Here is a 121896-nt window from a genome sequence, read left to right as displayed (position 1 = left end):
AAAGTTGACCAAGTTTTAATACCCGAAGCTGTCCGTGTTGCGCATATGTAATCCCATTAAAATCCAATAAGTTAAATTATTTCCATTATTATTATGTGAGCGCACTTTGTCGCTGGCTGTTTCCAGCTCAACTTTGGTGTCCAGCGTCCTGTGTCCGTCCGTGTCCTGGCCGATAACTGCTTCTGTGGGCGTTTATCTCGCATTGCTGGCGTGTCCGGCTGTCTGTGCGTCGGCACTTTTGACCAATATCTGCAACACTTCAAACTCAAACCGGCCATACTGTGGTTACGGCCATTGGCTTCTGTTGGCCATTAAATTGCATTACGGCCGACAATCATTGTCATTGTTGTTGCTGTTCTTGCGTCATGTAATTTCTGTAATTTCGTTGTCTGTTTTTGTCGTTGGCCTTTTTAATTACTTTGCATTTTGATGTGTGCTAATGCTTAAGCCACTCAGCTGTAATGCCACTTAAAACCAGTTCTTGTACGCCTACGAAATGTACTTTTACGGATTACCAAAATAGCTGGATCAAAGTATATAAAATATATTCTGGATTCAGGCGGGCTTAAGCTCGACCGTCCCCTGCTGAAATTCCATTTAATTTTCAATCTTACAGAAACAGAATATACATTTTTCACAGTCAGTTCTTGTTGAAATATCCATACAGTAATTACGAGAATTTTCTTAATAATAGCTAATAGTTAATGTCATTTTCTAGGTATTATAAATCGTTAAAAAGTGTCGAATCAACGCAACACAAATAGCTAAAATCAAAGCGGAAAAAACACACGCAAAAGCAACCAAATAACAATAAAACTGTTGTGCGACAAATTTAGCAGTGGGCAACATTCATCGTTAATATTTTTTGTCTGCCAAATGGCGGACAACAGGAAGAACGACTTGCAGCTTGGCACCGAAAGGCGCTTATAACAAGTATACGCCGTGTTTGCCAAGCAGACAAAATCAGAATTTCTGAAAACCAATAGAAAGAATGTGGCTGGCGGGTTGTATGGGTGGGATGGGCAGAACTGTGGCAATGAGATGGCAATGGGAACAGAAATTTTATGGCTCGTGAACATGCGGCAAAAATTAGAAGCCAAGCGTTGCAAACTAAACACAAAACACACGACTGACAACGGAAATTGTGCGAACGGCGTAAGGCAAAATCGACGCAAAAATAACACGCCGAAAATATCAACAACAACAACAACAACAACAGCAACAACAACAATAATAACAACATTGGCAACTGTAGTTGCACTGACAGCAAATATTGGAATAACAACAACAAATGAGCTCAAGTAAGTGTGCTCTAGTCGGGAATACCCCACTTGATGTTACCCTTCACTCAGCTTGCTTACAATTTTCGAATAACTTCAGTGCTTCTACAACGATCCTTAAGATATTGAGGACTATGACCAAAGTTTTTCTCAATTTCGCGAGCGAGGAATACAAAAAAAAAAAATAGGGTGTTCTTGAGTAGTTAGTACACTAGAAGAACCTATTAGGAGTTGGAATTAGTTGTAAAGGCTTGGAATTTCAGGCTTTATTGAGAAAAATGGTTACAAATCGATTCAATTCAAAGTTTTGTCCATCGTTATAATATTTTATAATATATGTCAATTATGTTTCTTTAAAGAAATGATCGATAAATTGTGTTCAAAAATCGATCAATTTTATTCAAAAATCGATAAAGCGAGGTTCCAAAATTTAAGGACACTGGACAGATGCATAGATAAACAGATAGATAATGTAATTATGCTGGAAATATGCTTCTTTTTGTCTGCTTCAAACGTTTGCGCAAAACCAAAACATCCTTTGCTACCCTCTACTTATGGGTAAAGGGTATACGAACAACAACACTAGGCAAACTGCGCAATAACAACAAACAAAATATGGCAATCGGACGGCATATATATGTGCTTGTGAGTGTGCGTGTGTTTGTATGCTTAACAACTCGCCAGTGTCTGTTGTTGTGCGGTTTTTCGTCCGCCCATAGTTACATGTGCGACATGCGCGGGATATGCACAGATTGCATATCGCAATTGGTTGGCTTTAAAAATAAACAAATAAAGAATCAAAGGTACCGCCTGTGTTTAACTAATTAGCTGGGCCCATTTGGGCCTGTTTCAAACAGAGTTAACTATAGGCGCATTTTTAAAGCTGAGAGGCAGATAGCATCATTTGATCAAAGCATAAGAGAAGATGGCGCCGAACCCCTAAAGAGTTACTTTCAGGATCAGTATCCAAGCCTGAGTATCTGTGTCCCTCAGCTTTGAAGCACTGCCACAAGGCTTGCCGGCACTTTATATATAAGATCAAAATTAGTTATGTTTCGATAAAGTGAAGAAATGTCGAAGGTAGTAAGAGCCTTGTTCTAGAATTTAAAGCTTTACAGATCTTGTTCCACTCACGTTTCGTTTCCTAGTGGAAAATGGCTATCAAATTTAATAAAATATTTTGTGAAAAAATAATACTTTTTGTGTTAAATTTTTTATTATTCTATGCCGTTTATAATTTGTGTAAATATTTCTTAAAATATTTACCAGCTATTTCTGCATGAAAATATCAGAATATGGTTCAATTTTAATTATCAAATTGCAAATGCACAATGCAAATAATGCATATGCATGTGCAATTTGTGAAGAGCATAAAATAATAAAAAAAAAAAGAAGCAAAATAAAAATTGTAAAGCTGCTTGTAAGCCGCAATGCAAATGCGGCTTTAATCAATTAAAAAATGTTGCGCTATGCCAAAAGTTGTATCTGTGTCTGTGTGTGTGTGTGTGTGTGTGCTTTGGTGTATTTGTGCGGCGGCTGTGAAAACAACAATAAAGCAAATCAAACACACACAGCACAACAAAACTACAAAAGCAACAACAACAATAACGCTGTGAGCTTACACGGGGCGTATGAGCAACTTTTGTGGCCTGCCTGTCATGGCTAGGCTGCTTTTGCCAAAAATGTTTTTCCAGCTACGTTCAGCACTTGTTGTTGTTGCTGCTGCTCTTGTTGTTCTGTGGTCTGTTGGCTCGACTTGACTTTTGGTTATTCGCAGAGCCTTTCCGAAGCTCTCGTGGCTTTGTTTGTCCTTGCCTAATGTTGCTCATCATCTCATTGTTGTTGTTGTTGTTGTTGTTGTTGTTGTTATTGTCGTTGACTGCGCTGAGTCTTATTTATGTGCCGTTGTTGTTGCTTCTGCTGTATGCAAAGATAATAAGATAAATGTTCTCAAAGGACTGCACGACACTGTGCGCCATCGTTGCTTATGCAAAAGGGCATTTGCGCAAATGTTTCGTGATAATAAATATAACTCTCTGTGGCAGCAGCGCTGCCCCCCCACACCCTTCATGCTTCCCCGCTGCTCGCATAACGCCCGCGTTTCTAAACTGAACAAAAAAAAAAACAAAAAAATGAACATATATTTGTATTTATATAAATAGAAAAAATCCAAAAAATGTTGCATTTATTTCATTTTCATGTCTGCGGCTTGGAAATATTTTTGGTGATTCTAATTTATGTTAATTTTGTTCATATTTTATACTCTCTTCGCTAATTGAAAAACACATTTAGCTGTGCCATTGAAATATGGCTGATAAATTCTACTCAAAAACTATAATACCCTGCACCCAAATCGAAAGTATTATAAACAAAGTTCTATTAGGATTGGACATAAAGGATTTGATGTTTGAATCTGTTCTCATCGCGATCGAAAGGCGAACAGACGGCGAACCCTTTTTCGGTTTTATAACACACGCTTTAAGTCTGTCTGTAATTACAGGGTAACTATTTAAATCGCATATCAATTCTATCTATAACAGATATGTGCTCGCCCATTAAAGTGGCCGCATTTTATTAGCTTTTCGACACTCCGCACAAAGTTTAAACTTATCATTTTGTAGTTTTGCAGTGCTCTGCATAAATTTGCGAAAATCAAATTAAACAAACATTTTTGGGGGGCTAGTTTTGTAATGAATTTATAACAACATTTCTAAACATTTGCCAGCCATAAAAGCGAAAAACGAATTTACATAATTGACATGCGCCCGGACTCGACCCAAAAGCCGCACAAACAAATTTATTTTTACATGGGCTTAATTCTGTTACCCTTCTATGCTAGGCCATATATAGAATACGAATACGAATCACAGTTTGAAATGTGCGGTTTCTCTTATTTTGGTATTCGCAACTGCAGTTGTAAAGAGATTATTTTTATTTATTATTATTATTTTATTATTATTTTACATATGAACGACGTGCTCAATTAGAAGACACTCGCTAAGTTTCTCGAGAAATAATAACAATGCTTAGCCATTCTTAGACAACAATTGAAATGCTTAACTATGTTAAAGATTTAATTGTTATTTATTACGGACAGAGCCGATTTTTATCACTTTTTCAGTCATTTCCTGCTCGAGGGCTATCAAATATTCCACACAGAAATGTGTAAAACATATCTGAATTTTTATCAATATTTTCAAAATGAAATCCTTGAGAAAAACAAATGTTGTTGAAAATGTTGTTGAAGCTTAAGTCGAGCCAAGTTACAATTTTTTTAAAATTGTTTATGTACAATCTTCGAACCTCCTTTTCCGCGAAGGAAAATGAATTTTCCAAATAGTTTCTCAAATAAATAGCTGCTTACATATTTCTTTGAATATTTGAAATAATTTTTAATCGTATGTCCTCCTTCCTCTATTCTCTCCTTCTTGACATTTTGCTGCTTGTTAAATTTTTTTTGTTAGATTTTTTTTAGAATTTATGTTATGAAGCAACAATGTGGTTTTGTTAACACAATTAATTTTTTAATACATGTATTATTTTTATTAATATATACCTAAAAAGTTGCTTTGAGGCTTTCGAATATCTAAGGTCTTGGTCTTTTGTTTTTCTTGGTTTTTGTCTTTTGAGCTGTGATTCTTTTTCTCAAGTTTTGTTATTTTAAAAGCTTAGCATTCGCTCGTTTCGAAACTGAACTATGAAACACTTAAAGTTTCCATCATCTTAGCCTTGGTCAAGTCATGAGGAGTTTAAGTCAAAGACAAAAGGCATGGCGGAGGCACAAGCATTTCCATAATTAAACGTACAACGCATAATGGCAACTTAATGGCTAATGAGTTTCGACGAGCGAGGCTGGGGGTCTGGGTGAGGGGAACTGGCACTGAATTCCAACAGCATTTGCATTTCTTTTCATTTCCATGATGACGTGCAATGGAATTGAAAATTAAGTCATTAAGCTGAGCAATGGCCAACTAGCCAACTGGCCAGCGTTGCGTATACGTAATATTAAAATGAAATACGAACAAAAGGAATACGCAAACGTGCCCAGTTGAGAGCTCTGTGCCAAGAAATACCCTCTCGCAAGTTGACTAACACACAAGCATAAAAATCCAAATCCAAATTTCATAGCAAATGATCTGTTTCCCAGATGAAGCACATTCCTCACTCCCGGGACGATTATCAATCGATTCGACTAGCTTTGTTATTTGGCTTTGAAGCAAATAAATTTTGAGCTTGGTATTCCAATTATTGTATTATTATTAATCAAATCACATATTTTTCAAAAAAGTCCTCTACTTTGGCAGTCCCTGTCCGCAGCCAATTAAAGTTTCTTATCCAAACATTGCATTTAATGAACTTTGTTTGAATTCTTCTCTGCGGCTAACAAAATTTTCGAGCAAAGCTTGTTAATATGCTAGAAAAGTTTCCTAAAAGGTTCTCGAATGGAGCAGAGAGTTGGTTCGAACCATCTTTTTAACTTTGGGTTCAAAAAGCGTATGCAGCAAGAATGCGAAACATGCGAATCATTTGGAATTTTTGAGAAATACAGGGTATCGAAAAAACAGCTGCCAAAGACAAATGATTCTTGTTTGGGAGTGCGTCAAGCGCAGCGTTCATGAAAATTTGCATACAATTATTTTCCCGTTAAGTCAAACACGACGTGAAAATTCTCGCCAGCAATGAAAATGTGATTTGCTCTTGTGACAATTGTCATTTTTCACTCGCTTGATTTCTTTGTATTCCGTACTCATTGAACGTTTTGGCGGTTTCCATTTCGCACGCTCCAACCGGCATGAGTCTCATTTCATTTAAATGCTTAAGGATTTTATGTTTGCTTTCATTTTGTCTTATTTTTCCCGTCCGACACATCACGACAGGCATATATATTTCACTGTGCCTTCGTATTCACTTGCGCCTGATTCAGTCAGAACGTCCCTTTGCTCATATTTTACACTCCATTGCCAGTGGGTCATGGGATGACCAATTGGTTTTATGGCCCAACTTTATGTTCAGCTGTGTATTTTTGTTTTGTATTTTTTATCCTTGGCAAATTTTCTTTTACGAGGCTTTTCGTTTCACTTCATTTTGTTAATCAATTTGTAAAAGCAGTTCTTCTGAAAGGTAAAGATATGGCCTGATGCTCCGATTCGGTATCTAAAAAGTTAAACAGGTTCGAGGAGCGAATCCTGGCTAACATCGACACAGTGGCTTTATAATCCTTGCATCATCAATTCTATTCGTCCATTTAAATATTGTGCAATAGTTCTTTAAAGTTTTGGGCAAATGTTTTTGGTTCTTTCCGATTTTGTTGCATATTTTTCCTTGACGCGTAATTGAAAATGCGGTGCACCATTGATAAACTGCCAATGCACAGAACGAGCGTAGGATTCGTGATAAGTTTCTCTGACAGGGCCAATCATTTGGTAGCTCCTCCCAAAGTTGTCCCTCCACCTCTGCTGCTCTTGTGGTTGGCTACGTGTTTCGCGTTGCAATTTTCAGCTGAGCTCATGTGCAAACGAGCAATTTCGTTGGCAACAGAAACGAGCCGAATTGTGCGAGTTTCTTTTGCGAAAAGTGCAGCTGCTGCTGCTCCTGCTGCTGCTGGTGCTGCAGCATTTATTCAATCAATAAATTTTGAGCTTCAATTGAATCAAATGCGACTTATGCATGTCCCTCAATCCTCCTCTGACCCATAAACCTTTCTAACTGCAAACTGACCAACAGCCGGTTATTAATTTTCCAATTAGAGCTACGGCAACCTGCCTAATTGCTGTCTCGTATACTTGAATGCATGTGATTGCCAAGCGGCCTATGAAATAACGCATTTTGTTTGGTTCATACTTCAAGCCGAACTCGTTGCACCGTAAATGTTACAAATGCTGTAATTTGCACCTGCGTCACGGTGAAAGTCTTGAAGCCAACAAAAACTATCTTTCATTCAACCTTTGAGCCTTTGGTATTCAAACTGGTACGTAAAAATTTTGACAATATTTTTGATAGTTAAGATATTTAAATTCAGGTTGGAATTGAGCTTATGTAAGCGTGGCATTTGAGAGTTCGGTGTACCCTGTAGCCGTTGGAAGCTCACATAATAATCTGGAATAAAAGTCTCATGTCCTTGCCATACAAAATCATGCAGATATATGTGGAAACTAAATAAATGTAGTATAGATAAATAGTTTTAGGCTAACAGGAATAAGTGGCAATAGATTTCTGTTTGCTGGGTAGCTCATAGTTTGATATTGCTCACGGCAGCATTCGCCTATGTTTAATGCCAACGGTGCGCCTCGAATTACGCATACGCCGCATGGGACGAAAGAAAGGACGAGCGACTTTGTACTTAAGTATTTGTTCATAATATTATGGCAGGCGTTGCGGTTCATTTGGTTAATGCATGCAGAGCCAGAGCCTATTATTCACGACTGCATTGCACACACATTGTGTGTGTTATTTGTTCATGCGTGTGTGGGTGTGTTCGTGTGTGTGTGCGTGTGCGAGTGTATGTGCGGCGCATATGCTATGCAAAGCTGCCTTTTGTTCAGCCTGCGTTTTTGTCTATTTATAAGAGACAAGGCATTCGATAATGGCCTCGCATATACCATTCCAGCCCAAAATGTGATTCATGACGCCAGCGGAACAAATGGGCATTGTCTTTGTGGCCACAGAAACTCATCAGCTGTTGTTGTTTTGTGAGGCGTTGCAAGCGGCTTTGCCAAGAGCTCAGCTCAGTTTCTATGGCTGCTTGCTGGCCAGAACATTAATTGATTTGCCAGCTTAGCAGGAAGCAGCTATTTAATTTGGGAAAATCTTAGAACATATGCTAATTAACAGCTTTAAGTGATTTTGCTCTTTGAAAGCGGTTCAAAATCTGCCTACAACTAAAAGTAGAACTGCAACTTGAATTAGTTTAAGGTCTACAACCAAAGGATAGCTGCAAAAACTAGTGCCAAATCACTTTCATGTAGGTTAATAAGCAGAGCACAGTCAGAGAGAAAGAGAGCGACAGTGAGAGAGGGAGAGAGATAGAGAGTTAGACAACTAGAGAAAAAAAAACAGGAGAGAACGGCACCTTGGCACTTTGAATGCCTTTTAGCTGTACGAAAAGAAAAGAAGCCTAAAGCTTTAATATATAATATAATTAAATATATAACACTTTATTAAACAAAATTGTATTAAACCCAAACTGAAATTATATAAACTGCGTGTCTCATAAAGAGGGTATCTCATAGTCAAGCATTGCCGTCAAAAGTGCTCTTGCTTGGTTTTTTTTTTTTTTGTTTCGGTTGTGAGCTTTAGCAGCTGCTGTGTAAAAATAGTTACAATAAATAAAGGTTGCCGTGGCCGAGTGCTTGCGAATAATTACACATTACAAAAATTACAATAATTTTTAAATAAAAAAAAAAAAAAAAAAAAAAAAACTGGCGCTACGAGCGCAAGGCGAAAACCTGGCCAGGTAAAAGGAAAGCTGCAAGTGCAACTTTTTCAAGCCTAGACACATTAATGCGTGTGTGTTAATGTGTGTTGTGTGCCGCCCGTTTATAATTGCACATTATGCAAATTAAATTATTTTTGTATTCCGAAAAAAAAAAAAACAAAAAAGAAAAGAGCAGCATTTAAAGTGCGGGCAAATGGAATTTTGCACACGCAAATCCAATTAAACTTAATACGCAGCAAATGTAGCAAAATGTTTAATATAAAAGTCAAGAGGCTTAGCATTTGGCATTACCTTGAGCTTCCACCTGAGCCGTTTTGCCGTTTGCAGCATTTTTTGTGCACTTTCAAGCTGCAACAAACGACGACAAGAGGCGGCTCCAGCCACGCCCATGCCCAGGTCTAGCACCTGCACATCCTACGCTCAAGTAGCATTTGCTGCAAGCTGAGGAGAGCAGATGCAGGGTGCTGGTCCATCACTAATTTTATCTATTTCTTGCACTTTGGCCAAAGCAATTGTCTTAGACATTTTCATCATGCAACGATTGGGTGGCTGTGGGTGGCGCTGGGTGGCGGCGAGTCGAGCGAAAGATACCCTTCGAGTGCAGCACAATCCTTAAGTTTGCCGCCCGTTTTTGCTGCCGAAGTCTGCTTGAGCTTGTTGAAAATCAATTTCTTGCATCATTGTTTGCCAAGTGAAGTGCACTGGAAAATTTCTCAGAGCCAGCAGCCAGCAGCTGAGTCTGTCTCTCTTCGTATCCATTGCATCCACCCCCCTCTCAGTGTGTGTGTGTGTGTGTGTGTGTGTGTATCTTAAAAATCAACGTCATATTGAGTTGTGTGAAGGGCGATGAGTGCGCTCTGTAGTCAGCACCAAATGAAAGCAATTAAGCTGCACAGCTAAAAAGCCAAGCGCCGGTCACAAGAAAACTCATTTTCATTCCTGATTACGCGTCTACCCTAACCCCAGCACCAGCCTTTTTTCCTGTTGAAAATGGCCAATCGGCAATCGGCAATGGCCAATTGTTTGCTGCGGCCGCAAGAAACTCTGCTCTAGAGGAACGTAATGAACGGCATTAGCCAAGCCGCCAGACCACATAGACTACACCGCACAGTTCCCAATCGAATCTCTGCCAACCCAGCCCACGCCCATATTTGGGCTAAGCCGTGCGCGACCCGTCGCCTTTATTTTTTGTGCACTAATTTTGGGTGCACAACTAGCGAAAATTCTTTGGCCGGCAACAGACGACGACGACGACGAGCAATTTTGTTAGTATCCTTGGGTTCCTGGACAAAGTTGTAATTTTATTTTCGAAATTCGTTTAGTTCTCTCTGTTTGCGCAAGAATCCGTTATTTTCTTTGTGCCAGGCTCTCGCGCACACACACACACACACACACACACACACAGACACACACACCCCAAAATGAAGTTGAAAAGTATTTTTTCTTTTTTTAAGTTTGGGGCGCGTTCGTTTAGTTTGGCCATGCGTAGCACGAGATCCCCTACTGCCAGTGGACACTGGCAGGGTTAGTGGAGGGCTGTGTGTGTGTGTGTGTGTAAGAAGGCCGTGGGGTTGAGGGGATTCAGTGTTGTCTCAACCGCCGATGCTGTCATGTCATCATGTTGATGAAGCAACCGGATGATGAATGGACGTGCGGCACAGTGAAGCTTCAATTGATGCAATCAGCGTAAAGTGACAGTAGATTCTTTTTTTTTTTTTTGTTTCTGCTCCCCCGCCGCCATCCTGCTGCTCTGGTGCTCTTATTGTTCTTGTTGTTGTGGTAATTGTTGCAGGTTTATGCCGCGGCCATTTTTTTTTTTTATAAGTTGATACGAAATTGTACTTGATCTTTTTATATCGCATTCAATTAAAGCTACTAAACTAAGCTGACCCAACACTGAGTTAGGGTCACATATATGTGGAGTGTCTACCACACATGCATACATAAGAACACACACACACACACATACACACAGAGGTTTTACACCTCAATTTGTGAGCCTTCAAATTGGCATCCAAAGCACAAAGTTTTAGTTGTAGGTTCTGCTTAAAAATATACTACCAAAATTGACACAGATTTCTTATTCATATCAAGTAATTTATTTCATGGCAAAGTATATTTTATTTAGACTCAGAAACTCATTGTCTTGAATTGCTAGAAATTTTGTATACTATAAAGTCTAATTTATTTTAAGAAATTAATTTTTTTTATTTTAGAAAACGTCTCGTCAAAAAAAATACCTTTTAAAGCCTGCCTTAAAGCCGCGTCTTCAGTAAAGAATATTTTTGTTTCATATTTTTATGTTAAATAAATGCTTTATGTAATCAATAGAAATGTTATTAAATGTAAGTAAAGTCATCACATTTTAATGATCAAAGTGACTTACAATCCATATTGCATTTTTGCATAAAATAATCATTTGTGCGTCTTCGTAAAGCACAAATTGAATATGAATTGAAATTTTCTTGTAATTTCCAATCAAGTGACTGTTTATTTATCTCTAGTCTCGACAATCAATGAACTCAAATAAGATAGCGCCAGTCAAGAGTGCACGACTACGACATACCCAGCAGCCAGCGTCGAGGTGTCAACAAATCTTTGTGTACTTTATAAAAACCGACTCACTTTTGTGGTCGGTTGACGCTTCATTCATTTGCCCAACCGCAATATTCTTGCATTTTTGCGTATTCTGAATAAGTACAGGGTATACAAATACGATTGCTGTTAAGCCTCAAAACCCATTAGGCCAGAATAAGCACAACTATTTGGGAGCATGCAGGTGACGCTTTGAGCAGCTACTGTCTGGTGAAATTTTGCCATTTTGCAAAATAAACTTTTCAGAGATATGCGCAAATAGAAATTGGGTTTTTGGTCTAACAACTGGTCACCAATTTCAGCAGCAGCAGGCACCAACAAAAGAAATGGCAAAATATTGAAATTAAGTTGCCTCAAAGAAGGCAAAACTAAAAGATGCGCAGCAGCGGTCGGCTATATAAATGTACCAAATCAGCATATTGTAATGGAAACAATTTTTATGACAACGAAGCTGGAGCTGGGTTTTGTTGCGGCTATTCGGTGCCGGGTGCCGGGTGCCGTATGCCGAGTCTCTGACCAATGTCAGCCCTAAAACTGACAAATTAGCATTTTTCCCATTTTATGCCAACGCTCGTCCAACTAAATATTTGCCCTGGCGAGCGCAGCACACAAAAAAAAAAAAAAGCGCCTGCTAAAGTAGTTGAGTTGAGTTATTTTTGCAGCTGACCTAATTTTATAATGGAAAACTTGCGATAAGTTGAAAAAAAAAAAAATAATAGAAGAAGAAAACAGGAACATTGAATCCCACGACGATGATAGAGACGACGTTGTCGCTTCAGGCAGATAAATAGCTTGCCCCCACTTTTCTACTTCCAACCCAGCCTCTGGCGTGCCATAGTTTTTTTTTTCTTTTTGCCCTTACGAAAGATATTGCGATTTTGTCACGAATTGTGTAGCTAACTTAGAAGAGTTACTAAGACCTACTGTTATCATCCCTTATACTTCCTTTTCCACTTTTGATGTTATTTGTTTTTTCTTATATACTTTCGTATATTTCCATTGATATTTTCCATTCATTTATCATGAAAAGTTGACATTTTGTGTGGCAATCAAATAATATCACCGAAATAAAAGATTCATATAATTTAATAATTTTGAATAACCTTTTTTACTTTTTTTAAGTCTTGTTAAATCTTGAGATGATCTAGGTTTCATTTTCCTTTGAATGTTAATCCGAGTTGAGTCCCTAGCGCATTTGTAGATCTCAGTTGGGATTTGCTAAAAGGGCATTTAGGTTTCGGTGCCTTTCATGACAGCTCAATCTAGTTATCTCGCTTTTTTTTTTTTACATTTCATTTTGTATGGATAAAGATTGAGAGGATAGCAGACAAATAAATCTCTTTTGTGCGGACCTGAATTTAATTTCCACATGCTCATGAATAATTTTCAAATTTCAAATTCAGTAAAACGTGAAGCGTATTTCCGCCACCGGCCCAATAAGAACACGACAGTCACATGCTCTGTGCCAGCCCAGGCCCCAGTCACAGTTGGAATCAGAGTCAGAGTCGGAGGCCTCGGAGTCAGCCTCTCAGCAGGAGCAGCAACATTTTTGGCTGTTAGTCCTTTTAGTCCGTTCGCATAAAAAGTTATGTCAGCAAAAGAAATATTGCCCATATTATGGCCAACAGCCCAAAAGTTACAGCTCACCTAGGCTCCGCTGCAGTTGTCTGTGTCCTCGGCATGGCCTCTGCACAGATTTCCTTTTAAAGTCCTTTCATGACTTATTTGCCAGTGCGCCGAATGAAATCCAAATATTTGAGCCTTTTAAAATACATAAAATTTGCACATCCATAAATTACATACGTACTTAACATACATACTTGTAATGGCTGTGTGCGCCGGGTCGGCTCAGTTCATTTCTACTTAACATGCACAATCATAAAATTCGTTCTGAAATTAATATTTATGTCATAATGTGATGAACTCATATACAGAAATATAATCAGTACTTGGTATATATCTAAAGGGAAAAATTTGAATAAATCAGTTAGCGTCGAGCTCCACTTAACTGGAATCTCAAACTTTGTCGATAGCTTGAAGGGCTGTTAGCATTACATAGCTGCCTTTTTTTTGTAAATTTTCTTCTTGCACAATGCTCGATAATATCTGGTTAAATAAAGTATTATCAAAAGCTCTTTTCGGATTGACAAAAATAATCGACATCTTTTAATAAGCTTGGTCTCTTACTTGTTAATATCAAAATCTTAAAGCTAAGACAAGCTTTGGAGCGAATTTTAGTCTTTTACTAACTTTTTGTTTAATTAATGTGGGCATGAATATTTTGATTTTATGCTAAAAGAATGGAAATAAAGGTATTTTAATTTGATTTATTTTTAAGGAGTTTCTTAAAATATGTAGAAGTTTTACACTTTTTAAGGGATTTTAGGGATTAAGAGCTCCCAGATAAAACCTTTTCTAATTTGAGACCTGATGTATAAAACTATTTTAACGAAAAGTTGCATGGTAAATGGCAAGATATTTAAGGAAAATTGATTGCTTTTCATAATTGTATTTATACCTCCGTTAAATGTGGGCAAATTTCTTGTACCTGTCAGAACAAATTGAACCTAGGGCTCGATCCAGGATAATACTTGTTGTTTGCGGACAGCCTTTCTATTGTAAATGCCATATATTTTATTCTTTCACATATTAAGTGTACGTTGTGTAGCATTCTCTTTAGAGGAGTATATTATTACGTATACGTAATAAGTATGCTGTGCAATGATGTGAAATATTTATAAACTGCTGACGTCAACAATCAGTAAGACCGCGAACAGGAATTGCGTTTGTAGGCGGCACTCGCAGCGGGAGGGGTGTGTGTGGGGGGGACAGAGGGTTACTTCAATGCATTTATTTGCGAATTTCATTTATCAGCGAGCACTTCAGAGGACGTCAGAGCAGCGGACACTTCGGCCTGTGCCCGCTGCCACTGTCGCTGTCCATAAGCGAATCAAGGACTATGCTGCAGCTTATCGTAGGAAATCCTATTGTCGTCATATTGACATGACCGCAGCTTCGCTCAAGTTCCCCTACCCATTCCCACAATCCGCCGTCAAACAACCAGCAGCGCATCAGGCCACCAGCCGCAGAGGAATTGCTCTGGCATGTCCTTTGTGCTGCTGTCTTTGCGGTCGCTTGCTCGCAATGTAGCTTCGCAGTTGTTTTGTTGCTGTTGTTGCTGTTGTTGCTGTTGTTGTGTATCTTTCGCTTCAGTGGCTTAAGTTCGTACTTGGCACGACTTATCTTTTACACCGACTTGTTTGTTAAATGACGAAATGAATGTGCGGTCAGCAGCTTCCCATCTGCCATCTGTGTGGCCATCTTCGTCTCCATCCTTCGCCCGGCGTCTTGCGTCTTTATTTTCATCTTTCATCTTCATCTTTTCGTCAAGTTCAGCTCTCCTTCATGCCAGTGACGTTGAGTGTCGGGGCACACCCAAACACAATGCAATCCAATGGATTGTATGCATCATAACTCAGAGTCAGTCAGCAGTTAGCGGTTACAAATGCTCCAAAATATATCAAATATGTATGACTAGAGGGTATATGTACCAGACTTAAATGGTTATCCCCCCATGCTCTACTTTTGGGCACATATTAAATTCTATATGCCTTTGCTGCACTTAAACATAATAAATTGATTTAAGATATCATTTTAAATTTTATTAGTTGCAGTAATTATTATCATTATTATTATCATTATCATTATCATTATTAATAATTATATCATTATTAATATTGTTGCTGTTATTATTATCATTATCATTATCATTATCATTATCATTATCATTATCATTATCATTATCATTATCATTATCATTATCATTATCATTATCATTATCATTATCATTATCATTATCATTATCATTATCATTATCATTATCATTATCATTATCATTATCATTATCAGTATCATTAATCATTATCATTATCATTATCATTATCATTATCATTATCATTATCATTATCATTATCATTATCATTATCATTATCATTATCATTATCATTATCATTATCATTATCATTATCATTATCATTATCATTATCATAATTAATATTATTAATCATTATAATCATTATCATTATCATTACCATTATCATTATTAATAATAATATCATTATTAATATTATTATTAATATTTTTATTATTACTATCATTATAAATATTATTATTATTATTATTATTATTATTATTATTATTGTAATAATTATTATGCTGCAGCTGTATAATGCGGGCATTCCCTGAGTCTTTATAATATAATATAATAAATATTGCAGCTGCAATCTTTGGTCTTTATAAGCAATGGGAAAAGTTATCCATCAGCCTCTCCAAGCTCCAAGAAAAGCATATTAAATCCAATTGGCTAAAATTTTTTTTTCGGTAAGCGTATTCAATTGCTCGAGAACAGCATTTGAATTAAAATACTCGCACTTTTTTTTTGCAACTTGACCTGCTGATGACCATTGGCCCGGACGGGCCCATGCACTGCATATTATATTTGCGGCCAGCCGCGCACTTTTAAACCGTGGCCAAATGCAAAATATGCACCATCATGTTGAGTAACGATAGTCGCTGCACTCGCCGTGTCCTCGCCGTGTCTACCGCCTCTTGCCTGGTCCTGGCAGGACACAGCCGCGTCGTAATTAGCTGTGCACAACGTTGCTGGCGATAATTAATGACTTTGGTCACGTTGGTTTCATGTCGATTTCATTTCATGACACGGCCGCAGGCAGTTCCTGTGCGTCCTGCGACCTGACTCCTGCCTCCTGCGCGCTGTGCGGTGATTTGTCAAGCGTTCGCATTCAATAAAGCTAAGAGAGAAAAAAAAGGAAGCTGCATCGCCTTTGGCTGCATGTAAATCTACATTAAATTGAATTTCGTTTGGTAAAAAAAATTAAAAAAAAAAAAAAGCGACCAAACGTGAATATTTTATTTTGATTTTGTTCATGTGCCCTGCTTGCTCTATTGATTCTCAGCGAATTCTTTGTGCTTCTGCTCCATTTTGCAGCGGCTTCATTAAGCGCCGCCCATTTTGAAATTCAATTGCAATTCGAACTTTGTGGCTATTGGATAAATTCGAATAATTGAATAATTTATTGCCTAGCCGACAGGCAACTTTCTCTGCCCGGCTCCGATTGGAGCGAGCATTTCGCTTAACAATTCCAATTGGATTATATGCAATACACATACAGAAAATTAAGATCATGATTTGGGCTTGGCCTGGCTATCCTTGGTTATGTTCAGCTCGATTTGCTAATTGTTATTTGCTTGTCATTTTGTGCATATTTACGTATCACTTGATTTTGGCCAAAAATTTAATGGCGATTTTGTTTGGCTGCTTTTTGCTTTTGGCTTGATTAGTGCACAAGTTTGTTAACTAATTGAGAAGCCAGTTGGAGATCTCAGTATCAGTAACTCAATTGCAGTTGGCATTTCTATACCCAAAGGGCATAAAATTAATTAAATTCGTTTTGTTTGACATTTACGCGCGCAAACATGATTCACATCGTCCATTCAATAATGCACAATGTTTGATACACTTGTGCTTCACATGTATTTGTACAGAGACCGGCAAATATTTGCATATAATGCTTTCACATATATCGAATGTATCTACCATATTCCGACGTCTAAGTAGTAAATATTTAAGGCACTTGGCTAAATTCATTTGCCATTGCATCCATTTCAGCTGCCTCAATTTGTGTGCATTCATTTCGCCTCAGATATTTCGAAAATTAACATTATTTGTGCTATGCAGCTTATAAATAATATCTTAAAGCCATCGCACTGAGAGCTTAAATATCCACTCGAGGTATTTTATCTCAGTGTTCGATGTTCTTATCAATACCCATTGCAAATGGGTTAGAAGGGGTGGATGGTTTCGAGCTCAGGTAACAGGCAACGAGCTATAAAATATACACAAATATAAGATATATATAAGATATTTATGGGTATAATTTGTGCATGAATTTTGATCAAAAATAATGTTGCCAGATTTAGATGCCAAATTGATTTTGAGGAAAAACCATGAACAGAGACCCAAACCTCGTGAAAATCTGATGAGATTAACCCGAGTTATGGAAGTGGGATAGGATAGGATATTTGATCAAGAATAATGTTGCCAGATTTAGATGCCAAATTGACCTAGAGGCCAAATCCTGAAAAAGGAGCCAAATTACGTGAAAATCTGATAAGATTTAACCGGTCTATCGAAGTGGGAAAACTTGACTCTTATGTCTAACATACATAGGATATTTGAGGATAACATTTTCGCATGAATTTTGAGCAAGAATACTGTTGCCAGATTTAGATGATCTAGGGGTTCAAACAGGGGTAAACCTATTGCAGGTTTGTGGCTTAATAATGTTGCCATTAACATTAATTATGTTAACTCGGCTTACTGCACTTAACAGCGGCACAAATTTACTCTTAGGCTGCCGTAAATGTTAAATTAACAGAGCACAGTTTATTCACATTCCGGCGAATCTCTTTCATTCTCTCTCGCCTGCTCGGAAATGTTAGTTCGAAAGAGGAATTAGGAAGAGAGGCGATCGCCGTAGCCAAAACTTCAGAAATCAGTTGGAAAAGGTGCCCTGGTGGCTGACGTCGACGCAAGCAGTTGCACTTAATTTTATCGCGCAATAATTGTCGTCACAAAAAGGCGAACCGGTTTTTTTTTTATTTTTCTTAAGTGTGTGTTAGTTTTGTGTTATAAACGAATAGTTAGCTTAGCTAACAAGCAATAAAAAGTGTAAAAATTGTATAAGAAAAGAATGCAGAAGCACGGTCAAATTTCAGTTCCTCTCCTTTCTTTAACTCCGTTATTTTTGCCTTGCCGTTCGTTATGCGTATCATTGGCTTGCATTCTTTGCTCTCCTTCTCTCTTTCCATGCTGCGAACGGCGGATCGCCATATTGCCGGTGAGAGCCAAGTAGTTCAAAAAGCAACGTAAAAGAGTGACGGAGAGAGTAAGAGAGGGAGAGATTGCAAGCCACATGAAGTTCGAAAATGTGTTTATCCAGTGCCTGCTTTTTCTTCTACATTTTTTTTACTGTGCTATTCGTAGTGGAGTTTTGTTGCAGCAGATCCGTGCGGATTATATCGATGGCAGCGCTTTCTGATATGGAGTTAATGCAAGTAAGTAAATAAGACTCTTAAATATGTTTTTTTTTTGCACTGAGATAAAGAGAGTGGCCAAATAAGTTTTAAAGTTACGTTTAAGAGCAAACGAATCGTGCTTAAGAGAAAATGTTAAGGGACCAAACTAATGCTTTTGCCACAGTTAGATTCCATTTTTTTTTTTTTTTTTTTTTTTACCAGATTTAATGAATTTCTGCCGAACAAAACAAAAGTTTTGCTTAGTTTATTGTTATTCTCTTTGCTCTTTATAAGACTCTTGTCAAGTAGGATTTCAATTGTCGTTGTTTTGTTTGGGGGGCAAAAAAAAGTACTAGAGTTTGATCTATTCTTTCGTTTGTTTATTTAACAATGTGCATTTCTTTATGTTGCTCGTTATTTTTATTTCTTTCACTTTTGTTAAGGTTTTTTTTTTTTTCGTTCACTTGTTGGCTTCAACCACTGCTACAGCTGGTTGAAGGGGACCAAATGCTTTCAGAAATAGATCTGACCCGATGTCAACCAACTACACACAGCGTTGTGAATGTGATTCGATTGGCAATATATATCTTCGTTTGGTTCATATTATTATTATTTTGCACATTAATTGATTTGAATTGAATTTTAACATTGTTTGGATTTCATTAAGGCACGCTTGTTGCAGCAGCTGGCCGCATCAGTTTTCATTAATGCAGCTGCAACGGCCTCCGCATAAATCAATTCGCGCTAATTAAACCCTATTGTTAATGCAACACACACAAAAAAAGCGCTATTAATTGAATTTATATATACGCATTTGTTGATAATAAATCACAAAAATATATGCGTATTATTTATTTAAGCGTCCAAACAAGTATTTTATGCCAAAGAAAAAGAAAATTTCATTTGATTTATTTTAATTTTTTTTAAACTTCTTTAAATTCCGCAGTATTTTCCATTATTTTCTGCACGAATTTTAGTTTTAAGCAGCGAACATTTTAGGCGCAATAAAGCATCGATACTTACACATTTGTATTAGGTACTCGCTTGTTAATTTGTTGGCCCTTTTAAAGTTGGCCCTGACCATATGCAGTTACAGCCTGACACAGCGACACAGCGTACCCCTCACCACCTCTATACCCTGCACTCTGGGGCAATTGTTGTTGTTCGAGTTGTTGTTTGCGTGCAGCACATTAGCTTCATTTGTTCTATTGTTTTGATTATGATTTACAATGCCCACTGCGATGCTTTTGTCTGTTGTTCTGTTGGTGTCTGCCTTTTGCTGAATGAGCTTGCGGTTAGCCTGTGTGGGTGTCGGTGTCGGTGTGTGTGTGTGTGTGTGTGTGTGTGTTTGTTTGTGTGTAATAAAGGATAACACATTTGCAGCCCGACAATAAATTTCATTTAAAGTGTGTGCAAAAATGTTTGCCTACGCTTTTGCTGCGAATTAGCCAGCTTGCAGCGTACTGTTATTAAAGCCCATTAGGCCTAGGCCACAGTCCTTCCACTCACATGGTAATTAAAAATAAGTTGCTATATTCTGAATGGAATGTGTGTATATTACATCTCGAGCATATGCAAATGTATTCATAATTTGCCTATCAAGTAGCTCGTTTATTAATGTATTTGCTAATGTCAAAGTTGGGGGAATTAAACAGAAAATCATGCTCCTAAATTCTTAACTAACTTAGCAGTTCAACAAATTTTCAGAGGTTATTTTACACATCCGAATGCTTTAAGTCCTGACACTTGTATTCAATGAAAGCTGAACGATGTCAGAACTTTTGCGTCTAGAGTAAGTGGTTGATATTGTCGGGCATACTCGACTCACTGATGCCTTCCTATAAACTCCCGTCCTAGTCATATTCATCGTAAAATTCACAAAAACGAAAAACTTTAGATAGCGGCTTGAGCAATTGATGTATGCAGCCCATAACTTGTTTAATTTAATTGGAATGCTAGCTAGCAAATAACTAGCATATAATTTGCAATTATTTTGAATACAATTTCCGGATCTAAAAACCATAAAATTTGGACTAAAAAACTGAAAGTGACCGATTTGGTACGCGCTACTTTTCTTTAACATTTTCAAAGCATTTCGACTGCTGCAGCAGGTGCTCAACGGTATCGGTGTGCTTGTTCATGGCTGGCATTCTATCATCGGGCAGGTGTTGCTTGTCAGTGGAATCGCCCGAATCGCTTTTCTTTCTGGCATTTGGTTTGTTTTGATGGACTTCGGCGGGAAAGAAGTGTGCCTCTAGCTGCCGCACACCATCTGGTGTGCTCAGATCGTAGGCGAATTTTAGATACTTATCGAAGAACATTTTGGTATTGTGACTTTGGTTTTTGGTCCGGATCTGACGGTGTGCAGCAGGCTCTGCCTTGTCTGGCGATTTTGTCGTCTCCTTCGGCTGCTTGCCGGGGGCAAGCGTTGTCTCAGCAGCAGTAGCACGCAGACCCCTCGTCCTGGACACGGTGCCATCGAGCTTGGGCTTGCGCGTTTGCTTAACATATTGAGCCTGATCCACGTGCCTGGCTAGCACCACGGTACGCTCGTTCGATGCCGCCTTGGCGGATGCCGGTGGAGTTGATGGTGTTGCTGCTGTTGCACGGATCTGTTCGGCGGCTTCTGGACGTTTGCCGTATTGTTTTGGATTGCTGTTCGCCCTTAGCGCCGAGGACTTCAATTTTCTGTCCTTCTCCCTATTATCCTTGTTGGCATCCTTGGCATTGACGCTGACAATCGTCGGCGATTGAAAGCCACGCGACAGCTGCGGCATTTCCAATTTCAGTGGCTTGTAGCTAATGCGACTGCTGAGTACGTTGCTTGGCTTACGGGTAGGCGCATTGCTGGCCATTTCTGAGCAGGAAGATAAAACGAAATGTTTTAGAAATACTTGTCGAAAAGAAAAAAGGAAACACAACACCAACAAAATGTATCAGTTCCAAATGAAAGACCTGAAAATAATACAAAATTTCATAAAATACTACTGTGTTTATTGAGATTTAACGCCTGTTAATGCTTTTCGACAACTTTTCGTTAAATGGATTACTTGGCTTCCTGCAAAATATTTCAAAGTATTTCTAACAAATTTTTGGTATAGGTTTACGAGTCCGAGTCCGTGTCCAAGTCCGAGTCTCTTTCATGGCATTATCATTTATATCTAAGTTTTTATATATCTGATAAATTGTCTGTTGCCTGTCATCTACTCAACTTTAATTTGCCTGTCATTTCATTTTGCTGATGTGGCGCCCAGTGGAGAGGGTCTAAGCTGACATTTGCCGGCTGCCAACTGCCAGCTGACAGGTTACCTTCTCTCCGCTTCTCTCCCCTCCATAGAACCCAATCAGCATGACCATATTGCCAAGCTGCGCACAATTTGTGAAATATCAGCGAAATAAGATCGTAGAAACAAGGTTGGGCCTTGGGGTTGGGTTATACAGATGCGGCTTGGCCGAAAAACAAAACTAATTACTTTGAAGACTTTTCACGCAGATAAGACTTAAATCTTCTCCAAATGAAATGGAATTTTTGTTGCCTCGGAAAGAAGATACCCTGGAGTCGTGCTGAATGCAGACTTTTATCTCCTGTTTGTCCAGGAACTAACATTATTCGGGCTTAAAGTTTGACTAATAAACAAGGGAATAAAGCAATTGCTGTTGAGTCATTAGGATATGAAATGGACGTAGTTTTAAGAGGAACACTCAGGCATTTAGAAGGGTATACAAATTAGGTGCAAGGAGCGAGAAAAAGGCATGGAAAATGTGTATAACATCATTAGTTAGCAGTTGGCAAAAGGAAAAGTGTGAAAGCCAAAAACGCGACCACGAAGCAAGTTAATTACGCTACAAACAATAAATTACTTGCCTCATGGAAATGCAGAAAAAAAAAAGCAAGGCAAAGGCAGCCGAGCAAGCAGGAAGGAGACACCACACCGGCTGCATGCGACCTTAATCAGCTTAGTGAACGAACGAAAGATGATTAAATTTTTGGCCTTTGAGTCAGTCAGAATTGAGAGCGTGCGACACGTTGGCAACCATTGAAATCGCATTACGTATACGCCATGTGTTGCACTGGCTGATTTCGTGCGCTGCTGCTTTCTAAACCTTTCAACATTCCGTACGAATTTCAGCATTTCAGCATTTCATGCGCTTGTCCAAAAGTTTTTGCACATTTTCGTTGCTTTGCCTTATCTTCTACATTTTGTGTGGCTCGTCCTTTGGCCTGTCAGTTTTGTAAGCTGTTCCCTTGTCGGTTGTTTTTTTTTTTTGCTTGTTTTTGCTTAGTTGTTTTCACTTAATTTCATTTGGCTCTCCTTTGTTTTTATGCTGCTTCAGCTCATCATGTTACAAAGGAATTTTTTAATTAGGAAATGTGTTTGTCCGGAATTAATTGTTATTTTTGTGCCCAGCAGCAACAGCGGCAGCAGAAAGCACAACAATCTATCCAACACAAAAAAATAGAAAATAATAACAAAAAAATGATATGAAATATTTGCTCTCTTCATGAAAGTTTCTAACAAATTGCGCATATTTTAAGCTTGACTTCTTGCCCGTTGGAATTTGAACTTAAATTTCGTATAAAATGATTTTAGCTTATTCTTTCTCAACATTATCCTTAGCTTTAGTATTTCGATAGCTTTGATTCTTAAATATTTGAAAAGCTCACTTCAAGCCAACTGGACCCCAGGCAGATGCTTCCTAGCCTGTTGCCGATTGTTGATCCGTTCTGAAAGTGTATATATATATATATATATATGTATATGAATGTGCATGTGTTGGACCCTACAAGGCAGAGCGTGCATCCAAGTGCTCCACTTCAGTGCCATTGTGAGTGACACTTCTTTGCTTTTATTTTCAGCTGCAGTTGCAACTTCTATGTAGACAATTTTCAAGCACTTGCGCTCAGTGTGTGTCTTTCTCTGTGTGTGTGTGTGTAACTGAATACAATTGCAAGCTGCCAGCTGCAATGCTGCGCTTTTCAACGCGAACCGTCGAGCCCCACTCCAAGGCATTAATGTCAACAAATGTTAGCCCTGTGTGCCCCGCCAGCCCTGGCCTTATCGCTGTTGCTCTGCGTGCTTTCAACTTAACTGACAGTCAATTTAAATTGGCGACTGCCTCGAAATGATGTCCAAAAATATAAATTGCAACATAAATTTAAACGCAACGCAGGGCGGCTGCTTCAGCGGAAATCATGTACAAAATGCCCTTTAATATACAATATATACGAACAGAGAATCTAACTAAACTGCAGCTCCTGCACACTCACACACACACACACACACACACACATACACACACACATTTTACAAAAGGTCTGCCCTCTGCATTGCCATCGCCATTCGTTGCCGTTAACATTTCCGCTTTATTTGTCCGTCTGCCCTTTGCACTTTATCTGTCTCTTCTGCTCTCAGTCTCTGTTTCTGACTATCTCTCTGTCTGTCTGTCTGTCTGTCTCTCTGTCTGTCTGTCTGCCTGTTTGCTGGTTGTTTGTTACCTACATTCAACTCAGTTTATTCTCGCTCTCTCTCTCTGTTTTTTTTTTTTTTTTTTTCATTGTGCAGTTTTAGTTTTTATCTGTGTGCTGCCTCCGTTTTGTTCCTGTTTTCTAATGTTTTAAATATATACTCAAATAACGTTGAAAATAATACATAAATCACCGCAAATATCGCGCTGAATTTCTTTTCAATCTACAAAAGCTCGCAATTCTTTTCTTTCTCTAACTCAGTCGTAAACAATTTTGTGTGTTTGCTCTTCTGATTTTCAACTATAAATTATATAACCCAGCCCTCAGTCAACCCTGCTGGATTTTATCTGTTAATTTGATAGCCGCGAATTCATGTTGCAGTTGTTGTTGTTGTTCTTCTTTTTTTTTTTTTTTTTGTTTTTTTTTTTTTTTTTTTTTTTTGTGTTGTGTTGGAAATGGCAAACAAAGCCACAAGAGACATTGATGCGATTTGTTAGAGCTTATGTGGCAAGCTTTGAGAACGCAATTGTCAATGTCTTTGTAAGGCATCTATTAGGGAAACTGAAAAAGCATTCTTTTACTACATAAATGTTTGTGCACTAAACAGATAACGTACTTTAGACAAAACTTAAGCTTGATTACGATACTTTAAGTACTCAGTTCGCAATCTGCTTTAGAACTCAATCTCTACTAAACTCCGTTTCATCCCTCAGGCACCCTTTTTAGGGCCATCAATATGTCTACGAATAGTAAAGATAAAACCTCTTGAGAAGAGGAGAGTATCCAAAAAGAAAACTACTTTTTACCACTTTTGAAATGTTTCAATTGATAAAATAAACTTTGATATAAACTATGGAGCATCAATCGATTAACCCTAATAATTTTCCAATATAATTGTGGAATATGAATAGAGACCTGTGGTCTTAGGTAGAACGTGATTGAAAACACATTTTTAAAATTGTATATCCGCTTGCATACTATGAGTTATTATAAGCTCATAATTTGCATTTAATTTTCTTACCACACCTCTGTTAAGTTATCCTTGTAGAAGTGGGCGCCCTGTGGTATTCCAATTATCTTGGGGGAGCGGTTGCACTGGTCGAGTGACAGTTAAATTTCCCGTTTAGGCGCAGCAAGTCTAGGCGATCAATCATGTGGCATGCAATGTGGGCCAGGTTGCAAGTTGCAGCGGCTCCTGCCGCTCTGGCTGCTGTTGCGCATATTGAAATGTGATTTTCCATCATATTTTGCTTGGCAGGAGTTGGAGTCCATAGACTGTTGTCCAGCCCGTCTAGCAGGCAGGCAGCCAGCCAACGTGTTCGTAAGCCAGGTGAAACAGTTAATTAAATGATGAAAGCATTGACGTGTCGCCAGCAGCATGGGGCTGGACAGGTGTGCTGCAGTGTGGTAAACAGATGGGCAGGCACAGGTTGATGCGAGCAGGTGACGCTAACCAACTGAGCCGAAGCTGACTATAAACTAGCTAAAAGTTTGCCAAGTTGCCAAGTTGCCAAGTTGCCAAGTCGCCTGGCTGCACTGACAGCCCAGTCCAGCAGATGTGCCTCCCGGCTGTGCACTGACTTCATAATGCATGAAAGGGCGCGAGTTGCTGGGCACGCACGCTACAGTTGCATGTCACACGCCGCTTGATTGGTTGCCTGATTCGTTGACTGCCTGCCCCACGTGGCAACGGTGTTCGGGGCATTGTCGAACTGCCATTGTGGTCTGCCGTTCCCAACCCATCTGTGCTCTGTGTGTGTGTGTGTGTGTGTGTGTGTGTGTGTGTGTTGATTTCAGTTTTCATTTCATTTCCCTTGTCTTTGGTTTCGGCTCCACGCTGTCAGTTGACAACTTTGTGCAGTCAGTTGGCCATTTGTTGATTTGATTGATGGCCAACGCCTCGAGACTTGCCAATTGCCAATCCAACTCAATCCAACTGCAACAGCAACAGCAATAGCAACAACAATACTCAAACATCTTGTGCATTGTTGCTGTACTTTGCTAATGAACTAACATAAATGAAGCCATTAACAAGCTTTCCACATGTACAATCTGCACCACACCGCAACGCCCAGCCCTCGCAGCACAGTTGATTTAAGTTTGCCATAATAATTTTCCATGTTGTTCGTTGCTTTTGGTTTTTGTTGTGTTTAACTGACCAACTGGCTTGGCGCTTGTTAAAATGCTGTTAATTAGCAAAGTTCATAAATTTACGCAGCTTTTATATATACTTATTATGTGCTAAGGTAAAGTTTATTCTTCCACAATTTACCTGCCGCAGGTCTTTTGAACAATATTATATTGTGTTGCGCGTTTTATGTTACACATACGCCAGGATGTTTGATGAACGACTGCATATGGTAAGAGAAAATATTATAATTTTATTAGTTATAATCAAGTCATATGCAAGGCAAAAGCGAAAGACAAGAAAGACAAGAATATATATACTTAAATTTATTTAACACAACTCTTTGTATTCAGAAAAGTCAAAACTTTAAATAGTGCTGCATCAAAATTGTTGTAGAAAAGAAGGTAAAATATCAATTAAAAAAAGTATTTATATTCTGTGCAACGTTGCCAAGATACTTTTTTTTAACTGTTCCTAATTATGTGTTCCCCTTATTAATAGAGCAGGTCGTATTAAATTTAAATTGTTGTCGCCTTTACAAAAAAAAATTAAGAAAAGAGTTTCACTTCTTTTACTTGCACAAAGGTAAACATAAAAAAAAGATCGAACTAGTAAAAACAAGTTTCAAATATAGTTAAAGTTCAATAAAAATTTGCTACGAAGCGATAAAAAACTACTTTTGAATTACTTCAAACGACTTATTTTTTTGGGAAAATAAACGAATAAGATGTGCATGCTAAAAAATGGAGAAATAGCCATAAAACACCTCAGCATATTGTAGACCCAAGCAAATTTGTTTTCCTTCTAACAACCCTTTCAAAGGGCAACTGCTTCAAACAATAATCCACTAACAACACTTTATACAAAGCACCTTAAATTGCATTCAGTGGGTCCAAAAGACCAGCAAACACTACACATAGTTGTGTCAACAACACGTTTGCTTATCTTGCACTTATCTTTATCAACTTGAAGCCATACACGTGCATATGCATGTGTATGTGTGTGCGTGTAAAGGGCACTTTTCTCATGCAAACTCTTAACTTGCGAACAAACAGTCGATAATTTTTGCCGAGTGAATAGAGCGAGAGTCAAGGCGACAAGTCAAAGAAAACAGTTTCGGACAAACAGAGAAAAAAAACGCAAACAAATAAACTCATTGAATTTGGAGTAGCCGTTGATAATAGACAGCTGGGCATAGATCCATGTCGGAGCCATTAGGTTCACTTGAAGAAAGGATAGAAAAGACAAAAAAGAATGAAAGTCTGATGTCAGGGAGGGACAAAAGTAGTTGGCCAAACAAACAAGCAAACTAAAACTTTGCATGTTGGCCTCAGTACGTCTGATTTTTTTTTTTTCGAGCCAGTTTCAGTTCATAACAGGAACAAGCTCAGCCGTTGACTGAGCTGACAGACAAGTGCATTTTTTATGCGACTTTTCACTTGGAGGTTGCATTTAAACTTAAACAAGATTTTGGACGGGCGAGACAACATAAATCATGAGCAGACACCGACCGACAAATGCGCCAAAATAGCGAGCGAAATGTGTGAAAAACGTTTAGGGCTGCCACCAAATGGGCATTTTGGGGTTGTCGAGTCCTTACGAAGGAAGTGCCTGCCCGGCCACAGCCGCCGCAGAGTTGAAGAAGCAGCAGCTGCAGTTGCAGTTGCAGTAGAAACAGCGGCATGACCAAAAACTCGCTGTGGTTCTTTCTCTGCTTTTCCATTTCTGTATTTTGTTGGCTTTCTTTTTGGTTGGTTCCTTTTGCTTTTTTTTTTTTTTTGGTGCTGGTAACCGCGCGAACTAAACTTGCGGCGTAAGTGTTTCTGGGTATTTTTGTCTGCCGGAGCGCGTGCTGAAATGGCTTTAAAAGGCCATCAAATGAAAGCTAAACGGAAAATCTGCTATTGCCGCTGCTGGCAACTACAAATGGCGTGTAAAAGTTGGCAATAGCCAACAACAGCAACAACTGGGCGGCTACTGTTAAGCCTTGAGCCGCGTCTAGGCCTCAGCCACAGACTAAAGTGCTGCTGCTTTTTGTGTTGCTGTCGTTGTTGTTGTTGTTGACGTTGATTTGCAGTAACTTTGCAGCAAGTTGCAAGTTTGCTGCGGCATCTGCAGTTTGTCTGCACAAATTGCCAGTCACTCTGTGGACGCGATAAGAGCCGATAGCCGAACTAAATTGAAAACTACTGCGCTGTGGCGCCTCAAAGTAGGCAATGCATTTACCACTTACGACCAGGCGAGTGCAGTTCAACTGAAATGCTCGTTCCCGCAAATGATTTTCAGTTTGGCCTTTTTTTTTTTTATTTTTACTTTGCCCTGCACATTTCCTGTGCCCGTTTTCTTTTCGAATTATTTTTTTTTTTTTGGCTGGCACGCCAGGATGTCTGGCTAAATTCAGGTCGCAAGCGGTGGCTCTCGCCAGACCACATCAAGCTGATTCCAGGGCGACAACATTTCTGTAAGTTCTTTTAAACATTTATTTCATATTTGCGACTTGGCTTTGGTCTGCTTAATGAAACTATTCGTAAAGTAGCTTATATTTTGAAAACTACAGCTTGTGCGTAATTTTATTTGTTTAATTTTTCATTCAATTACTATGCTTTGCTCTAGATATGCGGTTGTTCATTTGATTATTCTTTATTGACTTGTGTTAGAGTATTTCATTTATTTCGAATACCTATCAGTATACCTGATCAGCTAAATGTCCATCAAATGATCTTTGTATATATTTAACTAAATCTGGTATATGAGATAATTTCTTGTTATATATATAATTTTGCCTGACCTGCTTAAGTGTTGTTGCACGAAATCTATCAAAGAAATATATGTGAAGAAATCTGGCACAGAAATGCCCTAAATATTTTCCTTTGTTGTTACATGATTGTAAGCTCTGCGTGATTTGGTTCTCTTTCATTTCGTTAAGTCCCTCGCATTCGAATGCCTTTGACCATTGTAATTATTTTGGCTCGTTGCGCTTTGTTGATGTCTCGTTGTGGTGCGGTCTGCTGTGGTTCGGGCGATGTGGTGTGAATTTCAGCAAATGGCTGTTGGTCCGTCCTTTGGCCTCTATACCGATTGTTTGTGTGTGTGTGTGTGTGTGTGTGAGTGAGCTTTTATTGTGCTTATATTGGCCATGACGAGGACGTGCCACTAACTTGATTGCCATTTCAATTGACCGCAATTTTAGAATGTTTCTCCCTTCGACTGTGCCTCCAGACTCTGGCGTTGCCTTTGCCCTTGGCCGTAGTCCATAGAGGCCACTGTCGCCAGTCGTTGCCTTTTGTATCGCAGCGGCCTTTTGTTAGCTTCCGCATCATTACGAGCTTTGCTCTGGGCCCTTTTCGTTTGATGCTTTTTTCTGGACTCCTCGTTATTCAGAAGGAGGAGCGGCTAATCTGTCCGCTCATTGAATGAGCGAAAGATTCAGTTCAGCACTGTCCGGAAACTAGCGCTGGTGCCGGATGCATCGATAACCATTTCCTAGACACTGCCGTTCATAAATGGAATTCAATTTTTTTTTTTTTACGGCCACAGCCTTCAGAGCAGCTGCTTTTCTGGAATTTCAATTAGCGCTGAGTTCACTTTTGGCTCACTTTAATTGTTATAAAATCAATGAGCTGCTAAGGAAATTCCATTTAAGCGTTATATGCGCAATCTGATAAAGCTGTGGCGGGACTACCACGCCTTTGCCTCCTAGCCAGCCCTCCCCTTGTCATTTGCAACCGCATGAAAATAATAAAACAAAAAGCTGGAAAGCAGAATGCAATCGTTGCTTTGCAGTTTTTCTCTTTTCGTAATTTAATGGCATCGCCCACCGTCCATCGCCTTCAGCTGCACAGCCCTGCACTTAAAATATTTTACTGGGGTGTTTATACCCTGAACCCCTTGAAAATGGGCAAAAAGGGGCATAATGGTTTTGTGCAAACAGGCAGAAGTAAGCATCTCTGATCCCACAAAGTCCTTAATCAGAATGACGAGCTGAGTCGATGCAGCAATGTTCGTCTTTCTGTCCGAAAACTACAAAAGCTAGAGTCTAATACATTTTTTGCTTATATATGTCTGCATTTCTCACAAAGTATATACAGATTTTCTACATTTTACAGCTAGAAAAAGCTTCGAAAATTTCAGATGGATCGGACTATAGATGCCGATGCTAATCAATGCATTTACATGTGTGTGCATTTAAATCTATATGTGTGTATCTAAACTATGAAGGTAGAATATTGGCAAGGATAGTTCGGCCCGCAGCTTAGGGTATCTCCGAGTCGAGCAGTTCGCAGACTGAAGCACTCAGCCCTGTTTTTTCATTCTTATTTTTTTTTTAATTTTAACGCCTTTTGTTTCGTTTCTCTTTTGCCTTTTGTTTGCCTCTCGCACGTATCACTGCACAAAGGCGCAGCGGCCATTACGTGCCTAGCCAAGTGTGTCAGGCTGTGTGTGTGTGCAAGTGTGTGTGCATGCAATAATGATTGGAAAGTTTCGCTTTGCAGTTGCGTTCAAAAATTTAGTGCATGCGGACGTCCCAGCCGTAAATATTTGGCAAGAGCCACCGCCACCACCAATCCTCTGGCTCCATTGCCAACAAGAGCACATTTGCATAACAAAACTGCATGCGGAGCAGCCATTAAATAATTAGAAATGTCTCTGTGTGTGTGTGTGTGTGTGTGTGAGTGTGCGCAAGCGTGTGGGCTTGGTGTGCGCAGGAGGAAACTTTGTGCAGCGCCTTGGCCATTAAAGCGTAATCAACTCTCAACATCATTGGCGCCAGGCTGGCAGACCTCAAAAACATTAAAAGTTAAAAAAGCAAGAACAATTTGAAAGTTCGGTCTACCAATACCCTGTAATTAAATGATGTCTGAGTGTGCTAATAGTGTGCAGCAACATTTTAGCACGTATTCAAAAGTAAACACAAAGGGTGCTCTTAAAACATTTGGAAAATAATTATTTAATTTTCAAAAAGCTCGAGTTGATAAAACAATTTACTTATCCAGAATATAAGGACAATAAGAAAGTGAACAGCACGTTTTTAACGAAAACATATTACTATTCTATGATAATACTTCTCATTTTTGCACCTGTAATATCATGATCTGTTAGGCACAATTGCGCTAATCTCCTGCACAAATTCTCGATTTTTTCGGTATCCTGCCATTTTAATGTCCTCTGAGAGAGTTTGCTTATTTGATCTCTAGTTAGTGCTGCTGGGGGGGAACATACTTTTGTAGAGAACTGTACGGCTCCTTGAAATAGGGCACCGGGGCCACCTTAAGGAAAACTTTTGCAGCGCATTGTCGTAAATGAAATGGCCCGCATTTTGGGGTTAGTTGCTGTCATAAATTTTTACTGACTTTACCGACTTTGCCCTTTTGTTGCGGCAACTTGCACATTTTCGCATTTCGCGTTTCACATTTGCAGCACTTGCTAGTATTTTTCTCTCGCTCTAATTGGCAGCATTTGATGAATGCAATTTAGTTGGCATTTGTGTTGGGTCATTCATTGTTTTGTGTTTTAGATGGATTGCGTTTAATTGCTCGTTATGTAGTTTAAATGCCTGCGCCAGTAGATCATTCGATTAGCATCTAACTTTTCGTTGGCTTAAAGCTGCAACAAATTGAGGCAGCAGCGAATATGGGCAGCTAATTCAAGTCACGATGCTGTCAGACACCTTCGGGGGGCCAAATGCCAAGTAGTAAAAGCAAAAAAAAAAATAAATAAAAAGAAAAAAATGTCAACGACAACCGCAAGTCAAATTGACTCTGGCTTTGACACGTTGACATACGATAAAGGTATTTTCGTGAGGGGGCGTGGTACAGCACACACGTATTGCTTACAGCGTTGTCACATGACATTTTCATCACATTCCCCGAACCGAAGGAAACCAAGTTGAGGGTTAGACGATTCCTCCTGTTTTCGAGTGCCTCATGTCATTATGTATATTGGAATCTGTGGAACTTAGCTGGAGCGGGGCTTTTTGGTTCTGGCTGTGCTTACGCTGGTTTCACACTGATTACACAAACGTGAGTAAGCTGATTTCAGCATCGCGTTCTACATGCAAACATCGCTTTGCCCAACTTTGTTTTCATATGTTGGGCTCATGCATTTATTCATATGTGTGTGTGTGTGTGTGAGTGACTGTGTGTGTGTGTGTGTGCGTGTGAGTGTTCATTCATTCGCTTATGTACTCATTCATTTACATCATTTGTATGTTGTTAAGTCAGCAAAATTTAACGTACTCCGCTTTTCTGGTTTACACTTACTCATGCTACCTCTCTCTTTCACTCTCTCTCTCTCTCTCTTTCTCTGTCTTTTCTTGCCTGGTACTTGCCAAATTGGGTTGTGATTTTGTGCACCTTATCTCAGCATGTGTGTGTGTGTGTGTGTGTGTGTGTGAGTGGCTTTCACTGGATTTTCTTTTTGTGCGTCATGGTGAAACATTTTTCTTCATTTTCTGCTGTTCGTTTTTTTTTTTTTTATTTTGTTTGCTGCCTTTTCATTGAAAATGTTTCGTTGGAATTGGGAAAAGTTGTTAAGTAATTTTCTTATATGACTTCTCTTAATATTTTGAAGTGATTTGCAAAATGAAGCTAACAGTTTTTAATTGGGCCTTAAAAATATGCGGCTTATACATTTACTACTTGGAATCACGGGACACATTTTTTCCAATATCCGCGATACTTACGAGTCTTTAATGAAAGTGCTTAAAAAAGTTGTCTAAATGTATTATTCTTCGTTCAACTTTCTTAATAAGGCATTCGCTTATAAAAGTAAGTAAGCCCTTTCCCTAGCTTTAACTAAAGTAAACATAATTCATTCCTTTCTCAAACACACAAGCAATAAAGATATTATAAAGCCCGATGAGGACAGAGAAATAGCTAGGTCAAATATTAAATATCGCAGTCAATCGGATTGTTAGGGCGATCTATCGATGGAATAATTTAAGGAAACACGCCTATTAGGCAAAAGTTTTTATAGCCAAGAGCAGTTAGGTAGTTCACATTTTGCTGGCCTCAACTCTTGTCGGATCCAATAAAGAAGCAAGAGTAGCTGCAGCAACGCCATTTGCTAGTTTCCTTGACGCAGGCTGTCGTTAACATGTGCGCGCTGCTCGTTGTCTGAGTGGTGCCTGTTTCTCAATCTTCTTCTATGTCTGTCATGCATTGCTAAGCAGCTTCTGCTGCTGCCACGCCTCCAGCATTGGCATGTCATGCAAGCAGCTGTACGATATACTCAACAACTTGCCTGCCAATCAGCGGTGCATGAGTGTTTTTTGTATTCTTCGGCTGCTGCAGGCTGCTTTTCGTTGCCATTGAGTGGCTACACACACACACATGCAAGCACACACAAGGAGTCGTACTCACTCAAATGAATGTCTGTGGTTGTGTGTGTGTGTGTGTGTGTGGGTGTGTGCTTTGTTGCAGCATTGACATTTACGCAACATGTCCCTGTTGCATGTTTGCAATTTGCATTTGCAAATAGTTGCAAAAACGAACATCAAATGTGGCAAATGTGCCACGACAGGCACATGCATTAGAAAAAGGTCGGGGTAGGCGGTATGTGTGTGTATGTGTGTGTGTGTGTGGGGGGGGGGGGGGAGGGTGGGGAGTTTGCCAGTTTGCGTTTTGCATGGGTTTAGTGAGGTCTTGCTTCGGCACCCGCTGCTGACTTTGCCCCCAAAAGTTTGTAAATATGCATGCAAATTTTTGCAGCGCTCGCAACGCTTTCAATTTTGTTGCCTCACTATTTACACACACATACACACACACACAGACACACACACACATGCTGCTGTCTCGCAGTTTTAGTTACAGTTTCAGTTTCATGTTTACCATGTTGCGGTTGCCCGTTGCTGCAGTTGCTGCCTCGTGGCGTGCATTTTGATAGGTTGGTTGCATGCAGCCGCAGTTGTGAGTGCTGTTGTGTTAGTTGTTGCATAATCAAACATGCCATTTTCATAAATGCTGCCACAACATCTGCATACTCGATGCTCGATACCCGATAGTGAATATCGACTATTGTTGCTCTCAGCTGCTTTCGATGTGGTATCAATGAATTGGCCATGTTGGTTATGACCAACTCAAAGACTCGAGTCAACAAATATTCTGGCTGCTGTAGCTGCAGCTTCAGGCCGTTTGTGGTTTGCGGTCTCTGGCATTTTTCATTTGATAGACTCTTTGCCGAAGTTTTTGGAATATTTGCGGGTACAGGTGTTAATTTGCATGCCCCCAAAAATAGCAACTGAATTCGGTTCTCTTTACCATATTGACAAATTAGCATATTCAGCGCACGGTGGGAACAAGAGAATCTGTTATAAGCCATGTTATTTTTCTATGCATACATTGTTTGCACTTCAATTAATACATACATTAAAAGAAAGCTCCTATTCTGCTCTTGTCCCATTCCCACAGCTCCATTTGGTATGCAACCAATTTTCTCATATTGTTTTGTCAGTTGCTAAAAGGGCATTTCGGCATTTCTGAATCATATTCAATTGCTATAAACTACAAATAGATCCAACTATCGAGGCAAACACTTTATCAAGTAATGATTGCAATGAATCGCGGACAACAGAGTGGGATAATGTTCATGTCATAATCAACATAGATAGAACTTGTTTGATTTAATAAAACAAGAATTCAAGTTAAAGGCAAAACCTTTTGAAATAATATTGAAAATCAGTCGAAATTAAACGATTTATTTGTAATAAAACAGAAGAGTAAATTACATTTCGGGCATTAGTGCCAAAAGCATGCAACCTATTGCGTGGCTCTGTAATGAAAATTTACACTCGTATTAAGTGTAAAAAGCATCAATTTGAACGCAATTTCGTTGACCAATTTAGTCAGAGCTACCAAATTAGATGCCGCCTAATTGCACATATGCTGGTCGTCAACTGGACGAGCTATCTCTGCTCCCTCTGCTGTCTCTGCTGTCCCTGCTGTCCCTGTCTCTCTCTCTCTCTCTGCCCTCTAGCTCTTTCCAACCGCAGACGTTTACCATTGACAGACCGAAAGTTCTGAAATTTATGTGCGACATTTTGTCTCTGGGCCCGGCTTCACATACGTTTTACGAGTATTTACGACTGTTTCAACCCGCAGCTGTTTTTCGCGTGCCAGTTTCTCGCTTTATCAGCACTTTGTTACGCCCTGCAAGCGTATGAGTGTGAGTATCTCTCTGTGTGTGTGCGTGTGTGTGTGCTGCGTGTGGACTTAATTTTTTTTTGTTTTTGTGCCCGCTTCCATATTTTATCGCTACGCTACATATAAATGAAATTTTTGTGCAAAAATTGAAATATTTATTTATGTCTTCTGTTTTTTTTTTTTAAATAATATTTTTGTGCTCTTTTCACAGCCTCCGTCACGAGTCTTCGCACTCGTCTTCGTCGCCGTTGTTGCCATTGTCCTTACGTTGTCCTTGCGTCAAGTGTCAAATGCTGCTGAGTGGCCAACGCGAACGTCGCTGTCAGTTTCCGACTCTGCCTCCGCCCAACTCCACTTATTGGGGTTTATTTGCGTTGGCGGCAAAGTGTCTCGTCGCCTGGTGTCGCCCCCGCCTTAGTGCCCTGCGCCCGCTCTCCCTTGCCGTTTGCTGTTTTACTTTGTTACGTTTTCTGTTTGTTTTGCATTATTTGCTGCTGTTGTTGTTGCTGCTGGTGCTACTGCTGCTGCTGCTGCTGCTGCCTGCCCTGCGGTTGCCCTGGCCAACTCCCACAGCCAGCCACTTCGACTCCTGCTGCCACTTGCTTGCCACATTTTACTTATACGTATACATATATATATTCAGATATTTTCCAACGCTTGTTGTTGTGCATATCTTATGAAATTGTTTATTTTTCTGGTGTGCGTGTGTTTGAGTGTGTTTGGCAGTAAAATGTTTTCATACTGCCCAGCTACCCGAACCTCTCGATGCCACAGCACTCCGCACTTTTCAACCTGCCACACCCTGCAACGTTTTTGTGAAGTGTATAATGGTTGTTTACTTTTGGCCTTCCTTTTGGCACTTTTTTTTTTTGTACTTCTCGCCGCTTTATTCACTTTGATGTTCTCGACTGATGCCAACTAAACTCAATGATTTTCGCTTGTTTTCGTTTGCCTTTTATGAAAAGTCTTTGGTATTCTGCTGTTGTTTTTTTTTCCTTCTATATCCTATATTGAGCAATATAAAGGGCATATTGTGTTTGTGTAGACCATAAGAATCTCTCCTTTAGCACAATTGCAAATGGGGAAAGAACTTTAACTTCTTACTAATATATGAGGTTTTTGGGAAAGCGTAAATTCTCTAGCAACGAAAATTAGAATTAAGTGTAGGCAGCTTAGAATTGATCTCGATAGATAAAGCTGTAAATCTATTTTTATCCGAATTGATTCAGTCACAAAATCCCATTTTTATTGAGTACTATGACTACAGTATTCCGAAAAAATGGTATAATCGTAATCCAAACCAAATTTCTACTTAAATCACATTAAAAGCTTTTAAGGCATCCATTCAATTTGTGAATGCCACTTTTGGTTGGAGATCGGATGAAATTTTGAACGGCTTGCAATACTTTTATAAAGTAACAATTTTGTTTTTCTATTTCATCTTTGAAAATACCTTGACATGTACTTTGACAATGATAAACTAGGTTAACGCACCGAGCCTGAAGGCAGAGGGTTGGCTGGAAGCGTAAACTGAATCACCGATGTTGTTTTCTATTTCCCTCTAGGATATTTTAAAATAACAACAAGCCTCTTTGAAATACTCCTTTATTTTCCTATTGTGCTTCTGTGCGTCTGTGACAAAAGGACATCAAATAGCAGCTCTTTGAAATAGCAATGCCGAACTTTTTTCCGTAAATTGTATGCAAGTGTGACATACTACATATGCAATCTCAAGAGGTGTCAAATTTAGTTACGTTTTTGTTTCAGCATATATGTACATTTGCTTTAAATTCCAGATATTAGCAGTATCTAGTTTGCGTTAAGCTGCAGCTGAAAACATTTGCATTGGGCTCACTTCTTAAGGTTCAATGTTAGGACGCAACGTGGCAAGTGTGTGTGCGTGTAACTCTGGCTACAGCAAGGCACATCAGCGCTGGGCTAGCAACACTAATTGGTCGTGTCACAGTCACGTTGCCAGTGTCAGGAGCAGAGCCAGAGTCAGGGAGCGCTGCTCGTATTGCTGTCTGCTGGCCCCTCAAAAATATAACGTATACGTAACGCATTGTAGTTGGAACACGGCAATCAATGCGCATGGAGACGATACTGGGCTGGTAGAGTCTGTGGTTCAGTTGGTCTCGTGTTTGCCTGCGGCTTTTGGCCAGCTGCTCTGGCTGCCTCATGTTTAATCTGTTAACATATTTGCGTTACACACTCACATGTGTGTGTGTGTGTGTGTGCGTGCATATAATTTATTTTATTTGGCATTTATTTTTTATGCTCATGCCAAAGTCAAAAGCTTTCTATGCAAATATGTATCTACGGCATATGCCAAAAAGCGAAGCACTTTTTGTATCTTTTGTGGGTGTATCTAAGACAGTTGTCAGTCCGTTTGCCGTTTGCCATTTGTCGTTTGACTGCCACTCAGCCAGGGCTTATTAGACTATTTGTTTTGTGTCTTGTTTTGTCTCGGTTTTTCCCCAAGATCTTTGACAGCAGCACCAACTGACCTCAAGCCCCCCAACCTGGAGGCAGGGCTTACAGTTGTCTCCTGGTTTTGTTTAACATGCAACACATATTTATTATACAATATGCATGAGCTTCTGTTTCCTTAATGCCAAATGTTTGGTCCACAGGATTTGCTTTTGCATGCTTTACGGCTGAAATGTTTCAAAGCTGCAAATTTGATAAATCTTTTGTTTTCCTCTTTATTTGCTCTAAATGTAAATGTAGATGTAGCTCGGATTTCGATTTCGTACATGGCATAGAAAAATAAATAAATAAAATAAAATATAAATTACGAGAGCAAATTCTGTAGTACAATTCGGTTCTGCAGCGTTTATTTTGCTGCTATCAATTTATTATCACGAGTTTAATTAGAAATATGTATTGTTATTTTTACATTACGAAAAACTTCATCTCTTAATGTGCACTTTTGATAGTTTAAATTTGCTCTACTTTGTCATAAAATTTGTTCTTTCAACATGCGAATATTTTGCAAAAATTTATGACCAGATAGGCCAACTACTTGTGAGAGCCTCAAGAGTTAATAATCAGGCGAATTTGGGGCGAAATACATTGATGGAATGCATAGTATAATGTTTGAAAATCCTATTTTATTTGAATTCTTACTGAGACTTAGCTTGTCTTTCTGCTTGCCTGCCCTGTAATACAATTAAGACGAGCTGCATTCGTATTTGTCGTGTCTCTTAGCAACTAGCTGGATCTTGTTCAGTGACGCTTTTCATTTGGCCAGCTGAGAGTGTAACAAAAACTTCTCATGAATAAATGCATTTGCGGACAGTCTTTTTACGGTCATATCCATGCACACAAGTGTATTGTGTGTGTGTGTGTGTGTGTGTGCGTGTGTGCAAATCCTTGAAAAGTATGCTAAAAGTCAAGGATTAGAGTGGAGAATTTGGTAGCATATGCAAGCTTTCAACTTTTGTTCATATTTTACAATGCTTTCAGCAACAAAAAGTTTCGTTAAGCGAACGTTAAATACGTTGGGCTGTGGCCAAGGCCTGATGCCCAACCGAGATACGGTGCCCGGAACTCAGGAGACCAGGTATCTGTTATGCTCAAAGTTGGAGAGTTGAAAAAATATTTGCACTACGAAATGACAAATTAATTGTGAAAATGTTGCGCTTGGCGCTTTTAAAGCAAAGAGCACACAAATTTTTCGGTGCAAACAAAATTGCAGAGACGTGTGTCCTCCCTCCGACCAACGCTGGCCGCTGCCATTCTGCCGTTTTATGGCGGCTGGTAAATTAAATTTCTTGCCGAGGACAACAACGTTGTTGGGGCCGTTGACAGAGTAGAGGGCGTTACATGAGCACAAAGTAAACAAAGATGTACGACAAATGCAACAACAGCTACTACTACTATTACAACAAGGAGTAGCTCTTGACTAGGAGCGGAGTCTAGCAAAACACAGCCAGAACATGAACAACAACAACTACATTGATGCGCCCAGTTACATGCCACGTTGAACTCATAAAAACAGGCTCTACTTAATTTTGACCTGGGTTGGCCCTGATTGAGCTCGTCAGCATAGAAGTGGCTTAGCGCAACTCGGCTAAGGTTACTTTATTAGTCACAGTTGCCGATAGTAATTGCAAAGACCATGTGAAGTAATTTTAATATTCAAATGTCAACTATTTATAATTTCGTCTGTTCCAGAAGAAGTATAAATTTACGCATTACGATAAGGATACAAATTACACTTGTTCACTTTCGGATAAGTGTAGTAAAATACTTAGCAACATTTGAATATCATAAAAAACTAGATTGCTTTAAAATGGAGGGCCTGATAGAGAAAATGAAATAATCTTTAAAATATTTATGCCCAGTTGTTGATTTTATTAAATTAAATGAGTGTCACATTCAAAGCATTTGGCAATTCATTTTATGCTGCGATTGTTGCCTCTTTGTTCATTTGAGCACATGATATTGATTTATTGAAGCTTTTCAATTACTCTAAAACTCCTTTAATTACGTTTCAGACTTTGGAGTAGCCGAAGCAGAGGCATAGATTTTGCATTTACAGAGAAAATTAAAATGCAGCCAACTTGAAATATTTTGTGATAAGTCTGTGGATTTCATTTTCTTAAGTTGATTGCCGACTTACCTGAATTATGTGCATTTTCTTATGACAGCTGGCATTTTCCACTTTAAGCTCTGTTAATCTGTAAATATATAAAATGAAATCCAAACAATAATTAAAACCGATTTTAGGCTGTTGAGATGCAAACTCATTAAATAACATGTTTGAGTTTGTCGGGCTTTTAAGCAAATTGTGCAAATAAATGTCATAATTATCACAGATACCATTTATTTATGACAAGTACATAAATTTGAAGCCTTTATTACTGATTTTATTATATATATATGAATATCAATTTTCTTTCCGTTTTTCACAAGTGGAAATTTAAGCTTAAATTTAGCATCCTAGTGTCTGGTACTTTTAATCTAAGTATAGGGTATTGTCCTGCTGTGCACTTCGTTTTGTTTTGGCTGTGATTATTCTCATTTTGAATATGCAAAATCAGCAATGCGTAACCAGAGCAAACAGCACAGTCACTTAGTCGGGCTGCCTGCTCTTCCTATTCATAGTTAGTTTGTAAATGGCGGAATGCAGGGTGGGAAAAACCCACACTAGTTTTTTTCTCTCTCTCTGTTGTTATTGCCATATGCTGAATACGGTGAGTGGAGAATAGAAAGCAGAAAAACTCACTTTGTATAAATATTAATGAAGTAGGCCATAGAAGTGCGAGATGCTCTATTGAGTGGTTCGTACTCGTTGTTGGTATTGAATGGAGCATTTCTAACAAATGTTTCTGGCCTATTTACAAGTACCTCGTACCTGACCGGCCTCGATGTGCGGTTCTACTTGTGCGTTATTGGAACTTGACTCTTGTTTGTTTTCACATACTATTGTTGTTGTTGGCGTTGTTTATTTGCATAAGAACCCAATAAGCTTCGCATAATGGAACCAGAAACAAGCTCTGGCTCTCTTTTCAGCGCATTATTGCTGCCTTGCGGGAACTCCAGCTCCATGCATCAGCGCTTCAAACATGCTGCAGCAAATGGTGTGTGTGTACTAACTGCGTAATTACCAAACCAACTCAGAGATGTGTTCATGTTCTGGTTTAGCAAATGGCGCTTGTAATGATAATGTTGCTCTCATGAGTTGCTTGAACAAAACCAGCTACATAAGCGAACAGCTCAAATGCGTGAGCGTGGAAGCAAGCAAATATTTTCAACAATTTTCAAGTATTAAAAAAGTCAAAATTCTTCTATTAAAGCAAATTGATAGTTTGTTTTAGCTGATGTAAATATCTAAATGCTATTTCTCTCACATTTGCTGCACTTAGTCTTTAGTCAAATAAATACATTTGCCAGTTCAAGTCATTTGCAAAATTCTTAATTGTAAATGACATTTGGTTGCAGGACCAAAAGACAGGAGAGGGAACGCCATTTGATTGCAAAGTCAAAGCTCATCAAGAGGCATGCCCCATGCTGATAAGAAGAATAGAAATGCGTGCATACATTCTAGTAGAGAACTGGTAAAAGTCCCTTCCATGCCTTGATTAGAGCGACAAGGCACAGTCCAATGTAGTAGTCCATTAGAATGCACTCAAGTGCACATAAACGCTTCCGAGTGCTTTGGAGCACTGCAAAGGAACAAAAGACCTGGTTCAAGTCGATTACTACTCGAGTCATCAAGGCTTTTCCTTAATGCGAGCTGAAACTTTAAATCATTTGCAAATGCCAATCCCTATTGAAACCGTTTAAAGAAACTGCAAATGTGTTGCTCAGGCAGCATAAATATCATTTAACCATATACTCTATATAAGTATTGGTAGAAATATTAAAATGCAAACATTTTTGGTAAAGAAGCATATTTTACTACAAGCAAAAATACCATAAAGAAAGTTAATCGAATCTGACAGTTCAGCTTTTCCTCCCTATCTCTTTTTTTTTTTGGTGCAGCTAATTTATTTTGAATATCAATAAATGTGTTCCAAAACAAAAAAAAGAACATTTGTTGTATAGCATAGGACAAGCTTATTCTATGAAGAGAAGACCTCTATGCCTAGTTGCGATTCCGCATCATCATCATGGATATGCTGTATATGAGCTTTGTGATCTGCAGAGAAATTTAATAAGTTGTGCTGGCTATACCCTGTACACTTGCCTGCAGGGCTGTACGCATGCTCAGTGGTAGAATGCCAATCATTATCATGGTTTGCGTATTCTGCGCCTCCTTCAGCATTAAGCCAAATAATTTGCGCTGATCCGCTCTAAGTTCCTGCCAGCTTATGTTGCATAGGCTGTCATACACTTGATCGTACTGCAGAATGATTGTTATTAGTTTTTTTATTATAAATTCAATTGGCGATTGGAACTGACAGCGTATTCAGTTTGTGAACCCACAACACAGTAGACCAACATTGAGTAGGTGCTGACAAATAGGTAGATGGTTGATATTAAATGAAAACCGTTCAGATTCACGCAAAAGCAAAGCAGAATCGAAATGGCCGAGGAGAGAACTTGAGCAGCGATCATATTGTGATAGGTATTCTCGACATCGCGACAGTATCTGGAATTATTGGGATTCATAAATTAACAAGGTCAAAAAGTTAAGTTTGCCAAACTAATCTTTACTTCTTTGCAATATGTACAAGTCTAAAAATACTGTGCTTTGAAAATATCTATTTTTATTTGGGACATTTTCACTTTCTTTTAACCAAAGTAATTAGCTAGGAACATTCACTGGGAAAGCCGTTAATTATGCACAGATAATCTAAGACACAATAAAGAAAAAGCACTCAATTAATATGTTAAAACTTACGCGACAAACAACTGATGCCATTTGATTAAATCTAAGAGAAGAGATTGTATTCCATTATCTGCATAGCCACCCACTTGAGCTTCATATCTCGACTGCTCCTTACGATTCAGTGCATCATTAAGGACATTTGCTTTTAACTGCAAAATGTGCGCGAATGTCAGAATCTGAACTAAGGCGAGCAGTACTAACAAATCGGTCGTGTAGAAGCCAAGACCACCCACAACAGCCACAATCATATGCTGCAAATATGTGAGCGTGTATCCAACATTATTCTCTAGCATTAGACCAGGAATCTCGTACTGCATGACTGTGACACGTGTGCCATCGTAAAAAAGTAACGCCCAGGGCACCGCAAGCATCACGAAAAATGATAGAAAGTAACCAATGCGTATAATGCGTCGTATTTTCAGCATTCGATCAACGCCAAAGTTGAGAGCAGCACAATAATCCGCACCGCGACTCTCATAGTCTGCAAAGATTTCAATGGTGTAGTTCATCATGTTCCTCATAGCCGAATGATTCTGTATGACAGAGAGCAGTTCAGTGGTCCCATTGATTAGACCACCCAACATGATGCTGGCTTTCAGACCATCCATCCAATGCTGTTGGGCCTGGCGGAACGCCCAGGAGACACCAAATATCAAATAGCTCGAAGGTGCAGACATTGTGATCCAGGTGCGAAAGACGAATCTCAGCCTTGGTGCCAGCAGATCCAATCCCAGTAGCTTCGCGTAGTAGTTGATGTTTGTCACGAGCTTGTGGATACGCACCGAAGGTCTCATGTTGACTGTTTGTTTGTTGAGCTCAAGCTATAGGATTTCTTGCTTGTGATAATTATATAATGCTGTAATTGCTTTCTAATTGTTGCAAATATGTGCAGTTTAAGTTTGTTCCCATGTGCCACGGCCATGGAAAGTGCACGCAATTTCAAAACGAGGAAAGGAAAAGACATTCCAAGCTATATAATAGTCTGTAGTAACAGTTGAGGGCGTATTAAAGTAACGATTACATATATTGCAAAGGTACTGAGAACTGATTACTGCAGGTTTATTTAAATCAAAAGTTCCCGTGTTTTTATTTGTTTTGTATATTTTGACGAAATATTTGATATTTAACTACCTTAACATATTGCGTGGTAAAGTGGTTGAGAAAAGGGAGAAAATGAATTGTTACCATCTGTAGAGTAGAAACACTCGAACACTCTCTGAGTTGCAAGTAATGTTGCCTTTAGGAATTATTTTGCGGATAAGTAATCGCAATTGCTGCATGGGGCGCAATTCTGTTGCTTCTGCTGCTTTAATCACATAAAACGTAATCTTTGGCTCGTTTTTCATAGCCGCCTCTGATTTATGCCTTTAAAATGGCCATTAAACTGTTACAACCATTAAACTGCAAGCTGTGCAACTAGTTGCATGCAACAACAAACCATGCAACAATGTTAACGTCTGTGCCGAGCGAAATAGCCGAGTTTTTTGCCAGTCACCTGGGTTTGCTTCTAATTAAATTTAAAAGCGTTTTATAGCACAACAGCACAAATGCTTAAATTATATGTTTAGTTATTTTTTTTTAGTTTAATATTTTACGTTTGCTTAACTAAAGTTTTGGTTTCGCAGAACTTGCAGCGCATTAAATGGCAGCGAAAGCTTGAGGGCCTTCGGTTGATGGCATTTTGTTGCCTTACATTTTTATTTTTTGCCTGAAGCACGTCAGGACATTCGTTTTTATGGCCAAGCTGTCAAGTGTGTGTGTGTGTGTGAAATGTTGATTGTACTGTGCTCGTTGGGCTGTCCCTGAGCGACAGACGCTAAGTCGCAACTAACGAGGCCATCAACAGGATGCGGCACCAGCTCAAAAGCCGATTGCAGCCTGCTATGTGATTAGAGATAGAGATTGAGAGAAATGGGTAAGAGTAGGAGATAAAAGCGAGGGCTGCTTCCTCTAGAGCTACAGCCCTGCCTTTAACTGTAATTGCCTCAGTCGTGGCACAGTTGGGCGTACAAATTAGGCTTAAATGCCAGAGACGGCACACAAGTCTTCTTTTCACTCTCGTTCTCTCTCTCTCTCTCTCTCTCTGCCGACTATAACAGACAGATTTTGGAGTCCAATTTGATTTGGAACAAAGGGTTTTTGGATGCAATATCGTGTGCTAATCAGATAAGCAGCTGGAACTAAAGCGAAATAAACGGGAGCTTTTCGAAGTAGATTAAAGTGTACAGTTTCTGAGTGAATTTCATTCATTGCGGTTTGTTGTTTTGGTGACTTTATTGAGAAGAGAAACATCTTAACTAAATTTAGTCTAAAGTCAAATGAAAAAAAAAAGAAAATGATAATGTTAACTCTAAGTGGAAAAGGTGGGTTTTGTTTATTGTCCTGCTGTCTGTCCGGCTGTTCTATCTTGTCTATCCCAATTTAAATTTTAAACTTAATAATATGCAACCCTTTAATGAAAACAAATAGTTACCCTCTTACCTCAGGTTCAGTTAAACCCGTCTTCTACAATTTTTCATTATCAATGAAATAATGAAGCAAATATTTTGATTTTTTAGTTTGAACCTGAAACTACACCCCCAAATCTTAGATTCGCACATTTCTACAGGCAGGATTAAATATTCAAAAGAATATGTAAAACCCCAAATCCCAAATGAATTTGTATAGAAAACCGTTTAGATACAAGAAGAATTAATAAAAGTTATAATTTCCTGATTTCTTGTAGAATGCTTAAAATACTTTTGTTATAGATAAAGATTATCGAATATGTTTTCCTATCATTATGTTTTTAGGAACCAACTTGTAAAATATGTTATGTAGTCGTTTTAAATATTCAGGACACGCTCATAAACAATCATTTAATGGCTTATGGTCAGCAGCTGTTGCCTCTTATCCATGTAGAAAGCCATAATCTTAATATGTACAGCGCCAAGCTTGTTAGGGCCAACGATACCATGTAATCAGTGGACTGTAAGGAAGTTTGTCAGAGAGTTATCCAATTCATAGACGATTTTTGATTCAATAATGATTAAATGATATTTAAATTGGTTGTAAAAATGTAGTTGGGTCAGAAGCAAGAGTCATTAGATAAATTTATTGAATGCTGTGGCCCATATTTCGTAAAGTAATGGGTAGCCCTTAGTCGAGTTGTATGCTGTGTGTCTTGAGCTCTGCTGTTGTCTGTGTCTGATCATAAAATTAGCATTTTATGCAACGCATACTCGCAGACATACAATTAAGTACAGAAAGAGGAGCAGGTCCAGTGGCTGGACAGTCTCATTCATTTTTGTTTATTTAGAGATGGAGCAAGGCGCGCCGCTGTAAAATGGCGCACATAAAGTGAACTTTAATGACTAGGTATGTTGGCTGATAGTTGGGGAATGTGCTCACATTTACATGCACATTAAATGACCAGACAGACAGGTGCTGGCATGGGGTGTGCCCGGTGGGGTAGCTGCTGGGTCGATATGTTTCGGCTGCCAGCGGTCATTACTTGGTAAGAGTTCAAGTCGCCAGGGCCGTTGAATTCAAATGGCCAGCATAGCATCTACGAAACACTTGGTGTGTCGTTAAGAGCGGCGATGAAATTCAGCTGGGCCGTGTGCAGCAGCCAGCAGGCAACCCCTCGCTCCTAACACGCCCCTCGGTCCGCAGCCAATGAATAAACGGATGCTGCGCGACCATTGCGCTGTTGGTTACGGCTACGTTTACGTTTACGGCTTTGTTTGCTGCCAAATGGCGATGCTGACCATTGGCTGCAATTAAACTCACACGCCCAATACACACACACAGACACACACTCACACAAGCACACACACACACACTTACAACTGGTGCAACTGGCGTGTTAATTGAGGTAAATTACGTCATTTTTTATTGTTGCTTTGCTTGTTTTTTTGTCTCCGCCTGCGCCAGGCAAAAAGGTTTATGTGAAAATTTATTTGTTTAATTGCATTTATTCCAGCCCGCCAAAAAAGTATGCTATACAAATTGTACTACCCCGGCATAAGCCGTAAATTTATTTTGTTCTGCCCTTGTTCCTGGGCTCTGCACTTAATGAAATTTGTAAAATATACGACGCGTATCTGCACTGCTGCATTACTTATTTATTGGCGAGAAACAATTCGAAATACCCTGTATATGCCTTTTACCAGGGTTGAAAGCCTACGTATTTAAACAGCGATGGCGATAGTAGTATTCTTTTAATTCTGTGGATCGACTAACTTTAATCAAAGCTTTGAAGCAGTGCTGGCAAGCATTCTTAATCAACCGAGTCACAGTCAAATCCAAAGTCATTTATTTTGTTGGATGTCGATTTACGTTAGAATCGCAAGTCGAAGCCGCAGCATCATTTTTGCTTTCATAAGTTGATGCAGTCAGAATCGCGCTGTTTTGCTTTCTGATCGTTTTTGGCTTCGGCTTTGACAGCAACTTTTGCTCTTTCGGAAGCAGCAGCCACAATAGTTCATTTATAGTTCAGAGATAAGCAAGAGCTTGTCGGTAGCAATATCTTAAAAATGAAGTCAAATTTAGGCATAAGCCTTAGACCTAAGGTTAGCTCAGAAAGACGCTTCGACTAGCACTTACTTCTTGTATATTATTTTCCCCTAAATTGAACTCTGCGTTGAAAGGTTTTTCTTGCTTAAAGCTTAAAACCTTAATAGACCTCATAGACACTGCATTATACCAGACATATGTACTCAGTCTAAAGGGTGTGTGTGCGTGTGCGTGTGTGCGTGAATTGTTGTTGCAGAACTTTAGTGTTTGTCTGCGCTTCTGTTTTGTGTTTTGTTGTTTTGTTTTTCTGCTATGTAGCTGCAGCTGCTTCTTCCTTTGTTTTTGCTCGCCCCTGCTTGCGTCTTACGTTTTGCCAGCTTCCGTTTCCGCCTGACTCCACTCTGTCTCTATTGTATAAGTATGTGTGTGTGTGTGTGTGTGTGTGTTGCCTTCCTGTTTGCGCCTGGAGCCGTCCCTGAACGCTTGCTTCATATTTCGCCCGCTTTCGTTTACTTTATAAAATTGTAAAATATTATACAAATAAATAGAAATTGTGTTGTGTGCAGCCTGGCAAGGCAGCTACTTAGACAACGCCCCGCAGGCTGTTGGCAAAGTTTTGAGCGCCTTTAATTTCTGGCCCGCAGGATCATTTTTAGCCTTGCCGCAGCCACAAGTCACATTAAAGTCGAAAACTGTGACAGCAAAAATGTTGGCTATCTTTTGGCTTGTTTTTCGGTCGCGACGAGTTTTTTATTGCACTTTAGGTTGGTTTTTTTTTTTTTTTTTTTTGTTTGTTGTTTTAGTTGTTGATGTTGCGCTGACATTGGCTGTTTTAGGGAAGGGGAGTTGCGGTGGTGGTGGTGGTGCATGGAGCCCGAACTAGCACCAGCAACTGGCAGCAGCTTGAAAGTTCTCTTTTTTTTTTTTGGGTTTTCCAGCATTCTTTCGAGCGCCTGCTGATGACGTTTTGTCATGTTATTTTTGCAACTCACTCTAGAGAGCTATGGGTCCACCCTAGCTCGCTCTCTTTCTCTATCTATCTGCATCTCACTCTCTGCTTATTCTCAGCAGTCTAATATCAACACTTTTGTGCTTCGTAATTACTTTGAAATTAGTTTGCGTCACAAACTTTGCACATTATGCGCATCCTTATGCCTGGCCCCGAGCATTGCACACACACACACACACACAAGCCACACTTGGCTGCCTTAACGTTAAAGTTGCCATTAGTGTTCTGGTATGTATTTTGCTCTCGTACTCTCTCTCTCTCTCTCTCTCTCTCTCTCTCTCTCTCTTTCACTGTGCAATTCTCTAGTTTTCTCCCTTTATCTGTCTGCATCTTTTTCTCTCTCTCTCTCTCTCTATCTCTCACTTCCCGCTGCAGTTTCCTCTTCTCAAGCTGCTTTTTGCTGTTTTGACGTTGTTTTCAGAACTTGTTTGTTATTTCATTAAATTAAATGTTCTGTGATTTTAGCGTTCAAGTGTATGTATGTGTGTGTGTGTATATTTATATAGGGGTGTGTGTATTTAAGCGCGTGCATGTCACAAATAAAATAAATATCATTTAATTGCTTTCGAAATACACACGCAACGCAACGCATTTGTCTCGCTAACCCGAAACCCCGACAACTTATTTACTCACAGCAGAGACAACGGGAAATAGAGAAATTTAATATACATGTATTAAGAGTAAGAAGATGTCTTTGACAATCAATTGAAAGCTAACCAAAAGTTATAGAGGGAGTAAACAAGACGCACGTTTGAGCAATTTGTGTGAAATTGAAATATTTGATAACATATTTGATATAATTAAATCGATGAAGTCGAAGAGTTGAATTTATGCATTTATGCTTCTAGTGCAGAAAGTTTGGCTTACATATGTGAATGCTGACTTATTCCCTGATAATATATAATATACTATACAAAATATTAAAGAGACTGCCCATGTCTAAGTTGGTTACCTTAGTTCGCTTAATATTAGTGAACTATTACGCAACAAACAGTATTCCCATAATCGATTACAAGTTTTTTTTGCTGATTCGCGAAAGTCAAGCGATATTTGCCAAAGCTGGAAGTATTTAATTTGGGAAGAAAGCGGATGGATAGATGAGCGAGATAGCAGGAGTAAGCTTATAAGTGCGTGGAAGCGGCTTAGAACATGGAACATGTTGCGTATGCGCAACATTAAGTGCAGCCGCTGCCTATTATGTTGCGCATACGTCGCGTTGTGCCAACTGCAATTAAAATCATGCAATTTTAATGCGCAGCGTCAACACTTGCATAAGCAAATAAGCAACAGCAACGGCAACAGCAACTGCAACTGTGCCCACAGCTAAGCAAACATTTTAAAATATTTAAACAACGCGATGAGCAAGAAAAAGTTGACGTGTTGTTGTCGCTGGGTTAAGTGCCAGCCCTGCATTTTTACGCTTGATTGTGTTTTATGGGCGGACGTGGTATGTTAGCTCTCAGCCAACCATGCGCTCCCCCTTCCTCTCCAAAACCCGTTTCAATGCTCGCGCTCTACGGCCCCATCGCCTGCCAGCCGCAGCACCATAAATACTGCGGCTTGTTCTCGCATGTCCGTGTCGGCACACCCTTTACAATGCCAGGCCACGTACTGCCACGTTCTTTGCTTGCCAACCCCCACTCTCTTGCATGCTGCTGCACCTCTTGGCTTGGTGTCGCTGTTGTCCTTTGCCAACTGTGTGGCAAGGACCTGGCAGCAGCAGCAGCAGCTGCGCTTTCGTGGGCTGTTCGTGCATTTTTCATGTTGCAACCTGGTTGCTCAAATAATGCACAAGCCAATGAAGCATGCGCCCGACCATGGTTGCACGCTGCTATCTGGCACGCCCATTTATCGCCCACATTCCTATTTGTGCAACGATTTTCAACTTTGTGTGGCATTCGTTGCGCTAATGAAAACACAGCCAGCGCCAAGGCTGCAAGGCAATACAAGGCAGGCCACATGATTGGGGCGGTAAAAATCATAATTTGCACAAACACAGAAACAGAGGCACAGATACACACATACATTAACTGCTTTGCCTGTTGTCTGTTTCTGATGCGTGGGCAGAAATTAATTAAAATTCTTTTGAGCTGTGGCGAACCAAAAGCGAGCTAACAAACTATATTTCTGGAATTGACTCCAAAGACATACTCTCAACTGAGCGAAAAGACGTTGACTTTGATAACTTTAATGCAGTTGAAGCACTGACAAAAATCTGTGTGTAACTTAATGTCGATATTTTATAACTGAATAAATTCAGAATTTCTTAAAACAATTTGAGATTTCAATTCAATATTTCCCGCGTGCTGGGCTTAATTCTTTTTAATTTATTTATATTTTTTTTTGCTTCGCTTACATTTATATAGTCAAGAGGTTTGTGGAGCTACGCTTGCGTTAAGCTGCATAAATAATAAGAAGCGTTCAAAAGAAATGAATAATAAATAAAATTTTAAATTTCTGATTGTTTGTCCGGTCGCAGCACATCAGATCACGCACCGATTGGCATTGACCTGGAGCACTTTAAAGCTCACCTCTAGGCAATTATAATTGTCAACAGTGTGGAGTGCGAGCCAGATAGGGTATAACGAAAATAATTTATTATTTTAATTAAGCTGGCAAAACTGTTGCTGGCCAGGTGCAAATTGTGACCGCACCAAATGAGCAACATGTCAGTTGCCTGCAGCGTGGGCTGACGGGCTGTGGCAGTGTGGCAACAACATGTTGCTGACAGTTGTTCAATTTGCGTCAAAAAGTTGTGCGCCTTATGGCAGTTGCTTTTGTTGTTGCCGTTACTGAAGTTATTGCCGTCATTTGCACATTAATTAATTATGGGATTCGTTTATTGATGACTTCACAAAGTGCGCAATCAGCCTTGCTCGTGCTGTTGGTATTCTCTGTTTCCATTGGAAACGGATAACAGGGGAACTGAGTCTATCCATGCGCTTTGATCCTTTTATTCCATATATCTTTCCATTTCCGTGGTAGGTGTTATCCCAAATGAATAAGTTACCAGCGCAATAGACTTCAAATGAAGCATATAGGTTTTTAGTACAGTAAACGCAAATTTGAAATCTTTTGCTTTTTGGATAAACAGCGAATGGGATTATTATATTTAAACTCGTTTGCACATATCTAGTTAAGCTCTATTAAATAACTGATTGAGCTACATGCATGTCTTGTCATTAAGACAACAAATTAGTTTTCTTCTTTAACTTATTTCTCGATATGCACAGCCCATGCGTTTATTGACACGTTGCACTTTGATTTTGGTTTAGACCATCGAATAGTTATTACACGTGGCCACAACATTTCATATATCCAACTTATCATATGCCACATAGCAAATTGCGCTGACAACTTGACAACCAGAAAATTAAAATAAAGAAAATGCAACTTTGTAAACGAATTCCGGGTTATTTTTGTGTGTTTCCTATGTGTTACGCCTATTTTGCTGTATGCATAACAAATTTGTAGATGCGTGTTGGCATTTCATCAGCTTTGGAGGTGGCCTAACAAGGTTAACAATACCGCCCCGCCCATCCTCCATCCACTTCCTCTGTTCAAGCCGTCTTGTCCTGGGCATGAAACTTTGCGACTGATCAACTTTTGTGCTGGTTGTTGTTCGTTGTTGTTGTTGTTGTGCACTTAACACGCCGCTGTCGTGTTTATTATGTATGAAGCGTAGTCAACGAGCCGCACTCACGCACACACACACACACACAAGCACACATACGCAGAGAGAGAGAATGTTCGCTGTCAAAGTTGCTGAATAAGTTATATTTGCCGCTGTGCGCTGAGCATTGTGCGTTGTTGCTTGCGGCCCATTTAAGTTAGATTAGCCGAGAATAATATTAATCAATCACGTCTCACGATTTTTGGCCAGGCCAGGAGCAGTCAGGAATAATCAGGAGTATGTTGCCATTTTGTTGCTCCATTGGCCCAAGCACTGTTGTGTTGGCTTCGCTTTTATCTCCTGCCTGCTGCTTTTGATGATGAGTTTCACATCATGCGCTGCCGGCTGCCATCTACTACTGACAGCTGCTGCCGCCCCTCCAGAAACGTGTTCTGGCTTAGTCAACTTACTGAGAAAAATTGCCAAAAGTTGGGGCCCCCCCCCCCCCCCAAAAAAAAGGAAGAACAATGTACATACATATGTGTGTGTATATAAAATATTCGTCTATATGAATGTGGCCGGTGAGTGTCCTGCACGCTGTCAGCTTTTTCAGCGCCTCTGTCCATGCTTTTGTCTGTCTGTTATAACATCATTTATTTAGCACTGCGGGCACAACAATTTTTTGCTCCTCTCTCTCTCTCTCTCTCTCTCTCTCTCTCTCTCTCTTTATTTGAATTTATGCTGATAATGTGAGAATAAAGCACACAAGACTACAAAAAATAAAAAAAATCCATCTAGCAGTTGACAATGTCAAATGATAGCAGCTGGGCACAGGTACAGCGTCAGCTGTGTGCGGCCATATGCCGCTTCCATGCCATCGCCCTTAGCTGGTATGATTAATCTGCCACATGAAGACAACGCTGGCAACGCACTTTATCATCATGTACGCTGCACAGTGCAAAAGCATATTAAATATTTATACCTTGCTGATGCGACACACACACACACACACACACACACACACACACATGATGCCAAAATGTTTGTGACGCAATTGGCGCAGCAATATATTAAGTAAATATTGATGGCCAATAACAAAAAACAAAACAAAAAAAAATCCAATCCAACAAGAAAAAAAATACCTCGTATTACACAACGGAACCTGGTAAAATTTGCCGGCAATTCATTGAGTTTTCCCATCAAAGCGTGTCGTTGTGTATAAAAAAAAAGAACATTTTTGGGGCAGTTGCGCGACGCAAAGCTACTCTAGCATTAGCTCTAAAATATCAAAAATGAAATCTGAAAAAATATACACATAAATATAATACTTCTTTGACTATTTAAAAATGATTTATTTAATGGATTTTTTTGATATATCTTTTCTTTGTTATAAAATCAAGCAAATATAAGCGCTATTGTTTCGAGTTGGGCTGATATTGACATCGACAACAACATAGAAAATAACATATTTCCAAAGAATGAAGGAATTTCGTTCTGGCATAATAGCACTAACTAATAGCACAATAACTAAACTAAGACCTCGAGTTCATTAATTAAATTAAAATGTTTTAATTCATTAAAACTTAGCAATGTGTTACTGGTTTGTCATGTTCTTCTGCTAGTTGCTAACAGATCAGAGCTCAGATCAATTCTCAAAATCTTTAAATACTATACCATTCAAATGAAGCGTTTCTTATTCCTTAGCCCAATTTACTCGTATTAGGGTATCAAAAGCGACTTTATTGTTGTATTGTTGCACAGTTGCTTGTTGCATGTGTTGCAAACTTTCCGCCTAGGTCCTCTTTCTTCTTCTTCTCTCTCGCCCCCTCTCCCTCTCTCTCTCTTGCGTGAGCCATCATAAATTTATAGACGTGTACCATCAACAGACGCACCCACATACCAGCAAATGCTTCCTGCTTTTCCCTGCTCCACGATGTCGTAGGTGCGAATGTTGCCGTTGCTTCTGCTGCTGCAGCGCCGTCATCAAATTTTATGTGCATATTTGTTTTGCCGTAAAAATAGCATGTAGGACAGTCAGAAGGGATGATGGTGGGGATGGGTTGCGAGGCATCGAACGTTAAACAGATTGCACACAGCTTAATGTCTACTAAAAATCGAAGTGTGATCCATCAACTATGCTATATGGCAGTCATATGCGAGCGCGAGGTCGAAGTTCAGTTACCAGTCAAAGTCACCAGCAAGTTATGGGTACGCTTATAGGGGAGGGAGGGAGTGGTCGGGTGGTTGCCGCTTGTCTGATGTGATTTTTGTAGCGCATTTATGTATAATTTTATATTTATGAGCATGGCTGTTAAATGACCAAATGGGATAGGAGCAGGGGTGGCAAATATATGTGTTTACGCCTTTAATGTTGATTTATGGCGCTTCAGCTCGGACTGACTGTGTGTTTTTGCCCTATGCGCTCCCTAAAAAGCGTGAAATTTGAGCTGACTAAACATTAATCAAGGCTTTATGCTTGCCTAAAAAGCATGAAAAGGGTTATTCCCCCTGCAACAGTTAGGGCAAGATGGGGAAAAAAACTGTAGCCTACTTTGCAGCGCACTCAATTATCAATGCACATAAAAAGCGCTGGGCCAAGCGCTACTTGTGTATTTAAGTCAAAAACTACTTTGGCAACAACAACAAAAAGCGCCTTAAATAATAAATGCCTTTTGGGTGAGAAGGAGGCGAACAGATGCCTGGGATGTTTTAAATGAGAAGCCCCAAAATGCAGTCCCGAAGGCAGCATGACGCAAAGCAAAAATGGCAACATCTTGAAACTTGGGCGGCACTTGATGACTTGCCGAAGGCCACTAAAAGGCAGACGGGATGGTCGGTGGATGTTGGCAGTGGTTAGGAAACCGCAAGTCCCAATAAGCCACTTAAAAAGTTTATAATTAACAGCAGCCGCAACGAAAAACAAGGAAATACGAACACAAAAATTGAAATGAGTGAAATGACTGGCAAGAATGCTCGCAGCTGAAATACCCTGTTCTTAGGCTCGACATATTTCAAAGCACATTTGCAATCAATTACTTTTTGATATTAATTCACATCCGACCCATAGCCTTGTGTTTTTCTGGCTCTGCTATGCTAGGACATAAAACTTTCATTTGATTAGGCATAGAGAAAGGCAGTACTTTTCTTGTGTATGCTCGACTAGGCGATATCCTGGCCCAGTGCCGAGATTGCTTACCAAATATTCGGAGCTGCCTGCTATATATACATTCACAAATAAACATACTATATATACGCACACAAGCACGCACATCGCTTGATTCCTTTGTGCTGCGGTTATGTTTGCTCTCCGATCTTTTTAAAACTTTCAGAGCTTAAATATAGCATTCAATAGTGTGTATATACTATTATACATTTCATTATCGCGGAGCCCTGGATTGAGTATTCAAATAAAGCAAATCGACCAGCTTGTTGATGATCAAGAAAATACATAATTTTTGCGGTTGGAGACGTCTCTTTGTGCCTGCTCTATAGATTTCCATAAAGCCATTATACCCCCAATTGCTAGAGGTCCATTTACCCAGGGCATATAAAAAGAATTGTTGCTATTGGACTGAAGAATTCAGGCTAAGAGACGGCTTCATTAGCCACATCCAATTATTGGGCGCCTAGTCACAATCTGATTAAAATGCGCGACTTGTGCTCTTCGTATTATTTTTAATCAATTAAGTTTTGTCAGTTGCTAACAAACAGAAACAGAAACAGAAACCAAAACTTAAATGATGAGCCGCACACGTGACATGTTTTCCTAATGTCCAAATGCTCCACTCCTGCTCCCACATACTCACATACACGCACACACACACACACACACATAGGAGGACAGGCACAATGGGCGTCGTTATCTTTGGCCATTTGGTCGCCTTTATATTTACTTATATGCAGTTAATAATTATGTCACTGGCTCGTCTCGTGTGGTACGCCTCACGCCTCTTGTTATGCGAATGCCCCTATTATATGCTCTGCTGCTTCTAATGATGTGCCCGTTGCTGTCATCTCTGCCTTAGTCTTCTCTATAGACAAAGGCGACAACTTCTCCTCCAACTCAAATGCCTCTAAAGATTCGCAAACAAAAGCGCATCGGCACACACGCTCCCTTTGGCTGTTCTGTCTGATTCAGTGTGTGTGTGTGTGTGTGTGTGTGTGTGTGTGTGTGTGTGTGTGTGTGTGTGTGTGTGTGTATGCTTGTATGTGTGCGAGTTCGTATGTGTGCAAGTGTATGTGACAGCTGTTGTTGTTTCTTGTCTGGGAAGCGGACGGATGTGCGAGCATTGTGTTGGCACATCCGGTTACATTATGAAACTAACACACATAAACAACAACACATACACACACGCACACACCCAGTCACACTCACTCACATACACTCACTGGCATCCTCAGGCCTGTTGTGCTGTAAACTTAAATGGTGCGCCCTTCTTTTTTCTGTGCTGTCCAGGCTCCCAGGCTCCCAGGCCCCAGATGGCGTTTATGTTGTGTGCTCTGCATTAAATATGCTCGTTTACTCGCACACACACACACACACATGCCTCTTTCTGGGCACTGTTCTTAAGTGTAACTACAGCCAGGGCTACACGTTGTGGCCATAACTCATGGCCCGCTGGTATATGGGCATTAGGATGCTTTTACCAGGCTAGTTATAGATATCACTAGTCAACACAACCAAAGTTTATGCAACACATTATGTCTATGTGGGCCACTTCAACTATCTTCACTATACAACAATTTGTAAAATTGCTGAAAATTGCAAAAGGAATTAATTTATAAAATAAATGTTTGAATCCTTTTATAAACAGGAATAATTTTGATAGTATTTCAAGCAAGCCAGCTGCTCTCTTATTATCATATCTCTTATTAAGTTCAAACATTTTGAAGATATCGCAACATCTAAGGATTGCAAACATTCAGATCCGGAAGTTCTAATAACAAAAATATGAGGCATTGCAATATCAACCAATTTGTGCATTTCTCTTTCTCAGACCCAAGGTTGTTGTTGTCTAGTGTAATTTAATAGTACGGCATGTGGATGAGTGTGTATTTGTTTCTGGGAGGGCGGCAGACATTAAAGCCATCAGTCTGAAGCAGTTGGCTCAAGCGAGCTATCGGCAAGTGAGCCAAAGACATTTCACGTTTCAGCCATTTTACCGTCCTCCACACGAGCCGCGCTCACTGCCAGGCCAGGAATAACCAAATTTTGATGGCCCTCGCTGGGCACTTGGGTAAGCAGATAATTACATAAAAATGAATAATAATCTTGTACGATGCGGCGCCGTCTTTGGGGTATTGACAACAGCTTATTGACAAAATGTGTTAATGATTCTGCAAATTGAATTCTCAGCGGATGGCTCAGCAAGGAATGGCTTGGCTGTGTGTGTGCGTGTTTGTGTGTGTGTGCAGCAGGAAGTGGACGATGGCAATCACCTGCATCATCAGGATGCCGGAAGTAGTCAGAAACTGCTGCTCAAGATGAAACTGTAATCTCGGTGTGTGTACGTGTGCGTGTGTTTTTGTATGTGTGCCCGCCTGTGTGTGTCGGAAGTTGCGTTTGATAGCGCACGGAAGTGGCTGGCAACACGGACCTCAACAGCGGGCCAACTACTAAATAGTATTTTGTAGTGCTCAGACGGGGTGGGGTAATTGACCGCTAAGCCAATGGACAATGAGTCGCGGCAAAGCAAGGAAGCTAAAAGAGCGAAAACGAGAAGGAGAGAGCGAGAGCGAGAGAAAGAGAAAATAAGGCTACGTTATTAGTTGGCAGGCACTAAGACAAATAGCGCATATAAATAAGCCACTCGCTGACATGGCACCCAAACCCAAAACCCAGTCCCAAGCAGGCGATGCAGCACGGCTGAATCTAGACAGATAACAGATGGGGACATGGCCAAGAAGCGTCTCCGCTCTCCCCGCCACAAGCTGCTTGTAAAGTAAATAGAAATGTAATAATGAGATAAGAACAATAAGCGCTACGTCTGCCCTGAGGATGAACCAAGAGCAGCTGCAGCTGTAGCTGCTTTGGCCAATGTCCAGTGTAAGGGCGGCAGGATGCTCGTATCTTATATTGATGTCTCGCTTGCTGGAGCGTGATTATGACCAGCCTAAACGTATTAGAGCCAAGTTGATTGGTTCACTCGACTTGCGGGCGATAAAGCACTAAAAATTGCGCTATTTGTTTTCCTCGACCGGGCATCGGAGCGCTGGCTGCTGACTGATGTATTGAACAGACATATGGATACGGCATAAGCTGGGCTAACATAACAGATGCTGCAATGCTCATTGTTGGACTAATCTGCGTCGACATTAGTATGAACAGATAAGAGCTAGAACAATTATTTCAGATTCCATAGAGTAGACTTGTTGAGAATAAGAGTCTACACTTCTAGCCCATAAATGTGCCCAATTGCTTTTTATAACTGAACGCTGGTGGTCTTAGATTAACGTACATTATTTGCTTTTGAAATTGTCAGATTATGTAAGTGCAATTATTTAGCTAACTGTTTAAGTGAATTAATCCTCAAATTTCTACTATATAATTCTTAGTTGTTTAGCCGCATTTAGCTGACCGCCTTTAAGAATGGCAATTGAAAATAATTTAAAAGGGCAGTGAAAAACATCTGCATCTTCAATCTCTTCGATTGTCAATATTTGTATTTGTTTTTCCGAATAGGGAAAAACGAAGCTAGAAAAGCCAGACAATTATTGTCTACTTGTTTTGATGGCCTTTGGGTGTTTTCTGTTCTCTTGGCACATACCATAAGGTAATCAGGCTTATTACAATTTAGCAAGCGTAGCTAATGCTGCTCTGAAGTCTAGCCTGATGTTGGTCCTGAGCCGTCAGCACCGGATGCTTGTCGAGTCCGGCTCCATAGCAGCCGGGGGTAGACTAGGTTACACACAGGCAGCCTGTGGGAACAGCTAAACTCTATGCCTGGAGCGCGCACTGTCTGCTGCAGCCTGTGCCTTATTTTCAAGTGATGTATCTGCCGCGTACATTTTATGCAGCCGCAGCCCTGGAGGGGTTGGTGGATTTGCACTTTAAGCTTTACAATCATCGATGCGGTGACTCTCGATCTTTGCTGCGCCAGCTGCCACGCGCAACGCACATCCGCAGTTGGATGATGCCATTCGCCGTTTTCGCTGTCTGTCTGCGGCACGAACCGGCGGCAGGAGGTAACATAGTCAACAACGTCGTCGTTTCTAATGCGGCATTGCGAATGCAACAGACAGCATCACTAACACACACCGCACACACACAGCGCACACACAGAGCACGGCAAGCGACGTCATTATAAATTGAAAGATATTTCCAGCGCCAGCGTCCAGCCCAAAAGCAAAGGATGTTAAGGGAAGCAGCCGCCGCATTCCTGTCTGTGCCCAGCAAAAGATGCCTTTTACCTAACTGCATCCGGCGTAGAGTCTACCGTCTGCCGACTGCCGACGGCAGCTGCTGCTTTCGTCGTGGACTCTGTAACATGTGTCGCTTCAAGGAAATTGAATTTTTATTAAAGGAAAACATTTTTATTGTGGATTATTTTCGTTTCTTTTTTTTTATGCAGCGTGGGCGCTGTTTGGAGGGGCTGTGGCTGCTGCTGATTGAAATTTCTATATCCGCTAGCTGACTGCAATTGAATTACAACAAAATCAAGAACAGAAAACTTTCTTAGCGCAACTTTGACAGTCAGCCTGGATAGCTGAATGCGCCTAATTAAATTTATGTAAAAGCACTACTTCAATAAAATAAAATAAAAAAAAAAATGCCAGCTGAAATTTTTGTAGTTGTAAGCCTGCCACGTTCGCTCTTCGATTTTCCACATGCGCGCTCGATTTTCCTTTCGCAGTTCTCTTCACCATTTTCTCGCTCGATTTTTATCTGTTAACATGGCTTTCAATTGAAAATGCGAGCTCAAGTCGTGCACAATTTGGTTTACAGCCACGCCCATGCACACGCTGTGCTACCCATGCAGTTGCCCCGGAATTACGTGGCTTTAAAATTATAGTTGGTTAGATCTGAAAGGATGTGGCTGCATAATATTGCAGTTTCAGTGCGAGCTGCTATCTGTTGACTGCTCGTAAAAAAGTCGCTAGGTTAAATGTTGAACCGTCGTCGTCGTCGTCGTCATCCTTCGAGCAACGACAATGCAACGCATTGAGTCATAAAATTTATAAAAGCATTTGCAATAAGCATTGCCAAAAGTATCCACAATTCTGCACTTAAAATGTTTGCACACAAGCAAATAAAAATAAAAAATCCTCCTTCCTTCTCAGGATGGGTTAACAGATATACTGGATAAAATTCCTGGCAAGTACTTACCATTTTATTGATTTTTTGTGCTCGCTTCGGTATGGTGCTTTGACTGGTCACTGCTGCGCTGGATATCTGCAACGAGGCAAAATGTTTTACCATTAAATTTGGTTTTATTTTGTTTTTCGGTATTTGCATGTAGGGGATATATTTCTGACAAAGCGAATTTGCTGCAGACCGTGTTTTAAGGTACTTTCTAAATTAGTGTAGAAATTGTTAAATTTGTTAAACCGAACTTCAATGAAGCAAAGTATGAGATATAAGATTTAAGGCGGAAGAACATATATATATATTATTATACTATTCCCGAATTCTACAGTTAACAATTAGCGAATCGCCATTTTTTAAAGTTAAATATCACACTTTCAGTCGCTATGTTTACAAAAGTTATCGTTAAGCAAAATAAACACTTCTTCATAAATTATTAATTTTAGTTTAAAAAGGGTTTAGCTATGTTTTAAGCGGTGTTGGGTTTCCCCGACGTATATATATAAGATCAATACGGATCTTAAAGGAAATACTGCCGGCTATCAAGAATACCTTAGCTATCGTCAATCACAATCATCTTGAGAACATAAATTATTGTATTCACAAACAATTAAAATTTGTTATTTAAAACTGGTTAAAGCCTCCAACATGTGACTCTAAATTGATTGCTGAAACTAAAAGCGTGAAACTAAGTGGGAGAAAAATGTGGCCAAAGATTTTATAAATAAATTTGGATTACTTTGTAAGCGCCTGCAGTTATCGAGGATTGCATAAACAATTTAAGTACGAGTTGCATTTTTACAGCTAAGGCTAAGCTAATTAAATTTATTTGATTTAAAGTGAAATCTTACTAACTAAATATTTCTACTTCTATAAATTTTTTTTATCGGTAGTATTTTATAACTATTTTAATAACGGTCAGGTGCCAGTTACAGGCCATGTCATTCGCGCATTAACACGAAGTGTTTGCTTAGTTTCATTAAAAATTTAAACATGCAAACTGCAAATTTGCAAGTCAAAATTGTAGGGCGTAACCTTTAAAGGGGGAAAAAAAATAATAAAAAATATACTAAAAGACTGCACGAAAACAAGTTAAACAATGCGAGTATCGGCTATGAAAAACAGGAAAGAAAAAAGCAATGGGAATTATGGACAGGCTGGAAACAAGAAAACAAAAGTGAAATACAAGAAAATGCTTGCGATACTTGTAGCTGTGAGGCCATGTCCCCAAGGATGGAAGGACAAAAGCAACTTTGCACTTTTGTTTGTCGTCACGTGCACTCAATAAACTTTAAACAAATTTGCATTTGCAGCTACAAAGCACACACACACACAGAAACATACATACACACAGAGTCTCAGTTGCAAGGACAAAAAAGGCTACACTGGCAACGCGTCAGGACGCATCGAGTTTCAGTTGCCGTCCAAAAGCGGAAACAAAGTTAAGCACACAACGTCCATTTCCTGTTTTTGTTTGTCGCACATCGCATCAGCTCGATTCAGCTCGATTTGCAACGGCTTTCTGCCACAGATTGCAACGGGTTTCGGGTTTCGGGTTTTTGCCTTCCTCTCATTGAGTTACGTTTTTTAGACGCCAGCAAAAAAGTGGCAAGAGCTAGCGGCTTAAACAAATCTCTAGTTTGTAGTCCTTAAGATCTTTAAGGGTAGCTGCCTTACATGATTTGATATTGCAATCAACTGGATAGCTGCAAATGAAATGCAAATCGAAGCAGCGGCCAATGTATTTTACTGCGTTATGAAGACGCTGCCAATCTTCACACTCTCCACTGAGTTGGCCAGACCGAGACGCTCTGTCCTGCCAATTCACTGCGCAGCAAATAAGTAGACAACAAAAATATGCACAGGTAACCGCAAAAATGTTGCCTGGTAGGTGGAGAAAGCCGCAGGCAGGAGGCAGGCTAAGGCCCCCAGACACAAAAACGCATCAACAACCGACACAGACAGCATCGGGAGCAGCAGCAATGTTGGGCGCATAATCAACAGAAGGCGTGGCATGTTGCAGCTGCAAACGAAAGCGAGAAAATGACTTTTCTACTTTTTCAGCAATTTTGTTGCTACTTGCAATTTATGCAAAAGTCAAATGTTGATTTGTGGGGCCGCAGGGCCGCAGCATCGAGCTCCAACGAGCAGCATGGAGTGGGAGACACAGGTTTTTACGGACCAGCTGCAGGACCAGCAATATATTGATTTAGTGGGGTCTATGTAACGGGCCAAGGTGCATTTACACTGCCTTTCAGTGCTCTATACCCTGTAGTCACAAAAATGGTACAGAGCATCATCGACAAGAGCAAAGTGAAAATCGAAACTATTTCAAACTCTACTAAAATGCTGACTACGGAGTATCTGCTGGCCGCAACAATATCTCTTCTTTGCCTGCTGCTATTTTAAGTTTGCTTCTATGTTTGCACTTTAGAATTGAAGTCGAAGAACGAGTAGTTTGCCATTTGCATAATAATTGGCCTCATGAATGAGAGTGTGTTAGAGTGTGTGTGTAGATGGGTGGTTTGTTGTTGCGGCTGCAGCAAAAGGGCAAACAATTTGTGCTATGGAATAGCTATTGATGTAAGTATGTATATTGATCAGCGGCATCATCAGAGGAGTGCCATTCAGCCCGCTGCCTGATTGCTTATCTAGTTGAAATGCATGCTCAACTCATTTTAAACATTGCATTTACTTTTTATCTATATATAATTAAAGCTGGGCATTTTAAAGTCCTGGCAAGTACTTCCACTGCTAGATTAGCTAACAGCCGGCTATTAATAATGTTCTGCTGATAAGACGATGACAAATCTGCTGAAGCTTGAAATTAGGAACAGTGTTATAACACAGCCCGCCCCAGCGTAGCCAGTTCACCATTGACACCATCCTGCTAGGGCAAACAACCCTTATAAGGCAAAGAATTAAATTGCCACTCTTTGGGAAAATGATGTATTTGCCCTACACCCACAATTCGAACGCTCGCAATTTGAATCCTTCGCTGGCAGCTGCAAAAGAGCCAAACTCAGACCCAGACCCGAAGTAGAACACGAACCCGGCTCAAGTTGATCGAAAAGTTACTTTTACCTTTGGCTGTTGCCTTTTGCATATACCAAGGGTTTCAATTTAATACCAAACACCGTCTACAGGCAGCTGAGCGCAGCAACGGAAACATGAGTATGGGCTTCTCTGAAAATGGAACTGGACACATTTGACTTTAGCGTTTTTCTCTTGAACCCTTTTAAAGTTCTGTATATTTGCATATATATAGAAAATTTTGGTTTTGTTAGGCAAAGGTTTGTGCACATTAGGTTGATAGCTTAGAAACGGTTGCAATTTTGATTAGATTAAAAAAGGTTTTTCGTTATCAAAATCAAAAAATGCTAAACGAATGAAAATATAATTATGAATATCATAAATTTATCAATAATTTATTTATTTTTTTTATCAAAAGATAAACTTTTTTTTTCTAAAACTAACATACTGCAATCGAATGCGATTAACTGAGAACATTAGTTGGCCGCTCCACTTGGGCAGAAAGGGGAAATAAAGAAAGGCCGCATTCAAAATTTAAAGAAATTAAATTACAAAAATTCAAAATAAGTAGCTGCATAATAATATATAGTTAATTTAGTTATACTATGTTTATATGATATGCTTATTTACATATGCATGCTGCCAATTGTTAGTACTTAGGGTATATCATATTCTGAAATACCCATCTACAATCGTCGCATTATATTTTGCCAGTAAGGTGATGTGGTTACACTCAGATACTACACTGTCCCACCCCGTTGACGGTGGTGTCGAAGCCTCGCTTCACAGCAGGAAATTGTCGGTTGTAGGCCATAAATTATGCCACACTTCGCTTTTATTATTGTCCCCTGCTAATGGCACGTGAAATCAACTATAATTTATACCTCTTTATAAGCAGTTAAACATGCTTATATTTATATACATACATATTATTTTTCAATGGTTTCGCAATTTATTTGCACCTGGCTAATAAATAACTGTAATTAATGTGCCAAAAAATGAGATACAATAAAAGTTGCCCCTAGCATAATACTATTTGGCTTTATCGCTTGAAACTTTAATTAAATTACATTTTTATTTATTATTTTGAGAACTTTGAACAAACATTTTATAATGTTTTGCTTGAAGCTAGTGAACTTTTAAAAGTAATTGCAATTAATATGAAATATGTGCACTTAGGTGAGTCTTACGATAAACATGATCATCAAAATTGAAATTATGTTTTTAATATAGCTTTATTCATAAGATTATTGTGACTTTTCTCATCTCATCTTCATCATTTATAAAAATAATATTTGTATCGACAATGCTCTATCAGAAATTGAAATCTGTTTATATGAATTCCTAACTCTTACATTTATATCTTATAATCTTTTAATGAAGCTCAACCAATCTAAAAGCAGATTTGCTAGCTTTGTTAAATTCGGCATAAAACTGTTTCGTTGCCTCATTTGCATGAAAATTCATTATGCACACGACGTGTTTTCAGTTAAATTTGCTGCTGATTCGGGCCCACATAACTTAAGCTGAATTTTATGCTCTGTTAATGGTGACTATTTGCAGCATTTGCCTGTGGCCATATTGTGTCATAGCAGAGATTTTCTCAAAAATGGTTAAATCAACGCAAAGCAAACGTAGCTCGAATGAATCCCGAAGATAAAACTATAGGAGATTTTGGTTTGAAAGCAATCGCCAGGAGGGCTTAAACAAAACATTTTCGGTAGACACTGAACCAAACTGAAAAGACACTTGAGCATGGGCATTGATTACACTAGAGTGAGAGTGCACAGTTCACAGTTCAGGGTTTACTTAGCAACCACGAGCGCCCAAATAGACAAGAGTATCTCTGAATCTGAATTTGCAGCTGTGACTGTATCTGTGAGTTGAGCTAAAGCGATTGCCGAGCAAAACTCATCGTTGCCAAAGCTCTGTGTGCATTGGCAATCAGTGTTAAATAAACGAGCAGATAGACAGGAGCAGACATCCAGGAGTTGGGCTGGGACAGTCGGTTTGTTGGGCCAGCTGGAGCCTGTTGGCCGAATTGACAGGCATACAAAATACAATATGGGCTGAGACACTCGCTCAGCATTTATAAAAGTTGCAACAGTTTTTCAAACACAGCTCAGTGGCTGATTGATTTTCAAGTGGAAAACCAAACCTTGCTTGTAGCTTGCGGCCAGTCTTGGCCACAGCTTGTGGTCGGGCTTGTGCAGGAAGCTTGTAACCAGTTTGGGATTGTCTTGTTTCACATTGTTATCATAATATGTAGAAAAGACAGTCTAATTATTCTTGCTGACCTTAATTAGTTTTCCTTGTGTGTTCTTGTGTGTGTGCGTGGTCTTATCTGTACTTCACATGCTTCCACGTCTTACGCACACATATAAGGGATTATTAATAAACACTTTTGTCGTTTTCATTAATTCTATTAATTAAGCTGCATTCTGATTTTCAATTTTCAAACCTAATTGAGCTGAATACACTTAATTTTCCCAGCTGTCTGCTTTCTGCATTATGCGATTATGGTAATTCTGAAAATATTCAGTTAGAGACTCATGGGAAGCTGAAAATGTCGGCACACACATTTATGATAATCACAAGTTGAGAGTATGTTATAAAAGTTATATATATGCCTAAGTACTAAAATGTATGTCTTTATATATAAATATATACAGTTTTACTGATTGACTGTCGTAAAATCAGGGTAGCTAAAATTGGCAAATCTGCAAGTCGACTAAGGCTAGCTTGGCTCTTGAGGTTCAGAAAAGTAACTGATAATAAATTTGCTTAGATATTGGAAGAAGTAAGGCTATATTCGCTTGTTAGAGGCGGAAAACTTGAAGTCTAGCTCAGTTCTTGTTTCGTAATTGACTGTAACAAGTTGAAAAGCGACAAGGCTGTCTGTTTGGCTGGCTGGCAGCGTACTTTGCAGGCTAATCAGTTCTTGAAGTTGTCGAGCCAAGAGTCTGTCTACAGGAAACTTGACATATTATCAAAACGTTCGAGCTAACTCAGCTCAGGCTGCTGTCTGTAGCCCAGCTACTTAGGTTGATAATATTTTAGACGTCAAATGAGAACGTTTACAACACAGCGGGCAACAGTTTGAGTTGGAAAGTGAGCTGGTGCACAAAGAGGTCTATAGCTGACGAGAAAAAATAATGGAAATTGTGCTTGTGCGCGCTCGTTCTCGCTCAGCACCTTAACGTAGAAAATGATGTGTCGAAAATATTGCGCAGGAGACTAAGCTCAGGCCAAGCCATTGACAAGATGATGCCTCAGCGATGTGCAAATGTGTGTGTGTGAAGGTTAGCTTGCAACAGACAGCAGCTGAAGGAAAAAAATGAGGCGACAGGAAGTGAGTGAAGCGACGAGCTGATTTATTACAAGTGCCGATGCGGATGTCGATAAGCAAAGAGTCGCAAAGACTCGCACAGAGATGCAAAGAGCCTGAAGATGAATGGGAGGCAGAAGGGAAGCAGATAAGCCGCCGCCAAGCAAATGCAATTGGCAGGAATTATGGGACCAGACGATGAGATCTCGCCAAAAGTACACCTCAGTAGCGACTTCATCAGGCTGAGTGGCTGCAGTCTTAATGAAATTTGCCAACGCCATAAATCAGTGAAAAGAGCAGCCGGAGCAGGGCAAAAGAGAAATTTAGCTTAGCTTTAAAATATATATTTACATATTCCAAAACTAAAAGTCAGCTATAAGGGCAACAAAAAACGAAATAAAAGAATAACAAAAATGAGAGGAAAAAAAAAATTATAGAACGTGTAGTTCGCCCGTAGTGAGTCCATTAATATTGTGCGCTCAGGTGAGCTACTGCTGCTGCCTCCCGATGGAAGCTGTTTCCACATCTTGAGCTGTCTTGCCACCTGCCACCTGCCACCTGGCACCTGCTGCCGCTGCTGTTGATAAGAAGTAAACGTACTCCCAGTGGCAGTTTTTGCACAGCGCTTGTCATTTAGTTGAGCTGCCTTTTGCTCTTCATTTTGCCGTTGTTGTTGTTGCTGGCATTCCATTTTTTTAAGGCATTCCGTTGGCTTTTTAAGTTGACATTCGTTTTGGACTGCGTTGCGCTTGTCATGAATTATGAAAAATCTAACTAAACGCTGTCTCATCATAAATTTGCATAGACACTCGTTAAAAGTAAAAGAAAATTATCCTACACAGAAATTGCAACAGTCTTCAAAAAAAAATTCAAATTCAACTCTTATAATAACAGTGTATCATAATTTGATATGCAACTGAATTTATATATTTTTAAGCTTTCAGTGGAGTCTTTCGTTATGTGAACTTTCTAAGCGATTCCAGGTTCCCATGTGAGTACTGTCTTAAATTCAGCCCTATGAACATTAATAACGACTAATATATTAAATTAAGCGTTTTATTAAATTCATTCGATTCGAATCAGACTAAGGGCAAAATCAGAAATCCCATCCCAAATTGTTGTCAGTTAGGATGCATAAACTTTAACGCGAGCCTGTAATATTGCTTGGATTGCATATGGGTTGCTTTTGAATAAATACTACGTAAACACACACACTCATATACACCCACATGCACCCTTGTGTGTCCACTTCATCTAATTACGAAAGTTGCTCGCGAACGCTGCTTGACAAATGGCTAAAAAGTCGATGCGCTGCCATTTTCAATATGTTGCGCGTGCATAAACTATAGAAGCAGGCAGCTCCTCCCTCCTCTCCTCTCCTTTCCTCTCCTCTTCTCTAATATGCCGCTGCAACTGACACTTGGAGCTTGGGCCGGTTGCGGTCGTTACCTATGTGCAGGACAGGGCACATGGCAGCTGTCGAGGCTGCAGCTGCGCTCGCAGTTTGGGCAAAGTTTGAAAATTAATAGTGCAAAGTTTATAATTAAATTACAGAATGCTTGCACACGCACACACACACACATACATGTTGATAGCTGTATGTGTGTGAAGCTTTAATAAATATTACTTTGTGTGGAAGTGTGTGTGTGCGTGTGAATTGAATTGGTTTTGCCTTGCGCTTTGTGCTTTGTTGTCATTTCATTCTTTCTTTCGAAGCCATGTGTGCAGTCATGTGTGCGCGTGTGTATCCGTGTATATGTTATTATACGATGCCAGCTGCCGTGACAATATATTAAGCCGTTAAGTGAGGCGAGTCCTCGGCAGAGATTGTGAATCGCATACGTTGCGTATACGCAACATGCCTTGTCCCAGCGCTGATGAAGCTGCTGTCGCAACAACCAGAATAACAACAACAGCAACTAGAGCATGCTGCCTGAATCCTGGCACAGACACACGTGGCCGAGTTGACATAATTACAATGTATTAAAGCTATGGCCGTAGGATGTGGATTACCATGGGCATAAATTCGAATGAAAATACGACAGGGTACGGAGTAAACCTATGAATATGTCACAGAATATGCACTGTGGGCCATTTGCCAGAGCAATAAAATAAAAAACTATAACAACAACAACAACAACCAACACAACAGCAATTGCAATGCGACAATTATGAATCTTGGGCTGTGCCGCGTTGAGCGCTTGACTGACAGCTGAAGCGTTGCCAGGACGACATGCACATGGTCACGGCAGGCAGATGTGCATGCAGGCAACAGTTCTATCATCAGTCAGTCAGATAGACAGTCAGACAGTCAGTTATACATATATGAAGACATCAACGGAAAGGCATAGCACACAGTCAGCCCGCTGGCATTTTACATAAATACGCTACAATTTTCCTGGAAAAAACACAGAACAGCCAGGGTATATGGCAAAATGCGTTCCGAGCACGTTCCGTGCACTGAGGATTATTTTAGCTCCATTTATAAATAGAAAACGCGAGAAACAACTGCTGCCTAGTTAAAAACTAAGGATTTTATTATTTAAATATGGTTTCGCATGCACACTTGCTTTCTTCTTAAGTTTTTATTTTTATATCAACCGATAAATGGCAATTGTCGACAGTATCAACCAAAAATGGCTCAGAATTTTGATATGACTGAAACAAAACATTAACAGCGATAAAAAATGAGAATGCTTTACCTAGGATACGAGCCGTTAGCACTTGGTTAAAAAAAGGCTTCGTAATGCCCAAAAAAAAGATTTGAAGCAAAATCTGGGATATTAGATATGGTAGATCAGACGTAGAAGTTTTAAAAGAGTAAAGTATCAAAAATATCCAGGGAGACTTCTTTGAAGCTAGCCACAGGATCTATGAAGCCTTTAGAGTAACAACTAGTTATCATAGGCACCGAATTGTCAGTATACAGCTCTTAAGCAAAAACTGTTTAGGATGTGGGACAACATTTTCAATTAATGTTGCTTGCAGCAGCAATCATAGCAACAACATTTGGGGAACCAAACCAACTAAGCCAAATTAATGGCAGTAAGATGTTTGGTCGCCGGCTCATAAATAAGGCGAAATTAGAACCATCTATCAAAGTGTGGGCTCACGATAGCCGCAAGGAATCGCTACGTGGCCACGCCCCGGGCGTCTGTACGCCTCAAAAAGCGTCGGGCTGTTCACATTTATTTATTTTCGTGTTAAAATCAAATTTATTTTTGTGTGGCGCTGGCAAACCTCTGAAATGTAAATATTGGCGTAAACATTTAAAAGGCAATAGCTACAACAACTGCAAGCCGAAGACGAAATGAAGTCCGACTGCTGCCCAGTCAGACACGAACATGCCCATGTAAAGGTAGCCCTTAAGGAGGTTTCGTCTGCGTCGACAATATAGAACACACCCAAAAAAAAAAAAATTTTTTTTTGAAAATAAAAAAAGAGCTCAACTCAACTGAACCGAATTTATAAGGATTTCAGCACAGGACTGGAAGCTAATATTCAAGCAGACCATCCGCCCAACACCCACATACCGACCCACTAGGCACTGCCCATCCAGCCCGAAGGCAGTTGAACCTTGGCCAGATTACCTGGTCATATACCTGGGATAAGTTGTAAAGGGGAGCGTCGCCGTGGTGGAGGGTCAAATGTGAACCTAATTTTTGGCGTTTGCCTTTTTTGCTGCTTTTGTTTTTAACCTTTGGAAAATGTCGTTCTGGGCCAAAGCTCGGAACGGGATAGTGGGCCAAAAAGCTTCGGGGTCACTTGAATCAGGGTAGAGGTTGCGCATGGGTCTGTTGTGAGCGGGGGCGGGCGGAGTCTTTCCATAATAAATCACATAAATATGCAACGCGACCCGTTGAACGAAAATGGAAAAATATTGGCTAAGCAGCGAGTGACGTGGATTTGTGCCACGGATTTCCAGTTGATGCCACAGGCCACAGCGGGCAACATCAGGAGGCAAGAAGGCACAGAAACACCCCCCAGATCCAGGCCCGAACCCAAATCGCTTGGAATGGAACGTGTTCAGCTGCCGGCTGTTGACTCAAACGGGATTAGCTTTTAATGCTTTTTCGGTTATGTTATTTACAAATGGCTTTTCAAATGATTGCTCCTCCTCACGCTGCCTTTATTTATTCTCTAGCCCACTTTCTACATATATATTTTTGCCTTACATATATATGTTATAGCATTGCAGGTGGCTAAAATCTAATATATTTGCAAAGTAGTTGCCATTTATCAAAACTGTTTGCTTAGTTGCTGCCTGCTTGTTGTGGCCGTGACAATTTGTGGCATAAGTTCTCTGTCATTTCTGCAATTTAATTCCATACTAAGCACTAAAATCCCTAATTGCCGGCTCGTTAATTAAGCTGGCTTTGACAGTTAGAACTTATAGTTAGTTGAGTTTTGACTCGAAAATGTTTGGGCAATGCCTGGATCAACAACAACCACAACTGGATTGATATTGCTTGACTTTCGGCATTTTTTTACTACCTCATTTTATGCATAATTATTTGCTTTGACATCTCATCTCCGGTTGTCAAATGTTTACACTAGTTACCTTTTTTTACACTGAACTAACTCCCTTTCTATATATATACGAATCTGTGTATCATTCAACTACAATCTACAGCTTAGTCAACTGTACGAATTTAAGATTATCTAGATCTAGTTAAACTGAAGATACAAATTGTCATCTGCTTTGGTATCTTATATATACGCCTTTTTTATTTATGATTTTTAATTAGAAAGTAGGTCGCGTGTCTGCGCCCACTGCGTCCATCGCTCAATAATTTCAATTAGCAGCTCAATAATTGGGACATAATTAACTTGTCAGCTGTCAATTAAGCACAGATACAACTTCAAAACAATTTCTGATAATCTCACAAGCCTCAAGAGCAATCGGCCCCAGAATGCTTGCCACGCCCTTATTTTCACTTGCAGCTGACAAAATGTGTGCTTTAAAGCAGCTTAAAAGCGCGCCCATCCTATTTTCGCCAATATCCCTTGAGGGTGCGCTATGCTTAAATATTTTAATTAATTAATTTACTTGCAATTGCTTTGAATGCGAAAGCCGCGACTTGTGCTGAGGCAGCATAGTATTAACAGTGAATCCGAGGCGAATCCGCAGTCCTTGCGAGCCGCATAAATATTTGACTTGGAAATTGCCAAAAACGCCTCAAAAACATCAAATACAACTCTTTCCATTTGCAGTAAATGCAAATGCAAATGGAATGAGTAGCGGTCAGTCAGCCAGTCAGTCTGTCAATCAGTCAGTCAGCCAGTCAGTCAGTGAATCAGTTGCCGCATACTAAGTACCATTAGATGTGGTTTCTGATGCCTTGGCAGAGCGCGCTGCAAGGATTTGGCGTCTTATCGCGCTGCAGACGCGACTCGCTGTTTGCTCTTGTGGCATGCAACTTGGCAGCGCCAGCATGAAGAAAGACAGAAAATTATCAGCCTGCAACAACAATGGCCCTGTGGGCAAAGAAAAAGCAAACTTCTCTGCTCATTGCCTCATCCTCGCGACCAGCACAAGTTTTGAGTAATGAAACCGCCGCCAAGGCTTCTGGCCGGGACTTGAAATTTATGCGCAAGTTGTGTTTTGTAAATCTTACGGATTAATTATTACAACTTGGCAATGTTTACAATGCATTTCAGTTGTTGCCTGGTTTTTGTTTATGCTTAAGTATCTTATCTTAAGACGTTTCGTAAGCTCTCCATTCCTTCTGCTTGTCTCTTTTCTGTAAGCTTTTGGGCATAAAAACTTGGTCGGAGCTTAGCCTAGATTGTGATCAGGTTGTAAAGTGGGCCAATAGCTCGTGAGCTGCTCGCCCCATTGAGCGTAGTAAATTGAACGCATAGAACCATTAAAAGAATCGCATCGAATTGCAGCTGTGTGGCATGTGGCAAGTGGCAAGTGGCAGGCAGCTTCTAACAGACTTGCGCATGTGATAAACATTTTTTAATTAAAAACTAATGTTGCGAAAATATGAGACAAGGCAACATGCACACAAGACGGGCAGGAGAAGGAGGGGGAAGTCACAAACACACACACACACACACACCAAGAGACACACACAAAGTAAATTACGCCTAATTGCGAATGTTTAATTATGCACTAGTTTAATTTTATGGTCTTGCGGTTGAGTAGGGGACACAGACTGCTTGAACTGCGGCGGTGGATGGGAGCGAAAAGGAGGAGTCGTTTAGTCGAGTCCTTTTTTGGGTTGACGTATATAAAGACATTAGACAAAATGGGAAGTGGATGCTTTGGACAGCTTACGCAGTTACCACTTATACAATCACAAACCACACCCACATCCACACAGACTCAGTCGGAAAACGTGGGTATACGCAAAATGTTTGTATTAACATACGTTACGAGCCATATTTGGTTGTAACTGCGGGGGCTGCCTTGCCGCTTAGCTGCTGTTCCGCCCACCTCCCTCAGGGCTTTAGCAAGCTTTAATTTGCGCAAGCAGCACAGCCAAGAGCAGAAAATAATTGCTGACTACGTAAGCGTTGATAACACAAAAGGATATTCAGCCAAAGCACAAACACAAGTCGCCGTTTAGTACTGTAATTTTTGTTGTCCTTATTCTAGTTGTTGTTTGTAGTTTCCCCCACAGTCAGTGGGATATGCCAGTTAATGATGGGCACTCGACAATGCTGGCAGCTTTTGCCAAAGGACTTCTTCACTCGCACTCGCTGAAATTGTTTTCCAAATTGTTTGCGGCATAATAGAAAATGTATTTATAGAGAAGTGTAGCGCGGCACAATAACCAGCAGAATTTCATCTACAATTCTTTGGAACTTTAAGTAAGTACTTGCTATATTGTTAAATATAAAATGGTTTGCTATGACTGAGCAAATGATAAGGTAATTTTAGCGTTTATAAATCGATATTTGTGTTTATTTTTGCACAAGCTTTTTGCTATTAGAAATTTCCCAAAAATATATATTATTTATGTGTATGAAATATTTTTAAACAAAATTTAAAGTACTTAAAAAAATAAAAACAAATAAAGAATTTCTCCGAAGATACACTTCTTTGCTCTGTGATAGAGTATACCTTGAGAGCTCTCAATTGATAGCCAATAGCTACTCGACCAAGTTTACCCTCTTCGCAAAGTAAACAAAGAGAAAATTGTTGCAAGTTTTTTGTTTTTGGTTTTTTTTTTTTTGCAGAGTTTACCTTTGGGGCATGCCACTTTTCAAAAACTGGCCAAACTTATAATGTGTGCAAATTGGCCTATAAAAAAATCATGTGTGAAAATTTGCTACCGAAAATGTAAGGACCTGGGAAATTGGCTGGTCGAGTGTCCTGGGTCGTATTTTGTTGAGCATAACGGTGACCCTTTGTGGTTTGCCTGGGGACTTGCTTCTATTAGGGGCCCAAAGTAGATGGGAAAACCCTTTGCTATCAGCACCTTGTCTGGGGCACTCGACAAATTGGACTTTCATTAACCAGGCCACCAAACAGAGCTGGGTAAATATATATGAGAGCAAGAGGGAAACATAGACAGGTTGATAGATAAAGTGAGAAATAGAAAGAGAGAGAAAGTTAGAGCGAGTGCAACGGCAATTTTTTTGTCTATTCTTGTTGGTTTTTGGGTTTGCTCAACTCTCAGACAATTTAAAATTAATTGGTTTCCATGTCTGTTACGAAAATGTGCAGGATATATTAGAAGGAGCAGGCAAAAGCAGAGGGCCGACAAGGGGCCGCAAATTGGTCAGCTACACATTTAGGACCAGGCTCTTGCATATCTTGTGTGCGGTATTTCACGCAAAATGAAATCACTTGAAAGTGCCTCCCACACTCGCCCTCGCCTCCCGTCCTGCCCCCCTCCGGCATCGGCAGGCAAAGAGAGCAACATCATAGAGCAAACAATAAAGCGAAATGGTTTCCTTTTTTTTTTTTTTGTTTAATTTTTATACCTCTTTTTTGTATGTGAAACATTTCACAAATTTGCCTTACCATCAAAGGGATGAGTCGGCTTGCGGTTGTCTGAGGGGCTTTTGTTGGGGCTCAGAGCAGCAGCTGATGATGCGCTGCCTAATTAAATGAAAATTCATGGCGTATGCCATGCAAATGAAACTTTGTTGGCTATTGAATTGTTGTTGCTTCTTGTTATTGTTGTCTGCTAAAAAGTATCTCAAAATTACACCAAAACAATGAGGCGTATGTGTGTGTGTGTGTGTGCGGGGTGTGTGTTTATGTAAGAGAACACACAAAGTTGTTTTGTTAATAAGATACAATGTTGTTGCTGTTGTTTGTTTGTGCCTGTTTTTAAAAAAGTCATTTCTGTTGCGTCGAGTTGCCTGGCAGCCGCCGCTACTTTGGCAATTATTTGAGTTGTAGTACAACAACAAAAGCAGAACAAACTCAGACACACACACACACACACACACACACACAGAAAGAGAGCGTACAGACATGTGCATATAATTACTTTGTGTACATTTGCATGGCAACACAGACGGAATCAGTGCGAAACATTGTAATGCGTATACGCAGTGTGCGCCACACTAAACTCAACTCAGCTCAGCTCGACTCGATTCGCCTTGGCTCGTCTGTTAGGGTGTTTAAGAGGCATCCCTTGACTGCTGTAATATGCTGCCATGTTATGTCGTAAATGTCGCTTTTTATTATTTTACACACATTCTTGTGAGTTCGCGCGCGTTTGTGTGTGTGTGTGTGTGTGTGTGTATATGTACTTCACCATCAGCTTTCGTTTTTGCTAACGGCTCAGAGCTTTTGTTTTATTTACATTTCAGCTCGTGCTTGTCTGCCTGACTGTCTGCGAATGCCTTTGCCGAGGCTGACTGCCATCTAATTTTCTATGTAATGACAGGAGGACAGGCCGTCAGGCTGCGACAATGACAAGGACATTCCACAGCTAAGGAATGTGTTACAGCTACAAGCTGCCACTTTGCGCAAATATTTAATGGCGTTGATTTTTATAATTAAATTGAAGCAGCAGCTGCTGCACGAACAGGCTGATTAAACAAAAAGTAAGAAGACAGAAACGCATAAGACCAGCAATTTATATGCACAGACTAAAACACGAAGGTAAGAAGATTTTCAGCACTTTAGCACATTTGTTACACCTGGCGTATGCATAATGTGTTGTAATTTATTATTGGTTTTGTTTGTGTTTTTTTTTTGTTTTTTCGCGTTCCGTCTGCTCATTTTTATTACCCACCTCTTAGCTGATTTATGGACAGTCTAATGGTAGTCTAAAACTTTTGGCTAAAAGCATTCGATACTTTCTGAAATTATGTTCCCGCCATAAGACGATAATTGACAATTGACAATTTCAATAAAATAGTATTTTCTTTTATATATAAAAACACTTTTTTCTAATAAATTGATGTTATATATATAATATCGACTCAACTTCGCTCGGGAATCGTTTGGGAGCATTTTGATAATAATAATTTAAAGAGTTAGACAACTTATCTAACAATATCAGCTCTAAAATTTTTGAACTGTTTAATAAATGATAAAAAAACTTTTACAAAATTGTTCCCATTTTATTTGTTCTTTAAAAATATTTGAATGAATATTATTATCTATCTTATTTTGTAAAAGTCTAAAACATATTATTCTCTACACACTATTATAATAATATAGTCTGTATAGCTGAATGAGCCTTGAAGTAGACAAAAACTTTCAAAAAAAATCAAATCATTAGACCTCTTAAAGTATTGATTATACTGTGTAAATAATAAAGAGCAATTAGCTCGTAGCCCTTTGTATTAAGAGGCCCATCTTCTCTCAAGAAATATCTAAATAACATATTTTGTTGTTTCTACTCAGATACTTTTATGTTTAATCTCTCAACCAACAACCATTTTCTGATCAATTTACAATTCCTGCTTTTTAAAATATATATTTTATTCACACATATTTTCTGTAATACAATATAGAAATGTTTACCCCCTCATGGGTCTAGCATAACCCGCAATCTATAATTATCAATATTACTAGGCTAAAGCCCAGCTAAAGTCGGTAAACCCGATATTAGCCGCAAAAAATAAATTGAAATACAAAATCAAATTTACAAATCATTTAACAAATTTCACACATCTGAAAAAAAATTAAATAAAACATATTATCATAGGGAAATATTTGACCAAAGTGCAAACGTAATTAATTAAAATGCTATTCGAGAGGATAAAAAAAAAACCGCAGCTACCAGAAATATATTGAGCTGACAGCTAATAAACAATATTTCAATACGATTTGTGGCAATTGAACACTTACCGCAATTTCATAGATTGCTGAATTCAATGGAATTTGTTTAGAGTTCTTTATTCGCATAGTTGAATTGCAAGTATTGTCATATTCATTGGGCTTGTAAGTGTTTGTGCATGTATTGATGCTTGTCTGTGGGGCACGTTGCACATACGCCGTGTGGTGCGTATGGCATGTGGCGCAAATTAAACACAGTCACGCACGCAATTCACTGAGCTGAGATATTTTAATTGACACACATGCTTGGCACTTGCCACCTGACAGATGCTGTAGACGATCACGATGACGTTGATGAGGAGCCACAGCCAGTCGGCCAAGTCGGCCAGTCTGGCAGGCAGGCTGGCAATTCAAGCCTACGGCTAACGAGGCCAATTGTTGAGTTGCCTCAAACTTGGGCTCAAACTTAACATCAACCCAAGAATGTAACTGTAATTGTAACTGTAACTGAAACTGAAATTGAAACTGAAACGTTCGCGTCACTTTGTTGCACTACGTAACGCACTGAAACGTAGACTGAACGCGTCGCGTCGCGTACGGCAATTGAAACAGAAGTTTGGGTTGGTCGTCGTCATTGCGGAAGATGTAGCAGCAACAGCAACAGCAACAGCAACAGCAAAATCAGCAGCAACGTCGGCTCGACAGCAACGGCAGCAGCGGCAGAGGCATCCCAATCAGTGTGTGCCAGTGGCAGCAAAAATCTGGGCAGCAGCGCAGACCAGCACAGAGCAGACCAGACCACCTACAACACGCAACGACGACTGAACGAGCGATTGCGAAAGGACCAAAAACATCACCAGCCACTGGCAGCCTAATAACGCAGTCACTAGTCGACGTCGCAGCAGCAGCAGCAGCAGCAGCAGCAGCAGCAGCAGCAGCAGCAACAGCAGCAACAGCAGCAGCAGCAGTAGCAGTAGCAGCAGCAGTTGGAAAAAGTACGAGCCATACTGGCGGCTCGCACGATGAGCAAATCTTGACACGAGAGCGCAACCTGGGCAGTGGGTGAGAGCCGAAGGACGAAGGATTCGAGTGATGTGAGACCCTGCGGTGGCATCGGGCCACGAACTATTTAAGTGAAGCTTGCAATTTGCGTAGCGCATCGGCATTTTGTGCCGAAGTTGTTATTGTCCGAGTTGTTGTTGTTGCCTTCCTATTGCACGGCTGTACAATTGTTGGCTCAATGCACAAGCAGCAGCTGAAGCAGCCGCAGCAGCAGCCGCGGTGGCAGCAGCAAACGCAGCCCATGGTCGCATTTCTCCTGCTGCTGTTGCTGCTGAAGAGACGGGCAATGGAACGAGTGGTACATCGACGGTAACGGACTATTATGTAAAACGTGTGGAATTGAAACAATTGCCGTTACGTGTTTTGTGATCTGTTTAGGAATATGGGCGATTCGACGATGTGGGCCAATCTGTAAGGGAAATTACTTTCGATAATTTATTTTATATATTACGATTACTAAAAAGTGATCACAGAGTAATCTTTTCAATCTCTCAATTTCTCAATTGTTAATAAAAATATATGTAGTATCAGGAAAATCTCTTCCAAATGTTTGGACAAACTAGCCTGAGTTTCTCCGCACTTATAAGTAGCGGAGTCTGGTGTTTATATAGGTGGAAAGAACCCAATCTTAATTCTTTGCCTAGTTCCAGAATGTCTAATTTTATTTAAATATTTCCAAACTAGTTTTTTTATTTTAGAAAGAAAATTCCAAATTGTATATTTTGTTAGTTATAAAATGTATTGCAAATGAAAGTTGATTAAGATTCGGCCAAGTTCCCCTCCAAATCGAAATTTGCGCTTTAATTTTTATAACGCCATAATGCAGATTTGTAAATTTGTAGTCAATTTTGTAAACTTAACAGCGCCTTAACATTTCCTTTACAGCCTAGTGGCTACAGGGATGTAAACAAAGTGAAACATAATGGAATGTAACAAAGTTTCTCTCTCTCTGTCTCAGTTAGCTTATTGGTACATTCTCTCAGCTATGCAGGACGCATGCGTCGCAACAACAACAACAACAACATCAAAATCCCCGAAATTCCGACGCAGGCATCGGACAGAGCTCGTCGACACGAACATAGAGGCAACACCGGCAGAGGCAGCAGCAGCAGCAGCAGCAGCAGCGACTGCGGCAGAGGTAGAAAAAACTTGCACAGAGCCACACAAAACACAACTTGCTCCACATATTCTAGCCCTACTTACACAGCGACATACTCCCCCACACGCACGCAGACACACACACAGATACACACACACACACACACACAGAGACTGCTGACAGATATTTTACAGAGCGGCTCAGTCAATACGTTGGTTATTGGATGCTGCGCTGTTGCTGCCGCTGCTGATGTTGGCGTCGCTGCTTTTTGCTAGGCTTTTGCTGCTGCTATCAGCCAACTTTTTGGCCGCTGTGCAGATTTTCAAATGCTGCCGCTGATAACAGCAACAAAGTGGCAGCCAAAATACATTAAAAGCAGGAGAAGACGACCCAATTTTTTGTTGCTGCCAACGTCATCGGCCTCACGCACAGTCCCCAAGGGTCTCGGTAGTGGCCAAGTGTGGCGGTGTGGGTGCTCCCTGGCCAGGTGTTCGAAATGCCGACTCTAAGCTGCGTCTGGCGGCACATGAGAGCAGGCAGCGCCTTTAAATGACTTGGCTAAAATGGGGCGCCATTTAAATGAAGAGGGCAAATACATGCCTCGGGCTGCCGCATTCTTTTATTTTTATATTTTTTGTTTTTTTTTTTCTGTTTAATTCGTAAGTTTAACTTTGAATTTGGTTTGTGACGCCTTGCGGCCCGCCTCTCGACTTAATTAAATGTTGTTAGAAACGCTTTTCATTCAACTGCATAAATTACAAAGCAAAGTACCACTAAACAAGGGATACGGCCCGGACTCTGGCTGTGGGCCTACGCCACGCCCTGAGGCTACTAAATTATAAGGAAGGACTCGTTCTTTACACTTTATGCTAAATCGAATTAGTGTCTCGACTCTCGATTGTGTAGTCTTAGGTTGTGCTTTGTGTAAATATGCCAAATAAATGGCTGACAATTGGCATTGAGTACTTATGGAGAGCGACTTTTAAGAGTTTAAAGAACCTAGTTTTTATTTTAAATTCGATGAAATATCAGGGTATCCCGTTTCGTAAGAATGTATTAAATTCTTCAGGCACTCAACTGATCCCTTTTCGTTCTCAGAATTGATTGAATTCGATCTGATCTTGACTTTATTATTTGTTGTTTAATTTATGATCAAATTTGAGCAAAATGATTCGGCTAATGGTTTGAATGAGCATTTGGCATGTGCTTGCCGGTCATTTAAATGACAAACTTCATAACGTCTGCTCAGCAGTAGGAAACTTAATATGCAGGACAAATCGCGCTGCAGGATACAGAAAACCAATTGTGGTGACACCCCATGGTGAGAGTCCATTTTTATATAATAACCCAGTCCCATCCTTCAGTTGCCTTCGAGTTTCATTACTTTGAGGCGCATTAGTTTAAGGCGAAATTGTGGCAACATCAATTTGTTGTGCTAACATTTATTGTAATTTATGATTTCGTTTGGCAGCTGCATTGTGATTTATATTTGGTGGCCAAAAAGGATTCGGCTGCTTTGAAGTGCGGCATTGGCCCCAGGACCCTGGGCATTAACTCGCCTGGTAATGTCACACGGCAGGAAAAGTTTTGCAAGTTGCGCAAAGTTTTTTTGAGTTTTAACTTTTTTATTTTTTTCAGCTTTTTCATCTGCTTGTTTCAGCTGCTTTAACTCGCATTTCAAAGTTTCTCTCAATACTGTTGCAAGCAATTCCTAAAAAATGGCATACAATCTGTCAGCGAAATGTTGCTTACCAAGTGGCAGTCGCACCCATCGAAGGGGCAGCTGCTCGAAAATCAATTGAAAATTTCCCTGGGTCTCAGGTGTTTATGGACGGGACAGACCAGAAAACTTTTTTATTACAAATCCCAGCGAAATATCGCCATTGCAGCAAATGTCAATCGTAAGCCCAACAAAGTAATGCCCCAAAATGAAGTTTTCTTATTCGACACTCAGTAACATTCAAAGTATGCGAAAAGGCTATACGTATTAAGCGGGAGAAAAGCAAGTGAACTAAATGTCAATTTTTTTTAATAGTTGGGGCTCTTCTAATATTGCTCTTTGAAAAATATACCATATAGACCCTGCTGCGTATACTATGAAATCATAAACAGGGTATCTTCTCGTTCAGTCTTCTATAACACCCCGACTTCAAGTCACTTTGCTTTGTTTGGCTTTGTTCGGTTCACAATTGGCAATTACATTGCTATTAGATTTGGCCTGAGCTACGCCCTATTTATAACGTCTAAACAAAATGCATATTTCATGTTCCATCATTTTGAAAAAAAAAACGTTTTTTCCGGCTTTCCATTAAAGCAGATAAAAAATTATAAAAGAAATATGTTGTCCCACCTTTTTGGGGGGCACGTGACTGACTGACAGCTGCTGACCAGAACAAGGCTCTGACGAATGCTGGACTGCAGAGGGTGGAGTGTTACGGGGAACGTGTCTCGTCCGGGCATCATGTTGCGGCCATGTTGTTGTTGCTGTCATTCCACGGAAAATGTCAAGCCAACAGCGCAAATTAGCCAAACGTTTTCGTTCATGGTATTTGTTGAGCAACGTGGCCAGGGCGGTGAAGCGCGTGAATTGTAAAACTTTATTTTGACAGCACTTGTCTTGGACACCTTATGCCTGACACGTGCCCCAATAAGTGGCACGGGATATTAAGGGGCGTGCAACACCTCTGTCTGGCCAAAAACTTTTTCTCAATGCCCTTTAAAAAATTGCCAGCAGTGTTTTTCTTCTGTTTGTATTTCTGCTTGTGATATTCTGTAAATTTATTGATTGTGGGTTGCGTCTCATTCGGCAAGCCATCTGCAATATATGTAAACCATCTATATAAAGCTGAATGAGGTGACATAATGGTTTGTTGTTCTACCGATCTGCTTAAAACTTGTGAGTTTCCGACTAGAGGATACCCTAAACTCTCTAACATAGCTCGCGAGATGGAGTTAACCAACGGACGGAGAATGCGTGCCGGTAGAAGAAGCAAATCTTAAATTACACAGCTGACGGTTGTTAATTAGGTAGAGAGTATCTCACAGTTGAGCACTTTCCACACTTTAATTATATCTTATATCTTTTTATATATATATAGCTTCCAGATCTTTTCTCAAATCGTCTGTTGCTAGTTCATAGGAGATTTGCGTGTCAAGTTGTTTCTTGCGTATCATTAATTTTCCAATTATTGGGTTGATATTCTCAGATGAAATGCCTAAAACTTGTTACTGCCATGGCTCATGGCTTAGTCTATTTGGCAAGTATTTAACTGCACACACAAAAACATAATTAATTAGATCTAAAAAGTACACAAAAACGATTTGCCGCTAAATCGTGAGGCTCCTCAACGAAGTGCCCTGTAATTACCTTTTGGTTGCTCCATGAAATCAGCAGAAAATCACAATTCGAGGAAATTAACTCATTTCCACATAAATTAGTTCCGAATGCCGCTCGATGCTGCAAAATATTATGCGTCGATTATGATTAACGATCATGGGCCGCAATTGGGGCGAGATAGGCTAACTACGGGGCATAAATAACTCAACGCATTGCAGTGAGTGTGCACAAAATGAGCCGCGCCCAGTTTTTGAGGGGCGGCGCATAAAAATCTACGAAAAATGACTGCTGTAAGAGATTTTATTCATACCCTATGTGTATGCCCAGAAGGGGCGTATAGCTTATACAAATGTGCAAAAGATTATACTATTTATAAAGACTTACAATTACTATCTTATATGATAATTATATACATATAACTATATACATATAACTATATATAAATATATAAATGTGTTAATTCCCGATCGGATTGTAGAAAAACCTTCTATTGCGCTTTTAACAATTTTCCGAAAACCCGTTCCAGAATGAAAGTACATCGGTTTTTTGTAGTTATATATAATTTTGAACCAGCCTTAACTATGCTCGTAAGATACAGGGTATTCAAAAAACGAAGACAACAATTCGGGCACAAACTTTTTTACTCACTTCTATATATTTTTTTATAAATTTTTTTTATTTTTTTCTGCACCGCCTAGAAATATTTATGAGCTGTGCACGCGACGTTCGCTGGCGGCCAATTTCTGAGGCCAAGCCAGGAATTCAGTGCGGGACGCGGCAATTACGCGAGCCTGGAAAAAATATTGCCAAAGTCATTGACTGGCCCAGGAATTTATGAATTATATAGAAAGCAGCAGGAGAATGAACATTGGCAAAAAGATGAAACAAGATGCTCTGGCCAGGGCGGCAAAAGGAATATCTTCTGGATATAAGTTATTTGCACGCATTGCGAAGTTTTTCACTTTTCACAATTTCATGAAAAATACATTAAAGTGAAACGATAAATCTGCTTACTTGTGGGCACGGCATTGGTAGGCAGTCATTAAAAATGAATTTGTGCCAAAGCTCAGCTAATGAATAAAGAAATTTCTTTCGATTCAAAAGCTAAGTATGTGTGTGAGTGTGTGTGCAGTGCTGGTGTGTATGGCATTCGTGTTTAGGTATGTGTGCTGAGGTCCTTTGCAATCAATCAGTTGCCCAATTCGGCCTCACTCTGACATTGCGCAATGACCGAGGAGTCAGCTCGTTCATCTGTTTGCTTGTTTGTTTGTTTGCCTTTGCTTTTCGTGCGTTGAAGGACATTTTCAAGGCACAAACGCCGGAATTATACATTTGACATATTAGTGCAGGCCGATGAAGAAATTGATTCTTGCCATTCAGTACGAACTCAACTCAAGTGTCCAAAAATGTCCAGACTCAAATATTGGGGGCTGAGCTTTTGTTTGCCTGTTAATAGAAAATTGAGTTATTGAGCATCGAAAGGTTAAAAAGGTTTTTGCCAGTTTCTGCTTCTCAAAAGTTTGTTTAGAAATATATTTTTTTTTTTGTTACCAAAGGGGTCTTAAATTTCAACATATTTTGTGTGTTAGCTCAAATATTTACATTGTTTAAACTCAAATTTAATGCTATCTACTTTTTAAACCAAACCATTTTCAAAGATCTTTGTTTAAATTCATTTGGGTGGTGCCTCACGCATTGCGGAAAGTTCATCCATCTTTGGTGGAACTGAGGGTCCAATATGGGTGAATTTGATTTTCAAACATCTTTCTGTATAACTAGTCGGTACTTTCCGGTCTCGCTCATCCAGTTTCCCGCTTGTATTTAAATCTATCTATTTACTATCTGCAACTGAACATTTAAAGCTGTATTTTGCATATATATTTGAAAGTAACCTTGAAGTCCTTCGAATAACGAACCAAAAGTTAACTTTCGCTTAATTGACCCTCCAAATTCATTTGTTTATGCAGGGCAAAAGTTTAATAATTTAACTATATGTTCAAAATGAAATTAAGTTTAACTTGGCACAAAAAAAGCACAAAACTACCCACGAGCATTGCATATTCCCGCTAGTTATAAATAATAAAGTTTCTTTCATGATTTGTAAATCAAAATGTTTCCAAAATACGGAATACAGCAACGTACTAAAGACGAAAAAGTGGCTCTTAGAATTTTCTAATAAATTAAATGTAATAGAGAAAATATATAAAAAATATTATAATATTTATTAATATATAATAAACCTTACGAAAGTGTGTATCTGCAGATCAATGTGAGTGTAACATTCAAGTTCAGATAAACATTGAATAGGGAGCACGCTGACAAGCTCAAAAGAGCTCAAACTCACAAATGGGCAGGCGAAGAGGTCGTCAATGTCAGGAAAGCATCTGCTTGGTTTATGAACATGTCCGCTTACAATGTTGTTTATATTTGTACTCGCTGTATGAACTTACCAAGACTCACAGAGACATATATGTATGGGAATGTACATACATATGTATATGGATGTAACTCGCGAGTAAGGCATCTAATGAAATATCCCAGGGGATACTTCGATTGGGCGGTCGTCCTGATGAGTTCTACACAAACATTTGAGCAGTGCTGTCAACAACATGACAGACCGAGAGGCAGATGGGTAGCAGGAGTGGGGAGGGGGGTGTGCAAGCCACAGGACACGCGACACGAGGCAGAACGACAGAAAGACAGATAGTTGACGTATTTTGTTTATGGGCCATGCCGCGCACATTGATGACAGTCAAAATCTATCAGGGAACAGAGAGAGAGAAAGAGAGGGGGGCAGGGCCTGTTAGCTGATGTGTTAGTTGAGCAGCACGTGATGTCATTAGCAACGGCAGACACAAACGCATTTGTCATAAAGCAACAAAATGATGCCCCAAAACTCGGACGGCGATGCAAATGAAAATGGAAGTCAGCGGGGCCGCAACCACAACGTGCGTCACGCACACCCGCCAATCATCGTCAGCGGCGCGGAGAGTCCGCTGGGCTGGGTGGGCTGGTGGCATTGATGGAGCATCAATTGCAGCGGAAGGTGGCATCACTTGATCTATGCCAATGCTGGTCGTTTATTGAAATTCCTTAATGAGCGGCAGCAGCAGTTGCGGTTGAGCTGCAATGCAATTTCCGCCTCGAGGTGGCAGTTGCAGTTGCAGTTGTTTGCTGTTGTTGTTCGTATTGCATTTGCCCGGGCAATTTGCGTGCAGTTCAATTAAAATGCGTGAATGCAGTGGCAAGGTCTGCGAGAAAAGAAAATGCTGAATTCTGCACGGTTTCGAATTGTAGGCGACATGCGGCTAACGCGTCGTATGCGCAATCAACAAAGTGACAAATTGACTTTTGCTCTGGCTGTTGTTGTTTGTCCGCCTGCCTCCCTGTCTGTCTATCTGTTGCGTCAACTGGCTGCTGTTGCCAATTACCGCTAATGTCGCACAGTTGCCGCATTCACATAAAATTAATGATAAGCGCGCTATAAAATAAGTTTTACTGCAGCAGCAGACGACGCGTCGTCGAGTCGTCGAGTCGTCGACTTGAAGCAACAGCTGAGCAGCGCGTTGCGGCATCCTGCAGCCATATCCTGGCAGCGAAAAGGTTATGTCACAATAAAATTAAATCCAACAAGCGTAAAGTAGGTGAAGTGCCTGCCTGCTGCCACTTTTTTGCTTCAGCAAATTGAAAACTTTTGGTCGGGGTTTACGACTTGAGCGCTACGAGCCATGACTTTAACTAATTGCCTGGCATCTAATTTGTTGCTAAGCGGCTTAGACACTGCCTAAAGGACCACTGTCCATCCCTTTGGCAGCTCTCCCTCTCTTTCTCCCTCTCTCTCTCTCTCTCTCTCTATCTTATTTTTATCAGTCGGCAGCACCCAACACATTAGCATATTTTTAACTTTTATGCTCTGTGTAGTTGTTTATCTCGTGGAATAAGCTTGCGAAATGCCTGAATATAAAAGTCTTATATCAATCTTGCTACAACTGAGTCTCCCGATTCCCGTTTCCCTTTTCCTTTTCCGTTGTCCTTGTCGCTGTCGTTGTCACTGCTGCTACGTCTTTTTCGCCTTCTCGGCAAAAGTTTGAAGAGCCACCGAGAACTGAGGAACTGAGGAACTGGGGAACTGTTTGCAAGTCCAAGTCACCGGGCAACGCACCTTTGCTTGAGTCGAATTTTTTTTTTTTTTGTCCCTTTTTTCCATGAATAAATTGCGCAGAATTTATGTGGAAAGTTTTGTGTGTGTCGCAGCATCAGCTCCATTCCCCAGCCCAAAATGAAAGTGGCTAGCGGAGTTTAGATGAATCTGTTTGCCTTAGTCTGATGAGTTATCTGCGCAAATGCAGCGGCGGTGAGTTGTGAGGGGCAGAGCACTTGCAAGTGCGGTAGGCGGCATTGCAGAATTTATAGCTGAAATGTTAATTGAGCATTGGGCGGAGTGCACATCCCAAAGTTGGGCTATTGCAGTTTCGCATCCAAAGTTTTTTCAACTTTACACTTTGAGTGGAATGTGCGAGAGATGGATTTGAAATACGCCCAAGAGTTTAGTTCCTTGCGTCTTGCGGCAAAACAATGCACAATTTCACAATTTCATTTTTCTTCTGTTATGCACAAACAAACTCACAATTATTTACTTGAAGCTCCTAATGCATAATATATATTGTTTCTAGTTAGAATATACATATTCAATGAAAAAACTGTGCTCATATATTTATGACTTGCGGCTTTTTAAATTAAATGTAGTTTTAGTTGAATTCTATTTTGTATGGTGAACATATTTGAAAGTTAGCATACAGGCAAAAATTACACTTTCGCTCACAAGCCTTTCACGAAAAGTGTGAGACACCTCTCAATCACAGAGATTTTGAAATGTAAGTTCGAAGCCAGACAATGGGAACCTACGTCCATAACGTTGATTGGACTTTTCACAACTTAATGTCCAACCACAATTAAGGTAAACGCAGACAAAAATGTCAGCCTCTATCTATTACACTTTGAACCATGCGGTGATGATATATCCGTGAGTGTGTCAAAACTCTTACATATATAGATTGTTGGGCTAACTTTAATCGCCATGCTCATGACATTTTGGGCTCATTCTGGCTAAAACTTGGCTTTTATCAAAAAGTAAGCTCAATTTAGATTACAGTTATTATATTAAACAATTTGTATGTGCTCTATTAGTGTTGTATTTCATAAGTTTAAAAGCAGAGTCTAGCAACCTCTATGGGGAGTTGCGTTCGAAGTGCTACATTTCAGGCCTAAGATCCCTTATCTCCAGTTATTAATGCGCCTGATGTTGTTGTTGTTGTTGTTGTGGTTGTTGTGGTTGTTGTTTAGTGTCGCCAGCGTTGCCAGCCAAGCGCGTGAGGATTAAGATTTACGCCGTGCCATGCCGTGCCGTGCCTAAAAGGAAGGAAAGCATGGAACGTTGCCTGCCCATTCAGTGCGAGTCAGCGCTGACACATGGGTGCTTTATTTCCGACTATCCAAGGCAAAGGCCCACGCCCACAAAATGGTAACCACGAGCCAAGAGCAAGTCACATGTTGCCATGCTACTCGACATTGTCGTAGCCCGTCGTCTGTGACGTTGACGACGACGATGGCGGCGCACTGTGGTTGCTACGTAATATTGCTGAAAACCGCAGAGAGACGCAACAACGTTGCGTATACGTAATATTTTAGAATTTGCTCTCAGCCAAGAACGCCACACGCTTCGCTGCCGCTGTTGCTGCCGCTGTCTCTGATTGTGGCGTCGACTCCGTCGTCGTTTCGTTGGCCCGGCTTCCTTCTGCGTGCCTCTGCGTGTGTGGTCTACCATTATCTGTCTGGGAAGCCATTAATTTTTCAAGATTGATCCGGTATGCAAATTACTTACACAGAATGTGCACGAGCGCCAGCAGCGCTTCCTTCACTGCTTCGCTCTGCTGTCTATTGTGTGCTCTATGCGTGTATCTACGGCTTTGCCTGAGTGTGCGTGGCTATTAGGGTGCGTGTATAAGTGTGTGTCTGTGTGTGTGAATTGAGCACCAAATGTAGCAGCTAAAAATGTTCTTCTTTTTATTTTATTTATTCATTTCTTGTTGCTGCTGTATCTAATTATTTGGGCGTGGCATTTAAGGCAGCACACAATTTAACACGAAACTAGCTGTGATTTAGCGCCCGGGATAATTACCACCGCATTGTCATTAAGTTCGTGTCCATAAATTGTTGAAATTGCCCCAGTTTTAATTGCGTTCCAATGCACTTTTTGCAGCCGCAGCAGACGCACTTCATGCACCAATTTGCTGCGTGAATTGCTCTCGCCAAGTGCCATGGACATTTAGCATGAAGGGCACTCGATTGCATTTAATTCAATAAAAAAAATGGTGTATTTATTTGGAATTTAAGCTTTGGATTGCAAAGCAGATATTTTTTTTCTCTTACTTAAAGTCAAATTATATGTTGTTCATACCTATTCGCCTGCATATTCATAGATAGCTTGGAGCTTCATTTTATTGTATTAATTTAATCCTAGGAGCATACTTGCTAACGCCTTACTCCAAATCAAAACTAGATTCTTCTTCATCCTCTATCGATCCCTGTTCTGACACTTATTGCTGACCAACTACTTATAATACAAAATACAAATACAAATTAAATCTCAGACGTAAAGCTTGCGGCTCACTGAGGTCTTGCTAAAGCTGAAAGTCCCGTTGAGTACATTTTAAAGATGTGTGCCATCTGTAAATGGGTAAAGCATTATCTGCCTCTGGCAGAAACTCTTAGGCATAAGTAGACACGCACAAAACACTCCAGCTGAGCAGCTTTTGTCAAGTATGTTTAATATGTGAGCGTGCCTCCAAAGATCACTTTACGGATGGGCAATGTTAAACAAACAGTCTGTGGCAATGCTGTTGATGATAATGATGGCGATTATGATGAGGGTACTGTTTGCTTACAAGGGAACACAAGCATCATAGGCACACGTTTCATAGAGACACACTACCACCACACACACACACATACACACACCGGCACACAAATTCGTATAAACAAAACGCGAAACTAGCAGCCGCAGTTCTCGTTAACACATCGTGATAACAATCAAAGCGAAACAAAAGCCAACAAAACACAACAAACAGGAACAGAAACAGGAACATTATCAACGGCAACATGGTCAGAACAAAGGGAGGTTCGAGGTCTCAGGTGCGGGCATTTAGACCAAGGATATTTTTGTGTACTAGCGCAGGAAGCGGCGAGCCCCCATGCGTTATCTCAGCGGAGCTTTGCATAAATCAACGTTGCACAACAAATTTTTCTAAAAGCGAACCCAAGCGTTAAATTGGCGTGTATATGTGTGTGTTTCGCTGGAAATTATCTAAGACGCCCAACGTAAAATTCCAAACAAATTGAACTCAAACAGCGCATGCAGCAAACGGCGAGTGGCATGTGGCAAGCGGCAGCCGCGTACAAAAACAAAAATACAAAATAATACTGTAAAGCAAATAAAACACGTCGACGGTCATTTTATTGGCTCATACACACACACACACGGGCTTTAAATGAGTTACATGTTTAACATAAAATTAGCAAATAAATTAAGCGCATGCAAAAGGCGGTTACTGCTCGCATTTACTAAGTCCAGGCGGCGTGTCATTTGGACTTTCAAGAACATTGAATTAATTTAAAATTTTGAACTGGCTTAGCTGAAACTTTAGCTGATTACCATACATTATTTTTATAATTTTGTGAGTCATATAACACGAATCCACTTTGTTTTCCATTGTAAGGAAAATAATCGAAAATTATCGCCGTTGCCCAGTTTAAAGACAAAAATTTAAATGATACTCAGAAGGGAATTGAAACATTTATAAGATTATGGACACAAATATATTAAAAGCAATTTAGTAATCAGAGCTCTAAAATGTATGCAATAGCTTTTTACAGCTAATATGCTGTTGCTGTAGCTTAGCAACTTATATCAACGGAGGATCGGAGGCTCATCAAAAATGAGTAAATTATGCATTTGATTGGAATCGAAAAACAAAAGCTATACTTTGTTTCCATGTATAAAACTGTTTGCCTTCTTTGATTGCCTGATTTATTAACGAACATCCCGAACCCTAAGAAACAAGAAGCGATATTTCCTCAGCTTAGAATACAAAAGATATCGCCATGGAAAGACTCTTCTGACAGAGTATTGCTCAGTTCGATTTATGCATTGATAAAGTTTTCACATGTTCTAATTTTCATATGCAATGTGGCCAAACTTGACATGCTCATTAATCGTTATCTATTCGAAAGGCAGTCAGTCAGTCATAAGTACTTAAGATAAAAATAAATGTTGCCAATGAGTACTTAAGGCGCATGTTTCAGTTGTACTTAACACAGATAATGAAATTCAAAGGTTAAATCAATGGAATCATCAATCATTTCGCAGGATATTAACAAAGTTTATAGAACAATTCGCGTCCGACATCTTGGCGGTTGTGTGTGCTTTTCTATTCGCCGGATTCAATGTTATGTGCGAGCGTATTTGTATATTCATTTGTGTGTTCCATTTAATATTTCAGCCGCAAGACAATTGCTCTTAATAATGTTGGATAGGCGCGTGTTATGAGTGCCGGATAGGAAATGCCGCAGAATTTTAATTTATGTATATTCGCCTACTCACGCACACACACACACACACACATACAGAACCCACTTGTGTGTGCTGCGAGTTTTTCATCGACATTTAATTGAAAATAACTCAAGCGTGTCAGCAACGCGCGCGGTTAATGAGCGAGAAACTCGCATGTCTGTCGCGACAGCCACTGCCACACACACTCTCTCTCTCTCTGTCTCTCTCTCGCTGTCTCTGTTTTTATCTCTTTCACTTAGTGTTCATCTTGCTTTAACTCTCACTGTGCGTATGCCACATGTCTGGCGACCGAGCGCTTTTTGCCAGCACGTGAATGACATCAATGACAGTGAAAAGGCGTTTTTCTGCACTTAATGAGCACGACGCAGGGTGGACCAAGGCGGCGCCAGGGGCTGAGTAACGACATATACAAACGCTCTCCCTCTCTAGCAAAAGCTAAGCAAGTTTTTTGGTTTTTTCCCCTATTTATTTATGTTTTTTTTTTTTTTTTTTTTTTGGCTTTTTATCTGTGCTATCTCTGCTGGCTGCGTGTGACAAGTTTATTTATGTGTCTGAAAAGCAACCAAATGAAAAAGTAGCGGAAGAAGAAGTAGCTGCAAAAACTTAAAGACGTCACCCGACACAATTTTTTGTCTGTCATTCTGTGATCTGCGCATAAAGTTGCGCGGGCAAGCCAAACGAAATGCATGTAACATAATTTGGCTTAAGTATTGCGCCCATATCAGGTCACTTTCGAAATAAACATTCCAGCCAAGTCCAGATAAGCTGGTTGTCAGTATTTAATGGAAAACTACAAGTGAAACTCGAAGCGCAGCTTTTATTAATTGAGTCAAAATTATAATAGCAGCTTAAGTTCTTAGCTCTACCTATCTTAAGTCTTTTAGACTCCGAGATATGCTCATAAAACAGCATTTCGATATCGATTATAGGTGTATAATTGGAAAAGTGGCAAGATACCGATTACTTAAATTAAATTCCTATTACTTCTTTCGCAAAGTCAGGCAGACAGACGGACATGGTTAGATAGATTCGGCTGAGAACTTAGATGAAAATTGACCCAACACTATTATACTCCATTTACCAATTTTCAATAGCTTCCGGGTATAAAGTATATAAAATAGAAATTGCTGTAGTTATAGCCGCAAGACCAAATGTGAATGCATTTGTTTGGCCTAAAGTGCAAAACAATAGCTTAAACAACTTAGAAGCCAGAGGAACGCATGTCACGACCTCACATGCGCCCATGGATAATATGGGCAATGTGACTTGCTTGCACTAGAACAATATTAAACTTTGGTTATTTATATTAAAATATTGCTATATTGATGTGGTTGTTTACATTTGGGTGAGTTTTTTGTTAAATTTTATGAACACAGTGGCTTAGTTCTTGCCAAGCTGTTGCCTGGCAATACATAAAACAACCGACTACCGAAAACCAAAAACTAACCCATATACAGCGGAGGGGGGCATAAACCATGTGTAGCCTCTCATTTCTTTTGCTTACTCGTTTGACCTTTTTTGTTGGATTGTTTTGTGCATGTGTTCGGCAATATCCTGGCTAAGAACGAGTTGACCACAAAAAAGGCAGAAGCCAAAATAAAAAGCAAATAGAAAGCACAACGAGCTGCAAATAAAAACCAAACCCAAGCAATCAACAAATACATTTCCACAGCACCTTATAAAAGTATTTGAACCTTATGCTGACCAAATTTTATCGCATTTGACACACAAACACACACACACATACACATACACACTTATTGGCATTGATTTTGGCTTTTATTAGCTTGAGCAGCCGCAGCGCAGAAGTTGCCAAGTCGCACTCGACTTGACTCCATCGTTGCCTGCCTTGTCCCCCAATCCCCACAGCTGGCACAGCCCCCACTTCAGCTTCAATTGCCCTAATCCATTGCAAAGGCGGCGTGGGATCACGTACAGCATGCACAGCGAGTATATCTTTTTAAAAACATTGTTAAAGTTTTGCTTCACTTGTGCTGATCCAATGCTACTCCTTTGCCCCCCAATCAATCCACTTTTTATATACATACATGGATATGTATGTATTTTTTTTTATTATTGAATTCGAGTTCAATTTGTTTTTATTGATTTGCCATTTTGCACTAGCCCCAGAGATGTGACGGAAATTGTCAATGTTTTACAATAGTTGCAGCCACCACTCGTTACCACTACCCCTTTTCAACCGTTAGCCCCTACCCTTGCCATTCGACATCATCATGGCTTTTTGAGTTTTATGTGCACTTGATAAAATTTCAATAGTTAAACCCCTGCCGTACCCGCCGTCCGAGGGGTCTGAGGTCTGGGATCTGTTGTTTTTCGCGCCCTTTGCCTTTCTGGGCTGCCTTTAGTTTTATGTGATATTAAAATTGATAGCAAATCGCTGCTGCTGCAACGCAGTTCAAGTGCGCGTTGCTTGTTGAGCGGCCATGAAAGACAGGGAGAGGGAGAGTGAGAGAGAGAGAGACGAAGAGAGATAGAGGGAGAAGCGGAGGCATTGGAGGTAACAGCTTTGACTTTTATGGCGCTCAGCAAGTCCTGGCGCTTTGGTAAATTGATTTTCATGCGATTTTCAATAAAGCCAATTCCATATTGCGCATACGCACTGTGTGCCATGGCATGCTTTATGCTTTGCTTACATTGCTTGAGCATTTTTATAAATACAAATTCAAAAGAATAACTTAAGTACAAATTCATGCGACCGACCGTATAGTTGTTATGAAATAGCTTCGAAATGGAAAAATAACAGAGCCAAGCCTAAGCCAGCATAAAGATTTCAACTGTAACAGTTTTTATAATAAGTGGTCAAGAATGATGAATAATAAAAGGACAAACTCCAAGAGCGTCATCTTTTTCTATGTGACCATTAGTAATACGAATAAGACTGAATAAGCGTGTAGAAACCTTAGATCGCAGTAGAAATAGTCATTTGTAGTATTTGCACGTTATTGACAAGAAGAAATGTCTGCAGAGCATGTAATCATCCATCATTAAACAAGAGGCATTATCGCGAATAAAAACTATTCAAAATGTATAATTTGAAAATTGATTTAATTAAACTATCAAAGTGTACTCACAAGCCGCATGTATGTACATTTTTTGATAAGTCTATTTATTACTTAATCTCAATAAGCTTGAGCTTCTGAATACCTGCATGTTATATTAGCTTATTGCAACTGCATAAACTAATTTTGCATAAATTTATTTGAAATGTAAAGGTTTTGGCATTTACATTTTATTAAACATTTAGGCTTGGCTGTTTCTAAAATTTTGCCTGCGACTGACAGAAATATTTAACGGCCATTGAAATGTTGACCAGTAAAATATCACTGTTTTGTTCTTGTTTATTGTCAACTCTAAGCTTGGACAGAGCGTGGTGTCGCAGCACTGGCCGCGCAACAACAACCAGCAACAAATGGAGCAAAAACAAAAAAAGAAAAACACAAAACAACGAGAGCAGGAGCTGTACAAGTCACACATTCGACTAATGCAATAAAACGCAGACAATGTGTGAAGTTGAGCGTTCGAATTTCCGAGTGCATTTTCCATTTTGCGCAGCGCATTGATGCACAACTGCAGACTGATGGAGGGGGACTGGGGTGAGAACAAAGAAAGCCCGCGCGCGCACACACACACACACACACACACATAGAAAAGCCAAACCTCGACAAACGCGCATGTGGGCGGCGCAACGTGGGCGTGGCTGCGTGTATAATTTGCGATTTATGAGCGAAACGTTGACAGCAGCGGGCGGCGGGCGAGGAGTGGAGAGGAGAGGAGAGGCAGGGCATTCAACGAGCAAGTATAACACGTGCTGTGCATCGTCTAATGCGACGGGCAAACACCTACGCATACATAGACTCACACACACACACACACACACACACACGCACGCACCGACGACCCACACGCAGTTAAGCATAGAACGGAAGTTGCACAATGTGTCAAATGTCATATATGTGTCGCGTTAATAAATTCACTCAAATGTTTCAATGTGCCCGCTGGCATAATAAAATATGCCCCGGCACAGACAAACAGCAAATCTATAGCGCCTCCAGGATATATATCCCTTCCATTCCCCCTCCGTCAATTGTCATTGACAAATACAATCCTATTGGGGCAGAATGAGTCTGGAATTACCAACAAATTTTGCTGGAATTTCATTGCAGCTATTGTTTCGCATCTCGCACGAAGTTAAAGCAGAAATTGGTAATGAAAGATTCGCCTAATTGTTTGAGCATAATCAAAAAATTATGTATATTAAGAGCTAAGCCCTTCGTGCTAAAGAAATATAGTAGTAGTATATGCGTCAGGACTATTATGCAATTCAAATATTTTACGTTTTATCAAACCCATCCGTATTAAGAAACGACATTATGCAGGATGTCAGATGTTCTGCGTTTGTTTCCTAGTTGGACGGGCTAAGACCCGTCTTACTGCTCTTGGTACATTTACGAAAACCCGCAATGCATACTCTTTTCTACTTTGTAAACAGGGTATAAAAAAAAAAAAAAATTAAGAGAAGCAGTCAATTGAAAAACTGAAACCATTTTGGAACTATAAAGCCTATTAAGTACACTTTGTGCGCTCGAACGATGCCGTAAATTACGGACTGTCAAGACCCATATATTTAAATAGACAAAAAAGTGAGGCCATTATAAAACGTATTAAGCAGCCTTGGAGTAAGGTTAAGGAAAATAACTGCAGCACGGTATGGAACTTGAGTATACAAAACACATTTAGATACGTATATGAGTATTTTGGGACGGCCAAATGAACTGCAAATAATGCAGAAGGCGGCATATAAATAGTCGCCCCAAATGTGCCTGTGCCCAGTAAAGAGATATATACATGAATTTGTCATTGAACTCTCCTGCAAGAACAGGACACAAAGCTCCTGCCCCGCGCTTCCCCATTTAAAATCTATTTAATTGCAAAATCACAGCCAAAAGTTGAATGTTTTTTCTTTTTTATATCAATTGAAAATGCCTAAATTGGGTATAATGGTTTTGTGGAAATTTATGCTACAGGCATAATAAATCACCGACCACCTAAAGTATATATTCGCTCAGTCGGCATCAATGCTCGAGCCGATCAATATTTCGTTCCAATTAATCTGTAGTTGATATATCGAAATCTTATATTTTTTAAGAGCTAATGTCAAATGAATTTGAATTCTCGAATTGAAATATGGCGTCTAGATGTGAGATGATTGTAGTTAGATTATTTTATAAATGTTTAATTAATGCTAGCCTTGCGAAAGCAGGCGAGTAGCATGAGTTGCTTTAGGGTATCTCCTAGTCGGACAATACAAAGATGAGCAGTCTTACTTGTTATTTAAAGAGTTGTTCGTTTTGGTGCGGGTTTGTTTGTCCTTTGCCTGATTTCTTGGCTTCAGAGCATTGAGGCGCCTTGCCAAGTAGCAAACGAGCTAAACCTGAGCCGGATGAGCCAATGGCAATGGCCAAAAAGCTTGCCAGCATCATCGTCAGTGCCATCACCAGCGGCTGCAGGCTCCCAAAAAGCTTGGCACCGGCCAAGAAAACGGGCCGTCGTGATATTTTAGCCACGTTTGTCGTACAACAAAACTGCATAAATTTAATGCGCATTTTGGCAAACGATGCGACAACTTGGCTTCACGTGCCAATGGCCCCAAATACCAGCGCCAAGTCCTGGCCAGGCCAACGACGCGACGCATCGTTCGAGTTGAGCAAACGAACGCGATTTCGGACTTGCACATGCTGCAGGTGGGGGGGCAGTTCCTGGACCTCTGCCCAGGCTTCCTCCATGAAATTCTATGCATTTCCGTGTTGGCATTTGTCGCTGCTTCATTGTAAGCACTGCAGCGGGTGTCGCACAGTGGGGCATGACCGCATAAAGTCTTAAAGTCTGTTTCTTTAGGATATTTACAAAAGGAAAAATCACATTTGTCAAATAATTAAAATCGACTACCTTTGAAATTAATTAAATTAATTGCAAAGATATTATTTGATTGAAACTGTTTAAATTTTCTCACTTGTGACAAATGAGCTAAATATAGTTACCTTGGGCTTCCTTGTCAAATCCTGAAACATTCGGATTTTATTCAATTTTCATCGAAAAGAAAAAACAATTTAAAGTCTGAATAACCCAACCCAACTAATTAACGGTTGAACGTAAGACTTGTTGAGGATGTGCCACATCATTTTGCTGATGCAGCCGATCGCATATTGGGGATCCCGCACTTATTTGGAATATGAGAGCATCGACGATTGCATGGAATCCGTGTGCCGCATCTTTGAGGGTTATATGAGATGTCAGCATCTGAATGTGGACTCCAGCAACTACATTTTAGAGCTGTTCAATTTTCTCGATGGCCTGCAGGATATTACATGCATTGTATACCAGGAGGATAGCCAGAGCTATGCACCGCACAACAAGGTTTGGATCAAGGAGCAGCTTTTTGTGCGACTGGATATCAATGAATACGATTATAACTAAGCTTTAGCTGAAGATAAAACATCACACTTTATGAGAAGAAATACAATTATTTTTGCAACACACATCTAGAACTGATTTTGAACCACTGCACTAACCGAAGGCCTATGCGGACCACAGCTTGCCCCACACTCTTGTGCTGGGTATGCATTATAATTTGAGTGGCATGTTGAGAGTGGCTTTTGTTTTGCTTTTAATTAGATTTACATTGGCCACTTTTCAGTTGTGGCAGTTACCACGACTCTAGCTCTCTGTCCGGCCAACGTGGCACGTTCATTTCCTCTCACTCGCGCACATCACGCTGCAGCATAACAAACAGTGCCTCTTGTTTATTTTGGCGCCTTGCGCATTCACTGCCCCCAACGGCCCGTTGCACATAGACAACAGTTACTGCCCTCTGTTCCCTTGCCACACCTACTTCCGCGCTGATTGCCTGCTTTTCTGCTTTTTTTTTCTGCTTTGCTGAGTTATTTTCAACAGCTTCACTTTTTGCACTTCCGCTTTGTATGTCACTAATTGCTTTTGTGTTTCAGTATTTACAATTGTTTTGATTCATTTCTTGTTGACCCATTCCCCTACCCCTGGCAATCCGCATACCCCCATCCAAGCAAGCAACGCGCTTTGCAGCTCTGCGTGCTTAATTAAATGCACTTTGAGTGTCGTCGAGTCTCTCTGCGCCATTGTCCATTGTCAGACAACAATTGCCCCAGGCCTTTTGTGCCACGACTCTCTCTCGCTCTCTCGCGATCTCTCTGTCGCTCTCTCTAATCACAATCTCTAATGAAATTTAATGAAATTTCACTGCATTTTCACGCCGCAGTCCTAATTGGGACAAATACTCAAAAGCTCTGCTTGAGCTCAAATTTTCATTATATCGATTTGTGCTCGCAATTGCAAAACACAAAACCTAATTAGAGGCTGCCGGGGGGCTTTGTACACCATGGTAACCTATTCAGGTGTATGGCATGTTCTAGTCGCACCATGTTTAATACATTCTTGCATTAGGAGGCCATTTAATCATGTTTTCGTACAGTTGAATGCCTGTTCGTTTCTCATCAATTAATATTTGCCATAATTGATCGAATTATTGGGTCATATGCGAATAATAATGGGCCTTCGATTGTTATTATTTTCATATCTTATTTTGACATACGATGTTGCTATACAAAGATCATTTTAAAGCTAGATATTACAAAATTCAATCAAAAATCCAATATATCATACAAAATTTGAGAGCTGGCTCGCCCTGGACATTGCAATGAATCCCTGAAATTAATAAAATAACTGAGAAAAGTTGTGAAGAATAATATCTCGTAATGCTGCTGATGATGCTGCTAATTCAAAACCGGAAAAGCTTTTAACCAATTTACATAATTTGCCAAAGAGCGAGTTGGGCCATAATAGTCTCCCTGCCGCGTCGAAGTCGTGGCCAAGGCGCGCTATCAAGTCGTTTGGCTGGAGTCATTTTTCTCAGACGTCGCCGAGGACGACGACGACGACGACGATGGCAAAGGACATTTTAAAGAAATTAATTAATGAAATGTTGATTAACTTTTGCCAGCCAGTCGAGCTGGTGCCTGTGCCTGGCTGACCAACAGGCTAAATAGCGGGTGGGGATTGGGCGGTGGGCGCTGGGCGGTGTTCGGTGGATTTAGTGGTGCGCCGTCTGAGATTTATGTCCAGGCATTTGTCATGGCAGCGAGTAAACAAGCGTGGGGCGTATCGCTTCTGTGTGGGCGTGCCCGGTGGCAAGGCGTGCGCATAATCCACAAAATAATGCGCACTAAAGCAATTTACAATTCGAGAATTTATTTTTAAAAAACTCTTGCTTGCACTGGTGTCAGAGCGGGAAACGAGTAGAACACCTCGTCCGTTGCCGGCGTCCGATCTGAACTTGGATCTGGGTCGGGGCTAATTAGCGTGAATGCTCCCAAACGAAATGGCATTTGTTACTTAAGCAGAACGCAGAAAGGGGTCTGCTTATTTACCCTTACCCGAGCCAAATAAGTGAAAATGACAAATGCTATTATTTTTATATTTAATTTGTGAAATAGTTTGTACCCATTTAGGAAATAAACAGAGGCAACCTTTAGAAATAAACTTCAGGCTTCAAATTGAAATAATACAACTGTTCAGCGTAAAGAAAAATTTGGGTTGCATTTGCGACCTAGAATTCCCCGTGTGTGTGCAAAAGGCACGTTCCTTCTCTTTCTTGCCCTAAGCCCTAAAGAATAAGAGAATATAATTATTATTTAATATTATTGTCTCCAAGTCAATGAAAGAGTATTCAGACGCACTTGTAATTCCTGGACTACGATTAATCATTGTAAGTGTGCTTTGTTATTTGGGGTGGGTTGGCCGATGTGCGACATGAAACTCGTCAAGTTGTTTAGTGCTTGATTGATTTATGTATTTGAGCCCATTGTTTGGCCCTTAATTAGTTTGACCAGCTGACTGATTTTGGCTGGCCATACAAAGGCCCTAGATCTGGTTCAGAAGTTTTAGCAGGCACTATTAGTCAAAGTCTAAGAGCTGGCGATAAGTTGGCAGCAGGTCTTCGCTGGCACACCTTGGGCTTCGATTTATTGCGCATCTGATTATCAAATTGCATAACAAATGGTTAGCCAATAAAACATTTTGACATGCAATTCATACCTTACATTTTGCGACTGCAGCAGCACCCCTTTTGCGAACCGGCTTTATAAATAACATGACGCAATCGATGGGTAAAAAAAAAAAAACATTATTTGGCAATAAAATGGAAATCGATTCGGCTATGGCAAAGGCAAAGGCAAAGGCAACAGAAAAGGCAATGGCAACGGCAACGGCAACGGCAACGACAACGGCAACGGCGAGCAAAGTTGACAAATTGCAGCCAAGGAACAAATGGAGCGCCGTAAGAAAAATAATATCGACTATCAAGGATTTCCCAGTTTCATTGCCGTTCTCTGCCTCATCCTAGTGGCCGCTGCTGCTGCTGCTGCTGTTGCTGCTGCGACAATTTACATGCCCCAATTGCAGACCCGCCTCGCCCATTGCCTGAAATGACGTTCAAATTGAAAAATTTTTCGTAGACAAACACACACACACACACACACACACATTGTCAGCAGGGCATCCTTTGTGCGGCTGTGCTGGTGCTGCTCCATCTGCGATTGCCCTTCTGCGCTCCATCTCCAACTGCTGCTCCTGCACCCTTTGTACTTGTCATTTATGAAAATTTGTTTATTTTCGTAATGCTCCATTTGCAAATGTAGCCAATGTAAATATTGGCGCTTCATGTAGCAGGCTGGGCATGGTCACAGCTCCATGCCCCCAAACAACTTCAGACCTCATTTTTTCTGGAGCCTCTTATATTTTTATGGTTTTGACTGCGGCGCATAATTCATGCGTCTTTGTGATAATTTCCATTTGCGACTTTTCCAGTTTCCCAGCCTTCTCAGCGCGAATATGCATGTAAATATATAAATTGATAAAAATGAATTTTTATTCATCGACCATTATATCGATAAACTTTTTTAAATGGTATTTTGTGCTTGCTTCTTGTCGGCAAATCCAAGGGCTGTCCCATACATTTTAATTATACGAAAACAAAATAAATCAAATTAATAAAAGGCAAATATAACAATATTTGTATCAGCCAGTTTAATTAAATGACTATTAATAATGTTTTTCACTGCACATTGGGATGAGGTGCCGTTGGGTTACTGGAAAGACCCTATTTATATTGTACATTTTTATACTTGGATATACTATATACTCGTATATATCTGCGGCATGCAAAGTCCTAACTAAACCGAGGAGAAGTAGCGCTTATATATATTTGTCACAGGCTTAGAATTAAATTTTTATTTTAATATAATAAGAATGATAAAAAGACATTTTGTAAAAAAATTCTTTTGCGGTTTTTAATGAACAGTGAATTTAAAGTATAGATTTAAAAAACTTTAAATTCGAAGAGAAAGCCCATTCCATTTCGTCACGAAATATTACAATAGCAATATAAAAGCTTTCGGCATAGATCTTTTTCATAAATGTTCATGTCCGTAGCAAAAGCCGAGTCAGCTGCAGAGTAAGCCAATTCCAGGACATACTTATTGCGCATATTACGTCACAGTTGCTGTCGAATTCGCCGTCACAATCAGATAGTTGGGGGTAACGTCAAACGCCACAGCAAAACAACAAAAACAGCTCCTTAAAATATAACAAAAAGGCCAAATAAACAAAACTCAACAACAACAACAATTGGCAACGACTTTCATTCCTGCTATTATTGTAGATATAACAGCTATCGTTGTGGAGAAACGCGCGAACGAGCCATAAAAATGCGAGGCCAAAGCAGTCAAACTTATGTTGTGACAAGAAGAGGAGATGCTGTCCCCAGAAGCCAAAACCATCGAACGAGGCAGCGGAACGACCAAACACCCATCCCCAGGCTCAACCAGCCCCTGTAACCATTTCGTTTTGAATCCTGCGCGACTGGCGCTTATATTTTATTGCTATTATCCTGTTTACTTCATGTTTATGAACAAACACAGGCGCACACACACACGCACACACATGTGTTGTTATGGTGTGCGAATTAGTTGTGGCAGCGAAATGAAAGCGAATGCTTTAGCATTTGCCCTCTTTATACCCTGAATCCATTGAAAATGGCTAAAAGGGTATACAGTTGCTGTGCAAATCATAGTAAAATGCAAAAGGAGGGTTCTTTGGGTGCTGGCATAGGCGGATAGGAATATGGCCAGGTATATGGTAGGTAGGAATACGGCATTCGATTTCCCATCTAATTTTATTTGTAATTAGGACAAGGTTCTTATCCGTGTGATCTAGAAAATATACCTGATCAATTCGTATGTAGTCGGGCACTCTCTATGAGAGAACTCTTAGGTGCTTTGCTTTTTGAAATTTCAAATAAAATTTTACTGTGACAGTCAAAAGAAGAGACAGATGGTTGTGGAATGGGAAGGAGAAGCGCTGATGTTGGGGAAATAGCAATTCCATTCAATTCATATGTTGCCAGCACAGAGATGTCATCCGCGAGCATTTTATACCCATTACAAAGCTCTTTTCAAAGGGTAGTTTGTCGAATTTATTCTATAGGATTTGCTATTTGCCTAAGATAGTTAGTTTTGCCAACTGATTTGCGGGTACAGGGTATCCTCAAAGCATATAATATTTATTATAGGCGGAATTTGGCGCTCACATTCGCCCCGTTCTAAGGCACTCTCATCCAATATCTCATCAGCGTGACCCTTTGTTATGAATAGTTGCTGAATTCAAAGCAAAAGCACTTGAGAAGAAAAACTGCTGGCATTGTACCTTTTGGGTCTTCGGTAACAGCTGCCCAAAACTAAATTCTTATCGTATGTCTGGCAATGCGTTGGGGGGCTAAAAGCATTGAATATATACAGAGACAACATTGCCATATTTTCAAATTGAGTGTACAAGTGGGTGTTTCTGCTCTGGTGAAAGTGTGTGCGTGCGTTGTTTTGAGGGGAACGCGCACATTTGTTTAGTCTAATAAACATTCATATGAATTTTGACAAGTGCTACACAAGCCAGCCAAAGGATAGGGCAGACTCAGTGAGCACTTAAAGTTGAGCCAATTGTCTGGCTTTAATGTCGAGTGTCAAGCAAATAAATTACATCAGCAGCAACTAACAAATCAAATAATGCATGCATAAATTTAACAATTTTCAGTAGCCAGAAAGTAGCTAAAACTTCACCAATGTATGTTATGGCTGGCGGACAGTGGGTAGAGATTGTTACGTTCTGGTGTTGGCTGCGTCGGCGGCTGCTTTTCCAATGACTCACTTTGTAATTTATGACTTGGAATCCGCAGCAGCACCACCAGCGCTACCAGCAGCAGAAGCCAGCCAACGCCTCAGCGCCTCATTTCGAATGACAATTTTCGGCACAATTTTCGCCGCAGCTTGGATAGAGAAGACATGGGAAACAGTCATGAATAGCAGCGGGAGTGGAAGCGGGGGCCCTTAGTATGGTGGTAGCATTGGGAAATTGTAAAATTGTTGAAATATAAAACTTTCCGCTGCATAACAAGCTAACGATGCGGAAACCTGAAGAAAGTTATGTTATCAATTTCAGTACCAACAAATAAATTTGAATTTAACACGGCAGCGCACAAAAGGTCATCAACAAACTTTTAAAATTATGTGCACTCGCACTTATGTTAAAATAAAAAATAGTTAATACTCAAGGGTTTTAGTTTGAACGTAAGCTTCCACCGTTGATGGACAACTTATGACAATGCTTCATTGCTTTAAATGCCCATCATCAAGTTATCTCTTTTTGGTTGATATGAAGCTTAGAAGAACAAGCATTATATCATGGCTCACACACGTGAACTACAAATCTAAAAATAATCGAGAGCTGAATGCTGTTCAAATTCAAGTTAACACCTCGGAGTCTAAAAGTAGTTTTCTATGCGAATTCAAGCTTTTGCGAATTTGTACAGAAATCACTTTCGGGCACTCGATGGGAATCCGAGTGATAACTTTAACGAAATAAATTTGTGGCCATATTTTCATCGCACTCTCAGTTTGGTTATAAAATCAATTTCCGTTGAAGAATTCAATTTCCGAATGCAATAATTATGCCAAGTGTCAATGCAAAAAAATGCAAAAACCACAAGAACTTTTCTTCCTCAATCGCGCGCTCTCTCTCTCCCTCTCTCTCTATCTCTCTCTCTCTCTCTATTTCTCTCTCTGTTGGCACACCTGTTTCGTGCATCGTCAATTAATAACTTTTGTTGTTGCTGTTTTTTTTTTGTTTTTTGTATAAATCTTTTGGCACAAATCTAAGCGAGGGTTGGGCGCACAAGGAAAATCACATAAATCCTTGAGCATTTAATTCGAACAATAAGAAAAATAATTACGAGTGCTGAGCACGTGAGTCAAGAGCACTTGACGGTAAGCGAGGGCCTGGAATGGGGGATAAGCCGTGAAAAAATTACAAGTCGAGACGCGCCCCATCTAAGTTGGATTGCTACGTTCAACTGACAGTTGCCCGGAAACAACAACAAAAGTCTGTGAGTGTATGTCTGTTAGTGTGTGCTTGTTTGCGTTTGTGTATGTGTGTGTGTGTGTGTGTGTGTGTAATTGTGTAGGATGGGTTTACTTGTCAGGCAGTTAATCTAACCCATCAAGCTGAGGCGCCGACTCGCTATCCAGATATTCCAGACCAGGCAGCGTCAGCGGAAAGCGGCGAACACAGGTGCAATTAAGAAATTTTGCACGAAAGCCAAGTCAAGTCAATAGTGTATGTGTGTGTGTGTGTCTCTGTGTGTGTACGTGTGTTCGTAAAAGACAGAGAGAGAGAGTGAGAGATAGAGGGGAAGTGTCCCCATACCATTGACTATCTAGGCGCCCATCGTGAGGCTCGACTAGGAAGCCAGCCAACAATCGTCAGTTTCTTGCTATCTGCTGTGCCACCTACAACCCGCAACCGTTTACCCTTCTAGCACCTTAGCTCCACTTTGCCCATCCCCTCAAGCGTCCCGCGCTCGTTTACTGTTCATTCTAGCGTGCCATTAAGATTTGTTGTTTGAATACATTTAACATTTGTTGGTGCAGCCATTGCTGAGTAATTGTGAGTGTATAGGGTGTGTGTGTGTATGTGTGTGAGTGTGCCTCATTTTGCACTCACAGCAATTATTTACTCGCGCTTAAAGCTAAAAGGCTTTAATTGCGCGATTATTTGTCTTCTTCATTAAGCGAAACACGCAAATCTCAAAGGCGAATCCTTTGAATGGTGAGGCAAGGGATGAGCAGAGACAAGAAGCGAGCGACGAATGTGGTGAAAGTTGGATGAACAAACAGTGAGCAATGTAAGTAGACGTATAGCTACGCAGTAGCTGTTGTGTGATTGCCAACTTTATGTCAAGGGGAAACTTGAAAATTTAAGACAAGAGATTTAGTCGTGAAAAAGGGCCCAACAGGTATATGAATAATTATCTCTAGTGAAACCGACATTATGATAAGAAACAAAGTATTTATGATCCGAATTTATAAGCTCTAAATATTGAGAATTTTATTTTCAAAGTTATATATATACATATATATATATTCTTCATGATTGTTATAGATCCAACAGTGTGTAAGGCTTAAAATGTATAAAGTATACGCAATGTGATCGGTGCAAACGATTGGCTAGACAAAAGACTGGGTATAAACTTTTGCTTACTGTAAAATGCACACGCCACATGCAATCCTTTAGTCAACTGGTGCCCCTGTTTTACGTTCCTTGCCGCAGCACGCCTCAATAGCCAAAGCACACATTCAGCGAAAGTTTCTAAATTATTACAAAACAAGCAGTCAAACAAGTAGCAGCAGCAGCAGCAGCAGCAGGCAGTAGCAGTTACAAAAGCAACAATAATAGCTACTATTTGTGCCAGAAGCCGCGCCTTGTTGGGGGCTCTCAGGATCTGAGGCATTTGTGCTAAATATCGAGACGATGCCAGGGCCAACGAGCGACAACAACAATTAAAAGCACACCTTTTGCAGCCACGATGACGACACGACACGGCAGAGCATCAGCAGCGGGAGCAGAGTGGAGAACCTTCCCACCTGTTTCTTCAATAATTGACAAGCCCCCAATGAGGAGGCCACTGCAAGACTGTGCTACAAAGTGAAAACATAGCGCGAAAATGTTGCAACGTTTTAGTTTTAATTTCTAGAGGGGGACCAGCGAGGTGGGACTTAGTTCACACCCTGAATATCCAGCAGAGTCAAGGAATTTAACCTTTGCGCCCAAGTGTTTTATTTTGTGTAGTTTTTAGTCGCTGGAATGTGTTAAGGATGACCTCCTTTTACCTCAACTCCTATAAAGTCCTTTCTACAATACCACGTGCGCGAAGTGAAGCTAAAGTTTAAGTTTCCTTATATGTGTATGTGTGTGTGTATATTATTTCTCTGAGTATATGTGGAGGGACCGGAAGCAAACAGCAGAAGGCAAAAGAAAAGTTGCTTCCTCTCTTTAGCGTGCGGCTGTTGGCAATCAAATTGCTGAGTCAGTTAGCCAGACATATTGAGCGGGCCCCAGCCAATTGGCCAACTAAGACAATGTACGGCGGCAACTCTCTTAAAGACACCTCTAGCTGCCGCCGTTGCCACGTCCAAAAATAGCTGGCACGGCGGCAACACTGTGTATGCGTGACAAAACGGTATTTAAAGCCGCCGGAAGCGGCAGCAATTTAAGTTGCAACCAGCGCCTCGTGTGCTGCATTCATTAATGCTGACTCAGGTAAACTGCTTTTTGCTTTTATATACCCTGTGCCCTGTGTTGAAAATGTGTAAATAGGGCTTAATATACAGTAGAGCCTCGATTATCGGTGAATCGAGCTCATTAAGGATATCGAATTTCCTCTTAAAAGAGGACTTTTACGAATTGTTTTCCTTTAATTGATGCTGCGCCTATAAACATACATATGTATGAAGATAACTTTTTATTTACTAAGAGATTTATTGATTGATTGTTTTTGACTGTTGTTTGAGTTAATGAGTAAATAGAGATACAAAGTCTAGTCTAGATAATTAACTAAGAGTCAGGCACTTCAAAATGCAATTAAAAGTTTATTGGGAATAATCGAGAATCGACCCCTTTTCAATCGTAATCGCACAAATTAAAAACAATTCAATCAATTATTTTAATAGAGGTTATTTGTAGGAAGTTCGAATTAGAATCACGACATGTTGGTGCTGGGTACAGGGTATCTCGAGCCTGGCCTTCCCCAACCAGAACATTACCCTATTTCTCTTGACTTCAGCTGTCGCAGAATCAACCGATTTTTTATCGATTTATTTACCTATTACTTTTGGATAAACACGAATAACGATAATATGATGAAGCTTGGCATCGCATATTATTAAAATAAAATATTAATTTATAGTATATAGGTATGACTGTGATAAACTGTATTTAACTAGAGACTTAACAATTAGTTAATTTTTAATTTAAATTTTAAAACCTTTTATTAGTCTATTGAGGTTCCCTTATTTAGTATATACTTTTAATTTATTGAAGCATTTCGGGCAGCAGCAGCGCAACTAAAATATCAAAACGTATTAAGCTTTCGGCTCACCATAGAATATTTTTTTTATATATCCTGTCATTGACATTGGCAAAACTCTTAGGTTACCCACGCTCAGGCCACACCATTAAGAGGAAGAACCAGTCGCATAAGTCATTTCAATTGTTGAAAATGTTTATTCAAGATGAGCGCGAAAATTAAAACTGTTGGTAAAGAGTTCGGGGCTCCGAAAACTTTCTGCTCTTACTGACTTCTGTTGAGAGCGAGGTATTGGGAGAGAGAAGTACTATGATTATGGGAAAACTTTGATTGGCAACCTGAGGGCCCATATTATTTACCGTACTCTATTCAGCTACAGCACAGTATCAGAGATCTGTCTATCCATCTTGATGTGCGCTATTGTATATTTACACAGTCTGTCGCGTTGTAAAAGTTTTCGGAGCCAGCACAAATCGACGTTTGGCAACTTTTAACGCACCCGCATGCATTTCAGCTTGCCTCAAATTGTTGCAAATAAAACTCCCGCCCGCTTTTCGGGAATCAGCTCGTAATTTCTTAAATAGTTGCTCTTCATCCTTATCTGGAGGGGCAGAAAAGGGCTTATGGCTCTACATGTGCGCTAACTGTTGGCTGGTATATATGCTGCCTGGCTGTGTGTGGCATAGGTAAAATACTTGTGTTAATTTATATGACATACAGTCTGTCGCACTGTGTGTGTATATTGATGTGGCCACTGAGTGCTTTTGCATTTTGCCTAGTTCGCGTTTGCTTGTGAAGAGCAGATTTGTCAATTAGGCCGCATCGTTACCGTTTACATAAAACTATCACAAGAGAACAGGCCAAATGCAAGATACATCTTTTTTAGCATGCTCGACAAGCAGATGCCCTAAAATTAAATAAACGAACTATAGGTAATATGAATTTAATATAAAAATACGCATATTCAATTCTTGAACATTTCAAAAAGTAGTATGATTTAATTGCATTGAATGAATGCATTTTTTGACAATAATCATCGCTCTGTCAGTGGGATCTTCAATATTGTCACTGCACACATGTCTGCTAACATTTTTTTTGCCAACTTTATGCTTGCTGCACAAAAAACAAGCCACAAAACCGTTGCGCGTTGCAAATATGGCGCAGTTACAACACATTCTCCGCGCCAACCCCCTTCTGACAAGCCGCTTTGCACAAGTGCGGTGGTGTCAAGAGCGAGTGGCGCATTTGCCGGGCATCTAATCAACAGAATTTAGCGTCATTTGAGTGCGTGCGACATGTAAACTGTGTGTTGCATGTGGCATGGGCAGGACAGGGGGAAAAAAGGTGGCCCAGCACATTTGTGAGTATCACTGACAGGCATTACCGCTGCCGATGCCGCTGCCGATGCCTCTGCCGCTGCTACTGCGGGTGTCATCAATTTGCGTTTGCTGCTACCCTGAACACCAATCACAACCCCCCCTCCCTCTCCCGCCCCCCCTTTCACCACACTGCTATTCGGCTGCTGTTGGCACTGATTTCGTGCTGATTTTGCAGGAGCCGCAAAAAACGAGACGCGCATCAAATCCATCAACGGGTTGAAATTGCTACGTTGAATATGAAAAAAAAAAGGGAGGGGGGCTCAGAGGGGTTGAGAGGAGAAACCCAAGTCAAATCACCGGTGGAGGACAACATGCTGATGACACACGCTGCCACCCGTCGATGGCTGAGCTGATGCGTGACACGAATTCCAGTGTCCTGGCCGTAATACTCGTCCTAGTGCTGGCCTGGCCTGAGAGCCAAAAGTAGATGCCGCTTAAAAATTTAAATTGTATTTGCGGCAGCGGGCGACGCAGCGGATGGTTGGGCAGGTGGTGCACACTAAATCAAAGTAAGGATAACGCCCTACCTTAACGAGCGACAGGCGACAGTAGACATGCGACTAGCATCACTCGACGGCTCATGTTCCAAGAACAAAAAAAAAAAAAAGAAAAAGAAAGACACCAAAATTGCACATAAAAATTGCAAAAGCCGGTGGCACTGCTAGCTGCTAGCTGCTGGCTGTTGGTGGTTGGTGGTTGGTGGTGCTTGTGCCACCGGGTTCTGGGAAACGACTAAAATTCAATCGTACATTTTGCACACAGTGGGTAAATGAGGGCAGGCGGGACACCTGCTGATGAGCAAATCTTAAGTGCAATAAAGATGGAGACGCAACAAAATCCAAAGTACGTGCAGCTGAACCCCGGCCAGGTTCCACTATAGTTCCACCTGGTTCACTTACTTAGCGGGATTTTCAGTCTCGTGTTTTCAAAGTTCCAAGCTTGCCATTCTTTTAAGTAGTACATGGCCCACCTAGACAGCCAGCCTGTCTCTCTATAAGGCTTTTTGTTTTGTTCTACTTTCACGTTAAATCGTAAATTTTGCAAAAATAAAAAAAAAAAAATAGAAAAAAGAAAAATGGAAAACTTTGAAGCGCCTACGTGACGCACTGAAGCAGATTTCTGTAATACCCACCAAGCAGTACGATTCTACGTAGGTATAAAAACACAAAAAGAGGAGAAAACAAACAAAAAAAAAAAAAAAAAAAAAACATAAAATAGTTTTTCTGCCTTTGCCGTGCGCAAAAGTTGCGCTAAACTCAGACGCAAGTGTTAAGTGCGTTGGGTTAGCCAAGCAGCCAACTGGAAGAAGGGAAGTTGAAGGCTTGAGGTTAGGGGTTGGCATTGCCAAGCTAGTTAGCAAAGGAGTTCGTGTTTCGCAGCTGAACTTTGAGCTGCCAAGAAAATTGCGATGCTTTTGTACCTCAGAACTTGCCGTAACAATGCCCCCGAGCACCTTTTTACTCTAATGTTTAAAAATGGAAAAATGTTTCAAAACTGAGTGCTGTCAGCCCAAGTGCAAAAATATCAAAGATACGACGCACTTTAATGCTGTTTAATCAACTTTTAAAATGTGAACAACGCCCGTGTTATCAAACATTTGTTTTGAAATAAAACAAAAATATCTCTAGAAATATATATTTTTTTATCCATGTTTTTTCACTACACATATTGGATACCGTGGATATTCTTCTACTAATACTAATTGCAGCTAAAAACTTGTAACTAACTCTAGTCAATATTAAAGAAGAAGAACGTACATACATAGAATACAATCAATCGCAATTACATGTACATAAATGAATGCAAATTGGCGCTAGGTGTAAAATGAAACATACTTGATCTGTATATTCCATTCTAGAAGCTACATTTTAAATTTGATGGATCTAGCTTTTAAAATCTAAGGATATTTCTCAAAAATCAGCATTTAGATATCGATTTTAATGGATTACTGATTCTATAACCAAAATGAGTTTTTCCTCTTTTACCACTACCAAAAATATCTTTTATTTACCAAAGTATTCAGCGCATAATCAGCTTGGTTCCCCGAATTTGGGCTTAAAGCTTAATGAACACTAAAAACTGATTACGTATACGCCATGTGATGCTGTGAGAGGGGCAAAAACGGCACACATAAAAGACAAAAAAGAAAAGAATATATATAATAAAAATGAAAGCTTCTTATGCTTATAAATATGCACCAACAAAAGCGTTTCTCATTTTTTATGTGAATTCTTAAATTTGTACATTAAATTGTAATTCACGTATATTGCGGCGAGGGGCATGATATTACAAGATATTAGACGAGTGCCAGGTTCTAGCTGAGGGACAGAAACAGGAAGGGGCAATGGTTGTAACAAAGCATTTTTGCATATTTACTTAAATATCAACCATTTTAACGATTTACAGCGAAAATTTCATGCATTTTATGTGCCCCAATGTGTGTGTGTGAATGTTGTTGTTAAGCAAACATGCCGCCGTGTGTGTGTCCGTGCGTGTGTGCGTAAGCATGAAAGGCCCTTGACCAAGTAACCATAAAGCATGAAGCATGCTGCAAATAAGTAAGGCTAGACAGCCTTAAGGATTCGCGGGGAGCATGATGTGTAGGGGTGATGTGTAGCGCTGGTCAAAATGAGACCCCAGAAGCTGAGCCATGTGAGCTGTTCCAGTTCTCTCTCTCTCTCTGTCTCTCCCTCTCTCTCTCCCTCTCACTCCCTTCAGAGTGAGCCATGTTTCATGTTTCGTTACGTTTGCCTTGCGTGTGAGCACTGAATCGGATACGGTAGACGCGGGGTGTGGCTTGGCAGTGACGGGTGTTGGCCATTGGGCGGTGGGCTGCGGCTTGTAGCAGGAAACATGAAATTTTAATAATGTTTATAATGCCAAAAGGATTTGTTAGTCAAAAGAGGGCGGTTCGAAAAGTTCCGCAGAAAATTAAAATTAATATCGGCGCTGCGAACCCAAACCAAAATTATGTAAGGATCGATTGAAAATTCGTGCCAACTCATTTATGAACCGAGACCATGGTTATGCTGGTTTTTAAATATATTTTATATATTTAAAAGACACAAATTAAATTTTAATTTATGATTGAATGTACTTATTTTCATACACGAGATTTGCGCAAATTTGATCTGCATGCAAAAGTGGATTAGGTCTTCTTCAACAACTTTTTACTGTGTCCCAAAAGTTATGGTTCGTTACGGATTTGAGTTGGTTGGTTTTTTAGATTTGATGATCCAATTAAAATGGAGTTATATGTTCAAGTGGGTTCGGCTCAAACCCGGCTTGTAGCTCTGGGTGTGTGCATAAATGTAGGCAGGTCTCGATAAACCCACGTTGGTACACAAATATGTTCTGTGTTCTGTGTGTGTGTGTGTGTGTGTGTGTGTGTGTGAGAGTGTGTTTACTTGAACGTACATTGCCATTAAGCGTATTCGTTGCCGCTGCCGACTCCCAACTACCCCCACCGCCCCCGGGTAGTGGTTCAAGCAATGACATATTGCGCTGCACAAATCCGCAAACAAACTTTATATGAGTGCCAAAGGATAAGAACAAACAGCGCCTGGCTTCGGCTCAGTCTCTGGCTCGCTGGCAGCATCATTGACATATATATTTCAAGCTGTAGGTGTGCGGGTAGGTGAGCAGAGTCCGATGCATATGCACAAGGACGAGTCGAGAAAGACCATAGCAGTAAGCGAGCAGCAAGTAGCATCAACCTGGCCAAACATTGAAGCCACTTGTCAAACTGTCCGGCCCATCGGCAGAAGCGAGTGTTGGATCAACAAGGACGGCCACTGCCTCTTGTGGCATGTGGGAGCACAGCCTCGTTTTCCATGTGCTTCCTCTTCGACTTCCACTTTTGATATTGAAAGCGAAGCGCTCAACTCGACTGTTTCCGAGATTTTGGTCAAGCGGCCGTTCAATGAACCGCATGATTTTAATGCTCTCCTCTGCACGCCAGGCCAGAGCATTTTGGTCATGTTATTAAGTTCACCATCCCATGCTATTAAGGCCTCGATGCGAGATGCAAATCTTGTGACTATATCAAGTGGAAAATGTTGCTCGGCCCTGCCCATTGTTGTTTCCGTAACACAGCTGAGGGTCTGGCGGGCGGATGAGCGCGTCATTTATTTTATGCTTTGACTCGCATGTTTATTGAAATTTCATTTTACGATATTTGTTATAAAATTTAATTAGGCAATTGCCTGGCAAGCTCACATGTGTGTATGTATAAAAAGGATACCAAGCCGAGGACCACGCTGCCCGCACCTACAACATAATTTAACAATTTTTGGGTTAAGTGCTTGGGTCGCGAAGATATCTTTATTTATATACCTCACACAGGCCATACAGCTCGGCATATAGGCTTTCACAGGCAGAATGTAGCCCACTTCGTATATGAATGTACATACATACAAAGAACATTAAATAATCGATTCTTTCAAAAATTTAAGAATAGGAATGACAGGCTATGTCTTTTTTGCATATTAATTACCAGTTCACTCCTGATCTCTAATTTCATTTGTGTAGACTTCCGTAAAGGATGTTCGAGTAATGGTTACCGCAGATTGTCGCTGTTTATAGAGCATCTTCTGGTCGAGCACCGTCCTTCTTGAAATTTAAGACAATTAAGTCGCAAGCGAAAGTGTGCAGTGCGAAATACGATTTTATGGTGTGGTCAATTTTATTGTAATGAAACTTGAAATGTTTCAAAAGTTAATTGCCTTTTTGAAGATCTGTAAAAATAATTAAGCTGCGGTCTCAATGAATCCATCAAAATGCTGGATAGCTCACGAATTGCAAGAGATAAACTTGTTTTTCGGCTTAAGTTAGTTTGTAAAAACAGTTGGATATATTGAACTAGTAATATGCTTAAAATGATATACATATAATTTCTCGTTTATGAACTTTTTCAAATTAACACAAGCTCAAGATTTCCTCAAATCTAGGAAGAGCATCTCAAATTTGCATTCGAGCCATATTTTTGTCATACTTATTCGAATAAATTGTGAGCTTTATCTTTTGTTGTCGGCCCACTCGATATCTTTAAAGTGCTGCGACCGCGCCATGGCCAACCAGCCCGTTGGCCAGTTGATTGCGAACTCCCCTCAGCTATATTCAAGCACTTTATTCATATTTTTTGCCAATTCGGGTGCGTGGAAAACAAAGCAATTTCCTATCTATCAGATTAAACTATAAATTTCATAAAGTTCACTGCATATTCACGGCAATTCAAACGTAACGAATTTAAATGGCCAAACAACGCGCCAACAGTCCACACAGACGGCCAAAGTCAGAAGGCCAAAAGGGCCAAAAACGTAGCTGGGCACAATACGCTGATAGCTGTCGCCACAGGGGTGAGGAGGCGCCATGGCAGCTGGCTGGGGCTGGCCGGTGTGGTGGGGGCCAAAGTGGGCCGCCACGCTGGGTCGCGCAATCGAAATGATGCTTGAAGCGATTTCAAAAAGTCAATGGCTTGCATTTTATGAGCTTTTCGGGGTACTCGAAGGGAGTAGAAGTCGAGCCCAATTTTTGGTTATTAGTTTTGTCGGCGGGTGCCAAAGTGGAACCTGCTGGCGATGTTACCACCCCCGAACACCGAACCCCCAACGCCCAACGCCCGCCAGAGTCCTTTGCTGCTACTGTTGTTGTACTTGTGCCAACATTATCGACTTTTGTGCGTTTTTTGTCACAGCGCAAACCGCGCTTTGTCTATGTATAAGTGTGCGGGGTGTGTACGGGTGTGTGAGGGTGTGCGCGGTCTGCAACGACTTTAAAGAACCCCGCCTAATTATCAGTCGAATTGCGTGGAGGCCAGAAAACTCATTTCCCTTTGCCAGCTCATTTTGTGTGTTTCCCTATTAACGTAACAAAAGTTCAACATTTATTGTTGTTGTTATTATTAGCTTTTTCAACAAATTATTGCCTTGGAAATTTTCGACTCAAACACACACACAACTCCAACCCCCCCTCCTCACACCAAGTTTGTTTGGCTTTGTTGTTGGCGTTTTTCATGTTTTCCGTTTAATAAAATCGAAGTTATTTTGTTTTGATGCCACTTCCACACCCGCCAGCCCCGCCCACACTTTGATTAGCCAAATTAGCGACAGCGCCCGCGCGGCTGAAATGGCAGGAAAGTTCGGTCCGGGTTCGCTCTTAGCGAGTTTTTCGGCTAACTTGCGCGTTGAGTTAATTAGGAAAATTGTAACCGGGGCTGATAGCAGCAGCTCGAGGCAACTTTTTAAAGCAATTTACAAGCGTAAATTGTAACTTTTGTGTGACTTTTGTTTTTATGTCTGTGTCGCCTGCGAGGGTGTGTGTGTGTGCTTAGCGGGGTGTGTCTGGAGTGGTATGCGTTTCATTTGCTGAAATCAACACACATGTAATTTCTTTATGATAAGTCATCGAGCTAAGCTGGAGATGCACTCCGCTCTAAAAACTACTTAGCAACTCGTACTTTCCCGAACGTCTATGTGAAATCTAAGCAATGGCTGGATGACATTTGCTTAGAAAGCACTTGAGAACTGGATTAATCTGGAAGTTGCAAGAAAGAAGGTTAGGTAACTGGCAGTGTGTGTTTTTCACATGTTAAACCGCAGACAAATACAAGCAATCAGGCTTTTAAGAATTCTAAAGACTTTTACTTACATCGTAGATAATTCGAATTATATTATCTAGCAAATCCAACATTTAAGCAAAGAGCTTTGAAAGCACATAAAAGCTGCATGCATTATTCATTGCAAGCAAAATATTGCAAAGGGCTCAAATGTATGATAAGGAGATTGTCTGTAAAAGTGAACGCATTAAATATTACTTGAGGTTTGGCTGGTGAACCAGGTTGTGCCCATCCAAGAGCCTAGGCAGGTTAGAAATTGCATTGCTTACGGCACAAGTTATGTTTGTGCTTGGGATCATGTTTTGTTCGGCTTGGAGTGAAAAAATTAACTTAAATTCCAGTTCTTACCTGTTCAAAGCTTGCAAAAATCTGCGTAAACATGCTGTTTGCATTGGTTAAAGGTATCTAAGCTTCAGTAAGCTCATTTAGTCGCTTAGCAGTCACAATTTGCTTAACTTGCAGCTTTCAGTTCGTGTCATTGGCACTTTGCAGGCCGACACCTTGTATGCAGCTGCCACGCCCACTCAATTATGCGCCTATAAGCTGGTGCTGTTTGTTGGCTGCATTGTTGTTAAATATTTCGTTTCCGTTTGCACTGTTTGCCAGCTGCTTGGTATGCAAAACGAGGCGCCGACAGTGTCAGGACTTCTCGTCCTGCGTTTGTAATAGTTGCATACAGCAGCCAGGCAACATACACACACACGCACACACACACACACACAGAACACTATATAACAACAGCCGACACTTGTATATGGGATGCTCCTTTTCCTTCAGTTGCTGCAGCTGTTCTTCCTCTTCCTGCCACGCACTTGGCAAAGTCGAAAATTCAATTTCCTGTTTTTCGTATATGTATGTGAGCGGCATATTTGTTGCTGTTGCTATTGTTATTTTTGTTGTTGTTGTTGTTGTTCTTTTTTGGCACTTTTGCGCTTGGCATTGTATTAGATTCACATTTGCATGCCCAGCATGAAGTGAGCCACAGGCAAGTAACGAAGCCAGCCAAGAAGCTGAGAAGAATCAGGACTCAGGCGTGGGGCAGGCGGTGTGCGTTGCGGGTTCCACCAGTTCCGGCTTGGCGTGGGGTGTTAGCTCGCACTCTGACTCTGGCTCTGGGCGACGTGCGTGTCCCGTTTGGCGATGCATCTGCATCGGGAAGTTGGCAGAGCTCTTAGCCAAAACAATTGTAAGCCCTTGCCAGAGAGACGTCGTGTGCACTTTTCAATGCAATTTTTGGGACTCGTATTAGAAATTCATTTCGAGCAACCAAAAAGCACAGACAAAGAACAGCAGCCGCCGCTGCGGCAGAGGCAGCTGTTTGTGGTGCCACAAACGGAAGTTTTGTTATCAGCACGTTGGCGCTTGGGTACGCAGCGGCCCTTTCAGCCCTTCCGTTCGTAACACACCCCACACCCGGCACAGTTCCTAGCTGTTTGTCGTTGTCGCGGTGTTTTTCACATTTTGTCCTGTCATGCAAAAGGCCAAAGGCTGCCACGCCTACCATTTCTTAACTCGATTTACAATAAATTCTCGTATTGTACTTGGCTTCGCCGTGTGGCTGTGTGCGTGTGAGTCTTTTGATTTGGCTCAAATGTTTTGCAAGTGTTATATGCAAATATGTCAACACATTTTTTCCACTTGATCAAAGATAAATTGGTTTTCTCTTTAAACTTTGGCTTTTCTCAGATACTAAATCATACGAAAGGCAAAATTTTAAATAAAACTATAATGGAAAATAACATTTTCATAAAAGGTATTACAATAAATATATTTATTTAAACTTGAGGGAAAATCCCGCTAGATAATCAGCTTAACTTTTACAAAGACCGTAAATTTATAAAAAAAATTTTATTTGCCACCCAGCTTTTTTCGTAATAGAGCAGGAATAGCGATTGCTTTATACAAAACTCATATTTCCGGCCAATTTTATTCATAAGAGTTTCATTTGCCCATGTAGCTTGTAAATAGGATGCATATCCGTATTGTGGCAAATAAGGCATCTTTGGCTAACGCGAAGTGTAAAAAATACAACAACTTTTGAAATGTGAGCTGTTTAGATTTCTGTAAGATGCACTGATAAACAATGCTAGGGTGTTTTCTTTTAATTAAGAGCAGCAGCATAGAAATCAATTTATTTGCTTGGGCTCCTGTTCATTCAAGTTACGTGTTGGCTGGCCAAAAATTCGAGTTGTGGGAACTCGCCGTCAGTTAGGGTCCAGGGTTTGGCCTTTGGCATGCTGCTCACATGAACCAAGCGCAGTCGTGCATACCCGAGAGCGTTTTTAATATCGGCATAATACAAATACATGCAACTAATCCAACTGTAGGTACAAGTAAATGACAGTAAATGATTCAGTTGACCCCACATCCATAGCTTGAGTGTAGAGTGTTGAGTGTGTGGGGTGTGCCTGTGTGTGTTTGGGTGTATGTCTTAGTATGTGTGTGTGTGTGTGTCAGTGACAAAGTAAAACTGCTTACGTGACCTCTGCTGGCAGAGTTGTCGTCTCGCATCATTTTAAATTCCGTGCAGGTAAAAATTCTTGTGCTCTTGTGCGCAAGATTGCAGCGAAAGCCATGAAAAAGTGAGAAACCAATTCAGATAACTCCTGCAGCTAAAAATGGCCAAGCAAATGCAATGAATCGAGAGCCAGGGGTCCGGCCAGCCAAAATATGAAATATAACTGCAGTAAGTTAGGCAACGGAACAACGAAGCTTCGTACATGCTCCAGCAAGTTGGAAGCGACCCCCTTATTGCTTGCCCGAGTCAACCATCCAGTCGAGCACGTGCCTGGGCATGGCTCAGTCCGACTTTTGGTTTGTCCGGGCACCTACTCCTCCCCAAGTGTTATTCATCATCAACGGCACTGAGTCTGGCAACTCAAACATTAGCGCCAACCATTTCCCTCTATCCGTCCTCCTGTTCGTTCTCTCACTCTGCCAAATTGGAGCTATGGAAAATTTACGCTTCGAATGCAGCTCCATTGTTCGCGGGCATAAAAACTATAATACAGTCGTAATACGTGCCACAGATTTAGCTGCCATCCGCTGTTAAGTGGAGCGCGTAATCAATGAAATTGTCATATAATTACGAATCTGAAAGCTGCAACATTGTTGCCGCTTTTCGCAGAGCGTGCCAGATATTTCGAATATAGCTAAGGATGTTCGTTTGCTTTTGATAACCGCGGCAGGATAATGATTTCTGTAAAATTTCACCAAGGTTTAATAGCTTTAAGGCCAATAAAAGTATAAACGCTTTCCAAGTTGATTTTCATAATGATATTTGCAATGAGCTTACATCGAAAACTTAACCAATTTAACCTATATTACTCACATTTACTTCCAGGAGGGGTAAACTCGACACTTTTTTGCAAAACGACCGCTCTTGACTGAACAACGCGATAGTGTTGTATTAAGAAAATATAATTTTTGGACATACAACTTTATTTTGAAATATGTATGTAAATTTAACCAGAAGAAAAAGGTAAGCCTAGATTTAAATGCAAATTTATATTTCAAATTTGAAGCACATAACTTGAAACGGACAAGGCCGGTGAATACCCTGTAGTTATATAAAGTAGATAATCACTTGAGCTGAGCAATATAAATTATATTATAGTAATATTTCACACTTCCTCTGCTTGTTTCAATATGCCTTAATATGAATCAAAAAGCAAATTGAGGCCCAATTAATGCCTAGCAATAACACAAACAACACAAATTCACGTAATTTCATAGCCGAATCCATGAGCTGGAGACCAAAACGAGGCACACTCAAGCTTTATGGGTCATCCAGAATCTGGGTTCTCGAACCCATATTAAATACTCATATGGCCAAAACAAAAATTTTACATGCACTGCACAAACGAAACGTATAAATTCATGAGTCCCAGGAACGATTTAGTTAAGCCGCTAAATTGCCTAAATTCGATGGATGGAAAAATAACAAAATGGAAAATCAAGCTGACTGCAAATGCTTGGGGCTAATGCGCGCGTGTGTGTGTGTGTGTGTGTGTGTGTGTTACACACATGAAGCGAAAACATTTGGAGTGAAATATTTTTGCCAGCAGATGCAGAAGTACGCACAAACATAAATAAAATAAAGGGGCGCCGAAGCGGAGGCATAAAAATTTCATCGATTTCCGGTTAAAGGCAAATATTGTAACCATAAATATGAGCCGACTATAAATATCAGCATACTGACGTTTCCCCCTCCCCCTCGCCGTCTCCACAACCATACTCGCACGCACTCCCAGAGGTGTGGGCGGCTATGGGCGTGGCTCTTTCACGCCAATGTGGCGATAATGCGATTGCTTTCGGCTTTGGATTTGCGCGCGCGATTACATTTCGATTTGGTTTCGATTTGCTTGACATCGGCATCGGCATCGAGCATTGTCGTTATTTTATTTTCATTTGCTTGGCAGAGACAAAATTTAAATTGTTTTTGCCATTGGCAACAAATTCTAAATAAACGTGACACAAACATTTTGCGTCACCGGAGGCGGCTATACTGAATTTAGAATGTTCCTGCAATAAAAGTTTGAAAATTGTTTAATTTTTAAATATATATTACAGGAGGGATCTCAGATAATTTACCTATGAGTATAAGATATTTTCGTTTTGAGAACATGTTAAAAAATAAATAATGTGTAGAATTATTATCAGGCTGCATTTAGAATACGAATAACAAATACATTGTTCAAAATCTTAAATTTATTTTCATTACATTTTTTTATAAAAATCAAAAAGGAAACTTCATGCGTTAAAATTTATAGCTAAAGCAATATTTATGTGTCTATGCCTAAAATAATGTGCATGATTATTTATTAACTAAGATATTTAGTTATTATTTATCTACTTCAAATTTGCTTACACTGGATTTTTACTATTGTTTTCCTTGTTAAACTTGCTAAGCCTGCTGATATGCCCCAGCGAATCGTAGCTTTTTCAATTGGCACGAATTTTTATTTAGCATTTTTGCCAAAAAGCAAATGTTGGCAGCTTCTGATTGTACTATTTTTATTCTTTTAAGCAAATTGCAGGCATTGTGTGCAGGCCTGCTAATACGGCTAAGTGCCAGCGCCGAGAGAGGGATGAATGCGGTATTTCAGTGCCAATATACGTATTAGTATTTTACTCCGTTGGTAAACAACATTTTTCAATTGACTATACAAATGTTGTGCTGCCTACGCAGAGGCGACTGTCAGACAGAGAATGGCATTAAATTTTGGTGCCCATTGTCAACGCACAAAAACATTAGAGATACGGCCTGTCATGTTGTTCCATTGTTTGACCTATGCCTTTGTCATGACCCATACAAATCGGATTTGGCATGCAACTGTGCATGGACAACAGTGCAAATATCTGAATGCGAATATTCATGATGGCACCAAAACAGCGTCTTTTGTATTGAGCTGGCATTATACACTTTCACTATTGTCTCACTTCAGATGTGTTCATCCTGCAAATACACTGCAAGAATGCTGAAAATATGGTCAAAATAAACAATGCAGTTGCCCCGAGGCCGGGCTGACTAACCTTGCATAGGTTTTTGATTAAAAAATATGAAAACCGATGAATTTTATTTTAATTGAGTTAATGTTATGCGATACACAAAAGCATTCCACTATCGACATCACAAAATCTTACAGGTAGAGCCAACTAATCCACTTTTTCAATTTCTCCGCCTTTCCCAACTAACTTGTTGTTCGTTTTGCCTTGGGGACACAGAATCATTGAGAGCAGGCGTAATGCACAAACAACTTTTAATTTGTTGTTGTATTGCTCGCAACTTTAGGGCACCTTTAAAGTTGTTGCAATCGTTTAATTAGTTGTAATTAAATATATATCATATTTGTTAATGAGTAACATTTAATATGCCAAACGCAATACATGCACATGCACGCATAAACAGAGAAACCACAAAAACCAGCGAAGGATTAAAACTGATTAAAATGAATGACGTTAAGCGACGGGCATATTTTAATTATTTAATGCTAATTAATATGTTTTGTGAAAACACATTAGCAGCTACAACGGGCGGTTGTTGCGGGGGGAGGCGCAGCTGAGCTCGCTGTTAGCTTTGTCATAATGAGTTTCGCATTTAAATTTTTGGCGAGGCGTCGCTAAGCTCTGTTGACAGGCGCAAATTGTATCTCATAGATACATGCGGCAACTATTGAGACAGCCTGTAATTAATTTGTTTGTTGACTTGGCAACCGTCTGCAGTAGCATTTCGCTTTAAGTTGTAAATATGGGCGTCATTTGCGGGCATCTCATCAACTGCTTTGCATATCGCAGGGTGACAGGCCGACAGACAGACAGACAGACAGACGGCAAACAAACGGAGAGGGAGACAGTGAAAAGTGTTGGCTACGGTTTTGAAATGCTGCTAGAAAACAAGCACGGAGACAGATACAATTTACTAAGGCATTCAAAACTGCTTTTCCTCGTGGCTTGTTTCCAGAATTGTTTTCTCGGCGATTTCACAGAGAAACAGCTACAATTGCAAGAGTTACCTAGTTCATATTACAAGATATGTTTTTTTGTTTTTAATACAGTTTTTAAGCATGGATGGTAGATATGAAAGAAAAACATAAAACTATTTTGCTTTATTCATTGTTTTTGCTTTTTGGCGATTTTGTAGCTCATTTGCTTTGAAGAACATCATCGATTAGCTCAGCTATCGTGCACTGCACCCCACTGTTATACCCTTCCCCACGTTGTCCCCTCGCTGTTACAGCTGATTTATGCTGCACATTAATATTTTAATGTCTTCATTGCG

The 121896-nt window shown here is 40.2% G+C and overlaps 2 protein-coding genes and 2 long non-coding RNA genes across 4 annotated transcripts; all 4 read right to left on the bottom strand.

Annotated features, from left to right (window-relative positions):
• Nucleotides 1–19431: 19431 nt before the first annotated feature.
• Nucleotides 19432–21389, bottom strand: LOC6628120 (uncharacterized). Its single transcript, XM_002052278.4, has one exon. It carries the CDS (start codon nucleotides 21261–21263, stop codon nucleotides 20475–20477), a length of 789 nt encoding a protein of 262 aa, XP_002052314.1. The 5' UTR covers nucleotides 21264–21389; the 3' UTR covers nucleotides 19432–20474.
• A 2882-nt stretch (nucleotides 21390–24271) lies between these two features.
• On the bottom strand, nucleotides 24272–77292 carry LOC116651604 (uncharacterized). The gene is made up of 4 exons (XR_004304616.2): nucleotides 76544–77292; nucleotides 59931–59996; nucleotides 39771–39828; nucleotides 24272–26226 (listed from the first exon to the last, which is right to left on the bottom strand). It is a non-coding gene; the product is annotated as an uncharacterized lncRNA (long non-coding RNA).
• LOC116651603 (putative odorant receptor 83c) lies at nucleotides 41615–43554 on the bottom strand. The gene is made up of 3 exons (XM_032438336.2): nucleotides 42498–43554; nucleotides 42056–42245; nucleotides 41615–41996 (listed from the first exon to the last, which is right to left on the bottom strand). The coding sequence occupies exons 1-3, from the start codon at nucleotides 43277–43279 to the stop codon at nucleotides 41805–41807; spliced, it is 1164 nt and encodes a 387-aa protein (XP_032294227.1). The 5' UTR covers nucleotides 43280–43554; the 3' UTR covers nucleotides 41615–41804.
• Nucleotides 77293–87063: 9771 nt separating the features above from the next.
• LOC116651686 (uncharacterized) lies at nucleotides 87064–88576 on the bottom strand. Its single transcript, XR_004304720.2, has 3 exons — nucleotides 88427–88576; nucleotides 87851–88362; nucleotides 87064–87800 (listed from the first exon to the last, which is right to left on the bottom strand). It is a non-coding gene; the product is annotated as an uncharacterized lncRNA (long non-coding RNA).
• Between the last annotated feature and the right edge of the window lie 33320 nt (nucleotides 88577–121896).

This window comes from Drosophila virilis, chromosome 4 (genome assembly GCF_030788295.1).
Source record: "Drosophila virilis strain 15010-1051.87 chromosome 4, Dvir_AGI_RSII-ME, whole genome shotgun sequence".
Classification (NCBI taxonomy): domain Eukaryota; kingdom Metazoa; phylum Arthropoda; class Insecta; order Diptera; family Drosophilidae; genus Drosophila; species Drosophila virilis.
Note: the sequence above shows the minus strand (reverse complement) of the source record. Positions and strands in the feature narration are given on the sequence as shown.

Excerpts from the sequence above, each read along its gene's own strand:
- LOC116651603 (XM_032438336.2), bottom strand. The coding sequence starts at position 43,279 with ATGAGACCTTCGGTGCGTATCCACAAGCTCGTGACAAACATCAACTAC. Across the intron at positions 42,246-42,497 it reads TGGCATCAGTTGTTTGTCGC|ATACTGTCGCGATGTCGAGA; the intron begins GTAAGTTTTAAC and ends CAATAATTCCAG. Across the intron at positions 41,997-42,055 it reads GTTCACAAACTGAATACGCT|TACGATCAAGTGTATGACAG; the intron begins GTCAGTTCCAAT and ends ATCATTCTGCAG.
- LOC6628120 (XM_002052278.4), bottom strand. The coding sequence starts at position 21,263 with ATGGCCAGCAATGCGCCTACCCGTAAGCCAAGCAACGTACTCAGCAGT.